This window comes from Mercenaria mercenaria, chromosome 7 (genome assembly GCF_021730395.1).
Source record: "Mercenaria mercenaria strain notata chromosome 7, MADL_Memer_1, whole genome shotgun sequence".
NCBI lineage: Eukaryota > Metazoa > Mollusca > Bivalvia > Venerida > Veneridae > Mercenaria > Mercenaria mercenaria.
In genome coordinates this window covers 12,641,991-12,786,169 of record NC_069367.1, presented here as the reverse complement: position 1 = coordinate 12,786,169, position 144,179 = coordinate 12,641,991, and the positions used below count along the sequence as shown (strand labels likewise).

General features: G+C 35.2%; 1 protein-coding gene and 5 long non-coding RNA genes across 8 annotated transcripts; 2 read left to right on the top strand and 4 right to left on the bottom strand.

Moving 5' to 3' along the window:
• Positions 1-11,589: 11,589 nt before the first annotated feature.
• On the top strand, positions 11,590-14,979 carry LOC123555623 (uncharacterized). The gene is made up of 3 exons (XR_006687348.2): positions 11,590-12,928; positions 13,350-13,604; positions 14,086-14,979. It is a non-coding gene; the product is annotated as an uncharacterized LOC123555623 (long non-coding RNA).
• Positions 14,980-42,217: 27,238 nt separating this feature from the next.
• LOC123555624 (uncharacterized) lies at positions 42,218-44,611 on the bottom strand. The gene is made up of 3 exons (XR_006687349.2): positions 44,470-44,611; positions 43,207-43,467; positions 42,218-42,576 (listed from the first exon to the last, which is right to left on the bottom strand). It is a non-coding gene; the product is annotated as an uncharacterized LOC123555624 (long non-coding RNA).
• An 11,100-nt stretch (positions 44,612-55,711) lies between these two features.
• LOC123555625 (uncharacterized) lies at positions 55,712-59,148 on the bottom strand. 2 transcript variants are annotated; one of them, XR_006687350.2, is made up of 3 exons: positions 58,877-59,148; positions 57,467-57,671; positions 55,712-57,002 (listed from the first exon to the last, which is right to left on the bottom strand). It is a non-coding gene; the product is annotated as an uncharacterized LOC123555625 (long non-coding RNA). The 2 variants fall into 2 exon arrangements; XR_006687351.2 differs by having other exon boundaries at positions 58,752-58,887.
• Positions 59,149-67,438: 8,290 nt separating this feature from the next.
• Positions 67,439-70,362, bottom strand: LOC123554903 (uncharacterized). The gene is made up of 3 exons (XR_006687152.2): positions 69,974-70,362; positions 68,380-68,577; positions 67,439-67,630 (listed from the first exon to the last, which is right to left on the bottom strand). It is a non-coding gene; the product is annotated as an uncharacterized LOC123554903 (long non-coding RNA).
• Positions 70,363-72,099: 1,737 nt separating this feature from the next.
• LOC123554904 (uncharacterized) lies at positions 72,100-130,565 on the bottom strand. Of its 2 annotated transcripts, none has more exons than XM_045345324.2 (25): positions 130,436-130,565; positions 125,221-127,965; positions 118,189-118,294; positions 117,243-117,339; positions 116,265-116,439; positions 115,491-115,526; positions 101,576-101,656; positions 101,025-101,141; positions 100,477-100,575; positions 95,823-95,978; positions 95,055-95,147; positions 94,390-94,503; positions 91,911-92,006; positions 90,920-91,116; positions 89,462-89,527; positions 88,445-88,532; positions 87,188-87,585; positions 86,274-86,848; positions 85,924-86,026; positions 84,168-84,252; positions 83,275-83,344; positions 81,622-81,704; positions 81,181-81,256; positions 78,245-78,507; positions 72,100-76,771 (listed from the first exon to the last, which is right to left on the bottom strand). In XM_045345324.2, exons 2-25 carry the CDS (start codon positions 127,900-127,902, stop codon positions 76,598-76,600), a joined length of 6,030 nt encoding a protein of 2,009 aa, XP_045201259.2. In that variant the 5' UTR covers positions 127,903-127,965; positions 130,436-130,565; the 3' UTR covers positions 72,100-76,597. The 2 variants fall into 2 exon arrangements, with proteins under 2 accessions (XP_045201259.2, XP_045201260.2); XM_045345325.2 differs by having other exon boundaries at positions 116,265-116,418.
• On the top strand, positions 104,898-114,882 carry LOC123554906 (uncharacterized). Its single transcript, XR_008371599.1, has 4 exons — positions 104,898-105,957; positions 107,592-107,731; positions 108,176-108,364; positions 108,848-114,882. It is a non-coding gene; the product is annotated as an uncharacterized LOC123554906 (long non-coding RNA).
• Positions 130,566-144,179: the final 13,614 nt, after the last annotated feature.

Sequence of the window (144,179 nt, the reverse complement as noted above, 5' to 3'; positions counted from 1 at the left end):
GTAACGCTGTACGCGACGTAAATTGCCTTGATTATAACGCGCATTGAACACTAAATCCTCTATAGCGGTATTGGTAACGACAGCGGAAACTTCCTTATTGCTGCGGCGATCCGGGTCCGTTTCCCGTCGCGGTCATCTTATTATTTATTTATTTATTTAATTTTTTTTTTTTTTTTTGATTTGGCATTTTTGAAATAGTTTAGAAACAAAGACCCATATTCTAATGTTCATATGACCAAACTTTAATTTGAAAGAAAGATCATTTTTAGCCAAAATCTGGAGATCAGCACCATTAAAGTCTAAACGTTAATTATATACATGAGCAAAATTCGTTATTGCCCTTGTATGATCCCAACATTTGTACTGAAATGTTGTCTGATGAGTTTCTAAATGTTGTTCTTATCATTTCACCATTTATTCTTGATTCAGTTTCCGTCAGAATCAAATTTTTCAAAATGCTCTCTTAATGACTATTTTCTACATTTTTTACTTTACGGAAAAGGATTTTTCAACCGCGACTTACAGAAGAACTTGACACGAATACAGTGTGGTGTCTATGATACAATTAGTATAACATCATCAGATGGCTATTTGATGTCAGCCGAGGAGACTGTTAAAATAATACCAGGTAGGTTGCATCTAACTTTTCAGGAAAAAGTGACTCCAACCATCAAAGGGAACAGCAAATCAAGTCAAACAAACAAACAAACACACAAACAAACACACAAACAATCAAAATCAAACTGACACGTTCATGAAATAGGTTTTAAGAGAAATTTACCGTTCTCAGTTTAAAAGAAACTTGGCGACAATTGACTTCGAAGAGATTTATGTCTTTAAGAGCGACTTTATTTTCTTACATGGGAGTTTCTAGTGTTTCTGTTTCTGTAATAGATTCGTGCATAATTTTTTTTTCATAAAACCAGAGAAAAATCAAACACATATGAGCCGTGCCATGACAAAACCAACATAGTGGCTTTGCGACCAGCATGGATCCAGACCAGCCTGCGCATCCGCGCAGTCTGGTCAGGATCCATGCTGTTCGCTTTCAAAGCATATTACAATTAGAGAAACCGTTAGTAAACAGCATGGATCCTGACCAGACTGCGCGGATGCGCAGGCTGGTCTGGATCCATGCTGGTCACAAAGCCACTATGTTGGTTTTCTCATGGCACGGCTCATATATATCTTTCCTTTGGTTGTACAAATATACGGCTCGTATGAGTTACTTTATGAAATTTACATAAGGTTGCACTGCAAACAATAAAATTTTATTTAAATGTGTACGTTTTTTTTTTTAAATACGCTACTGTTTAAAGAAAGGCGTTTTATTTCAGTTCAATTTATTCTATTTGCATACCAGAAAAGATTTTATAACTTGTTGAAGGTGCGGACTATGTATTCAGTTCCCGGGTTCCTGTTTGAGGAGTACATTTGTGACTCAGCAGAGCCCCGGTACCTAAACAGTTATCATTGAGTCAGATATTCCCGCCTGCACCAACAGCTGCAACTCGTATGAAGTGGTCTCCCCTTTCCAGTAATTTAACGCTTGCCGCTGGGAGTTTGCAACAGCAAGTTATAGAATCTTATTTAATCATCCCATTTTCTTAAGATTCACAAAGTGCATATATTAATACATGTCAAGAACCGATCTTAATAGTTCTAAAAGGGTTAGCAAAACAAAGCTTGTTGTATATAAATCGTGTACAATGTATTTGTGATTTTAGTGATTTGTGATAGCTCATAGCAATGATTCGTCATTGTTGTGTTCTTCATTCCATTGTTTCAGGTGAAATTTGTGAGAACAAGGGTGCCCAGCTGATTCCACATCCCTACGAAACCTGTAAATTCATAGAATGTCCACAACGAAGGGTTAATGTGTGCCCTGTTAGAACATGCTTCGACCCTTTTCTTCGGAGGTGTAACTAAGTTCAGTTAGGCTCTATTAACGCATGTCCCCATCCTGCACTTCAAAGATGTAAATAGGAAACCTATACGAGATATTTATTGCAAGTGGTTTGTCCAGTATTACTAAATAAAAAAAAGACTTTGTATTTTATTTTTTCATTTCAACAGACTACCGTATTGTCATCACTGTTTGGTATAAAGGAAGTTCTCACCGACGCGCGATTTAAAATTCTCTCCCTAAATATTCTCAAATCCCAAAAACTATAATGAAAAGTAATATCTTTGTCATTAAAAGCAGATAATGTTGTCTAAGTTGAATAAAAATTATCGATTATTGCAGATTATGCGAACTGATAATTCCTTTATTAGAAACATCATTTTCCTGATGAAAGTAGTATATATAAGTATGTAATTAAACTGCTAGTTCAAACATGATTCAGCTGCTGATCGGTTAATATAGAGAACATTTATGAAACAACTCCTAGAAAATGTCAATTAAAATCTGGCAGTAACATAGGATATAGGAAAAGGATACAAATGCTCATTAAAAACTGCTGGCAGCTGAACGCGAAACCATTGAAACTGAATATAAAGATAGACCAAGATATATGATTTAGCTGCGAGCGAAACCATTGAAACTGTATATAAAGAAAGAACAAGATATATGGTTTAGCTGAATGCGAACCATTGTGACTGTATATAAAGAAAGAACAAGATGTATGGTTTAGTTGACCGCAAACCATTGTGACAGTATATAAAGAAAAAACAGATGTACGGTTTAGCTGAAAGCGAACCATTGTAACTGTATATAAAGAAAGAATAAATGTATGGTTTAGTTGACCGCAAACCATTGTGACTCTGTAAAAGCAAAGAATAAGATACATGGTTTAGCTGAACGTGAACCACTGTGACAGTATATAAAGAAAGAACCAGGTCATGGTTTAGCTGAACGTGAACCACTGTGACAGTATATAAAGAAAGAACCAGGTCATGGTTTAGCTGAACGTGAACCACTGTGACAGTATATAAAGAAAGATCTAAATGTTTGGTTTAGCTGAACGTGAACCACTGTGACAGTATATAAAGAAAGAACCAGGTCATGGTTTAGCTGAACGTGAACCACTGTGACAGTATATAAAGAAAGAACCAGATGTATAGTTTAGCTGAGCGCGAATTATTGAGACAGTATATAAAGAAAGAACAGGAGGTATGGTTTAGCTGAGCGCGCGAAACCATTGTAAATTTATATAAAGAAAGAACAAGATGTATGGTTTAGCAGAGCGCGAAACCATTGTAAATTTATATAAAGAAAGAACAAGATGTTTGGTTTAGCTGAGCGCGAATTATTGAGACCGTATATAAAGAAAAAACAAGATGTATGGTTTAACAGAGCGCGAAACCATTGTAAATTTATATAAAGAAAGAACAAGATGTATGGTTTAGCAGAGCGCGAAACCATTGTAAATTTATACAAAGAAGTATAAAATACACAGAATGGCAACTGGCTGTAATCTCGCGTGATCTCGTGTCAGAGCGTGAATTGGCGTTATCTTAGTAAAAACAAACATTGGCGAGCATAGAGTTACAATTTGTACCTTTAAAACTACATTTAAAATACATGTTAGCTTCTAAAACAACATTAGTTTAATGTGAAATAGTCTTAAGACACAAAGTACACGTTTCTTACCATAAAAAAAAGCGTGGTCATACGGTGATAATTAATTTACCGATGAATAATTGCTTTCGCATACAAAATGGCGCGTGGAGAACGCTTCACTTCGGGTAAACGAGATCTCATTCAGTTGTCACGGGATGTTGGCGAGATTTGCTCTATATGCCTTTCAAGTTGCCGATCTATTTATTTTTATAGCTCTTTGATTTATATAAAGAAAGAACAAGATGTATGGTTTAGCAGAGCGCGAAACCATTGTAAATTTATATAAAGAAAGATGTATGGTTAACTGAGCGCGAACGATTGTGGAAAATATAAAGAAAGAACAAGATGTATGGTTTAGTTGAACGCGAACCATTGCGACTGTATATAAAGAAAAAAAACAGATGTACGGTTTAGCTGAAAGCGAACCATCGTAACTGTATATAAAGAAAGAATAAATGTATGGTTTAGCTGACCGCAAACCATTGTGACTCTGTAAAAGCAAAGAACAAGATACATGGTTTAGCTGAACGTGAACCACTGTGACAGTATATAAAGAAAGAACCAGGTCATGGTTTAGCTGAACGTGAACCACTGTGACAGTATATAAAGAAAGAACCAGGTCATGGTTTAGCTGAACGTGAACCACTGTGACAGTATAAAAAGAAAGAACTAAATGTTTGGTTTAGCTGAAAGTGAACCACTGTGACAGTATATAAAGAAAGAACCAGGTCATGGTTTAGCTTAACGTGAACCACTGTGACAGTATATAAAGAAAGAACCAGGTCATGGTTTAGCTGAACGTGAACCACTGTGACAGTATATAAAGAAAGAACTAAATGTTTGGTTTAGCTGAACGTGAACCACTGTGACAATATATAAAGAAAGAACCAGGTCATGGTTTAGCTGAACGTGAACCACTGTGACAGTATATAAAGAAAGAACTAAATGTTTGGTTTAGCTGAACGTGAACCACTGTGACAGTATATAAAGAAAGAACCAGGTCATGGTTTAGCTGAACGTGAACCACTGTGACAGTATATAAAGAAAGAACTAAATGTTTGGTTTAGCTGAACGTGAACCACTGTGATAGTATATAAAGAAAGAACCAGGTCATGGTTTAGCTGAACGTGAACCACTGTGACAGTATATAAAGAAAGAACCAGGTCATGGTTTAGCTGAACGTGAACCACTGTGACAGTATATAAAGAAAGAACTAAATGTTTGGTTTAGCTGAACGTGAACCTCTGTGACAGTATATAAAGAAAGAACCAGGTCATGGTTTAGCTGAACGTGAACCACTGTGACAGTATATAAAGAAAGAACTAAATGTTTGGTTTAGCTGAGCGGGAATCATTGCAGTTGTATATATAAAAAAAGAACAAGATATATAGTTAAGTTGAACACAAACCACTGTGGCTGTACATAAAGAAGGAACTAGATGTATGGTTTAGCTGAACGCGAACCATTGTGACTGTATATAAAGAAAGAAAAAATGTATGGTTTAGCTGATCGCGAACCATTGTGGCTATTTATAAAGAAAGAATACATGTATGGTTTAGGTGACTGCAAACCATTGTGGCTCTAAAAAAAGCAATATCAAGATGCATGGTTTAGCTTAACGCGAACCGTTGTGACTCTATATAAAGAAAGAACTAAATGTATCATTTAGCTGAACGCAAACCATTGTAACTTTATATAAAGAAAAAACAAGCTGTAATGTTAAGCTGAACGCGAACCATTATAACAATATATAAAGAAAGAACCAGGTCATGGTTTAGCTGAACGCGAACCATTGTGACTGTATATAAAGAAAGAACCAGATGTATGGTTTAGCTGAATGCGAACCATTGTGAGTGTATATAAAGAAAGAACTAAATGTATAGTTCAGCTGAACGCGAACGGTTGTGACTCTATGTAAAGAAAGAACTACATGTATGGTTAGCTGAGCGCGGAACATTGTGACTGTATATAAAGAATGAACCAGATGTATAGTTTAGCTGAGCACGCGAAACCATTGTAAATATATATTAAGACAGAACAAGATGTATGGTCATGGTTTAGCTGAACGCGAACCATTGTGACTGTATATAAAGAAAGAACCAGATGTATGGTTTAGCTGAATGCGAACCATTGTGAGTGTATATAAAGAAAGAACTAAATGTATAGTTCAGCTGAACGTGAACCGTTGCGACTCTATGTAAAGAAAGAACTAGATGTATGGTTTAGCTGAGCGCGAACCATTGTGACAGTATATAAAGGAAGAACTAGATGTATAGTTAAGCTGAATGCGAACCGTTGTGACTCTATGTTAAGAAAGAACTAGAAATATGGTTTAGCTGAGCGCGAACCATTCCGACTGTATTTGAAGAAAGAACTAGATGTATGGTTTAGCAGAGCGCGAAACCATTGCTATTGTATATAAAGAAAGAACTACATGTATGGCTTAGCTGAGCTCGAAACCACTGTGACTGTATATAAAGAAAGACCTAGATGTATGGTTTAGCTGAACGCGAACCACTGTGACAGTATATAAAGAAAGAACTAAATGTATGGTTTAGCTGAGCGCAAATCATTGCAGTTGTATATAAAGAAAGAACAAGATGTATAGTTAAGTTGAACATAAACCACTGTGACAGTACACAAAGAAGAAACTAGATGTATGGTTTAGCTGAACGCGAACCATTGTGACTGTATATAAAGGAAGAACTAGATGTATAGTTAAGCTGAATGTGAACCGTCGTGACTCTATGTAAAGAAAGAACTAGAAATATGGTTTAGCTGAGCGCGAACCATTCCGACTGTATAAGAAGAAAGAAAAATGATGTATGGTTTATCTGAAGGCGAAGCATTGTTTCTGAATATAAAGAAAGAATTACATGCATGGTTTAGCTAAACGAAAACCATGTATGGTTTAGCTGAGCTCTAAGACATTCTGACTGTTTTTCAAGAAAGAACAAGATATAAGGTTTAGCTGAGCGCGAATCGTTGTGAATGTATATAAAGAAAGAACCAGATGTATGGTTTAGCTGAGCGCGAACCATTGTGACTGTATGTAAAGAAAGAAAAAGGTGTATGGTTTAGCTGAGCGCAAACCATTGTGACTGTATGTAAAGAAGGAATAACATGTATGGTTTAGCTGAACGCGAACCATTGTGACTGTGTGTAAAGAAAGAAAAAGGTGTATGGTTTAGCTGAGCGCAAACCATTGTGACTGTATGTAAAGAAGGAATAACATGTATGGTTTAGCTGAACGCGAACCATTGTGACTGTGTGTAAAGAAAGAAAAAGGTGTATGGTTTAGCTGAGCGCAAACCATTGTGACTGTATGTAAAGAAAGAAAATGATGTATGGTTTAGCTGAGCGCAAACCATTGTGACTGTATATAAAGAGAGAAAAAGATGTATGGTTTAACTGAGCGCAAACCATTATTACTGTATGTAAAGAAAGAAAACGATGTATGGTTTAGCTGAGCGCAAACCATTGTGACTGTATGTAAAGAGAGAACAAGATATATGGTTTAGCTGAGCGCAAACCATTGTGACTGTATGTAAAGAAAGAAAAAGATGTATGGTTTAGCTGAGCACAAACCATTGTGAGTGTATGTAAAGAAAGAAAAAGATGTATGGTTTAGCTGAGCGCAGACCATTGTTACTGTATGTAAAGAACAAAAAAGATGTATGGTTTAGCTGAGCGCAAACCATTCTGGCTGTATATAAAGAGAGAACAAGATGTATTGTTTAGCTGAACGCGAACCATTGTTACTTTATGTAAAGAAAGGAAAAGATATATGGTTTAGCTGAGCGCAAACCATTGTGACTGGGTATAAAGAAAGAATTTGATGTATGGTTTAGCTGAGCGCGAACAGTTGTTACTGCATATAAAGAAAGAACAAGATGTATCGTTTGGGTGAGCGCAAACCATTGTTATTGTATATAAAGAAAGAACTAGATGTATGGTTTAGCTGAGCGCAAACCATTGTGACTGTACATAAAGAGAGAACAAGATGTATGATTTAGCTGAGCGCAAACCATTGTGACTGTATGTAAAGAAAGAAAAAGATGTATGGTTTAGCTGAACGCGAACCATTGTTACTGTATGTAAAGAAAGAAAAAGATGTATGGTTTAGCTGAGCGCAAACCATTGTGACTGGATATAAAGAAAGAACATGATGTATGGTTTTGCTGAGCGCGAACAATTGTTACTGTATATAAAGAAAGAACAAGATGTATGGTTTAGCTGAACGCGAACATTGTGACTGTAAGAAAGAAAGAACAAGATGTATGGTTTCGCGCTCAGCCTTCGATATATTGGAATTTTATGAAATTGTTGAAGCATCATTTTACTGCTGGCAGTAAAATGTATCAGTAAGTGATCAATTTTCTATTAGAAACAATATTTACTTCTATCAATAATATATATAAAATAATTATAATCTTACTAGTAGAAACATACTAAACCTGCTTACAGTTAGATATATGGGCAACAGATGTAACTACTCCAAACTTTACTATACCACTGGAAACGACCATAAAATTGCTGTAAGGCACATTGTACTGCTGACAGTAAAAAATTAAGTATATATACATGATATAGGCAACTGATAAAACTACATTTATAAACATCATTTTAACATATAAACGTAACTGATATAACTGCAGCGGGTTTCATCATTTCAAAGGGAGTAATATATACAGTTCTGTTTAAAAATTGTATTTTATTGTTAAAATCCTATGTCGTATTGACTTTTACCTTGCTAAGCTAATACGTGTGTCGTCCTAAAGAATCGCTGTATACATATGATTAAAACAAAAAGCGAATCCTAGATTCCTAGATAAATGAATGTGGTCAATAGTCAATATTACTTTGAAACAATGCACCTACAAAGCGTATTTACTTGGAATGTGTTGTTTTGATTGACAAAATATAACTTATATATGGAAACAGATAAATAGCTGTTAAATAACATTTATCCGCTGGCCGTAACACTGTCTACCTCAGCTGCTGGTAGTAACAACCTGCAGTTAGAATCAGTTACAACTGCAACTGATATAATGAAAACAGCAGCAGTTAAGTGCTATTATTGCTAGCTGTATCAGTAGTAAACTTTTCCTACTGCTGCTACTGCTGCTGTGGATGTACTGCCAACTTTCTACCGATGTACTTTTAAATACTCTTGATTGGTTTGAATTACAAAAGTAATTTCAGCAGTGCGGATATTTGCATTAAAGCTATTATTTAAATTACCTGTTAAATGAAACCGGTGGTATAGTATTTCATATATTTTACTTTTGCTTAGTCAACCTGCGTTAAATGATGCAGGGGAAGTTTTGATACAAACCACATATTAAACTTCAAAGGACTATGCTAATTTTAACAATATCGTAACAAATAAAGTACAATATGATTTGAATCTAAAAATATCCTTAACTGTGTATGTAGAGCTGCTGTTACAAATAAATACCGTAAGTAACGGCCATTTGTTAACCTTTAGCCTATATTGCCTTTGCGACCAGTACAGACCAAGATCAGCCTGCTCTTCCACTTCCGTGCAGGCTGATCATGGTCTGCACTGTTCGCTTTTCAGATGAACATCCATTCAAATATTAAATGGTATTTCCCAAACTGAATGATAGATCAGTCCGTTTTAGAAATTTAGCAGGGTAAGAGTTAAAAACCTTCCAGTTATTCACTGGCTTTGTATATTCACACCGAGTTTACTTACTCTTCGTTATAAGATATCGCTGCAGAAGAAAGAATGGTACGATCATTGTCTCAATAACTAAATACATTTCAATAGTCTAAAAGAAAATGTATATAACAGGCAAAGACATGTTTGCATCAGAAATAGGCAAAGGCTGGCTGAAAATTAATGTGCTTCAGAAATAGGAAAGGACTGGCAGAAAACGTTTTTGCTTCAGGAATGGGCAAAGACGGAGTGACGTGTTTGCTCCGGAAATAGAAAAAGTACCCGCTGTAAACGTTTTAGTTTCAAAAATAAGCAAATACTTGCTGAAAACGTTAAATTCAGGAACTGACAAATTTTGAAAGTTTGAAAACGTGTTTGCTTCAGAAACAGGCAAAAACTGACTGTAAACGTTCTTGCTCTGAAATATATATTGTTAAGATAAAGTTACCATCGTGTGCACATCTAAAGTTGAGTTTATTTTAAAATATGTTTTGTTAGAACGGATAAACAATATGGTCCCAGGTTGTACGTGAGTCAGTGTCAAGCTTTTCAAAATTGCTAACATTTTGTATAGATATTCAAGATCATTTTTAAAAGTAAACAATTACTTCGCAGAATTTATTTCACATGAAATGGCCAGCTTTGTTTTATAAGCATAATTTTATAATATATTAACAATAAAATAATCGGCCCTCGGTATTATGATAATTAACCTTCAGCCTGCTGCCGGCAAGTGGTTCTGGCTTTGCGATCAGTTCAGGCTGGTCATGATCTGCACTTCTCGCTATTCAGTAAGTACATTTTCAGTGAACATCCGTTCGAATAAATTAAACGATGGACCTGTCCATTTTAGAAATTTAGTAGGCTAAGGGTTAACTTTCATATTTCATTTACAGTGCATATATGAAATTTCTCACATGTTTAGTACATAAAGAATATAAAACGTTGAATTTATGGAAGGAGTTGATGAAAATGATAAAATGCACATTAATGTTTTCAATGAAACCAAAACATTAATGTGCGTTTTTTTTTTTTTTTTGCTCTTTTAAGGTATCCGATCCCCAAATAGATAAAATTCCGATGCCATGGGGTTTTATTTGTTTGTTTTTTGTTTTTTTTTTGTTTTTGTTTTTGTATCATTTGAAAGAGTTGCGTCGGCTGAACAAGAATTAGTAAATAAGATGGCCATAAATAATGGGCAAAAACACTACAGACATGTTTTGACTGCGGAATGATACATTTTACACTGTAATATTTGTATTTCTGTTGAAGTATCATTGAAAACTATAAAGTAAAGAAAATAAAACTTTTATAACAAATTTTGTCATATAATTTTATTTCCTTTGTCAGTAGTCAATGCACTTTTAAATGATAACAAAATTATATGACCTTACCAGGCACTAGTATTTGATATATTTTAATAGCACTGCTATATAGAACGTATTTAATCTTAAATGAAAAGTGGTCGTAAAATGAGTAAAATGATATTTGTACTTTGCCCAATTTTGCAAAAAACATGTGTATGAGTGTGTATGTGTGTGTTCGGGTTTAACGTCTTTCTCAACAATTTTTCAGTAATATGAACGACGGTGTCACATGTGCATGAGATTTAATAGATATGAAAGATAATACAAATAATTCCAAGGGGGCGTTAGAAGTGTTGATTAATATACTACACACCTTTTACTAGTCATAGTTGAGTTTGCACTTCGTACTTATTTGTTGATATCATTTTGAAATTTTTTGAATACCTTGGGGTCTATAAAAACAATGTTTGTCTCCATACTTCAGAAGACTACCCGGATTACTTTTAACAAACCGCAGTCATATCTTTATTTAGAGAATCTTAGCATTTTATTATGAGATGTGACAATCCTTTTGTATGCTAATGAAGCTGTAAATATATATAAAAAAACATGTTTTTCAGCTGGTTTAGTGATATCATACGGATAACGCCCATTTCTATTAGATTTGTATTGGTTATGCGTTACAGGGCTGTTATGCGATTAAGCTTAGCCAAGGAACGCGCTTGTACAACACTTGATTCTCCTTAACACGCGTTTATTTAATAAATGATTTTTTTTTCATGCAAAATAAGCGACAGAATAGGATCGGCAAACCCATGAAAGCACGATTTATGTTTAATTTCCCGATCCTATTATGTCGTTCATTTCGCCTGAACTTCGAAAATAATTAATTTCTTATATTTACATTATATTTCCTTTCTATTTTTAAACACGGTTATGTTAGAATTATAAATGTTGGTACATACTAGTAACATAAAGATAAAGTTTACAAATGTTTGGCAGAATCAAGATACTTCTTGCCATGGGTTCGCCTCACGTCGCACGTAAAATATCATACAAATCGTACTGATAGCCCCCTTGCTTGGTGGTGAATCCATACCGTCGTGGAAATGGGGAGCATAAGTAACTCTTAACTCGTTTCGGTATATAATACATCAATAGTTAAGGAACAAAAATGTTGCAATTTCTTTATGACGTCTTGTTTGGACGTAATATGACGTACGTCGACATCTTGAAAATCCGTCGGCATTGTAATATCTGCTACTTTTGGAACGTACATACTAGCAGCATACTCACATGGTTAAATGAATACTCAAATCCTACTGAACGCTGTGAATTACAGCAGTTACAAGGATTCGAGTCAATTTTCTGATACCAGAAAAATGCTTTAAAAGATACGATCTTTATTATATTGCATGGTTCTTCGTCGACACATAAAGCATAAATTGCTGAAACTTATTTCATACTGTATCTTATGATGACTCTGACAATGACCTAATGATATCAAATCTTGGTTCGTTTTCATAGTTTTGCTGCAGATTACAGCTGTATCTAAGCACCGAACTTTGTACCAATTTCCTAATGAGCCGTTTTTGCCGTATACCATTGGCATCGACTTTACTGCAGCACAACACTGTTGCAATATATAATACATGCATTTACATTCGCCCTATTCTTTTCAATTGTAAATTATGACGTTCATTTCGTATGGACAGCAAAGAGAAGGGCACGAAAGTTACGTCATCGCTGCTTAGTGATAACGGGCCGCTGTTTTGACAACGTTCGCGTATAGTCAGAGAGAACGTTCCTTAGATGACGTCGCAGTTGTTCCATCCAGTGAACAAAATGGCCAGGAAACTGATTTTAATGTTAAATGCAACAAAATGTGTGTACTCTTACATACCTCGTATCGAGCAAACACCCAGCTTCGAAAAAGGATATAATATTTTTTTTTTACAAAACATATTTAAATTTTTTTGAAGGACGAATATATATTAGTACCCGATATAACTTGAAAGATTTTGAATATAGATTATATTTACAAAAATGCGGATGCGGCTACATCACATATTCTAACGGATTTTTTTTTATTCAAAAGTACATGGAAAGGAACGGTGAACTTTTAGTTTTCATGAAATAAAATGGTTTTCAAATGACTTGACAGACCTTTAAGACTCATCGTTATTAAAAAGGGACTTTTCACTAAGAATGTGGAATACTTAGAAATACCAATCAAGTCACGCGATGTGTCAACCGGCATGAAAATGAATATAAATACAGGAGTCTTTGAATACAAGAACAGTTTTAATCTAGAAACGATTGTTATAATTTCAAAGGAAGATAAGCAGTGCAGTGAAGAAAATATCAAAGGTATGTGTAAATACTGTATAATTATTTTTGATATATCACTGTTCAAATTAGAAGCCAACAGTGCTTTTCCTATAGAGTAGTGGCATTATGACAATAAGAAAAACTAGTTCCTTTGAGGTATTAAGATTGTGACAATGAGAAAAGTACTTTCTCTTGAGGCATTAAGATGAAGAAAATTAGAAATATTCTTTCCTTTGAGGTATTAAGATTAAGACAATGAGAAATATTCTTTCCACTGAGGTATTAAGACAATAAAAAATATTCTTTCCATTGAGGTATTAAGACAATGAGAAATATTCTTTCCTTTGAGACAATAAAATTAAACAGAAAAAATATTTCCTTAGAGGCAAAAGTTAAAAATAATAATATTTCACAGACACATTGACCAGTACTACATGTCTTTTTATGGTTATGTTTACAGATGAAATACATGCAATCAGTATTATTGTTTGCCGTCGTATGTGTGCTCTTATTGGAGCTGTGGACTTGCCATCCCGTGTATGATGGTTGTTCCTGTATATTATCTAAGGCGCATGAGGTGTATATATCTTACGGCGGAAGAAAAGTTCTGGTTACTCAACATCATTGTGAGCTAACAATAGATGATTCTAGTAATAACGAAGATTCGTTAGAGGAGGCTTCAGACTGTTGTTGTATGGCAACCTTTGAAGCAGAGGTGAGGTTCTCGTAGAAATAAAACTCATCTACATGCCACATGTAAACGCACGCGTTTTGTTTAAAAAATATCAGGTTTGAAGTAGAGGTGAGATGTTCGAAAAAATAAAACTCATATCTACAAGTTACTTGCAAAGGCATATAGGCATAATTATTTGTAGAAAACTGTCAGATTTGTTGCAGCATTTTCCCACACTTTATATTTTAAGAGCTTATATTGACATCCTGAACATTTAAAATGTTATGTAAATTTAAATACTGTCGGAAATGTATAGTGGTCTAAAGGTTACATGTGATTTATCTCAATTAGACCGCGGCCGAGGACACCTTCAAAGGAAATGACGTTAAGAATCATTTATTAATTTATTAATTCTCTTTCCAACAAAAAGCCATATCATACACTGCTCAAAATATTCCTAACATCTGTTAGACTGAATTGCAAGCATGTTGATATTTGATTTCATATTCTTTTTTTTTTACAGAAGTACAATCACAGCCTGTACTACAGGCGTGTGTACGGATGTGAAGTGGTATATTGTAAAGCCCTGTGAAACAGCAAGGCCTTTGTAAAGCAAAACTTTGTGATGTTTCCTTGAAGTTACAGCAACAGATAATTTTTCATCGACACCGTTCAAATACATTAAAATAACCAAACTTTTAGATGAACGTTGAAAAAAAATGCTGAATTCAGTTTGTTGAATATAAGTTTTGAAGTAATGTTTTAAGCCTTTTAATACATCTACGTTGTTGTGAAAATTTTTAGAACTGACATTAATTCGGGATAACAAATTAAAGGAGCTGTGGAAACTAAGTAACGATTTTAAGTTATTAACCCTTATCTTGCTAAATTTCTGAAATGAACTTGTCCACCTTTCAATTTGGACGGTACCATTAAATGTTAAAAGTGATGCTTACCAAAAAGATACTGACTGAATGGCGACCAGTGCAGACCATGATCAGACTGCACGGAAGTGCAGGCTGATCTTAGTCTGCACTGGTCGCAAAGGCAAGAAACTTTAGCCAGCAGCTATAAGGGTTAAAGAGATAAAGCTTGAGTAAACGACAGTCTAAATGAATGGAACTACATTTTCAGAGAACAGGAAGGGTTCATTTCTTGTACGTACATACATTGTAAAAGCCAACTCTAACGTTTTTTTATCAAGTTTTATTTACTTTAAATTACTTGCTATTTGAACATTCTATAGGAATATATTTTAAAAGTTTTACCTACAATGTTTATAATTATACATAATGTCATAACATTCCATGCTGTGCCAGATTTACTCTTTTTTATTTCCTTGCCATTTTATTTACTTTCTTTTCGAACGTTTTAGTTTTGTTTTGAAAATATTGAATATAATAATCAGAATAAAGAATTTTACACTTTATGTTTCAACAAAACTTTTTGTTTGTTTGTTTTATTCCTTTGAAAAGAACTGACAAGACGACACCTCCGTATGACACATAAATTGTCACCTTTAATGCATTATTTTGTATACAATTACAATCAAGGGAGTCAAATTCAAACTAAAGCCATAAAATGCCTTAATGTGTACTATATTTATTTTGATACGGATACAAATATGGCCATAATATGAACCGTGCCATGAGAAAACCAACATAGTGGCTTTGCGAGCAGCATGGATCCAGACCAGCCTGCGCATCCGTGCAGTCTGGTCAGGATCCATGCTGTTCGCTAAGTTAATAGGCAATAGGCTTTAAAAGCAAACAGCATGGATCCATGCTGGTCGCAAACACATTATGTTGGTTTTCTCATGGCGCGGCTCATATACTGTTTTTATATGAAGGAATTAGAATATCTTTCAAATTCCGATAAAGGCTATTTTGTCCAATTCCGACAAAAGCTATATAGTGATAAATCAGGTGAAGAGAAGGAATACTCACAGGTAGATGCAGATATATAAAAAATGTCACTATGTTTTGTGTATCAATTACAATGGAAGGAATGTGCGAAAACCCACTTAAATGTATTAAGATAGAATGCGCCCACCTCCACCCACTACACCCCCTCCCCTCCACACACGTTTTGTTTTTAACAGACTGTTATGAATTTTTCACAGATCAAACTTGCAGATATTTCAGACAAGGAGTTACTTCTCTAGTTCTATACTTTTCTTCACTTTGCAACTCTTAAAACATGCCAACTAACGTCGAGTTTTTTAGTAGAGCGCAAAATGACGTATTTGATAGGTTCACTGAGTATCGCTTTCATGTAAAGCTTAAACACGGCAAATAAAGCTTTATTTTCATACTGTTGGGCAGAATGTCCGTAGATGTCAAAGGAAGGTGACCCTAGAGAGCCAGCATGAACATAGACATAGAGTTTCAGAAATGTGTCCATGAAGTTCCTTTTGGACAAAGACTTTAGAAGTTGAAAGTCAGTGCTAGCAGCAGTTACAGATACACATGCAAACGGTGCTTAAATGAAAAACTGATACTTTGTAACAGATTACCGATAGCTCAAATTTGCCGTTGTGTGTTATACATTTTATGTGCATTATACTAGATTAATGGTTAGCTCTTTGTATAAGAAAAAAAATTAAACAACACCAAATCATTAAAAGAAATGGTTGTTTCACATGAAAATTGAAAACAGCTTATATTACTCTACAGAATGATTCGAGGGCTTGGTGCAAAACTATTGTAAGTGTATATAAATAAAGAACAAGATACAATAGTTTTGCGTCAAGCCCTCGGATTGTTAATTTACTGGTACGTGTTTTAATTTTATGCTAACTAATGAAATACTGTATTCTATCAGTTAAATATTTTTATATCTCGTCACTCACACTGTGAAAATATGAAATCTATATTTTCACACTGTGAGCGATATAGCGTTATAGTCGCACTTTGTTCTTCATAGTATATTTCAAGATTCAAATTATTTTACTTAATGAGAATTTCATAACGTTATGCAGCAACAAAAAAAAAAAAAAAAAAAAAGAGGAAATGAAATGGAACTTCAGGTTGCGTGCGTCTTTCTTACGTAACAACACGTCTGACGTCATGTCTGTTTACGCGCTGAGATTAAAAAATGGTTGCAAAATGCACATCTCAACGTAATTTAGCATAAAATAAAAAGAAATTTTTTTTTTTTTTTTTTTTTTTTGTGAATATTGAATATATCTGACTTCGAAGTGAGATATATTCCATATTCACTCAAAACAAACAAATATCCTCTATAAACATTAAATTACGGAAAAAGGACAGCATAAAGGACAAAATTTTGGGACAGTTAAAGGGAATTCCTATAGTTTTTTATGCGCATCTTTCTGCGCAGCCGACACTTTCTATGGAAATCTGAACTGAAGTCAACATTTGTTGAAATATGTGACAGACAATCTTAAATATGAGGAATCTTGAATGAAATAACATTTTTGATAAGTTTTTATCGGTACTCAAATGTTGATACTGGTTTATGTTATATTGACAAGTATCATGCCTGACAGGTATCTTGCGATTTTTGTGGTTGTGTTTTCACATCGCATTTTAGTACAAAGACAGTGTTGTTCATATAATGTAAGACAATTGACTTCAGTACTGATAAAACAATATCACCTTTCAGATTACTTAGTATTTGATTATAGAAAGAATTAAGAATTTTTATTTTATTTTTTAACTTCTAGCAGACATACATGTAATCAATTTGGCAATGTGTGTGCCATTTTCCGTCCAAAGAGGTGTTGTATTCTAGCGATCTTAACAAAAAATTTAGCCTGGTGACCCATACATTTTTAGCCATTTTTTATACTCAAAATACAATTATCTATACACACGTAAAACAGGAAAAAATTCTATGAAAGAATTTTTTCAAAATCTAAAAAAAATATTCTTCACTATGGGTACTTTTCATTGAAAAAAGTTCACAAACGTGAATATGAAACAATATTCTTTTTTAATTTGTACCCATTATTGTAAGGATATTGAAGATATAGTATTACAAATATGACTTTGATATCAAATAAGTATACAAGTCAAATGGTTTATCGCGGCCAGAAATTTGTACAAACCGGACAGAAGTTGCGAAATTGTCATTTGTGCAGGAAAGAAGCGTTTACCATAATGTCCAGTACTGGACAGGTATAGTGACCATGCACGGACACAGCCAATTTTCTCAGAGGGGGTCCGATCCCCTCCCCCCCCCCCCCCCCCCCCCCCCCACACCCTGGAAATTTTGGAATTTAGCACTTCATTTTTTTGCATTCTGGAGCAGTTTTATGGACTAACCTGTTAAATTTGGGAAAAATGATAAAATCAAGCTTTCTTGAAGGTAAAATTCTTAGTTTCTTTTACATAAATAATATGAATTATGTCGGGGTCGTATGTAGCAGCTGCCGCATATACTTTACATGCAGTCCTAATGTTGCCTTTTTCGAAAAACATTTTCTTTCCTTCTTGTCTTCTTTCCTTTTTTAAAGATTTTCCAGAAGGGGTCCGGACCCCCAGTCCCCTCCCCCCCACCCCACTGGATCCGCGCATGGTGACATATCACGCTTTCTGTTTATGCAGGTAAACTTGTGTTTGGTTAAATTTCAACAGAGCACAATTGTCTGAACAGTGTACAAACTCATTACTGTTTTTTCAGGCAAGGGTGGAAAAAAAGTGGTAGAAAATGAAAGCAGCAACATTTTTATTAAAAAAAAAATAAACAATGAGACAAACATTTCCAACATCTTTGGACGGTTCAAAAATCCCATGTTAAACATACGATAAAGCCCGAAACGCGTGAAAATGTTCCGTATGTAAATCGGGTGAAGTAAGCGCTTTATGTATGCGTCTAGATTGATTAAAATGGGCGAGTCTACTTACTTATTACTTGAGGATAAAAAAAAACGTGTTTTTTTAAATGTTGCTCTAAAACAAGGGTGGCGGTTGAACTACTAAAAGTATAACAACAGTTAATTCACAACAAATCGTACGGTATGTTTTATAATCAGTAGAAGCTTGTCGTATTTACGCTTATGAGACCTGTTTCACCCACAAGTAAAGAATTCACAGGTCCATCATGAAATATTTTCCCCAGCACGTATATACTTGTCCTATTCAAAATGATCGCGGCCTCATCGGCCGCGATCAATAATAAAGTCTGTTAAAAGAATAAACCTTATTGTGCTGTCTTGATGTATATTTTGGTTGGTGTTTATAAAAAACAGAAAATTATGAAAATGTTGAAATATCGCTTGCAGTTTCAGCAGCAGTGGGTGTGTTTAAAACAATTTTCCCCAAAAACATGCCTGGTGACCAATTGTTTTTATTTGTTCATTGTTTTCAGCACAAATTTCCTATCATATATGTGAACTTGAAAAAAAAAATATGAAAGGAAAAAAACTATAGGAACTTTCTTTAAAAGCCTTGAAAAATTCAGCATTTCAGGGAACTGTTACATATCTTTATTCTGATGCATTTGCAATAATGTCCCAGTGCTGAAATTTCACATAACTAGGTGGAACATAGTTTTCAGCAATAGTTTATTGTTAGTTTTTACAAATGGCATTCACCTTTTAATGGGGGATAACTTTGTGAAAACATTTTAAGCATCCAGTCGTATGGGACAGTACGGTAGAACATGTAATGGCATGTTGATTGTTTGTTAAGTTGTTGTTTTTTTTTTTTTTGTTTACCAAATATATATATATGTTTCTATAATATTCTTTTAAACATTAATAATAAATGTGAATGAATGAATGTATGAATTATTATTATGAATTGGTGTACTGGGTGCTACGCATGTGATATTAAATAAAATAACAATCGCTTGGCCTTTGGTCTTTCTGTGCTTAGAAGCCATCGCGGATAAACAAACGAATATTACACATTTTCAAACAGAAAGCTATCTAATATTCTGTACTATTCCTCACCAAGGAAAGCCACAGCAAGTAATTCTTTAATTTGTCCGTGGTAGACACAGCTTTCCTGTAGTGTATCCCTGTAAATATAGTTAGAACTATACAGGGAAAGAAAACTATTTAGCACTAAATGCAGGAAAATCCAATGTTTATGTCTTTATAATTCTGGCAAAAGTTTAAATTTGTACAGTGCTGTTTGTACCTACGTAACCAAAGTATCTTGGAAACAACAGCTGTCTAACGATAGCGCGCTCGACTATTTGAAGCCCTTCCACTATTACTAGCTTGCATACAACAGCTTTAGCAAAATTTGTAAACTACTAAAAGGGGCAAAATATTTGCTAAAATGTAGGTAAGAGTTATGAAACTTGCCATTCGAGGTTATCCCATGATACCTTAAATGTGTTGAGAATCTGAAAGCATTTGGTCAAGTATTTCCTTAAGAAGAATGCATGCATGCAAAACTGTCACAAAATTTCTATGTTAAAAATAGGCATAATTTTGACAAAATAATGCTAGAGCAATGTAACTTGTTCTGGGAGGTCATCTCATGATGCAAGACATGTAAAAGCTTTTGGCCTGTTAGTTTCTGAGAAACCTGCTTACATGCAAAACTTTAATCTGAAATTCTAAGTTAAAAAATAAAAGACAATATAAAAGCTAGAGTTATGTACTTTGTCATTGGAGGTCATCTAATGATGCCAAAGATATGTGTGAAGTTTAAAAGCATTTGGCTAAGTTGTTCAGAAACATGCTTACATGCACAACTTTTGCGACGCGGACGCTGACACCAACAAAAGGGTGCTTACAAAGCTCTACTATTTGAATCAATTGAAATGATCGAGCTATAAAATTGAAAAGTAAAACGATATCAAAAATGATGGAAGGAAAAAATAAAATCAGTAATATCCTAATTGCTAGAATATAAAAATGTTAGTGTTATCCCTTGAATTTTGCAGATAGGCCTTCAATTTCTGTACTGTAGAAACCGTTTAGGACCTTATGTGAATCTTAACATTGTATGGCGGCACTCCTTTACAAAAAAGTAAAGAAAAATAAATAAAATAAAAAAAGATACGGATGTGTTTGTCATTTAAATGTTCAATGTTTTTCATTTAAAATAAAGTCTTTATTGTTATTATTGATAACAAAAAAAACACACAATCATTTCCTTATCAGTTAAATTGCCAAATGTGAATATTTTATGTTTATAAGCAATGGATACATATCTACCTTTTCAATTTCCTTCATATTCGCCTATTCCCTGTGGTATTTATTTTACATAACAGTGTCAGATGAGTTACAAGTGCATCATTATATCAAAATTTGCATATTAAAATAAAACCTGATAAGATCTTATAAACTCTATACACTTGATGATATAGATATTTATATCGGCGCGTACATGCATATATAATAAGATGAAACACGGTATTTCAAATTTTAAGGGACCGATCGTTTCATTTCAAGATAAGCAAATTTTTTCGGCGACGCCGTCTAAATTCGTTTTCGTTTTCCTATGCCACGTGACTTCAGTTTGCCAATCAAACTACTTGATAACGCATTATAGATAATTTATCAAAACGGAAGATTTATGCAACACTCTGCCTGATTGGACGAGAGTGTCAATTTCTTTCACTCTGTTGACTGTGCTACGCTGAGTGGAATGTAGACAAAGCGTTTATTCTAAACGACGCTGCTCACAGTTTTAAAGCCAACTTTGGCTCAGTATATTTAGCAAGACTATTGATATATCTCAAAATAATAAGTAAGTTTAATAAATATGATAAAAACCTGTTCAAATACCAACATATATCAAATTAAAGAAAGAGCTGAATACGGTCTGCGTATCACATGAATAAGGGTGTGATAAGAGTCTTTTATGTAGAGAAGTGCTTTTTAAAAGATTTTCCTTGTTACAATTGTCGTCTGTATATGAAAATGTTTCTTGCTTTTGTGACTTATTCAGTTTGCATATTAAAATGAGTACTTGTTTGCTTTGATATATTTGTTACAAATTATTTAACTGATTTGTTATATATGAATATTTTTTTTTAGTATTGTATGCAAGTATTGAACTCAGTTGAAATCTGTTTCATTATATATATGCTATATAATGACTGAATCTCATTTTACACTGAAATGAAGGTACGTTGCATATAGTTTATCTATGTGATATAACTACGGTCAAACTTTGCTTATGCGGTCAAAATTTGCTTATGAAACAGAAATATTGAAATAGTAACAATTGTATGTTTTGCTTGACCTTCACTTTTTATAGGTGTGACGTCATTGTCCAAAGATTCAAGAATAGCGAATATGCATTTGTTAAAGCGGGATCAGTTGGCCTATTTTAGAAATAAATAAAAATAATAAATAAAAATATCCTTTAATTGATTTTTTCTCATGTATTCTAATCAAACTTGATTTGTAGCATCTTTATTAGGCCCGCAGCCAACTTTGTTCAGCTGGGACATTTGACCCCTTTTAGGGGCTGCTAGAGCTAAAACTAGAAATGCCTTTATACAGCGTCTAATGAACAGCTTGCTGGATCTTTGTCATACTTGGTCTGGAGCATCATTATAAGGTCCTCTTCTAAATTTATTTATATAGGAACTTGGGCCCTATTAGGGACCACTATAGCTAAAAGTAGATATGCCTTTCTTCGCATTAACCACTAAAATGTAATGGATTTTTATCAAACTCGATGTGTAACAATATCGTAAGGTCTCCTGCTATTTTGTTACAAATGGGGATAGGGACCAATTTAGCTAAAAATATAAACACGTTTAATGACCTCTTCTCATGAACCACTTTATGAATCTTCATCGAACTACTGTTGTAATTATTCGAATAAGGATAAACGAAACAAAATTGCAACCCTACGAAACCTTTGCGAAAAATTAAAAGAGAACCATTTAAATTGTTAAAGTGCGGTGTTTAGTTTTGCAATTTGAAAAATGTTAGATGAAAGATGAATGTTAGATGAAAAATTTATAAACTTCTTTCCTTATTACAATTCGCCGACCATCATTTTTAAAGATATTTCTTGTTTTAAAATAATGCTTGATGTAGACGTTAATTTATACAAATTTGTTTTAGCTCAATTGTGTTGAAAACTTCAAGCTTATTGAAACCACCCTCGAGTCCGCTTCCTAGAAAAACCAGTACTTGTTTCATATCAGAGGTCATGGTCGTGAACCCAGAGGGGCTCGAACCCACGACCCCTGTATTGAGCGGCCGACACCTTATCCACTAGACCACCACTCCCTTCAAATGATGTTGATGTTGCGAAAAAACACGTTTACCGTAGCCACATAAATATGTACTTGTGAACATTAAATCTTTTATATACATTTGACAGTACTAAGCATTTTTAAACAGTAGGCCTACGCTGCTGTGTATCAACCTCTCTTGGTGTGTAGCCATCCAGCCGGCTAACTGCACGGAACGGATATCTAAAGACAGGCGGGGAAAATTTAAGTGAAAACCATGGTGTAACCATATATATTGTGTGTGGATAAAGATAAAGAGCGAAAAGCCAAATTCCAACCCTGTGAAAAGATACATGCTTCCACTATTTAGTGGTAAACTTAATTAGTGTCGAACTAATTTTGAGTCCCTGGTATAAAATATTAATTTCAGTTTATTATTTAACTATTTAAATATTAAAATACTATTTTCCAATAATTTTGTATTTCAGAAATATTGAAATCTATTCAGGGGCCTCAACTACTTTGTTCTATAAAACAAAGGATAAAATGTAGTTGTTAAGGTTTACTGAAAATGCTGACGGCTTGCATGGATTTTTTCTAACACATAATTGTTTCAAGAAAGTTGTCCATTCTTTTTCTCGGTAAAGGCAAGCATGTCCAAAAAAATTATGAAATGATAATATGAGCCGCGCCATGAGAAAACCAACATAGTGGGTTTGCGACCAGCATGGTCAGGATCCATGCTGTTCGCTAATGGTTTCGCTAATTACAATAGTCTTTGAAAGCGAACAGGATGGATCCTGACCAGACTGCGCGGATGCGCAGGCTGGTCTGGATCCATGCTGGTCGCATACCCACTATGTTGGTTTTCCCATGGCGCGGCTCCTATTGTTCTGAAGCATCTTAAATACGTAGGGTAGTGATACACATTGTATGATCGTTCCTAAGTTAAACGGAACTTTACTAAATTAAAAGGTGCACCTCAGTTTATCTGAGGGAAAGGTTTAAACCAATCTATTATTTTTTAAGTAATCTATTATGATTGCTATCAAAGAATTACGTATTTAAATATTTCCTGCATATTTTTGTTAACTTTCTGAAAGCACTATTCATAATTTTAACATGTTGGAGATATTACAGGGCTAAACCAGTTTCGGAGTCTGATAAGATCGTGGGGCAGGTAGATTTGTAGATGCTCTTGTTGCTGGAATTATTTTTGCTATGTTCAGTTCCTACTTTCTTCCACTCTCTTGCAACCTTTGTATTTTTCAGCGTGATGTGCTGGTTGCGTGTATTATGCATGTCGTAGTTGCTCAATGATTTGCTTTATATTTTAGCTTGTAACAAGTACCTTTTATTATGGTTTGTCTGCTCTTAAGTAGTTCTTCTTCCTTTTTTTGACTTCTGAAATGCAGCTGTTAATCAGTCCATAACAAATCTGATTTGATGTGGTAGATGTTTTAAACCTTAAAACTCATTAGTGTTCTTTTTTTTAGTGTTTTAACCTCTATTTGCTTTTAACTGGTTATGTATTTCAGGTTTAACAACTCATGCTTTACTATAGGTACACTTTTATTATGTTATTAAATATACTTTCGTTATTTATGTCTATACATTCGTTATTTATGTCGGTCAATAGCTGTAAATAGCTAATGTGGTCTATATTTGTAACACCGACTTTAAATAAAGTTTGTATCTGTATCTGTATAAACTATTACGGAACAAAGAAGTTTAAAGTTTATTTTTATAGCTCTTTGTACGGAATGATATCATCATTTCATTTGGGTAATGGTTACATTATACTCGGACTTTATCATAGGCTCCATGTGTAAAATTTAAAAATTCAAATTAAATTAAATCAAAAGTATGTAAACTATATTATATTTAAATGAAACTTTTTAGTCTATAACATACCCTACGAGTATGATATGTGTAGTTTAAAAAACTGAATTATTCCTAAAGTCACTATATCTTCATTATAAAAATACTTCGTTTTACCAAAGTGAAAACTGGCAGGTACTTGAAAATGCAGCTCTGTGACTGGTCAGTGTCAGAATTCCTGATGTCTTCTTATGAAAGCACGTTAAAGAAACCAAAATTATCACTGTGCTTGTGAAGAATTTGGATAAAGTGAAAAACGTCAGCTGTGTCAAGTTAAGAGCCAATTTATGAGTTCTGTTCTGACCTGTTTTGTCTTGATAGTCATCAGTCTACGCCAATGTGACTGCATAATATGCTTATTAAAATGAATTGACGCTGGGTCAGCCCATCAGCACGCCTTATGTAAACAACAGACAATGAATATCTTATTCAGTAAAATACGCCAAATCTTGTGGTTTCTTTAATGTAGAAATACTTTCTTTTTCCTTTTGAGCCGCGCCATGAGAAAATCAACATAGTGCATTTGCGACCAGCATTGATCCAGACCAGCCTACGCTTCCGCGCAGTCTGGTCGGGATTCATGCTGTTCGCTTTCAAAGCCTATCGCAATTAGAACAAGAGCTGTTCGTAAGACAGCGCGCTCCACTATTTGGCGATTTGACAGTAAAATGCATAAGGGGCATAATTCTGTCAAAAACACAAATATGAGTTATTGGGATTGTTACCACACATGCAGATGATGATGATAAAGATATATTTTGAGTTTCAAGTCATTATCTTATATAGGACTAAAGTTATGTCCAGGAAACAAAGTTTGTCCAAAAAAAAAAAAATTAAGTATGAAAGGGGCATAATTTGGTCAAAAATACAAATCAGAGTTATGGGGATTGTTACCACACATGCAGATGATGATGATAAAGATACATTTTAAGTTTCAAGTTTTTATCTTATATTGTACTAAAGTTATATCCAAAAAGCAAAGATTGCCCAAAAAAAACCCATTAAGTATGAAAAGGGGCATACTTCTGTCAAAAATACAATAAGAGTTATGGGGATTGTAACCACACATGCAGATGATGATTATAAAGAAATATTTTTAATTTCAAGTCAAAGATGTGTCTAAAACAAAGCTTTCGAAAAAATTTAACATGAAAATAATTCCAAGTATAACAACTTTGTGACCTTGACCTTGGGTATAATGCGTCCAGCCCCTGCACATACTTTGTTTGTATGCTGGACAATGTTTATGTGAACTTACAGTAAGATATAAGCAATAGTAACAAAGATATGACAGAAAAGCAAAGGTTGTCGAAAAACTTTAACCTTAAAAATAACCCAAGTATAACAGCTTGGTGACCTTGACCTTTGGTATAATGGACCAAGCCCCTGCACGTACTTTATTTGTATGCTTGACACTGTTTATGTTAAGTTACAGTAAGATATAAGCAATAGTAACAAAGATATGACAGAACAACAAAGGTTGCCGAAAAGCTTTTACCAAGAAAGGTCACGCCGACAACGACACCGACGCCGACGCCGGGCGAGTAGAATACCCCCACCCCCATTCTCCGGATAGTGGAGCTAAAAACCGTTAGCGAACAGCTTGGATCCTGACCAGACTGCGCAAATGCGGAGGCTGGTCTGGATCCATGCTGGTTGCAAATGAACTTTGTCGGTTTTCTCACAGTGCGGCTCAAATACGCCATATCTTGTGGTTTCTTTGCTAAAGAAATACCCTTTTTTCATTTACTTTTTGAATACTGGTAGTCTGCGGTTATTGATTTACTTGACAGCGTCGGGTACGTTACAAATGCACGAAAAATGTCGAAAAAAATATGGATTGCATACCGTGAAACGACTCAAAAAGGTCAAGTATTACCAAATACATAATTATACGTGTGTATTTTGTATGAATAGGTTAGAAAGTAAAAAGTATAATAATATATATACTATACAAATAAATAACATGAAAACATTTCACGGAGGGAAAAGTGTTATTATTTCTATAAAATATACGAATTGATGCATAATTGAAGTCGGCATTCAACAGTTTAACTGGTGTTCCAAAAGGGATAGCGCTAAAGATATTAAACCATCCCACTCAGAAGTAGAGTTATTAAACAATTGAAGGATTACTTGATATCATTTTTTATTTTATGTTTTTCGGTGGTTTATCGAAATATAACGGTGAATTATATCCTGATAAACTCACTGGCCACTCTGTGAAAATTATCAAATCTGATACCCGGATTAACGTCAAAAGTTTACCGAGCGTACTGAAAGCCGGAAACAATATGACGATGACGTCGTTAAAATGACGTCATCTTTGCGATGCTTCCTGATAAAATTTCCCGCAAATTTTGACATTTTATTGAAATAAACACAACAAAAGTAGAGTTTTACACATAAAAAATAGAAAAATTGTTGGTATCGATGTAATATCACGGTAATTTCACTCGTGAACACCAAAAGTTGTTATTTTCACTCGTGGCTGCGCCACTCGTGAAAATATCACTTTTGGTGCCCACTCGGTGAAATTATAACGTGATATTACACCGAAACCAACAATTATCCTCTATGTAATGTTGATTCTGTCAGCGTCTATAAAAATAATGCCTGAATCCGTATTTAGGACACAGAAAACTTCGAAGAATTCTATCTTTTCATTATAACATATAACAATTCAATTAGTCACCCAATAAAAATTTCTCTTATAAGGTGAAATATTTAATTACGCAATAAAATGTATATAAACCAATACTGATGCTCTGTCATTATAGGATAAAATCCTGTATACATGTTTTACGAGGGGCCTCCGTGGCCGAGTGGTTAAGGTTGCTGACTTCAAATCACTTGCCCCTCAACGATGTAGGTTCGAGCCTCAAATGAATTCTTCCGATGTGCGAGAGCCATCCAGCTGGCCTACGGAATGTCGGTGGTTCTACCCAGGAGCCCGCTCGTGATGAAATAATGCACGGAGGGGCACCTGGGGTCTTCCTCCACCACCAAAGCTAAAAAGTCGCCATATGACGTATCAATGTGTCGGCGCGACGTTAAACCCAACTAAATAAAATAAATAAATATATTACAAATAAAAGTTTCTTTGGTAACATATATAACAAAGAGGCTTACATTTTACTTGATTTTTCTTATGCTTTATTCTAACATGGCTCGATCTGATTTCCAGTTAAGCAAAGAAGAAAATCAAGCTCTATATATTCTGCGATAAACAACGGTTGACGCGCGGACCGGTAAGAGAGCATTATGACGTCAATTATGACGTCATATTGCCGCATGACCTTCGATACATTACTCCTCGCGTAAACAAAGTCCAGTATAATATCTATTAAAATATATCAATGAGCATGTCAGAATGAAAACAATCAAGGCCGTCTTGTTATTTATCGTCTAATTTACCACGGTTCATCGTTCACATGCTTCAGTATTAACGCCCTCGTGGTTCAATTCCTACGCATCTGAACTCTGAACCGTGGTAAATCAGACGATAAACAACTCGAAGGCCTTGATTATAATGTTAAATAAAACATAATAAATAATATTTTAATATGCTTGTTTCTGTTAAAACACGCTTACACTAAAATAACGTCACGGTAACATGCGATGACGTCAATGCTTTTGTTGCGACCAAGAAAGAGCGCTACTATATTTTATTTAGTGTTTTAGAAAACGGGAATATTAGAATCGAAATAATATATAGCAAAATCGTGTTTTACCTAAATAATGATTAATACACTCAAGATCGGTTTTATGGCGCCAAAATAATTCCGCGGACGTAAAACCTCTTTCCGTGTATTAATAATGTTAAAACATGGGTTTTGTATACATTGTTCCTTAAATAATTACGTCATCTGATGCCACTTACGACGTCGCATTTCTCAAAAATTATCATAAAACTATTTGTCAAGAAGGCTTCAAGCCGAACCTGTTAGAAAAGAAATAGGAAAAATAGTGTTTAAACGTTGGAGTTGTTCTTTTTACAAAAACATAATTATATATAACTATTAATTGTAAATAGAAGGTCCAAAAGTGCATGACTCCCAATTTGAAACTGCTTATTTAGAATTGATATGTATTTAAAACATTATATACCAATTATACAATTAATATTGTATTACGTTTCGCATCGTTGCAAGCCATTTTGTTAAAAATATGTTTTTAATGTGTAATTTCATACTGACGCACTGACTGAAAGTAGCAACGTCAAGCTCTATTATGCTTTGATCAACAGTGTTAATAATAAGGTTACATGCTATTTTATACTTCTAAGGTAACTCATCTCAATTTTTGTTTTCATTAATTTTTCATCTTGAATATGTCAGGGACTGTAATAAACTTTAATTTGATACGTTAAAGTTCTACTGAATTTAGGTTCTTTATTGCGATTTTCCAGTTTTTTTTAATGGTTGGAGGAAAAAACTCTGCTTGCACTTGCGAACATTTTTCACATGCACGAAATCCACTTTCGAAGACCACTAGAAAACCGATACCCTGTAGCATCGTTTGTTTGAAAATATACATTATGAAATATACACAAAAAAATACATTGACAAAGAAAAGTATACAATGTGTGCAAAAAGTGAAATGAAAGAACATTGTGGGGAACCGCATTGGAACGGTCAGAGGGGGAGATTAAGATTAATACGGCACACTTTACCTCACGCTTAACCTCCGCCATACTCCCGAAAGTTACAGGACAATGTAAATGATAGTTATCCCCGTGGAAAAAAAATCCTTACCACACGCAGAAGAAACTAATGGCACGATATGTCAGGCGCCAACACGTTCGTGTGTATAAAGAAAACCTTACGAACAACATTTACATGTACTCAGTGCCTTTGCAAAAGGTAAACCACGTGATGTGTCAACAGAAATGAACATGCCTATAAATACCGGAATACTGAAACATTTGACCAATTTCAGACTAAAGTACGAAACAGTTTCGGAAGAACATTAACAGTATATTGAAGAAAATAACAAAGGTATGTGAAATTTTATAGTTAGGTATGGTTAGTTCTCCATACACCTGTAACGTAAACATATTTCATTACATCTGTTTTTTTGTCAGAACTACATAAAAATGTTGATTTACTCTTTTGTGTTGCCGTATGGTGTTAGCATAGGCTCGGCTTTCTGCAGTTTAAAACTTTCTTTAAAATTTCATATGAATGAAATATGGGAATCGTTTCATTTTAGCTATCTTGTGCCTTTCATTTCATGTAATACCTATCGATACTTTCTCCCAAATGATATCATATTCAGTCGTGAAAAATGTCTACCGGTTAGACAATATTTAGATATTAACTTGATTAAAGCAATTTAATGAAAATACCTATATTGTTTGACTGTAAAGTAGTCCTCTTTTCCGTAAGGGTAAGAAGCAAAAGGTGTGTCAAATAAACAACAAGAGGGCCATGAAGGCCCTGTATTGCTCACCTGACCTATTGACCTAAAGATCATCAAGATCAACATTCTGACCAAGTTTCATTAAGATATGGTCATAAATGTAGCCTCTAAAGTGTTAACTAGCTTTTCCTTTGATTTGACCTGGTGACCTAGTTTTTGCCCCCACATGACCCAGATTTAAACTTGACCTAAAGATCATCAAGATTAACATTCTGACTAAGTTTCATGAAGATATAGTCATAAATGTGGCCTCTAGAGTGTTAACAAGCTTTTCCTTTGATATGACCTAGTGACCTAGTTTTTGACTCCATCTGACCCAGATTTAAACTTGACCTAAAGATCATCAAGATAAACATTCTGACCAAGTTTCATTAAGATATGGTCATAAATGTGGCCTCTACAGTGTTAATTAGCTTTTCCTTTGATTTGACCTGGTGACCTAGTTTTTGACCCAACATGACCCAGATTCAAAATTGCCCTAAAGATCATCAAGTTTAACATTCTGACTAAGTTTCATGAAGATATAGTCATAAATGTGGCCTCTAGAGTGTTAACAAGCTTTTCCTTTGATATGACCTAGTGACCTAGTTTTTGACCCCACCTAACCCAGATTTGAACTTGAGCTAACGATCATCAAGATTAACATTTTGACCAAGTTTCATTAAGGTATGGTCATAAATGTGGCCTCTACAGTGTAAACTAGCTTTTCATTTGATTTGGCTTGGTGACCTAGTTTTTTTTATCCTACATTCAAACTGGACCTTAAGATCATCAATATTAACAATCTGACCAAGTTTCATGAAGATACAGTCATAAATGCGGCTTCTACAGTGTTAACAAGCTTTTCCTTTGATTTGACCTGGTGACCTAGTTTATGAACCCAGATAACCAAATATCGAACTCGTCCAAGATTTTATTAAGGGTAACATTCTGACCAAGTTTCATTAAGATTGGGCCAAAAATGTGACCTCTAGAGTGTTAACAAGCTTTTTCTTTGATTTGACCTGGTGACCTAGTTTTTTACCCCAGATGACCCAATATCGAACTCGTCCAAGATTTTACTGAGGGTAACATCCTGACCAAGTTTCATTAAGATTGGGCCAAAATTGTGACCTCTAGAGTGTTAACAAGCTTTTCCTTTGATTTGACCTGATGACCTAGTTTTTGACCCCAGATGACCCAATATCGAACTCGTCCAAGATTTTATTGAGGGTAACACTCTGACCAAGTTTCATTAAAATTGGGTCAAAAATGTGACCTCTAGAGTGTTAACAGTCAAATTGTTGACGACGGACGGACGGACGACGGACGACGACGGACGCCGGACACAGGGTGATCACTAAAGCTCACCTTTGAGCACTTCGTGCTCAGGTGAGCTAAAAACTACACTGCTCCTGATAAAAGAATGAACTGTACCTATTTTTTCATAATGGCCCAAGTAAACTGTAACAAGTTTAAGCAATTGACAAAAAAGTTAATTTTTATTTCATAAATATTATGTTTGTCGTGAAGCAAATTCTTAAATGAACCCAGTAAACTAAAATAATTTCTAACAATTGACAAAATAAAACAACAACAAAAAACAACAACAAAAAAACATTTTTATTTAAAACATAAGTTAGCCAGCCTAATATTGTACTTCATTCTACAATTTGTGACCAAAAAGATTCTTAAATTTTACGGCATTTTGATTTTTTTTTTCAGAAACGGCGAATTCAGTTAGTTCTTTGCTTTGCTGGAAAAAAAAATAATTAAAAGAGCATTTAACATGTGTGTGAAATTTAAACATTTCTTAGTAAAACATCAAAGTCTACACTTCCATATTTCTATAAATTGTATAGATTCATTTCCTAAAGAACGCATCTTTGAGCGTATTTTTGTGACTTTTTAAAAACGGGCTTTGGCAGTAAATAAATAAAATTATAATTTATTGTAAGGGAAGTGTAACTAAATATTAAGTTTATTACATAACCTGGACAACTTTTCATTGAAATTCATGTAATTATCGTTAAGTTTGGATATGTACTTTTTGTTCTTACATTTCAGCTTTAAATGCATAATAAAAGATGGGACAGCAATGCCTGCAATGTTCCCTAAATTTTGATTTATAAATGTAGTTTTTCACTAGCAAAGATATGAAACTTCCTGTATGATTATCCTTATCGGGTGAAAACAGGATTTTTCGGCACATTTATGTTGATATTATTCTCGCTACACATCCATTCTATTTTATTTGACAAAAACTTTTAAATAACTGGTCAAAAAGATTTTCTATATTTTCTCTCTCAATTTTACAATAAGAGCATACATTATTTTTTATGTGCAAACAATGAGTTCGTAACCAAAATGTTCGGGTTTATTTTATATAGAAAATCTTTTAATTTAATTTCATAAATTGATTTTAGGATTTCACAGTATTCTTTTAATTCCTATTTCTGAAATTCCCATTACCTGATACCATGTGCTTGGTACCGTAACAGAGGTGGTATCTACATTTAAAACAATTAAACTTTTTATGATATAAACAAATTGTTTTTCATTAAATGATAACGTTGGCGTTTTGTCTTATTTCATTTTTCCACTCATCTGGTGTGTTTGAGATCTAAAAAGGAATCTCTTACTCGATATTTGCTTTTAATAATTTCTATATTTAGACGATTTCCATAATAATCAAGTAATCAATGACATGAATAATGTTATTGCACTACCAGTTATTAAAGTACTGTGTCTTCAATTTAAAATCGTGATTATACCATAATGGAGGATATAAAATATTTCTTCTAAATTCTTAAATTCACAGCATTTTTCAAATTTGGCCCAGCTGCCACGTACGTCTTTCCAGCATTGGTTTTGTATACTAGTATCCCTAGATAAAATCTTAGAGTAATGTGAACCTAAGGCAGCAACGTCTTTTGATGGAAAAGGAAGCAACAAGTTCGATGTTTCACTTTTTAATAAAGCTAGCCTTCGTAACCAACATGTTTTCAAACAATGTCAATCATTTTAGTTCTTCAAATTCTATCCTTTTGATAACAGTTTTCCTCTTTAATATGTCTCATCCGTTATTCCATAAAAGAGCTTAAGCGATACTTTCGATTTGTTTAATATCAATATCGTTTATAGCAATATTTGAATCTACCACGAAATTCATTACACTTTCAATAATTAAAAACAGTATACTCTGAATTGTTTCATTACTGGGTGTTTTCTACTCCATGTAAATTATTTCTGTTTTCGTTTTGTACTCGTTAAAATTCAATGAAACCATCGTTTTCTAAAAATATCCTATTTTTTTCTGGATCTTTTGTTGTTAACTGTATAATAATTTTCGTATTCTTACGTAGTATTTGTTACTAGGTTCCAGACTCTGCAAATTACGTTATAAATGATCATTTCCAATCTCCATTTTTTTTCTTTTATATTTTCATAAATCAGGGGTTTGTCTTCATTTAAAGACATTCTATGATTATCGATATGAATATCTAAAATTACATAGTTTCCATATTTATCCTTAAAACATTTCCTACTTTTTGTTCAAGAGTATTCTGTAAATGAGTCATTATTCGCCGTCTATTACTAGTATGTGGACAAATAAACAAATCGTTACACTATTCGGCTTTTATAAATGAACACATTTGTTTAGTTATATGCACACCTTGCAAACAATTAATATTACATTCTTTTCCTAAACGAAATGGAAATAATCTCTCCCTTTTGAACATTTCCTAAACCCTCACAATCTTGAGAAAACAACTTTTCAATGACCACCTGTACCATGTGTATGGGAACTGGAAACCGAAATTGCTTTATCTAACCACAAGTATCAATAAATTGATAAAACACCCTACAGGAAAGATAATACAGTGAAATAACAAACAAGAGGACCATGATGGCCCTATATCGCTCACCTGAGTTTAATTGCTTTCTTGAAAAAAAATTCTTTGCTAAAGCTAAACAAATAACACTGTGGGGTGGGGTCAATTTGACCCCGGAGGTCATGATTTGAACAAATTTTGTAGGAGTCTACTAGGCAATGCTACATGTCAAATATCTAAGATCTAAGCCTTCTGGTTTATTTTTAGAAAATTTTTGAAGATTTTCCTATGTAAAATCAAGTGACCCCTGGGGTGGGATCAATTTTAAACCCGGGGGTCATGATTTGAACCAATTTTGTAGAGGTCCTCTAGGCAATGCTACATATGAAATATCTAAGCTCTAGGCCTTCTGGTTTATTTTGAAGATTTTTCTATGTACAATCAAGTAATCCCATGGGGCGGGGTCAATTTGACCCCGGGGGTCATGATTTGAACAAATTTTATAGAAGTCTTCTAGGCAATGCTACACGTCAAATGTCTAAGATCTAGGCCTTCTGGTTTATTTTTAGAAAATTTTTGAAGATTTTCCTCTGTAAAATCAAGTGACCCCTGGGGTGGGGTCAATTTTGACCCCGGGGGTCATAATTTGAACAAATTTTGTAGAGGTCCACTAGGCAATGCTACATGTCAAATATCTAAGCTCTAAGCCTTCTGGTTTATTTTTAGAAATTTTTTGAAGATTTTCCTATGTAAAATCAAGTGACCCCTGGGGCAAGGTCAATTTTGACCCCGGGGTCATGATTTGAACAATTTTAGTAGAGGTCCACTAGGCAATGCTACATGTCAAATATCTAAGCTCTAGGGCTTCTGGTTTTTGAGAAGAAGATTTTTTAAGATTTTCCTATGTAAAATCAAGTGACCCCCGGGGCGGGGTCAATTTTGACTCTGGGGTCATGATTTGAACAAACTTGGTAGAGGTCCACTAGGCAATGCTTCACACCAAATATCCAAGCTCTAGGGCTTCTGGTTTTTGAGAAGAAGATTTTTAAAGTTTTTCCTTTTGGTTGCCATGGCAACCAGAATTCTGTATGGAATTCAATTCTTTGAACAACTTTTAAAGAAGACCATCCAAGGAACAACCCTGTGAAGTTTCATCAAAATTGGCCTGTTGGTTTAGGAGGAGATGTTGTTTAAAGGAAAGTGTGGACGGACGGACGGACGGACGACGGACGGACGGACGGACGCCGGACGGTGAGCGATCACAATACCTCACCCTGAGCACTTTGTGCTCAGGTGAGCTAAAAATAGACGTGAAAATGAAAACTTAATTGCCATAAAAAGTATAAGAACAGACATACAGCTTCAACACTATTTACTGCTTAAAGAGAAAGGCAGGATAAAAATTTTGTATTAAGAAAGTCGAAATTATTCTTAGAACTTGGTAATATATATGTATATAATAATACCTTATTTAACATAAATGGCAATATAGGCTGTTGTAATTTTACTTATATAATTGACTTCAAAAGTAAAGCCCAACATGTACGCAATATTTTAAATGGTATACACTTATAAATAATTTCTATTACTTTTGTCCTTACTCACTGGAATGATATTGATGTAAATGTATATTATTTAAACTATCATTTGAAGAGTATTCTTAATTCATTATTAGCATACTTTGTTTAGAACAGTACTTATGTGAAATCCGACTTCTGTTCGTATGTTATTGTTTTTTGTGTGTGTGTTGTTGTTGTTTTTTTGGGGTTTTTTTGCAGAAAAAAATAGGTTTACACCTAAGTATGTTGCATATCATGCTTTATCGTGTGAAAGATAAGTATATCTGCTATAGAAAAAGTATAGTGTAATGTCGTTCCATCTCCTGATGGACTTCTTTTGTACTGAAAATATCAGTGCAATATAGGTCCAATTTAAAACATGACTAACATTTTGTTTTGAAAGACATGGAAAATTATGATAAACTATAAAGATTAAATGATATATTATGAATTTTATTAAAACGGCGTTTGGTATTACGAAATAAATGGCCTATAATATATTTCTTTAAACAGTGAACACCATTATAAGAGATTCCTTTGGAAGCATTAGACATCATAACAACACTCACAATCTTTAGCGAAAATCTAAAATAGAAATGCCATTGCATTGTTTCCAAACCTTGAATGGCCGTTAAGTCCTTACGTCTTGATTTTCTTTGCAGATGAAGTACATGCCATCAATAATATTGTTCGCTGCCGTATGTGTTTCCTTATTTGTATTGATCAGCTGCCATCCTGTCTCCGGCGGCTGTTTCTGTAGATTGTCTGCTGAGCAAGTTGAACATATACGTCATGACGGTACAAATATTACTGTCACTCAACATCATTGTGAGCTAAAAATAGATGATTCCAACAAATATGAGGACTCGTTAGAGAAGGCATCATACTGTTGTTGTAAGGCAACTTTTGATGTAGAGGTGAGGATCTCATAGATTATTGCATACATATTTTTATTCATGAAGCTAGTAGGTGATAAGTCTGACGTTGCTAAACTTTATACTTTAAGAAAATATATGAGCCGTGCCATGGGAAAACCAACATAGTGGGTGTGCGACCAGCATGGATCCAGACCAGCCTGCGCATCCGCGCAGTCTGGTCAGGATCCATGCTGTTCGCTAACAGTTTCCCCAATTCCAATAGGCTTTAAAAGCGAACAGCATGGAGCCTGACCAGACTGCGCGGATGCGCAGGCTGGTCTGGATCCATGCTGGTCGCACACCCACTATGTTGGTTTTCCCATGGCACGGCTCATATTGGTCTTGTCAGCTGAAATATATGAAAATATCACACATTTTGTGATATAAACGGAAGTAAACAAACTATGTCTTACCTTATCAACTTTCATGTAATTACATGAATCTTTTAGCGATTAAGTATTTTTCATTTATCTATAGAATAAATGGGTGTGCTTAATGGTGTGGAGACATTCACCAAATTACACAAATGAAAATAACTCGAACCGTAATTCATTTGTACTATATTTATCGTTTCGATTTTTAACACACTGTTTAGATACCGGAAGAAATAATAAATTATTGAAATCAACAATGTCGTCCGTTCAGGATGGTTGCCTGACGCCGCGTCACAACGCACACTCGGGTAACGTATGTAAGCAAGCATGCGCAGTCAAACATTTTTATATACGAGGATCCTCGTATTCCTAGCATATGCCAGCATCGTTAGTAGTGGGTGGGGTACAGCATTACTAGGGTCACGGTTTTTGACTAAATCATTGATTGCTTGAGTTCAATATCAATATAACTAATTTTATGTTAATTCTTCTTGTTTACAGAAAGCAAAGCGCCACCTGTACTTCAGACGTATAGAGGGATGTGAAGTTGTTGCTTGTTAAACCTTGTGCCATATCCACACTGTTAGAAAGAACACTGTAATACATCCAAAACAGTGAAAAAGTATCAATGTGATGATTGATCTATGTTTTCTTGAAGTTAAAGCAAAAACTTGATATAAAAGTTGAAGTAAGCACTAACACCAATTTATTGAGTTCAAAAAGAGAGCATGTGACCTTGCGATAAATTTGCTCTATTGTATATGTTTCCTTTTGTGAAAATAGTGAAAATGAAGACGAGTTTCATTTTGTAGTGACTTTTGCTTAATATAAAACTTTAAGGAAAAGGTATATATCATATTGTAAGACCAAATATGATGAAACTTATTGTATTGTTGAACCCTCGTAATGAACTTTTGTTATGAAATCTGTCTAAATTTGTCATTTGTCTGAATTTGAGCATTGTGTTTTTATAATACGTGAGAATTTGCTTGCTTGATGCATAGTTTTTCAACTGAAATATGACTTTGACCTAGTGTTTTGATATTTACATGTATGGACAAAAATATTGTTTAAATCTTAAATAAATTGTAAATTGTTTCGGAAATTACAAGAACAATGAACTAAAGATAAGAGAATTTAAAATGTAAGCTTTACAAAACAGGTTTTATGAATGTTTTCAATGTTTTCATATCTATAGATGTTTGTCCTGTTTGAATAAATATCAGTATTCAGATATTCGTGTTTGGTAAATCTCAAAGTAGTTGCTTTTAATAAAGCATTTTTGAACGTGTAACGTGTATATATAGTATACTCAATCTAAAACCCTGGTCACTCTAGGTTACAACACACTAAATAGCTGTTCTTCTTTATTCTAATAAAACTGAATCATTCCAATGACTGCAGCACACTTTAGGCCCATTCTAAATGTCTTATATTTCTTATCAAATAATAAAAATCAACTGGTAGAAATGAGTAACGGCAACAGTGTTTCAGGAAATGACTTGAAATAGGCGAGGTCACGGAAGGTCACGGAAGTCGGGATAATATAAGGCGTAAAAAAATGTTTGTTTCCGGTATCCCGACCTACCCTAAATTTTGGGCCCGACCCTAAATGTTTTATGGCCTTGGAGAATAATTTTTTCAACTTTTTAACAAAAAGTTGCAAAACTGCACTTTTTATGCTTTAAACATGATCAGTGATGTTAGAAATCAACTTCCTGATGCTCTAAAGGCATAACCCCCTTATTTGAATTATTTTTGACACAAAAATAATTTCCGAAAAGTCTCCCTTAATAATAATAATAATAATAATAATAATAAAAAATCCGACCTACCTACTCTATTTTTTTTAGCATGTTACCGGAAACAAAGAATTTTTTAGGCCTAAATATTATGCAAAATTAGGCGATATTTCACGATTCAGATTATACCTTTTTATTGCCATTTCAATAATCTATTCACGAATATGAAATGTTGAAGCATTAGTTATGATACCCGGGATTCGGCATGTTTAGTGAAATTTATCGATGTTTTCTGTGTTTTGTGAGAGAATTTTGATATTTGTTTCAACATTCACTTCTAACTTACTACTCAAGGGGAGCGGCGGTCTGGTGGATAAGGTGTCGGCCGCTCAATCCAGGGGTCGTGGGTTCGAGCCCCACTGGGGTAACGACCATGACTTCTCATATGACACCAGTACTGGTTTTTCCAGGAAGCGGACTCAAGAACGGTTCCAATAAGCTTGAAGCTTTCATCACAATCTAGCTAAAACATATTAGTATAAACTAACTAACTACTTGATCAAACTTTCAGTTGAAAAGGGTTTTTCCATATTTCTTTTTTAATATAATTTTTTCCATTGCTATTACACATCCTTCTAACGAACTTCGAGGGTAGAAAGAGGGGACTTTTTAAAATTTTCAGAGTATCTGGATTAGTTCAGAATTATCATGTTGAAGTGTTTTCCATTGCAAATTTTTCTAACACAAAGATAAATCAATCTCGCGGAAAGGACCATCCTTGATATCCACGCCAATGTTGTCGTTGGTAAGAACGAGGAAAAGCTAGACGACGACATCTTACCTTTTGAGATAAGCAAATGGAAACTTGCTGGACAGTCTGATAAATGTCTGATAAATGTAACATTCTAATTATCTTGCGCCTTAAATTGTTGATTGTAATGTCCATGAAATAATGGAAATTGGCCTTCCGAAAAACAAATTTCAACAAAGACACACTACACAGAGACACAGAAACTATAAACAGAATGTAAGAACACACAAGCGACACCTTTTCTAAAGTGAAACTTAAAGGCCGTACTTTTCTGGCAAACAATATAGTTACTATGTACGAAAGATGGTCGTTCTAAATGCTAGATTAATGTGATTTTTCTCATAAATTCAAACGTGCATTTCAATGTGTAAGGTGTCGTTGAAATGAGCGTAGAATAAGCTAGGCAAGGATACATTTGATTTGGACGAATGGAAATTCCCAGGACAGCCTTATGAGTATATCTTGCTCATAATCATGAACCGATAACTGATTATTATAATCGCCTTGCAAATGATATAACTCGATCCAAAGGCTTAATTTCACACATACATACCACAGACAGGCCAAAAGTTTTAACAGAATGTTAGAATGTAAGGAGGACGGTATTATTAATGTCGAAAATTTAATATTTAATATTATGGGGGCATGAGGTTGTTAACTTAAAATTCAACTAAAATGCAGTGACACCGTTACGGGTAAAATCATAAAATGAAATCAATTTTGAAAAATGTCATAGGAGAGCAATGACCTTGTATTATATATCATATAGACCTGCATCGTATGCCATGTTTAGGGTGTTCTGTGATATAAACAAATACAGTAAAAATACTGATTTCAGGAAGCTAGATTTTGAGGCAAAAAATTGCTCACATAGTGAGACCATTCCCGTATTATCAGCAAATAATTGACTTATAACGTATGTATGTATAATTTGATAGTATGAAACGTTTATGTAAACAGTTGTGCGAAGAATAAGGTCTCTGATCCAATACATAATTCTAAAGTCCGAAGGATGGCTGCATGGTCGTTTCCGTTTAGACTGGCTTCCAGTATCTCGGGTACTATTTTAGGCTCGTCCGCCTTAAGAGTCGATTCAAGCATACATTTATTTAACAAAATGATTAGGTCTCATCAGTGGAATTTCTAATTTCAGTTAATATAATGAATTACCAATTGAATATAAATTCCTATGATAAACAGATATCTATTCATTAAAAAATAGTCCACGGGCCATATTATATGCTAATATATAACGTTATTTTTCTCATCGGTGCAAATGTGCATTTTACTGTTAGATGTGTCATTGGATAGACAGTAGCATAAGGTAGACGACGACATCATATCATTGGAGACAAGTAAATGGAAACTTGCCTGACAGTCTGATAAGAGTAACAATCTTATTAACATGCGCCTTGAATTGTTGATTGTAACGTCCATAAAATAATAGAAATTGACCTTCCGTAAAAACAAATTTTAGCCAAGACAGACTCACACAGACCAACAAAAACTATAAATAGAATGTAAGGACACACAGGTGACACCGTTTCTAAAGTGAAAATTGAAGGCCGTACTTTTCTGGCAATATAGTTACTATGTTACGTCGAACTCTGTATTAAAAATGGTCGTTTTAGATGATAGATTAACGTGATGCTGCTCAATGGTGCAAATTTGCATTTTGCATGTGTAAGGTGTCGTTGGAATGAGCGTAGAATAAGCTAGACAAGGATCCCTTTAATTTGGACCAACGCGAATGGAAACTCCCAGGACAGCCTTATGAGCATATCCTGCTCATAATCATGAACAGATAACTGATTATTGTCATCGTCTTGTAAATGATATAACTCGGCCTTACAGAAAACACGCTTTAAAACGCCTAATACACACAGACAGGCCACAAACAGGCCACAGACAGACCAAAACTATTAACAGAATGTTAGATTGTAAGGAGGACAGTATTATTAAAACATGTAGAAAATTTAATATGGAATATTATGGGGCCGTGAGGTTGTTAATGAAAATTGAAAATTCCACTAAAATGCAGTGACGCCATTACGGGTAAAATCATAAAATGAAATCAATTTTGAAAAATGTCAGAGGAGATCTCGAGCAATGACCTTTTATTATATATCCGATAGATCTTCATCCTATGCCATGTTTAGGGTCTTCTGCGGCATAAACAGGTAAAATGAAATATTGATTTCAGGACGGCAAAAATTGCACACATAGTGAGACCTGTCCCGTATTATCAGCAAATGATTGACCTATAACGTATGTATGTATAATTTGATAGTATGAAACGTTTAGATAAACAATTGTGCAAAGAAAAATATCTCTGATCCATTTACTGGCTTTTTTGCTACTTAATTCTAAAGTCCGAAGGATGACCGCTTGGTCGTTTCGAAATCTCAGGTACTATTTTAGACTCGTCCGCCTTTAAGGACCTCGGGGAAGACTCGATTCAAGCATACATTTATTTAACATAATAATTATATCTCATTAGTGGAAATCCTAATTTCAATTAATGTAATGAATTACCAATTGAATATAAATGCATACGATAAACTAAGTTGTTAGTAAGTTTAGTTGGAAGATTGTGCATGATACAGAAGAAGCTACAATTTCAGAAGCTTTTCTGGCCCCAATTTTATGAAAAAGCTTAAGTAATTGCTTAGCTAAGTATGTTATTTTAAATGCTTGGTTTTGCCCTTTATGTGTCTTCATTGTTCAGTTTTTCATCTATATCAGAAATGTATATGACTATTTCACACAGAAAACGAAGTCGAAGTCTAATTTTGACGATTTTTCGTTTTTTCAGATTATGGAGCATTTTGCTTTGCTAATCTTTCATTATTAATGAAACATCACTGACATACACCGGTCCATGTTTCCGTATGATAATAAACTTGCAATATCTTATTACTCTATGTTATGATTTATTATTATTATTTAATTCCGTAATGTGATCAGTGCATTTACATTTCTTTTTATCAGATGGGCTTTACCACAGATTAGATTTTGTCGTCTTATCTATTCGTTAGAAAGGAATAAATCACAAACGCTTAGTTTAATATAATTTATAGACGTGTGTAAATAAATTAAACAATTTATTAATGATAGATAAATCAAAATGGAATTTTTCATTGATTTGACTTAAGGTGTTATTTTAATGTCAGTCTCGAATTCTAGTCAGCTCCATTGAATGGTTGTTATAATTTAAAGGAACATGTCCCAGTGTTGCTTTGTCACATGGCTTTGTCACTGTTTGCCTTGTTCTCGGTGCTTCCCAGGGATCTACTTTCCAGATTTCATTAACAAGCCACAACATTGCATCCGTCTACACGCCTGTAGTATAAATGATGTCGCAGTGTCTGTAAGGAAAAGAAACTGATATTAAATTCGATAATGATTCACAACCCTAGAACACTTAATTGTCAAATGTCAGCATTTTTGTGCTATTCATTGTAATTGAAAAATTAGTGGTTTTATTTCCCAATAACCCCACCCACTTGCGCTGCTTCCTTATTAAAAATATATTTAGGACTCTAAATTGAGTAGTCATTTTGTTAGCATAGATATGGACTATAGACTGAATAGTTATTACGTGGGCGCAAATATGGATATGAAAGACAACATCAATAACATTAAAATATACCAAACATTTTCAACCGACGAGGTCAGTATATTTTCTTAAAGTATTAAGTGTAGTAAAATACCACAGTAAACGAAACGACACCAATAAAGTGCAAGACTACTTGTGTACCTTAACCTTTAGCCTGCTGTTGGCAAGTCATTCTGCCTTTGCGACCAGTGCCGACCAAGATCAGCCTGCACATCCGTGCAGTCTGATTATGGTCTGCGCTGTTTGCTGTTCATTCAGTAAATTTTTAGTGAACACCTCTTCTAATATTAAATGGTATTGCCCAAATTAAATGACGGACCAGTCCATTTTAGAAATTTAGCAGGGTAAAGGTTAAACACGTTTTTTACAAGGTTCTTACCTCCACTTCGAAAGTTGCCACACAACAACAGTCTGGTGCTGTCTCTAACGAGTCCTCATGTCTACTAAAATCCTTTATTGTTAGCACACAATGATGTTGAGTGACAGTAATATTTGTTCCGTCGTGAGATATATGTTGAACTTGCCTCTCAGATAAATCACAGAAACAGGCGTTCGACACAATGTGAACATGGCTTGTGAGCAACCCGAATAAGGACATGCATACTAAGGCGAACAATAACATTGATTGTATGTTCTTCATCTGCAAACGTAGAGCATTTGTGCAGCATAAATGATAAATCAAAATCGTCAATTGCAATGAGAATTTAACATAATAAATTTCTCTCATTTTCTCACTCTAATAGTATTTCAGGAAAAACCCTTTCATTCTCCGCTCTTCAATGTCATTTCAGGAAAAACCCTTTCATTGTCCTCACTTAAATGTCATTCCAGTGAAAATCCGTTCATTGATCGCACTTAAATGTTATTTCAGGAAAAATCCTTTCATTGTCCCCACATAAATGTCATTTTAGTTGAAACAAATTCATTGTTCTCTCTTTAATGTCATTTCTATTTTTAAAAGTGTGATAGCCCATCATGTCGTTTAAATTTGCGTACTACGTTATAAGAAAATGCTTTACAAGCACAGAAAACAACAACAACAAAATAACAACAGAGAAATTGATAAGAGCCAATGAAATATGCCACACCCGTCGAGTACCCTACCACCGGTTTAATAGGACTTCTGCTGTAATGGATCTTTAATTGTAACATTTATTTCATAATTATGTTCCGTGATTAAAAAAAAACATATTTTCGTATTGTATTGATATCATGCATCATTTTTAAACTGTGCTACTACAGTAATATTAACTGATCGTAATTTTACATGTGTATGGGACATTTCTGATTATAAATGTCTAACATTTCCAATTGCCAAATTATGGAACTTTGACAATATTTATTCTTGAATTCTCGTGACATGTTTAGAATATAATTCTTAGGCACGACAATAAAGTAAAAAGAACAAAAACTATGACGTAACTTTATTAAATGAACGAAAGATATCAAATGGAGCAAAAAGATACCAGTATTCAACACAAATATTGCATACATTTGATCTAAAACACACGAACTAATCAAAATATTTAGATTTAAAATAAATTAAAATACAGACAAACTAAACCTGAACTCACAAAAGCAAGACTACTTTTTTAAAATAAAAGAAATAGAAATCTATAATAAAAAATGGAATAATACTTACATATACCTTTGTAATTTTTTAGATATACAACTTCGTTTCTTTCAACGGTTTCAATGTTGATTTGAAACTATTCAACTATATCTGTATATATAGCCATTCATATTTGGGCAATCATCGGGTAAGTTTACCCTTGTTCCTACAAATTCTGTATCGGAGTGGCGTAAAATTCCCTATTTAATGTAGAGTATTGAGTTTTTTTTAAAGATTTAAATTAAAATCCGTGTTGTTGTACAATCGTACCGGAATAAACGTTCTAATTATAAACGACAGGGTAAACATCTTTATTGAATATGTAGGCATTCTATCCGTAACTTTTGGCTCTATGTACTAGTGTCCGCATCCGTTTATATTTTAGTAATACCAGCTGAAACTCTTTCAGTGACGACTTAAGTCTTTAAGTGCCGTATTGCGGCCGCAATAGTATCCCCCTGAAATTAGTGACGTCACGCTCTAGTCTATGTATAACCGTTTTAGTTGGAGCTTAGGGCGAGAAGGGTGTCAGTCAAGTACAGTCTACTGTTTTACTGGTTGTTGCATGGTATGCTTCGAAAGGATCTTCTAATAGATCTATCATATTCAAATATTATCATGTTTATATTCACATTGAAAAGGCTATCTTTTATTATCAATCATGCATGACATGGTCGCCGGCATAGATATATCTAAAATTACTTATTTGTGAAGCAGTCCCGATATATGCGGTTCTGTTGCCATTAAAAGAAGGAGCTTATATATACATGAATATACACCACAAGCTTTTCCAAACGTTTTTGTCTTCAAACGTTTCGTTGATCCGGCAGAATATGCTATTTACCGTATGCTACCTGTCAGCTCGGCGTTTTCCTGTGCCTTTCGGTTACATGGATGGATTGCACTATGTTTGTGTTTAAAGCTAAAGATTAACGTATGTGAACTGTAAATAAACACATCACATAAAGTCTTCATTGTGCAGAAAGATGTTTCATATTAATAGGAATTATAAGGTGATTAAATGCCTGGGTCTTCTAAATAAAATTGTTATTACGGTTTGCGTGAAGTAATCTTAATACTGAAACGGATTTAAGAAGCTATCTTAATTGACGATAAAATCATGATACTGAAAATGTTCTTTTCAACATGACAAAAGTATTATGATATTTTTTTTAACAATTATTTTAATACCCAACTACCTAGAAAGATATGATTAATGACTCTATCCTGTTCAAACAACAGTAGGACAGTACAGCGCCTTTTAAGTTGTCTCCAACAAAACGTAAGTAATTATTCATATTTTTGACGGTGTTTGTCAATATATAAATAGAAGGAAAATTGTGCGAGTACGGTTCATATCAAGTTCACTTTTAGATGACAGGTATTACATAATTTTCCGCTGTCATAGATTATTTACACCATACAGTTTAGATACAAATAGTAGTAAAGAAACCAAACAAGTATCCGCAAAGAGATGTTTAATTGCCTCTTCCTTGTTACTTCGTTTGCCATTTTCCTTACTGCATTTAATTACATACATTTGCTTAAAAAAAACATTTTGTTGAATTTTGTTGAAGTGTCAGAGGAAAACAGTTTAGACATTTTGTAATGATGATGGAAATAAGGAAACAGCAAGTCGTCCAAAAAAAAACTAAAATGTTAAACCTTCCGAACAAAAGTGACTGAACTGAACAATATTTATTTTCGAAATACTGGTTTTGATGCCGGTATTTATTTTGTGTGTTTGATCATTTTCTTGCTATTTAAATTAGATTTGAAGCAAAACCAAAGCTGTCCTGGCAGGGTCAAAAACAGGTCAGCAAGGCTAATAATGTAAAAAACTTGAAAAAAAAAATCACTTTGAAAATTGTTAGTTACGTATGCTTTCCATAGAGAAATGGTCCAGAAATCTTGAAAATTTCTAAAGCTCACTATAACATGTAAATTAGTAGATCTACCACAAAGAATGTCACAGAAAGCATAAAAACCCAGTCGACAGTTGCGTAATTTACTTCTGAATTTCCACAGATCGCCATTTCTGGTACAAAATCACCAAAAGAAAATTAAGTTTCAAAATAAATTGAAATGGAGCCATCCGTCACTGATCATGGTCTGCAATGGTCGCAAAAACAAAATCACTTGCGGCCAGCAGGCTAACGGTTAAAAAGTTACATAATGTTATTGTTTTAAAAATGATAACATTTATTAGATTTTCCAGGATAATTCTATAAATCATTTCGAAACTGAAAAGATAAAAAAATATACCTCGAAAATAGGTGTAGATCGGAAAAAGTAATGTCAGTAAGTTAAGCAGACCTGATATATCAATTTTTGATTATTGATTGCATGCAAGTTTCAAATATAAATATACATTCACGAATATTTTACTTTGAAAAACTTAACTGTCAACATTAGGAATTAAGTATCAATATGTGATGATTTAGAAGATATAATAGTTGTTGGATACAAATGTATTCTTCACAAGTTAATGAATTTACTTCTGGTAGCTCTCATGCCTGTTCATACATGTGTTCTAGCTTTGCCTATATGCAGTTGATACACGCTATTTCGAATTCCAAAGCATTACTTCGAGACAACCGAAATTCGACTTAAAATTATATTTTGTGAGTTTTCGGGGCGGGACATGAAAATGTCTTCGAGATAGCGGGAATTTGATATCATTCAGTTGAAGATATCGCGTTTTAACTGTATTTTGTTTGAATGTTTCTCATTGCAGAGTTGGTGCAGCCGTTCTGCGCATGCGTGGAATTATTATCATTTGGAGCGCACGGCAAAAATACTCATTTTTTTGCATGTCCGCACGCATTATGTGTATAATATGCATAATATACTGACTAAAGGTTAGGGTTAGTATCACCATGGTTACAAAAGTATACATTTAAGATATTTTCGTTCAAATTTAGTTAATCCGGTATATACCGGAGTCTGTAATACATCACAGGCGCACCAACCCTGTATTAAGTCACAGCCATTTTGTTTATACAATGTATGTTTACGGCCATCAAATGGTTCTTACGGAAGGTCCGAGAGTTTGCGTAGCTTGTAAGACAAAATTAAAACAAGAGATATGTTTGTTGTAAATGGGCTTTTATTTAAGCCGGTATCAAAATCATGAAATACAAAATATCAAAACACTTTTAGTTTGTTGACTAAAATTGTTAAAACATAGATCATATAAATTTTGTTTTATCTGGGAAATACAATTCCGCCAAATACCAAGTATTAAACACATCTAACTTGTTGACTAGAATTGTTAAAACTGAGATCATATAAATTTTGTTTCATCTTGGAAATAAAGTTCCCCTCTTTACCACGTACACATCTATAGAACACTACTATGGGTTTGCGGTTTGTGCTGGCTGCGTTCTTTGAACGTTTTATTTAGCCCTTACCCTGCTAATTCTATGGTCTACGGATCGCGGGTTCGTGAGTTCGATCCTCGGGCGGGGCGTATGTTCTCCGTGACTATTTGATAAACGACATTGTGTCTGAAATCATTAGTCCTCCACCTCTGATTCATGTGGGGAAGTTGGCAGTTACTTGCGGAGAACAGGTTTGTACTGGTACAGAATCCAGGAACACTGGTTAGGTTAACTGCCCGCCGTTACATGACTGAAATACTGTTGAAAAACGGCGTTAAACCCAAAAAAAACAAAAAAACAAAAATTCTATATAATGAACTGGTCCATCATTCAGTTTGGGCAATACCATTTATTCGAAGTGGTGTTCACTGAAAATTTACTGACTGCGTAGCGGGCAGTGCGTGTGCAGACTGATCTTGGTCTGTACTGGTCGCAAAGGCAGAATCACTTGCCGCCAGCAGGTTAAAGGTATACTAGTATACGATATGTCTTATACGAATTATGGCACATTTCACCAACTGAAGCCAGGGTTTTTTTTGTTTAAACTGGTTAATTTATTTCCACATTTGGAGCAACATCACAAATACATGGCCGGTAAGATTTCAGTAACGCATATACCTGTGAACCAAATGACATATGAGCCGTGCCATGAGAAAACCAACATAGTGGGTTTGCGACCAGCATGGATCCAGACCAGCCTGCGCATCCGCGCAGTCTGGTCAGGCTCCATGCTGTTCGCTTTTAAAGCCTATTGGAATTGGAGAAACTGTTAGCGAACAGCATGGATCCTGACCAGACTGCGCGGATGCGCAGGCTGGTCTGGATCCATGCTGGTCGCAAAGCCACTATGTTGGTTTTCCCATGGCACGGCTCATATTGTGATGTTAAAAAGCCAGATTACATGCCTAAGACCACAGTTATTTTTACTATATGTTCTATATAGACACTGGACACTATTGCAATTTTGCATGCATTCCAAACCCCCTAAAAAACCTTCATTCAATAGAAATATTCAAGAAAAAAAATCCAGCCACAATAAACATGGGGTTGACCGGCTCTTTTTTCCGCCATTTTGAACCAAATCACAAGCGTATGAAGAATACACTTTAAATGGCCGTAAACAGGCAAAACTGGCCTTATCAAAAAGTCATGTTATGCATATTCGGACATTGTCATTCTGTCAAATTGTACATGTTTACCTACTATTTCAGATCTCCTCTATTCAATTATGCCATTTATTACAGGTCTTTCACTCAAAACTTCACCAATATTCACCATCAAACAAAGGAACTATTTTCCGCGTAACCACTTCCTTATTGTCAACCAAGGGCATATATTGTGCCAGTAGTTGCATCATTTCAACACGAACAATACCTTTAATATCACTATTTATTTTTTTCTTCAGTATTTCCTTTTAAGTAATATAAAAGGTTTTCTTCAAAACGATCTACATCTTTTGAAAGAAATTTAAAAAATCTTTACCCCGGATGATACAAATAAAAATAAAAATAATCTTATCACCTGATCTAACTGGTATGCTATTGGTTCTGCATATACCAATCACGGCTGTGAAGAATCCGTCTTATTAATAGGAACAATAAAGTCAAGAATTCTATTTAATTTTTATGTAAATATGCCTTTGTGACATACGGTAATATTTTACAAAACATCCGTTTTAAGGTAAATTTGTATGGAATGAACGTGATTTGCAATCAAGCTTATTATATACTTACATCAGGATATATGGCATTGACTCATCTATTTCTCTTAAATTTGAGTCAGTACTGTATATATTAAGGATGATTTAGCTCTCACTTCCGTAATATTGCTGAATAAAAACAACACCTGTAATGTAAAACATAACCGACCGAAACATTTTGCATACTGTTATTATTATACTTTATGAACAATAGTTCCTTTGCAAAAACGACACGCTAAATAAAGGTACTTTCTATATTCAGCTAGTCATTCTATTTCTTGTTAATGCATAAAAGCCGCAAGTAAAATCGAGACAACAAGGATTTCGGCATTTAAAACATCTACTTCTCAGCAAAACACATGTTTTACAAGTTTATTTAAATAAATTCCAGATGGTCTTAAACCCAAGAGGACCTGGTGATACATAATATGGCGGCATATATAAAACACAATTTTACACATAAAATTGACAAACGTAACCTATTCTATATGTTATCATATAATGCCACTTATCTCCACTACAAAGCAATAGTCTAAGATGAAACAATTTTATGAAACATTTCAAGAATGCTCTGGCAATAACAATGGCTATTGACAATGACTTATGTTAATGAAATTTGATTCCAAATACCCATATTTTATTTACTGTTATCGCATAAAAACGATTCTGATAAAATTTATAGAACCAAAACCAAAGGCAAACTAATTGCATGGCTTAAAGTTGTAGTATTGCAAATTGCATCCATTAAATGGATCTGGTTTTCAGTTAAAATATTTCATTGTCATAAGAGTAAGAAAAGAAGAAAAAAAGTGTTTCTATATTGTGGATTTTTTCATGAATCTTTGGCATAAAAATATTAATTAAAAATATAATAATAACAATTGTTGTGTAATATTTTGCCTTATTTACACTTTGAGGCACTATTACATCTTTTGAAATAAAAACTATTTCGGAGACTTTTTACTAATCAAAACTCGAGCTACACGTTGAAATAAAAGCTAAAATGAATTCATGAACAAAGCGCGGCAAATCTTGTGGATTAAAGCTATGTTTAATCCCATTTTCCATAATTTCCAAATCTTCTTAAGCTAGATTGAAGTTTTTATTTAATTCATAAGAAAAGAGTTACATTTGTACTATAAATTACGAAAAGCTGGAATGTTGCCATATAAATTTCAAGGTTAAATCTAACAAAAAGTATGAATTTTAATGTAAACGTTTATAAATATAAGCCGTGCCATGAGAAAACCAACATAGTGGGTTTGCGACCAGCATGGATCCAGACCAGCCTGCGCATCCGCGCAGTCTGGTCAGGATCCATGCTGTTCGCTAACAGTTTCTCCAATTCCAATAGGCTTTAAAAGCGAACAGCATGGAGCCTGACCAGACTGCGCGGATGCGCAGGCTGGTCTGGATCCATGCTGGTCGCAAACCCACTATGTTGGTTTTCTCATGGCACGGCTCATATAAAGATGTAGCTTATTCAAAGAGTCAAACGATGAGGAAAATATGTGACAATCATCGTGACACATATACCATTAGGAAGTTGTTTACGGGTTTACGGTTACTTTACTTTGTAGTACATTTAACATTCAGTTCAGTACATTCCGGATCTAAAACATAACGGCCATGAAAAATATACCATTCATGGAAAGGAAAACATACCGTTCATGAACTGTATAATTTTAATTACTGGGTATAACTCATTGTTTTCTGTTTCTTATGCCTTTTATTTTATTAATATAGTTTTTGCTGGTTTCGCTATCATAATTGTTTGCTTATTTTCAGTCAAGAAAATTGATTTAAGTTCAAGCAAAGAAACTGAAATAAATGCAGAAACAGCTTGAAATATTTAATAATTATCTTTTACTTATAAGCTACAATTAAAAATGAAGCCCTATAGTGGAATTAAATATGTTTAGGCGTTACTGTCATCGAATAACTGTTTTAACTTCTAAAGGAATAAGAGTAATAACAAATTTATTCTAATTGTTATATTTTCCCCTTGAAATTTCAAAGAACAAATATTTCGGTATGTTTCATTGGCCACAAAGGTTCCCTTGGTCAGAATGACCGTAAAAAAATACACAAATGAAAGCGATATGTCAGACCAGCATACAGGTCAAAATAAGGGTCAACAGTGTGCATTCAGAATGTATTAAAGTGAATGCAATTCTATGACGCAAAATAGCAATTGTACAGCCTGTAATATACTTTATACTTCATACTACATATTGTATGTTTAACTTATGCGGGGGGAGACATGCCGTTAATGCTATATTGTGGTGCTCACTTGCATCCTTTCCGGACGGTTGTGTCTGCGAGTTATCGAAGCGGAAAGATCAACATATATCATATGACGGAACAAATATAAATGTCACTTATCATCATTGTGTGCTAAACAGAAGAGATTTTAGCAGATATGAGGAATCTTTAGAGACAGTTTCAGATTGTTTGATGATATTATTTTGTTTTTGCTATGTTCTTTCTTTTTCAATTTAATTTGTTAAGGATATATTAATCAGAATAAAGAGTTTATTCGACTTAATATTTAAACCAAGCGTTTATGTTGCATTCCTTCCTAACAAATTGTCAAGACGGTAAAATCTGATTTGTGGTATACCATTTTCACACAAAAATGTAAGATACAATTCATTTTACGGAAGAATATTATAAACTGACACGAAAACATGTCACCCGATATTTGATTATGAAGTCTTTGAATAGAACTGGCATAAATTCTATGTAATTCTGTGTGCAGGTAAGCCAAATAATTGTACAAAGTGGTGATTATTTTTCCGAAAAGACATTCTCTTCGGAATTAATGTCGATAGTCTGTTATAAAAAAAAAACGCTTTTAATTGATTTCATCTTGTCTGCTGTTACGGCTGATTTCTATGTTTTTGCTACATTTGGCGATGTGTCTTGACGTCCATTCACCGGACAATATTGATCCAGGTTCAGGTTAGACATTGACGCCTTGTCCGTGACGATAACGTTCATGTTCTTTCAGGACCTCGGGTCAGAAAACACCTGTTAAGGTCAAACTACATAAAATGCCATCAGTACATACAAATATTTATAGGGTTGATTCGGAGTGTAGGTAGTACTGCACTTTGACATAATGACAAGAGTACAAGTTGGCATTTTATTTTCTGAAACAGTCCCAGACAAATACCCTGCAACATTTCAAAATAATTTTCAATTATTACATCAGCCGTTTTTGACCTATAACATGAATATTGCAAATAGTCACTATAATGTATAAAAATGGTACTTTTTTTTATTCGGGGATGATCCTTTCCAGGTTTAAAGTCATTTTTAAATACAATGTTTAAAAGCTTAACTACTTTGTTCAGCAACATGTAGAAAAAAACATGCCAGTCGTGTTTCTTAGAATATTATCTATGGAAAGGACATTGGTTTTGCTTGACCCACACAATGTCATTTTGTATCATATGAATATTCATACTTCAAACGTAAAACATAATATAACAGTTTCAAGAACTGAGAATTGATTTGACGATCACACATTGACCAAAGAGATAGCAGATGTATGTGAATTGCAGCAGAACAAGGTTGTATAGGCTTTTAGGACCCCAGGTCAGAAATCTGTGTATTGGATGTTTTTGTGAGATATGAAAATTAAAACTTCAAACGTGCAACATAGCATATCAGTTCCAAGAACTTAGTATTAGTTTGATAATAAAGAAATGACAATAAAGATTGCCGCTGAACATGAATGACAGCACACCTAGGTCGCATAGCCTTTTATAGACCCCGAGTCAGAAAATCGTTTAGATCGCTTAATCTTTCAGGACCTTGGGCCAGAAAAATCTGTTTATAGTGACAATTTTTAACAAATAAAAAGCAATTGCATTTCAAACGAAAAACATGAAAGATAAGTTTCAACATCAGACGCTGCCTTTCATGACCTCGGGTCAGAAAATGATGGTATTTAGTGACATATGAATGTTTACCATTCAACGTAACACATTGCTTGTAAGTTTCAAGAACTGAGCATTGGTTTAACTATAACACATTGTTCATGGAGATGGCTGCTGTTTGTGAATCACAGCAGACCAAGCTCGCATAGTCATTCATGACATCGTGTCAGGAAATTTTTTTAAGTGTTTTTTATTTTTTTTTTTTTTTTTTTTTTTTTTTTTGTTGTTGTTGTTTTTTACGTTTTACATTGCACCATTCAAATGTGAAATATAGCATGTTAGTTTCAAGAACTAAGCATTGGTTTGACTCTGACATCTTGTTTATGGAGATAGCTGTTGTTTGTGAATCAAAGCAAACCAAGGTCGCAAAGCCCCTCATGACCTCGGGTCAGAAAATCTGTTAATAGTTGTATTTTGTGACGTATGAAATTTCGCACTTCAAACGTATAATATAGTATGAGGGTTTCACGACTGCGCATTGGTTTGACTATGACAACTTGTCTATGGAGATAGCTGCTGAAGACCAAGGTCGCAAAGCCTTTCATGACCTCGGGTTAGAAAATAGGTTTAAAGTGTTATTTTGTGACATACGAAATTTCACATTTCAAACGTATAATTATATAGCATATAAGTTTCAACACCTGAGCATTATATTGACTATGACAACTTGTCTATAGAGATAGCTGCTGTACGTTTATCACAGCAGACCAAGGTCGCATAGCCTTTTATAACTTCGGGTCAGAAAATCTACTTAAAATGACATTCTGTGACCTATGAAATTCCACAATACAAACGTAAAATGCAGCATGTAAGTTTCAAGAACTGAGCATTGGTTTGACTAAGTCACCTTTTTATAGAGATAGCTGCTGTTTGTGAATCACAGCAGAACAAGGTCGCAAAAACTTCCATGACCTCTTGTCAGAAAAATCTTTTTATAGAAACAATGTGTGACATGTGTCTGAAATTTCACAATTCAAATGTAAAAAGTAGTAATGTAATATAAATTACCGGTAGTTTGACTATGACACCTTGTTTATAGAGATAGCTTATGTAAGTGAATCAATGCAGACCAAGGTCCCATAGCCTTTCATGCCCTCTGGTCAAAGAATGTGTTTAATGTGATAGTTTTTTCTAACCTAAGTCCAAAACGAGGTCAAGGTCAAACTGAGGTCAGGTGATGTTTGAAGATGAGGAATGGTCACAGGTTACATCTGTATTAGTATCAATTTATTCTTGTAAGCGGTACTGATGCTAGACGAAACGGTCCCATTTGGTTAACCAAGAGATGGCCCATATAAAGCAACCTAAGTCCAATATGAGGTCAAGGTCAAGGTCAAACTGAGGTCAGGTGATGTCTGAAGATGAGGAATGGTCACAGGTTACATCTGCATTAGTATCAAGTCATTCTAGAAAGGGGTATTGATGCTAGACGAAACGGTCCCATTTGGTTAACCTCGTACGGACGGACGGACGAACAAACGAACGGACGGACGGACAGGACGATCACTATATACCTCCCGCATCAGTAGATGCCGGGGGCATAAAAATTAAAAAATCAAATGAAACATAAAATATAGCATGTAAGATTCAAGAACTGAGCATTGTTTTGACTATGACAACTTGTCTATGAAGATAGTTGCTGTACGTGAATCACAGCAGACCAAGGTCACATAGCCTTTCATGACCTCGGTTCAGAGTATCTGCTTATTGTTGCATTTTGTAACATTTGAAGTTTTACACTTCAAAAGTAAAATATGGCATATCAGTTTCAAAAACTGAACATTGGTTTGACAATGACACCTTGCCTATGGAGATAACTGCTGTATGTGAATCCCAACAGACCAAAGCCGCATAGCATTTCGGGACTTTGGGTCATGAAATCTGTTTACATTAGCACCTGTTAGATGTGAAACTTGACTCTTTAACGTTACACGTATACTATCAGCTTCGAGACCGTAATACAGTTAATTCTGAATAGCTATGACCTCGACATTGATTATATTCTATTTCTGTCTACATTGTTTTCGGTCGGTTTAATAGTTTCTGTTGCTGGCTATCCGAACAACACCGTCAAATGGAGACGTTATTGTCTGAATATATAGCAAACTGAATAAACAAGCAATGCTAATTGCTTTGTACATACGAAACTTCGAATTATTAGTAATTCATATTACTACCCACTTTCAGACGTCGATATATGCCAGTCGTGTGTATGAAATATACGAAAACGTAAAATGTATTGTGTAAAAATAAGCTTTATTGTGGTAAATATATGTCAATATAAAATGTATATAAATTAAATAAATCTGACATGACAAAGATTTTCCGTAAATGAGTAATTTTAAATGAATAAAATGATAAAAATACGTCATAAGGGAAAAAACATGAAAGAGGCAGAAAAAAACACGATAAATTCGTAGAATGAGTAGAAAAAACGTAATGTTCAAGTGTATATATTTGAGCAAACTAAAAGATTATGCTCAGTCATCTGTTTGGTAATATTTGAAAATATTAAAATAGAAACTCACTTTTCCAACATATTATAAAAACTAAGTCCTAGAAATTATATTTTAGCATTTTCGTCGATCTTTATCTTAAGGTATTGGACCCGTAATAGAGTATCTCCTTTTTGAAGAGTATTCAATTCCTACCATAAACCTACTCTGACTGCAATTTTCAGGAGGGCGTAGGTTCAAACCCCACTGGGACCAAACTTTTTTTCCCATGTTTTCCTTTTTCCTAGTAAGTTTTTGCTCCTTTCAAGACTAATTATGGATGAATTGTACAAAAGTGGAAAATTTTCATTTTATAAGCGATTTTTTGCTGTTTAATGTGAATTTACCTCTGAATCAGGAGGGGTAGAGTTAGACATCTTTAAAAAATACTGAGTTACATGCGGTAAAAGTTCTCTATTTTGCCTTCATTCGTTAGATTACATGTTGTGGAAGAAATGCAGGTAGGTTTTACTATTGCCCCAAGGTTATTTTTGAATGAAGTGAGCAAAATTCAAAACAGACCCACCGGATTCGACCTTGATTTTTCAATGTTGGAGTTAGAATTCTGTCTCATTAAATCTGTTTACTTCAGGCACCGTAGACAAAAATAATTTATAAAGTTTTATTTTGTGTTTTATAATTGTTTAACAATAGTTTGATGTTTCTTTTATCAAAATTAATGTTGTAATGAATTCTCTGCAAGCGTTTTAGATAGTGGCAATCACATTGAATTTTGTCTCTTCTTGAGCTTGAGGAAATACCATATATTATACAATTTTTACAAAACACGGCACGGTGAAAGTTGTTTAAAATATGCAACACAGTGTGAAACATGGTCAACTTTAAGAATATACCAAGCAAATGCCATTTTTAAAACATCACTATTAGGGGCCCAATACCTTAAATTCACGTTATCTCAAAAGTATGTTTGATGCTGTTTAATGGTCAATTAATAAGAGAGCTGCTGCATCAAAAAAGCTTAACAAGCCATCAGGTGACATTCCTCTACACGGTTGTAGTATCCATGGTGACTGTATTTCTGTAAGAGAGAAAATAACTTGTTTGTAATTATGTCACAAGCAGTATCTCTATCGCCCCTTTCCCCATTCTTATTTATGTTGAAATTAGCTATCCAAGTCCGAATCAGTGACTCAAGTCCACCTTTCCCGACCACCGACCTCAGTTCCAATATGAGATCACATTACCCCTCCTTAACATCAGTCTTTTAGGAAAACGATTATCCCAGTCACAATTTATAACTACAGAACCCTTTATATGGTTTCAGGCACTGATTATCATATTCCTTATCTATAACTACTTTACCATTTTCCAGCTTCTAGCGATTTGGAAATTGACCATCATATTCCCAGTCTGTGAAATACGGAAACACTATTCCGTTCCTAACGTAACATACACGCATACTGATTTTCTAGTTCCAATATCTGCCTGTAGTGCCCCACACTACGCCAGTTATGTTATGGACGCAATAAACAAGATTCTTACCTCAACTTCAAAAGTTGCCCTACAACAGCACAGCTGTCTCATGGTGACTAAAAGCCCTTATTTTTAGCTCACAACGAGTGTAGTTGTAATTCACTCTGCAGAAACAGTGGTTAATTTTGTCGGCGGAGGTCGGATGGCTAATACACAACCCAAATAAGCAAACACACGTGGCGGTGGCCGTTGATATTGATGATATGCACTTCATCTGCAAATTTAGTAAAAACACTGTACAAGATACCATGTTTGTAAAATATTTGTTTTGAACGCAAGCGTCCCTCTCAAAATATAAACCTCTTAATTTGTGTACTTAATTTTGTAAAAATAATTTATTTAACGAGACTAATTAATTTTCTTATATATACGACTATTTTGAGTATTAAAAATACCATTAAATTATATTTCGAAACAAAGGCTCATATTTCTGTGTATCTAAACAGTACTTGCTTGGTTTTAGATTGGTTTTTGTGACAATTATTTAGCGATTAGTACCTAACTACTTGTTATAAGACATTATAATTGAGCCGCGCCATGAAAAAACCAACATAGTGGGTTTGCGACCAGCATGGATCCAGACCAGCCTGCGCATCCGCGCAGTCTGGTCAGGATCCATGCTGGTCGCTAACAGTTTCTCCAATTCCAATAGGCTTTAAAAGCGAACAGCATGGATCCTGACCAGACTGCGCGGATGCGCAGGCTGGTCTGTATCCATGCTGGTCGCAAACCCACTATGTTGGTTTTATCATGACACGGCTCATTAATTATAAAGACGCTAACAGATGTATTTGTGAAATATGAATCTATATGGTTTTACTAAAACGAAATTTTACTAATTTTGCCCTGATATTTGATGCTGAAAGGTTTTTTTAATTGCCTAATTATTCTATATTGTCAAAACTACAAATAATAACATGCCACTTTTATTTTTTATTACCAACGTTTCGGTTAGGTTAGCCTTCCTCAGGCTACAAAGTCTACAAAATCAGAGTAAAGCTAAACATTAGTTGGCTCTTTCGGCATCCATAATGGCAATACCACAGGGTCTTCATTACAAAAAAAAAAGAATACATATGGCACCTAACAGATCATGACAGTATAGTTGTTTTTCTTTAATATATTTAAACGTTCTGAAAAAAACTGCGGCATACCACTACTGGTCAATGTACCAGTTAAGAATAAATAGAAAGTAATATGAACTAGGTATTACCGCATCCACGCACAAAACGTTTTAAATCAACGCAATAAAACAACAGAAAATAAATGATTTATTTCAATTAAATATACGTACCTTAAAAATGTTCTTCTCAATACTAAGTACTTTTTAGAAATATACAAGGACAGTAACCATGTTCTCCAAAAGCACAGTCTTGCCTAATTTTAATTTGAAAACATACATCGAATTTTTATAGATACCTTCATTCCGGTTGACACTAAAAATAGTGTTATAGCGCAATGTTGCAGGAATTCTCTGTACTCTATATCCGTTTCCTGTTGTGTTTAACATTCTACATCCCCCATGCACTTTGTAAAAAGGACCTATTTACTAATGAACTTTTCGGCATTCCCATTCGATATAATTTTCAAAACCTTAAATAGTTTCTCTTTAACTCCAGTGGGGTATATTTGGTCTTTTTTTCGTATATAACCACATCCGTGGTTTTTGTAAACGCCGATATTAATAACCACCCCGATTGAAATGTTTTGTATTCAAATTTGATACTTATAAGCTGTATTTACTTTACATAATGTTCTTTTGTCACGTCATTTCTTCACTTTTTACTCATTCAGTATCCTATTCGCATGAGGAGCGACTCCAGCTCTTTATACACATAGCCCACATTAACAATATACATAAACACAGTTGTTAGGTTAAAGGTTTAAAGTTAAGTCATTATATCATAGACAAGGTATTCAAGAATATGGATAATGATAGAATTTAATTCACGCAGCCGCCATATAAATAATGTAACAGGCCCGGATACAATTTGCCGAGGAGTGACCTATACACATCAAAGTTGCACCCAACTATTTTGGCAAAGGAATAATATTTTCTCAAACTTCAGACCCAAAAATGCACCAGAGGCCACCATTTCATACCTATTTTTCGAAACCAAGGGAATACCCCTGATCCCCTAAAATGATGGGAATAGCCTCTCTTGTACTTGAAAATTTAGACAAAAAATGCACCAGAGGCCACCATTTCATACCTTTATTAAAATTTTCAAGGGGAAAATCCCCGGACCCACTAACACTAGCGGGGGGGGGGGCTCCCATCCCTACCCCACTTAGCCACTTAGCACTATGCGCCTCGCCGGTGACGCCTTCGTTCTAAACTGGTGTTCCAGCCCCCTCTCCCTCCCAAATCAAATATTTCTGGATCTAGGCCTGATGTAAGTAAAGTAGGTGACGGCCTATCATTCTGCAAGTTTCTGTTCGAACCAGGCTAGGGTTACAGCCATGCCTCCTTATAGAACACAGTGATAGCTTTCCGACTAATCGTAAAGCTTAGTTTGTTGATATTAATTAAATTATTATAAAATTTAATCCCCACTGTCTTGCTGGCTGTTACTGAAGAAGACTGGGCTTTACATTTTGCTTCTCGCACCTTCACCCCCCCCCCCCCCCCCACACACACACACACACACTTCACTCCCTCTAGCTTTTCCATTATATTACATTTTGTTCTAATATATGGTAAATTTCACAGCAGCCGTCAGTCGAACACACTTTCAATACTAGCTATATACTTATACATGATATTATAAGCGAGAATGTATATAATTATTTTTCTTCCACTTGTAGTATTTAGACACAGTATAGTTTACTCTTTTAATAACAAACATTTAAACATTGCAATAATTCTAACTTATTGGAAATTAGATATGACGGTCTAAATATGATTGACATAGCATATATTTACTGATTTTAATTATGTTGTTGAGAGTTGTAGATCAAATGTCGACTGGTGGGTGGAGGACCCCATATGCTTCTCCGAGTATTATTTCAGGTACGAGCGGGTTCCTTGGTAAAATTATCGTTATTCCGTAAACAAGCTGGAATTTTTTCTCACATGAATAAATTTTTCTACACCCAAGCGAGCTTTCAAACCTATAGCTATGAGGGGCAGGTGATCCGAAGCCAGTGATATCAACCACTCCGTCATGTAGGCCCCTGAACAGAACTTGCAGAACACATATATATACATAAATAATCAGGGGCTTAAATGTGATTCTCAGCAGATTTTACTCCCTTGCAGGACACATGAAAATAAAAATATTGTTAGGAGTGTATGTATGTTTCTCTCCAGTTTTCACCCGTTTGCAGAACACAGAAAAATGAAAATATAATCATGGGCTTAGTAGTTTTCACTCTCTGGCAGGACACAGAAAAATGAAGAAATAATCAGGGGCTACGTTATGTTTCTTTTCAGTTTTCACTCGCTTGCAGGACACAGGAAAATGAAGAGATAATCAGGGGCTAAGTTATGTTTCCTTTCAGTTTTCACTCGCTTGCAGGACACAGGAAAATGAAGAGATAATCAGGGGCTAAGTTATGTTTCTTTTCAGTTTTCACTCGCTTGCAGGACACAGGAAAATGAAGAGATAATCAGGGGCTAAGTTATTTTACTTTTCAGTTTTCACTCGCTTGCAGGACACAGGAAAATGAAGAGATAATCAGGGGCTAAAATATGTTTCTTTTCAGTTTTCACTCGCTTGCAGGACACAGGAAAATGAAGAGATAATCAGGGGCTAAGTTATGTTTCTTTTCTGTTTTACATGAAAATGAAAATATAATCAAGGGTTTTTGTGGTATATAAGTCGCTTACAGATCACCGGAAAATGAAGGATTAGGGACGTTACTCAACAGATCTTACTCGATCGCAGGACACATGAAAATGAATAGATAATCAGGAGCTTAATTATGTTCATCATCAGTTTTTAGCTCGACTATTTGAAGAATAGGTAGAGCTATTGTACTCGCCCGTGCGCCGGCATCCTGATTTGGTTAAGATTTTGTATGTAAGTTAGTATCTAAGTAACCAACCGTCGGAATGTACTGAAACTTAACACACTTATTTACTGTGATAAACTGACTTACACTGCACAGGTTCAATAACGCTATTTTGTTGTTTTACAAAATTATGCCCATTCTTCGACTTAACAATTTTGATTAAGTTTTTGCTTGTTAATTAAGTTGGTATCTCAGTACGCGCTAATGGGAATGGGTTGACTATTCACTCACTTGTCCACTGTGATGAGCCGGCAGCATTGTACAGCTACATTGTTTTGCATTTGTTACAAAATTGTTTGACCCTATTTCGACATTTTATTCATTCAACTGACAAGGATGTTGAATAGTCGAGCGTTGCTCTCTTCCTACAGCTCTTATTTTACTCGCTTGAAGGGCACATGAAAATGAATAGATAACCAGGGGCTTAACTATGTTTTTCATCAGGTGTTATTCGTTTACATGTCACACGAAAATGAATAGATAATCAAGGGCTTCGTAATGTTTCTCATCAGGTGTTATTCGTTTACATGTCACACGAAAATAAATAGATAACCAGGAGCTTAACTATGTTTCTCATCAGGTGTTACTCGTTTACATATCACACGAAAATGAATAGATAACCAGGAGCTTAACTATGTTTCTCATCAGGTGTTACTCGTTTACATATCACACGAAAATGAACAGATAACCGCTTGCCGGACACATAAAAATGAATAGATAACCAGGGCTTCGTTATGTTTCTCATCAGTTTCTACTCGCTTGCCGGACACATAAAAATGAATAGATAACCAGGGGCTTAAAAACGTTTCTTATCAGATTTTGCCCACTTCATTTTTGTGAAGGCATTTGTTTGTAAATCTTTAAGTGAAAATAAAATAAATGACTGGGATGTCTCAAAACCCTCTCTACTGTAGTTGATGTTAGTAAATCTGGATAACAGCTAGAGTATCTTTATCTTTTCATTTTGTACCTGCATGTGGGTTTTTCTCTTAACTGACTAAACGACTGCCTTTCAATATAACATTGCTATTTCTATATCCTCAATTTCCATACCGTCCATCCCTATCGCAATGAACAAAATTTGGCCAATCCTATCCGATTAGTTACAATAATTATAGCTATTATAATGTGTTAGATATGGCTTGATCTGGCATATCAAGCATATTTTTACATAATTCAGTAAAATTCCTAGTTTATAGAGACTCGAAAGCATTACAAATGTAGTTCAGTTTGCAACATTCATTTAATACGTTAACTATAAGACTGTTGAGGTTTGTAGAATTTGGCGTTCAGTATAAATTCAGTACTGAAATTACATCTGATGCTTTTTCACTGAACATGGCCTGTACACTGTGAGAAACTAGAGCTATCACTTCAGGCGATTAATACCCGCAGACACCGTTGTTATATAGGGAAAGGTAAATAGGGTTATCAGACGTGTTGACCTTCGAGTGTGACTTTGCCCTTGAACCTAGTGACCTGAGATGTGCACTATGTAAGTCGTCTTAATAAAAATGTTTCTAGTTGTTAAGAAGATATGGAGACACAAATATGAGTTTGGTGATCTTTGACTCCTATTTGTGACATTGACCGTAAACCTAGTGGCCTTGGTTGTGCACTCTGCATGTCGTTTGAATCGGATTCTTATTTTTATGCTAATTTTATAAAACTAGTCTAGTGGTTTAGAAGATATGAAGTGGACAGAATATTAAGCTATTTGAACATCGGTCTCTAAATGTGACCTTACCTAGGATTTAGTGACTAAGGCCACATGATCTACACGTCATCTGATGTGGTAAATGTATGATTCTAATTTCATGAAAATCTTCAAAGCGGTTAAGGAGATATAGAGCTAATATAAAGTTAACTAATTTGACCTTTCACCTGCAAGTGTGACCTTGGACCTAGTGACTTGGGATGTGTGCTCAGCACGTCATTTTCTTGAGGCTACTTTTATGAAAATCTTCCCTGCGGTTTAGACAGGAATACAAGCTCTTTAACATCTGACCTCAAAGTGTTACTTTCATCTCGAACCTAGTAACCTGGGTTGTGCGCTCTGCATAGCACCATGATGAGGTGATATGCGATGTTAGTTATATGAACATCTTCCGAGCAGTTCAGAAGATATGAACCGGATACTAAGTTAAGCTACTAGTATTTGACCTTTGACCTCCAAGTGTGGCTCTGGCTTTGAACATAGCGGTCTGTGTTGTGCGATCTGCATGTCATCTTGATGAGATGAACATTTGATGGTAATTTTATGAAAATCTTACAAACGTATTAAAAGATATGGACACGATATTAAGCTATTTGACATTTGATCTCCAAGTGTGATCCTGACCTTAGACTTAGCGACCTGGGTTTTGCGCTCTCCACATTGTCTCAGTGAGATAATTATTTGTTGCTAGTTTTATGAAATCTACCAAGTGGTTTAAAGATATGGAGCAGATACAAGCTTAACGTATTTGATCTTTGAACACCAAATGTGAACCTAACCTTAGACCAAGTGATCTGAGGTAAATCACTCATGCAAGTTTAATGAATTCCCCAGTGCATAGTTAAGAAGACATGGAACTGACACGACGCACAGACGGACGGACGGACATACGTGACACCAATATAGCCATCTTGGGTATAGTAAACCGTATGCACTACCACTACTAAGTTTAAAGTCAGGACAAACAGAGCAGAATACTTCCCATTTTTAATGTTTATTTCATTTAAGAACTAAGTGCTATTTTTTCGTCTTTTATTCGGATATAAACCATTTTGAGACTCCTTGCAAATCAACGAATCGCGCTGGCGATTTTTGGATAATTTGCAAGAAATTTCAATGTAGTTTATACCCGTATAAACGCACAAAATTTAGCATTCAACTCTTATATTTACATTTTTACAGTAGCTTGCTACAAAAATATGTGGTTTGCTTTCCACGAGTAGCATAAAAGCAAGATTAACGTAAGAATATCGATCTTTTTAACACCAAATTAGAACAGCCAAAAGGACCCGCCCACGTTATTCGCCTTCCGATAAAAATACAGTTCTTGTTTTTGTTATTTAAAATGTCGTTCAACCCAGTGAAAAAATCATAAAAGTTCTGTCTCAGTTTTTATCTTTATCGTCAGTTAAGTTTAAGCTGCAGTTTAATGTTGTTTTTGAAATTGAGACATCCGATTTTGAACGATTCCCTTTTGTTTATGTTTTTTTTTTTTTGGAATAACGTCAGATTGTGCGTGCAATCTGGCGGAAAAGGACGTCTTTGATATTATTACACCACTGTCGTTTATACGAAAATGAACACTTTTTTTCTTTCCATTTAAAATGAATAGTGAATGAAAATATATTTGTATTCAAAATTAAAAGAGCGATCCACATATTAAATTATTAAATCTTGTAGCATTGCAGGGGCGTACCTGGGCATACGCCGATTCGCCAGTGCGTACATTTAAAATCGTGATGTAAAGCTTAAAGGGAGTTAGGCGGCTATTTCAAGTTCTTCGCTTAACAATATCATCTGCATGAGATTTATCAAATTAGTTTTTGAAATAGATTTATTTGTTCCTGTAATTATCTTGTTAATGGTAAGGGTAGATTTCTTGCAAGCATAAGGCACGGCAAATACAGTCAGAGCCATACATCGCCGAATAGGCCTGCCTTCAATGAAACACAGACGCACACATGCACGCACGCACACAAACAGACTGCGATGACAAAAGGAACACTGTTGACACCGCCCAGGAACGGCCAATAGTAACACCTTTGATATTTTTCTTCATTCGAAATAATATATTGTTTTATAAAGAAACATTTTTATTGATAAAAGCTGGTCCTATTAATATTTCATTTAGTTTTTCCCCCAGGTGCTCCTCTTTGCATTATTTTATCACAGGCGGACACCCGGGTAGAACAAACGACCTTCCGCAAGTCAGCTGGATGGTTTCTTCATATGAAGAAATTCAACGCCCCGATGAGGGTTCGCTCGAACCCACATCGTTGAGGTGCAAGTGATTCAAAGTCAGCGACCTTAACCACTCGGCCATAGAGGCCCCATTGGTATTCAAGCATGAAAGAAAACAAAAATACTCGAGTCATCTGTGGTCTCAAGTAAAAAATACTTGCGCTTAATATAACATTTAACGTCAATATCGATGTGCATATCAACCTACCAATCTACATCCAGATTAGGATACCAAAATACCAAAGCAATTTACGCACTTTGAATTTTAGTTTGCAAAAAAAAAAAACATGATGTTGTTTACGTTTTCTTGAAATTGTTTACTTCCGTGTGAGAAAAATATATAAATGATTATTTGCTAACACCTGACACATTCACAATGTATGGGTAGGCGCATGTATCAAAACCCTGTCAAAATGCAGATGTAGAAGTCGTGCATGAAATATATCATGATGATTTCAAAAACGATAACAACAAAAATAGAATATCCTTACAAAATCCAATCGGGTCTCTCTCTCTTTCACCCACCCCATACTCGCAGCATCGCTGTTTGGCTTATCACTGTGGGGAATCACATGATCAAAAGAATCTCTAAATCAAAATAAATTTATGAATAATATGGCATAAAATTGAAGCAACTTTTGCTGTAAATCTAAAATATAGCCTATCATGTGGCAACATTTCAATCACAATCACTTTCTGTTTGTCTGGAACACTTCAGGAAACTGACACTTCTTATTTTCCTTAGTGTTTGTAACTGCAGGATATTTATCATTATTGTCAACTACATAATAATTTAACAACTTTCATTAGTCATACGTTAGGCTTTGCTTAAATTTTCATATCTTATCCTGGTAGGAAATTTATTCATGTTTTTTCAAAATATAACGTTTGGAGATTATTTTGATCATGTGATTCCCCACCAGAGTATTATAATTATACTGCTCGTCTATCTGGCGTACAGTTCAAAATCATCCAGGTACGCCCCTGCATTGTAGAAGCCAGTTAATGTAATAGTTCCCAGTCAAACGCTTTCTAAAAGCAACTAATTCAAAACATGTATATAGACAAGTTTTCTCTGGTCTGATCTTCTTGTTTTAAATAAAACTGCCATTATAATGAGGAACAATGTAGCAAAGTGGCTAAAAGGCCTCAACACTGTGATTATAATTATATGCAAATAAAATTGCTATGTATGTTCCTTTGAATTATTTATAAATTTTAGTTGTCAAATATACCAAGTCGAGAGTATAAGAATCTTTCACTGGCTGCTGGTAAAGATGGGAATATCCGGCACAAGGGAAACTGTTTAGGCGGTAACGAGGCTCCTGCCGAGTTACCGCCTAAACAGTTATCCGAGTGCCGGATATTCCCATCTTTACCCGCTGCCAGTGATTGATTCTTTTTGTTGCATGCCTTTTTCTCAATTTATAGAAGATATAAAGAAAAACGAAGATTTTTCTTTAAGGCGCTATTTTGTTATAGTAGCGTATGAATTTACGCATTCATTCATAAATTATAGCACGTGAGTCATCTTACACCCCTGGCTGTAAGATGAGTTTTTCTAGCACAGGAAAAGCACGGGAAAATCCTGTCGGGTGTGCAAGAAAATGAGATAAAACACGATCTTTATATAAAAAGTGTGTAAAAACTTTATTGCGATAAATATATCAATGTAAAATATATACATAAAGTGTATAAAGCATGTATCAGGCATGACAATCATTTTCAGTAAAAATAAATATTTTGAACAATATAACTTAAAAACATTATATGTAAAATTGAAAGTGATATGTATATGAACAAATATATAGTTAAAAAACATGTATTCTATGGTGGAAAAGGCCTGCAGAACTAGAACGTAACAAAAAACACAATAAAGTAATAGATTTAGCCATGAAAAATGTGAAAAATATTGTATGTATACATTTATGCTTGAGCAAATCTCAGTCCTCTGTCTGTTGGAATATATAATAGAAATTCATTTATTTACATATTACAATTAAACGTTTAGTTTCATAAATTTATTTTAGCTTTCCTTTCAATGTTTATCTGTAATTTCTTTAACTTGAAAATATTTTGAACTATCCAAATGAGACATTGCTCCTGTAATTTCCATGTAAGCTGCTCTATCAAAGGGCTTAACACGCTACCACTTGACATCCCTCTAAACGGCTGTAGTACCTGCGATGATTGTACTTCTGAAAGACAAAAAAAAAATGAAATGATATTTAAACTCTTGGCAATAGTACCCTACCCCTTTTCCTGCCTCACATGACGGATACTGACTTTTCTGGTTCAATTCTGTAACTAAAATACTCTTTACTATCCCCTAACATTGCATATTGCGGCAGTATCTACAGATCCCCTTATCTCGCTCGATATCTTTACGTTGAAGACATTGACTACTAGAATTCTAGCCCCTATATATTACTTATATGTACACAGTGAGTTTCGTTCTATAGCTAATTGTCCCTCCTTATCATTCCTTTTACGTTGTAGACACTGAACGCTACTATTTGACTTCAGTGTCTCTAAATTAGTAACATTGTGCACTCTATCATTACCAGCATAAGTTTGTGGCTACAGATCCCCTCATCCCGCTATGTACATTGTGAACATTGAATTCTAGTGTTCTAGTCCCGATGTATGACAGTATCCCAATATTCCGCCCTAAAACTGTGCACTCTTCTAGTCCAGTTGCATTTACTCGACCCGTACTGTTACTGACATTGATTTTTTCTAATCCCAATCTTTGGTACCACTATACTTTTCATAAAAGCGTTCGACATTTAATCAGAGTTAAAGTAATTACTTTTATATGCCTGCCTATAGTTTTACAGTCTGCATCAAAGAAGGGTGATATACCACAAGCTATAACAAAATGCAGCGGAAAACCAACAGCTTTTTAAAAGCCTCACCCCTGATAATCTGATTACGAATTTCTCACCTCTACTTCAAAAGATGCTCTACAACAGCATGTTGAGTGTTCCTCTGTTACTGCCTCGTGTTGTAGCACACAGTGATTGTTCTTCACTCTACATAAACACTGACTTTGCGTGTTGTCGGAGAACGGATGGCATAAACACAATCCCAATAAGCAAACACATATGACGGTGACTGTCGATACTGATGACATTGTTTTCATCTGCAAATTTAGAAAAAAAATACGCTGTACAAAACTTAGTATTATGTCTGTGAAGCCATTGTTGTGAGTTGATACTCCGAGGCGTTTTTTTTTTTTTTTTTTTTTTTTTTTTTTTTTTTTTTTTTTTTTTTGAAGAAAATAATAAACCATGTGAATATATCTGATATTTATTTTACCGACCTGTATTTGCAATGCAAACAGTTTGAATAGCATACATTTCCCTTAGTGTTTTGTCATATGTAAACTGAATAAAAAAAAACAAAAACTTCTGCTCATCTTAAAAAATATCAGTACGCATGGGGAAAGAAAAGGTTTTATTGACATTTTGCAAAATGTAGTTTACTTGTGTTTTGTTTCATAAAATGATATTTTTTTGGTTGGGAAATATTCTGAAAGATTTTTTTTTTTTAAATACTCTCTTAAAATGCATTAAATTGTTGTTGGAAATTGGGGTAAATAGCAATTTTGTTCAGAATATGTCCATCATCTATCATTACATATTGATTTATATCTAGAAAAGTATCATTGAATATATTTACTTGGCTAAATATGTAAAACTATGTATGCAGAGCTGTAACCTGAACTAAACTTCGTATAGCCGTTTACAAAAAAAAAAAAGCCATTTCTTTCCAAAATAATACATATTCACATTGTGGTTACCTATATATGTATTAGTGTGCATATTTTAAACCTTACCATTCTTATTCCCTTGTTGTAGATATTATTCATTTTTTTCAAAATGAAATTTGGTCATGATACCAAGTATTTTTTTCTCTTTAATCTTTAATATTCTACACTGTTGAGGCTATTTGTCAATTACACAGATAAAATCGAAAATTCCTTTTTCGACAGTTAATAGATTTCGGATATTTAAACAAAATCAAGTTTCTACAAACCTACAAGTCGGATAAGCATTTGGAATTATGTTTCACATATTATATTAGCAAAATATTCAAATATAATATGCTCTTTAAAATGTAATTTTGGCACGATATGAGAATTTGATTTAATGTGTATATTAAATTTTAAGAAAGATCTTAACCCTCGAATATGCTATTATTGTACTTGGCTACATTCTACGCTTTCAATTTTAATTTATTTTCAACATTATGATTATTCTTTTGCTTGTTATAAAGTGTCATTAAATTTATTAAAATTATATTTTAATATTTCGATAAACAAAGGTTCGTATTTCTCTGTTTTAAACAACACTTATCTAGTTAAGATGGTATGTGTGAAAAATATTTCGCTGACATTTTATAATAAGAAATAATGTAATGACGATGTCTGCGCGCAAAAATATTTTAATGAAATAATTTTTGAAAAATAATGATAAAACTACTGTTATAAAAATAAAGTAATTATGTTCTCGAGGAAGAGATTTCATTTCACTTACCTTGTAATTATCGTCGATGCACTTCTTACTTCAGAAATAAATAGTTGCAGGATAAGTGCATAATTTTAATGACTGCCGTATTTATAGGCACTTTAATTCCGGTTGACACTAAAAATAATGACATAGCGTAATACTGTTGCAAATTCTGTATCCTGTATATTCCATAAACACTTGAACGCCGTGAACCTTTTTACTAATCCTTTTACTAAGCCTTCAGACATGATGACTCGCAGCTACTGTCCAATTAACTGTTGTAGGAGTTGGGGGTATTGCTTTGCAAAGCAAAAACCGCATCTTCGCCAATTTTGAATTCTTCTTTTTTGTTTATTTGCTTCTTTAACGTTTATCGTCGTTTTCAACGCTTTACTCTTGTGGGTGTTACGTGTATTTGACCGCTTTTTAAATGAAACCATGCACATCCGAAGTTTGTAAAATATCTATAATATAAATATTTGCGGTTAAAATATTTGTATTCAAATGACTTATTTATGTACTTACATAACATATTGAATTTTTTCTCAATCAACATTAATGTCTTTACATTACGGTGTCTTTTGTCAAATCGTATTATTCAGACTAAATACCGTGTCGATGTGACTCCTCGTACACTTAGTTTATAAAATTTAAACTCGTGTGTATACTCCGTGATTCATTAAAATTTTGAGCATTTAACAATATGCTTACATGCATATCTGTGAACCATTTGAGCCGCGCCATGAGAATACCAACATAATGGCTTTACGACCAGCATGGATCCAGACCAGCCTGCGCATCCGCGCAGTCTGGTCAGGATCCATACGGTTCGCTAACTGTTTCTCTAATTGCAATAGGCATTTAAAGCGAAAACAGAATGGATCCTGACCAGACTGCGCTTAGATTTTGTAATGAAAAAATTTGATACCTCTAAGATCTAATTTTCAACTGTGTGGCTATTTGGATTGGCTAAAATTAGACTTAATTTGATGTAAAACAGAAATCTGAAGTGGATAAATGAAAGTACAAAAACACAAAGAATCATAATGGCTGCATTGAAAATCGGGTAACATTTTTCAAGCAGACAAGTACTTATTGTTTGCTTAAAATGTGGAACTAGCTCTACTAGATCTAAATGAAAACAAAAAAATACTTTACAGTGATTTAAAGAATATCTAATGAATCTGCTACTGAATTTTACACGAAACAGTAAAGAAACTTTAACTCAGCAAAAGTAAAGACAAAAAGAGAGTTAGAAAATTATTCTACAAAATTTCAAATAATTTAGATCTAAATGATAACTGTGAAGAAGGGACGCTAATATTGAGGGGAAAGCGAGTTGAATTTTACGGCGAATCGACGAAAAGGTTATATATCGCAGATTATAAAGGAAAATTGGTTATTTAAAATTTTGCCTTTTAAAGAGATCATTTTTCTAAGCTGCGATAGCTTGTGTTGAATTATACCAGTTGAGTAATCCTATCGTTACGTTGGGCTAAATTTGCCCGTATGTTAACACAGCTGTCGGTACAGTCGGGAATACAAAGTTCAGCGTATGAGTTCTGGTTTACCCGGCTGTCGGTACCTTAGTCCGCAAAAAGATATGTACATGTTTTATTCCCACCCCCCCCCCCCTCGAGTTAAACCTAACAAAAAACTAGGTGTTTTTGTCACAAAAACACATCTCCCCACCCTCTTATGTATACTTTTAGCTCTCAGCCATTTTGTGCAACGAAGCGGAACATGCCGGAGATATGCACAACAAGGCTTGGTACTGATCACTCCTGTAAATTTTCGTCGAAATCCGGCAAGAAGTTTGACCTGTGAAAGCCGGACAATTTAATGCGAACGGACAAACTGACGGTCAGACCGAAGCCAGTAAGTCTCCCCCACCTATGCGGGGAACGTAAATATTTTTCCTGATATCTAAATTTTACCGATCTTCATATAACATTTTGTCGTAGAGTAAATATACAATTTTAGTTCAAATTTCTACTGCATATCTGACAAATTATTTATCACATACCTGTTATTGGAACCTGCTACTGTGCACGTTTCAAGGTATTAGAATGGTTGACAAGATCCGGTCCTATCCAATGGTGTTACTATTTATTGTAAGGTACTTCGAACGGATTAAAAAACGATAATAGAAATTCAACGAATTATTTTATTGGAGCAAATAAATCTGAGATTTCAGACAAAAATTAGAATATGAACACATACAAGTAAGACAAAAATGTAAACAAAATAAAGAGGAAATAATGTAAGCTAAGTTCTATATTATATATTTGGACAAAAATATCACAGACTGATACAATTAAATCATGACATTAATTAGACTGGGTGAAAACAGACTGACCGTTACAATGACGCAAAAAAACCAAAACTGAAAATGCATTCACACACACACACACGTCTTAAAGCATTGCTGCTTTATACAAATGTATTTCTTGTTTATCTGTACACAGCATTGTAACGTTACGCTCATCTTTCAACTTAGTTTACGGCAAATTTATAGGGCACAGATATAATATGTAATATGAATAAATACAAGCCATATCTGTTTACAAAAGTGATAAGTTGAAATGAGTGTACAGTTAAACCATTTGAAATATGCTAATTATTACGACAACATCTTATCGAGAATTAGTATTCTTATTAATTTGGAATAATCTAAAACAAACTTTTTTTTGTGTAAAATATAATTATGTAACAAATTTTGTAATTTTTTGTACATTTATAGACGGTATCTAATATGCGAGTCCTAGAGAAGACTTTAATCATAGTTCGAGAATGGTACAAGATATACTTAGAGAAACGGATTATAGAACTCTAGAAACCTTTCTTATTTTTTTTTCTTTTGGTAAAAACAAGAACTGTTGTTTAATATATACTTTTTGTGGAGGGAAATACGAAGTAGATTACGTTTAGTTGAGAACATTATCGATAAGAAAACTATCTGGCCATTTCACTGTAAGCTACTTTATTAGAGACAATATTCACAGAATTGACAATACTTTTATTTTTGTATCCTTAAAATAGAATTTATTGTACGATATCTGATTCAAATAAGAAACAGTGGTCACTTTTCTCACGGCGGAAGAGAAACTTAATTAAAAACGGATCGCTCAAAGATACAACAGGATGTGCAAAACGCTCTAGTTATTAGGAGTTTCCAGCGATCCAAACACAGATAATACACGGAAAGCACAGAAAACATATTACATGAAGCGCTGTAGTGAGCGCAATATATTACGGAAACTGCTTGAAAATTAAACTACTTTATTATTAAAGGTATTGTGTCGATTATAACCAGCAGTAAGTCATTCCCGCCTTAGTTTTCCACGTGCACCGAATTTCTATGAGCGTTTTTTTTGTGTCAAGCCCGCTAAAAATGTTTTGGCAAATATACGTCAAATAGTGCAATTAAACCTATATTTCAATGTAACTATTTGTCACACTCATTTTTTATCTTTTGTTAACTTACAAAACAAGAGGACCATGATGGTCCTGAATCGCTCACCTTCTCCACATGACCCAATTTTCATGAAGATCCATTGAAAAATATGGCTTCTAGAGAGGTCACAAGGTTTTTCTATTATTTGACCTAATGACCTAGTTTTTGAAGGCACATGACCCAGTTTTGAACTTGATCTAGATATTATCAAGGTGAACATTCTCACCAATTTTCATGAAGATCTCATGAAGAGTATGGCCTATAGATAGGTCACAAGGTTTTTCTATTTTTATACCTACTGACCTAGTTTTGACCACACGTGACCCAGTTTCAAATTTTATCTAGATATCATCAAGGTGAACATTCAGACAAATTTTCATGAAGATCCATTGAAAAATATGGCCTCTAAAGTTGTCAAAAGGTTTTTCTATTTTTAGACCTACTGACCTAGTTTTTTACCGCAGTTGACACAGTTTCGAACTTGACCTAGATATCATCAAGATGAATATTCAGACCAACTTTCATACAGATCCCATGAAAAATATGGCCTCTAGAGAGGTCATAAGGTTTTTTTTATTATTTGACCTACTGACCTAGTTCTTGATTACACGTGACCCAGTTTCGAACTTGCCCTAGATATCATCAAGGTGAACATTCTGACCAATTTTCATGAAGATCCATTGAAAAGTACGGCCTCTATAGAGGTCACAAGGTTTTTCTATTTTTAGACCTACTGACCTAGTTTTTGATGGCACGTGACCCGGTTTCGAACTTGACATAGATATCATCAAGGTGAACACTCTGACCAGTTTTCATGAAGATCTTGTGAAATATATGGCCTCTAGAAAGGTCACAAGGTTTTTCTATTTTTAGACCTACTGACCTAGTTTTTGACGGCACGTGACCCAGTTTCGAACTTGATCTAGATATCATCAAGATGAACATTCTGACCAACTTTCATAAAGATCCCATGAAAAATGTGACCTCTAGAGTGGTCACAAGCAAAAGTTTACGGACGCACGCACGGACGCACGGACGGACGACGGACGCTGCGCGATCACAAAAGCTCACCTTGTCACTTTGTGACAGGTAAGCTAAAAACTCAATCACTTCTGCAATTATCAAAACTACAGACAATATGTTTTGTATGCGAAGTGGGCCAAAAAATTCTTCAGAAATAACTGAGGTCTCAATCCGCCTTTGGTATCTAACCTCAACTGCATTTATGGAATTCCATAACATGGAATTCAAGATGATCAACCTAGTCATTTCCCTTTGCAAACGGGCGACTGTAGCACTAGCGGTGATAAGGACCGTGATAAACTGATATCTGAATACTCCATAAACAATGATTCATAATATTTTTTGTTTAAACATAACGACGTTCAAGGTGACTTTGCTCTTTCTGTGTAAAACTGTTCGCATTAGTCTACAACTCTGCATTATTGTATTTTTAGAAGTAAAACCCTCGACTATGTCCTTCAAATTAACACTCCAAACATATTTTCTTTCGTTTCATGAAGTTGCGGTTATATTTAAAAAAATAAAACATAGATTTACATTTAATTAACATTTTCAAGTTCTTTTCTATAAAGATGTAATACGATACAGACTACTCAGACTACAATAAATATTTGAATGAGTTCCTACAATGAAATATGAAACATCGTATGATTTACTTCTAGGAAATACGGGCGAACAGATCTCCTCCCTATTTCATGATACTATTTCTGAACGTCTGGCACATCAATGGCAAGTTTTAAACAAAACGATTTCCACATTTTTTCAGTCTCACTAGAAATTCAAGGGCAGCGTGCTCGGCTATTGCGATGCCGGACAGTGTAAAGGGGTCTTGTAATGTATAATATTGCTAATGTTGTGCAACATGTGTTTTCAGTTTGAATCAAATCTGTTTAGCAATAACAGAGAACGAAATCGCATGAATTCTTTAACCTGAAATTCAAAATAAAAAGATGATTCATGAAATACCAAGCCAGGGTTAAGGCCTGTGTCTCATGATGCGGAATAACTATTTAAGTTTCAATATTTAATTAAATCCGTTTTAGTATAACTGCGTAATATATATATAGATTTCCTTAAAACATCTTTCCCACGGAAAAAAATGCATACCGTCGTAGGTTTCCCATTGGAAAACAAATTTCCCATGAGGAAGATGTTCTCCAAACGGGAAATGTTCGCATTCCCATGGGGAAAATGACACTTTTTGGTCTGGCAAAAATAAACTGGCTGCTATTTATTTAACAGAGATAGACTGGAATTATTAGCACAAAGGGATATTGGTGCGAGATATATCGCCTTTGTGTCATATGCAGTGGGTGATGATGCAGGACAATTATTTAAAGTTAGAAGCAAATTCTTAAAGTAATTACAGATATAAAGTGAAAATGCATCAAATCATATAAACAAATCAGGTCGTGGATGCTGCCACAAGGGTAAGTAAGACAGCTCTCCATATACTTCTTACAATCGACCTAAAATAAAATTCAACAAAATCCGGACTGTGATTACATTTTCTCAACATTTTCTAGCACACTTAAAGAAATATACCCTGGAGTATATACAGTAATACTAAATAGTATTGCAACAGTCAAAGCTGACCTTCACATTGTCACATAAATGAACTGCCAACAATGACTGCACAAACTGATGGTTCTGTCAACTTTATGAATCATTTATGAATCCTTACACATCTTTAAAATTACCTCTTTTTGTAAACAAAATTCTATGGTGAATTTAAAAGTAATGAATTATTATGATTGGTTTAAACAAGTGCTAAACACAGCTGAAGTTTAATGCATTACAAAAATGGCCTCAAATTTACATATCAATATTTAGTTCTTTTAAATGCACAAGTTCTATCTCAATGTTCCACAAAATGTTAACCACTAAAGTTGTTAAAAATTACTAATCTGCCAGTCACACAGACTCCTACAGCAACCGTGACTAACAAGCTAAAGTAGTACAGTAGACCAAATTGCCTATCATGGCATAGGGTCAGGTATAGACACCTGGGTGGAACTGACACTTGACACCTTTGGCAACACACGTGGATGGCTTCCTCATTATCACCAGGAGCTAAGTGTTGAGGAATAAATGTCTTTCACAATACTGAATAAACTGCACTCCTTTGAGAAGGTAATATATCGTGCACACAGATCTGTTGCAAAAACGTATCACTTCCATGCTGCAGGTTTTGAACCTTTTTCACCCTTTGTAGCTGAGCCAGCAACTTTTCTATCGGTAACTGCTGTGTTAGCAACTTTTCTCTCAACTTTCTTCTGTTGGTTAGATCTTAAACCTTGTTGTGATCGGCTGCCATCTTGGTGAGTTTTAGAACTATCTACACCCTGAAAATGCAAAAGTTGCATCTAAATTAGAAATACTTTTCAACATTGCTACAATCACAATAATTTCTAGTCACTATAAGAGATACAAACGTCAAGCTCCTAAATTCAAATTAGATTGACCTATAGTAATATCAATTTGTCTTATATACAATTTTTCAAAAATACGGCGGTTTCATAGTCTTCTAGCTTACAGTTTTAGTAAAACAAGAGCTGTCGGAGGACAGCAACGCTCGACTATTCAACAGCCTTGTCAATTGAATGAATACAAAAGTCGAAAAAGGGGCATAATTTTGTAAAAATGGGAAAAAGGGTTATGGAACCTTCAAAGTGCTTATCAGCTCATAAAGTGAACAAGTGCGTGAAGTTTCAATCCTTTCCCATAAGTGGATAATGAAATACCAGCTTACATACAAAAACTTAACCAGAAACTTCTAAGTCGAAAGAGGGGCATAATTTTGAAAAATTGCAAAGTAGAGTTATGGGACCTATACAGTGCATGTCAGATCATGACAGTGAACAAGTGTGTGAAGTTTCAATCCATTCCCATTAGTGTGTACTGAGATAACAGCTTACATACAAAACCTTAACCAAGAATTTCTAAGTCGAAAAGGGGGCATAATTTCATAAAAAAGCAAAACAGAGTTAAGGAACCTGTGCAATGTAGGTCAGTTTATCACAGTGAGTAAGTGTGTGAAGTTTCAATCCATTCCCACAAGTCGTTACTGAGATACCAGCTTACATACAAAACCTAAACCAAGAATTTCTAAGTCGAAAAAGGGACATAATTTTGTAAAAAAGCAAAATAGAGTTATGGAACCTGTGCAATGTAGGTCAGTTTATCACAGTGAATAAGTGTGTGAAGTTTCAATCCGTTCCTGCTAGTGGTTACTGAGATACCAGCTTACATACAAAACCTTAACCAAGAATTTCTAAGTCGAAAAAGGGGCATAATTTTGTAAAAAAACAAAACAGAGTTATGGAACCTGTGCAGTGTAGGTCAGTTTATCACAGTGAATAAGTGTGTGAAGTTTCAATCCATTCCCACAAGTGGTTACTGAGATACCAGCTTACATACAAAACCTTAACCAAATCGGGACGCGGACGCCGACGCATGGGTGAGTCCAATAGCTCTACTATTCTATGAATAGTCGAGCTAAAAAGGGACATAGAAATATTATGCATTAAATGTAATGACTATGAAATATGTGGATTTGGATAGAAACAACTTATTAAGAGTAAGACTATGATTACAATGACTTTGAAAAAATTATGTCGATCTGTATACATCCAATTGCAACTGAACTGAGCTATGATTTCAATGACTATTGAATAATTACGTGGATCTCAAATAAACTAAACTTTAATAACAATGTATATAACTGAATGCTTATGCTCAAGTTTAAGACTTCTACAACTGCACCTCGTGAAATATCTTTTTGCCTAATTAACTCTTGTAAATAAATTATTCTATACCTTTACAGGATTAAACTGAACATTTCTTCTTATTCCAATAGAGGTTGCTTTGTGTCTGTCACAATGATTACCGGCAGGAGCCCTGGCTCCCTTCTTCTGTTCCGGATGGTTCCCCTTGTTAAGTTGTGCATGTTTCAATAGCTCCAAAAGTTCCGTAACTTGTGGGTTGTTAGACTGTGTCTGACCTTGACCTTTGACATGATTGAGTAACTTAGTAACCTCAGCTAATTGTTCTGGACTCAAAATCCTGTTTTGTCCTTGGTCTGAAAAGTGTACAAATACATTTACATACACTGACACCAAATCTATATATGAAGCACACACAACATTCTTATTCCTTTACTAAATCATGAAGCATGTATGATACTATTTTATAACTTGATCAGAAAGAAATTTTCTAATATAATATACCGGTATATAGAAAAGTGGAAACTTCACTGGTTGCTCAACACGACAAAAACGAAAATGTTGCAGGCTCGGTTTGATTGAGCCTGTTCATGGACGGTAGTGGAAATGCATGCTACCGTCCACGCCCTCTAGCCCCGGGTTGAGCAGAACTCAACATTTACACATGCTAAAAGTATGAAAAGCAATTTTAGATGTACTCAAACGGCGAACTCGAAAGTAAATATAAATCATCGATCATAGTCATGTAGCTTAAATCATTTTTTTTAATTTTGGGGCATAAGAAGAAAGTAATTTTAAAATGGAAAGGAACTTGAAACCTAAAACAACCTTGTAATAATAAACAATTACAAGGAAACCCTACTTTTTTGGTATTCATATTCACGGGAAACAACTATGATAGTTTATTAACATATACTGTCAGCAATTACGTTTCTTGTATGGATTTTAGCTTATAAGGGAAACAATTCATACAGGCTTCTTACCACCTGAAATTACGTTTCCTGTGCTTTCACTTCGTGGGGAAAAAAACTAAAAAAAGCAAAAAAAAAAAAAAAAAAAAAAAAAAAAGGAGAGGGAAAAAGGCCCGTGTAAGGTGCATTCATACCAACAGGAAAACAGGGGGAAAAAGAAAAATAAAGAAGAAAGGAAAAGCAGAGAAGAATCTGTTAAACTCCTACATGGTGGAAATAGTTTTTAAACAAATGCTGAGGAAATGGGGCTTGGAGACACACCTTAAGATTGATCATTACACACCCAAGATTGATCATTACTAACTACTGGCATTAATTCAACCCATTCAGATTCAAACTAAAAATCTGGAAAGTAGATCCCTCGGAAGCACCGAGAACAAGGCAAACAGTGAAAATTGCAGACTCGGTTTGATTGAGTCTATACATGAGCAGTAAGTCATGTTTTGTTCTACTTTGGCAATATATATCTCTGTCCTTAACAGAAGCTTAAATCTATTTCTAGTTTGTTTCTTCATTTCCTGCTGGAGATAGGCATATTTCTTGCTTTTAACATAAAGTCATATATAAACCTACAACCTTTTTTCCTAGTATTAATGACCTTCATTATGAACGGTTGAAGTGGGGTTTCTTTCTTTATTGCATAGTGTGGAAATCCTAAAATATCTAAGGCCCCTCAAATGTACTCAATAATGCTTTAATACTGCAGGATATTAGCTTGTATATTATATTTCTCCTTGAAATTATCAAAAGACAGTAAGTTACCATTCCTATCTAAAAAGTCATTAACCAAGATCACTCCATTTCTTTTTTAAATCTGGGGAGTAAAAACTTGTTCCACCAATTTTAAAAAAATTATTAAGCCACACTGGTGACACACAAAAATCACGCCATGGCTTTGGTCGCTGGGAGCTAAACTGTATGTTACAATGTAAAACATTTTTAAAGAAACTGTAACTGACCCTATTCAGTTTACTTTCAATGTAATCACCTCGTATTTTGTAAAGATTGTTAAGAATGGATATTCTGCTATGTTGTATTATTGTTCATAATTCTTCTAAACCACCTTTAACTGACCTAGTTCTTGACCTCAGAAAAAGTGAAGGCCTAGTTTTTTTTTTACCTCATGTGACCAGTTTTTAACCTGACCCAGATTTCATTTAAACAGTATGTTGATCTTGTTTCATACATATCATAGAAAATATACCCTTTAGAGTGTTAACAAGGCTTTTCTATGATTTGATCTAGTTTTTTTAACCTTGACAGCTTGTTTCAATCTCATCCAAGATTTTGTTAAGGCAAACATTCTGATCAAGTTTCATGAAAAATGGTCTGAAGAGAGTTAACAGTCAAATTGTTGACCATGCATAACATATGATGGCTGACACATGATGACTGACATGGGGGTATCACAATCGATCACCATGACCACAGGTGAAGTTAAAATAAGTAGAAACTGATGCAATAAATCTTTAGTGTATGTAACCTACAGATTGGAACACAATTATTCCTTTGTGTTTCATATGCCACTGCATATTTCGTTGGAAGATTCATATGCCATTGCATAACTTGTTGACAGATCACAAATTATCACTAAAATCCTGTATAGATATTTTGACATAAATGTAGGTCCTCATTGCAGACCAAAACCAAAGTTATACTCCATAGTCCTGTCCCACTTATTCCTGGACACTGAGATCAACACTTCAACTCGGGGGATTTTCACAATTTTCTTAATATGGCACTTAGAAAACACTCAGCAAATTACAATAATATATTTTCTGGAACTACAATTCTACATTTCTACATAAAGTAGCGGATATAGTACAAGCCATAATGCCATTACCATCAACCACATGCTGTATAAATTCATCCTTTCCTAAAGTAAATGACACATGGATTTATATTAGCAATCTACTAAATTTAGATTAAAATTAATCACTTGCCTCAACCAGCTCATGGCGAATACTCTGATATTTCTTCTTAAAATTATTAAGCACCGAAGTCAGTGATTAAATATATATTTTATTTCAAAACAAATATCAAGTGGGAATGAATTACCATTTGTTGTATCAGATGAAACTTTCTTTAATTCAGTATCAGCTTCCATCGGGCTTCTCTGTTTATTTGAAGTCCCCTGTAAGTAAATGTAGTAATAGTAAATAGTATTAAACATCAAACTATCTATAGTGAGTGAGTTGGGTTTTACGGCGAATCGACACAAAATGGTCATATATCGCCGATCAAACTATCTATATGTTACAAGGAAAGTTTCTGAAGAAAAACTCCATTCACAAAGTCTTTTCTCCAATACTGTCCTGTGCTAACCAGTCATACAGTTCTCTTTAACTATAAACTATAAAATTATATAAATTATGAACAATTTCTCTACTTAGAAAGATATAATTTTAGCAAGTCATGTCAAAATCATGCACTATTTGATTCCTGATTTATAAAGCTTGCTCAAAGAAAGAACCAAACAAAGTAAACTAACAAACTGACCTGTTTCTGTCTCAGTTCCTGTATCCTATCTAACTCCCTCTGTAACTGAGCTGCCTGGGCAGTATCATTCAGATCCAATTCTTCTGTGGATAGAAAACAACATTCTAATATGATTATTTCTGTTAAAACGCACTTACGTTAAAATGACATCACATTAACGTGCCATGACGCCATGTTTTTGCTGCGACCAATAAAGAGCGCTACTATATTTTATTTGCTGTTTTAGATTAAGGGCATATAAGAATCGAAATAATGTATGGCAAAATCATGTTTTACCTAAACAAATATATTCAAAATTGATTATACATCACCAGAAAAATTATTCTGCAGACGTATAACCTTTCTGTGTATCAATAACGTTAAAACACATTTTTTCTATACATTATTTCTTAAACAGCACTTACTTTTAACACTCTTTGCATTGTCCCTCATATTCTCCAAAAATACTGTGTTTTATTTGTTAGGTTTAAGGTAGTGGACCTGTAACAACACTCTGCAATTTTCATAATTATGATTACATACTCTCCTCAGGCAATTCAGCATTCTTTAGATGTAAATATAGCTCAATGTGCACATGCTTTTTCATAAAAAATCTGAAATCACATGAGACGTGCCATGAGAAAACCAAATTAGTGCATTTGCGACCAGCATGGATCCAGACCAGCCTGCACATCCGCACAGTCTGGTCAGGATCCATACTGTTTGCTTTCAAACCCTACTGCAATTAGAGAAACCATTAGCGAACAGTTTGGATCCTGACCAGACTGCACGGACTGGTCTGTATCCATGCTGGTCGCAAATGCACTATGTTGGTTTTTCTCATGGTGCAGCTCAATTTTATGGAGAATGTGTAATTTGCTGATAATCATTACAGGTCCACTATCTTAAGTTACATCAGCAGATTACAGTGCAACCTCTGTAGAGCAACACCCATAGGGAGATACAAATATTGACTGTTGTGTAGAGGTTGTTGTTCTGGAGAGGTCAATCTGTCTCAATATGTGGTGACTTTCAAGCTTTTGATGATGTAAGAAGACTCCAAGACCCCAGATATCTGTCCAGGCACTATTTCAGTTAAAGCCCCAACCTTCTGAAAGCCAGCTTATTGCATTTCTCATGTCATCATAAACAGAGTACGACTCTACAGAGGTGAGGAGCAAGTGATTTTAAATCCGCAACTCTAACCACAGGGGCACAGAGGTACTCGCAAACATTAAACTAACCACAGGGGCACAGAGGTACTTGCAAACATTAAACTAATGTACTGATTTAAGGTGATCTATAATGTCATAAAATAATTACACATGACCATCTCATGTGCATTGCACATTTAAATCGACCTAATATCTGTTAAGAAAAGGCTGTTTTCAGCTTTAGTCAGCATGAAAAAAGTTTCAAAAATTTGATACAAAAAATGTGTTGACTATTTTCTGAAAGTTTGTTAGAGTTACTGTAATTTACCAGTAACGTTAAAAGGTTGCTGTAAAAGAATGGTCAATTAAATTCATTCAAGCTCAGATGGCAGAGAGAGAGGTCCTAAAGGGCTAATGCTCTTAGGCATGAGCTGGCAACTGAGCGCAGCCACAAATGGATGATTAATCCACAATAAGCAGAAATTCAACACTAAATATTGTGTGAGAATGGGCTACCTACCATTATCCTGGGAGAACATGGAGTCATTTTGCTCCCTGTTTGTCACTTCTCCTGGTGATCTATGTAACAACTGTAACAAAGAAAAAAGCTTAAAACTTAGTTTTAATCATTATACCCCCGAAACATATAATATCTCAATCATATAGTTATACAGGTAAATTATACTATTTTAGAAAATGTTAAAGGATAAAGTGAACAGGTTTTAGAGAATTTCCTGTTTATCTTTTTAATACGATGTTGTAATTCTTCAAAAGCAACTGATAACAAACTTTTGCTATTAAAAATCATTTAAATATAAGGTTAAAATTCTTTCTATTAACTTCATTACAATGAAATTCCTGCTAACCATTTGAATACAGTGGTGTAATTTTTGTTTACCATTTAAAAATATATTATTATTATTCTTGGCTAACAGCTTAACTACAGTGAATTTCTTGCTAACCATGCAAATTTTGTGTTGCTTTCAATGTTCTCTTTTACAAATATCAGTAAAATTCCTTCTGTGTTGCAATTCCCATTTACAACTTAGTAACAGTGAGTGATATTCTTTGTCACCAAATAAAGTGTTGTAATTTCATTGACAACTTTATTCAAGTGATATTCTTGCTTACCATCTGTTGACAACTTAATTACAGTGAAATTCTTGCATACCATTTGAAAGCAGTGTTGCGATTCTCATAGACAACTTTATTACTGTTAAAATATTACTTATCAAACAAATTCAGTGCTGCAATTTTTGTTTACAACTTATAGTGAATACATTTGCTTTAAATTTGAATACAGAGTTGCAATTCTGGACTAATATTTGATTACTGAGAAATTCTTGCTTACCATTTAAATATAGTGTTGCAATTCTTGTTAACTATATAAATTACAGTGATATTCTTACTTACCATTTGAATATAGTGTTGCAACTCTTCCTGATGTGACCCATGTTGTTCCAGCCTTTCTGACAACTGACTATAATCTTCATTTAACCTAAACATTTCAAATATATTATTTTAGCTGTCACATTAAATCTTAAGCCATTTTTCATTGTTTGAGTGTGTGTGTGTGTTCGGGTTTAACGTCTTTTTCAACAATTTTTCAGTCATATAAACGATGGTGTCTACTTGTAGCAGTGAGCACAATGCCCAACTTTATAGTGCTGCCTCACTGGAATATCATGCCGTAGACACGTGGCATGATACCCCACCTAGTCACATTATACTGACACCAGGCTGACCAGTCCTAGCACTATCCTCTTAATGCTAAGCGCCAAGCGAGGAAGCTACTAGTACCATTTTTACGTCTTTGGTATGACGCGGCTGGGGATCGAACCCACGACCTCCCGCACTCGAAGCGGACATTCTACCACTAGGCTACCGAGGCGGTCATTGTTTGAAGCACAAGTTCCATCAATGAGACAATAAGGGCTATTTGGGGGTAAAACTGGACATGTAAAAAGTGTATTAAGTTCAAATTATTTAAATCCTGGAACCATAGAATTGCTAAAACCTGATATACCATCTAAGCAAATGAAATAATTGACCACAAGCATGGCTAAAATCATCAAAAGACTTGATATAACAAGAGCTGTCCGGAACACAGCGCGCTCCACTATTCGGGGAATTGACAATAAAATGAGTTTTCGAAAAAATTTAACATGAAAATAATTCCAAGTATAACAACTTTGTGACCTTGACCTTGGGTATAATGGGCAAAGCCCCTGCACATTCTTTGTTTGTATGCTGGACAATGTTTATGTGAACATACAGGAAGATATAAGCAAGAGTAACAAAAATATGACAGAAAAACAAAGGTTGCCAAAAAACTTTAACCTTAAAAATAACCTAAGTATAACACCTTGTTGACCTTGACCTTGGGTACTATGAGCTCAGCCCCCACACATAATTTGTTTGTATACTGGACAATGTTTATGTGAAGTTACAGTAAGATATAAGCAATAGTAACAAAGATATGACAGAAAAACAAAGGTTGCCAAAAAACTTTAACCAAGAAAGGTCACGCTGACGCCGACGCTGGGGCGAGTAGAATAGCCCCCCTATTCTCCAAATAGTGGAGCTAAAAAGCAACCAAATTTAAAGGCACAGACCTCCAGATTTTCGCTAAAAAATCATCTTTCTTTCAAATTGATGTTTTGTCATATTATGAACTTATGAACTTTAGAATACAAGTTTTTGTTTCTATTTTTAAAAATGCCAAATCAAGAAATCGAACCTGGATCGCAGCTGCAATAAAAATAAAAAAGTTTTCCACTGTCGTAACCAAAAGCGCTATGAAGGATTAAGTGTTCAATGAGCATCAAATATAGATATTTATAACTGAGGCAATTTACCTTGAGTAAAGCATTACAAACCCTTTTCGATTTTCCTTGTAAAAAGTAGTAAAAACAACTAATTCTCACGTGTTTCCGTAAAATTTAGTCTGCCAGTAATTAAGTTTCAAAGCATCCATAAGAAATATAGCATTTGTTTCCAGATATCTAAAAAAAATTTTTTTTTGTTGTTAAACAATCTGGAGGCCAGTGCCTTTAATGTTAATCTTGACAAAACTATTTTCCTTTATGACTTACAACAAAAACATCAATTGCAACAAAAGCAAATATATAAAAAAAATCAGTCTGCACCAGCACAGAAAAATTCCTACCTGTCTGACTGGTTTGTAAGATCTTCTAATGAATCACTGTCTTTGTTCTGTTTCGTGGGTGGGGAAAAGCTTTGCCCTCCCTGGAAATATCCCCTCATGTGTCCTGAAAATAAACCAGCAAATTATAACTAAATTGTATTCATTAGGGTCAAGTAAAATCAACAAATTTAAAAATAACATACTGTTCAACTGTTTCACGTGCTTCAACTTTGAGATAGGGAGAACAATTTAATTTTCTATTTCAAATTTACAAAAGCACGTTAGCTAGACAACTGGCAAGTAACTTTATATTGTAATGGAAACTGATATCAACACAATAAAACTTTTTTATAAACCTTTGTTTTTCCTACCTGTTACTTTTGACTGTTGGTCATCATGCATGTATGGGTCCTGTCCTTGTTGAGGTGGGTGAAGTGGCACCGCTCGAGACATCCCAGGAGCTCCTTCCCACAATGTCCCACTTTCTTTTTCACTCAGTATTGAATAATTTGTAGCAGTTGTTTCACTAGCTATACTTCCATTTAGATGACTCATGTTTGACTGTGAGACTGTGTTACTATATTTAGATAGGTCCTTGTCTTGACTAACATTTGAAGTAACATGTGACCTGGATGTCACAAAATTTAAATTTGGTGGCAAACTAGCACTGTTTGAATTTACTGGTTGCTTCTGACTGGACAAAATTGAATTTGGTTGAGAAAATAATGTTCCTGATTGGCTGACAGAAGTGTGTGGGTTGGGCATCAAATGCTGTTGTTGAATGTTATGTAAATGAGTTGAGAGGAGAGCTGCAAGCTCCGGAGGTGAAGGCAATCTTGGCTGAGACACCTGGTCTGTGTTTCCCAGACTGTGAGACAAATGTGGCATGGCAGAAGCTTCAGCCTGACTATTGATCGATGCTATCCATTCTGGAGTTTTTGTAAAACTGCAACAGTAAAAAGATATGTAAAATGCAAAAAATATGCATCAACTATTCAACATTTATGCCAAATAAAAAATAAAATATTTGAGAAACTTTTTACTAATCCAAGTTACAGTTCAGGTAATATTACATTTTGTCTTAAGATTCAAATTAAAGTGACAAATATGGCATTCTTAGAAGTTCCTACTGTTACATATTATAGATAGGACAAAGGTTATGAAGAAGAGAGTGGTGACCACTCTAAATTTCATAGCACCTAAATGGTTGTTCTTATCACGACCTTATGTCAAGGTTGATATGAGGCAAGTGAAATTTTTTTAACTGTTTTTTTCAGTCCATTACCTGTTCATATAATCATGGAATTGTTTGAGATGAGACATGGCTGCCGTTTCAATTGAAGCCTCAGTGACTTCACCATGGTCTTTCTCTGTTGAATGTGAAACCATACTCTCTCCTCCTGGGCTAAATGTGGGAAGAGCATGGTGTCTAAGAACTGGGCTAAACTGATTGGCTACTGATCTGCTTGGGCTCTGCTGATTGGCTGATTGCTGAGGAGGACTAGATTGATTGGCTGCTCCTCTTGGAGGAGTGTTCTGATTGGGTAATGGCATAAATGCACTACTTTGATTGGTTGGAGGTCTGTTTGGTGTACATAAACTGAAGTTTACAGATGGGGCAGTCTGAGCTGAGACAACAGACGCAGCATCATCATCAACCACTGGTATTCTACTTTGTGTCTGCTGCAAAAGAAAATGAAAGTAAATACTACAATAACGAAAAAAAAACAAAAAACAATACAACTGGATGATAATTCTTTTAGCACAAATTAATGAAAAGTCCTTTAGAGAAGGTGTCACCTATTAATTTAACATGTAATGGGGATTAGGCATAGACTGAACCATATCTGTGTCCAAGATGAAACAGCAGAAAGTAAATTTCCCAGGAAATGGACTTAAAAGTGACTATATTTTTAAGCTGCTTTTCAAATTAAGTTTGCTGAAAGTTCTGAATAATATTTAAAGTAATATAAACAATATGCTAAATATTTAAACGCATAATAGATAAAAATATCTAACTTTGATACAAAAGTATATGAGGGCAAGCTTGAACAGAATGGTTTTGAGTTTCAAATGATCTTCACACAAATCAATGGACTAACATATATCTTCACACAAATCAATGGACTAACATATATCTTCACACAAATCAATGGACTAACATATATCTTCACACAAATCAATGGACTAACATATATCTTCACACAAATCACTAGACTAACATATATCTTCACACAAATCAATGGACTAACATATATCTTCACACAAATCAATGGACTAACATATATGAATAACAACCTCTACTAAGAAACAGAACTGAGTTACCTGAACATATGTGCAGTCTGATCAAGATCTGCACTGTTTGCTGATTAATCAGTATTTTTTTTTGGTAAGCACCACTTTTAACAGTTAATGGTACTGTACAAATTAAAAGATGGACAAGTTCATTACAGAAATTTAGCAGGGTAAGCGTTAATTGAAGTGTAAAGCACAGATCTCAAAACTACAAACAGTAGATGGAGTAAGACAGAAAGTGACTTACCTTTCTCTGTGGTGTAGCTGAGAGAAGACATAGAGCCTCATTCCACTGTGTCTGCATGGCATATTGTAACTTTGTCAGAATCTCCAGTCTGAAATGTAGAGTTATTCATAATTTTAAGATGACATCAGAAATTCTGATTTGCCAATCAGAGAATTGCAATTTCAATTACCTGCCATTTTCCATTTGGGTTAAACAAAGCATTTTTACAATGAACATACTGTGACTTTGGAAGTAAATGTCACAGTAATTCAGGTACTAAATCTTATTTAACTTTTTTTTAACCACACAAGTCCTTGAGGATGTTACAAACTACAAGAACCAAAGTTTCATCTCAATATTATTTTGATTCTATTCTTTGGATTAATTTTAAGTTTGATATTTTAAAGTGAGAGTCTATAAAGTACGACCATAATGTTATGAATATCCAACTGAAATGAACACTGCTTTGCATTCAGACACTTAAAAACTATGAAGAAAATTCTTTCACTAGTTGTAAGTGCAGACAGGAATTCCTTTTATTAAAATAATGTTTTACAATTCAAGAAATATGCAACAAGGAACAAAGAAGGTATCAAGGTATTTGAGATTTTATCTGTTTTTACATAAACTGCTCAAACCTACTGAACAAACATACTTTGTTATACACCATTTACAGTACAAGAGTAACCTTACACCCAGGGGTGTCAGATGGAGTTTTCTGGTACTGGTGAAAACACCAGAAACTTTTGTTCGATAGGCAATATATTAAAATCTTAAGAAAACTGGCTTTTAAGCTATAGAACAGTTTGTAGACCAGACTGAGGATGCTCTCTTATCAATGGCTTGTTTCTAATGTAACAAAAAAAGACAAAAAAAACCCCACAAAAAAAACCAAACAAGTCGATGATCCAGACTGGCATTTAAGATTGGTCCCAAAACTCAGATTTATACCCTAATGCCTGGTATAGATTCATTAACTGATCAACTTTACACAATCATACATATTTTCTTAATCTAAAACAAGAAACAGTGGATTACCTAGTTGACTCGAGTTTCTGCTTGGATATCTTCAGGTCTGCATTCTCAGTCCTGTATTCTGCAAGTCTGTAAACAGCAAACAAACAGATATATGAAAACTTAAAGAGTAATTCATCATTTTAAACAAGACTATTTCCCAGCAATATAACTCCCCTACTGGAAGGGTGTATTTGTCATACTGGCTGCTGTAAGAACCATATTTTGTATACTGAAACTTAACTGGAGAACCTGCATATTCTCCAAATAACCTACCTTCTTGCATACCAGACGGGGATTTCCGGTATTTTTAGCGATGCTGGAAAAATCCATCTTACACCCCGGGGTGTAAGATGACTCTCGTGCTTTAAATGACGTATTATGAACTACATATGTGTAGAAGATTTATGTAGTTATTTATATTTTATTTCTAAAAACGGAATAAAAATCCAATACCTTGACAGTTCCACTTTGCTCCTGATAGTATATTTCTCGATTCAAAACACGTTATTTTATCAAAAATTCATAACGTTACGCTGGAACTGATAAAACAAAACCGGAACTAAACATTGTTGTTTGTCTTTGAAACGTTATGACGTCTTTCCTGTTTACGGACGTTGATTTCCCGCGCTTTGTTTAAATACGCTGCTATAAGAAATAGTTCTAAAAAGAAAGCCGTTCGACTGACTTTATCTTTATTATTATATCTTGATATCGGTATGCAAGAAAAAGATTCTGTCACTGGTTACAGGTGCAGATGGGAATATCCGGCTCTCGGGTAACTGTTTAGGCGGTAACTCGGTAGGAACCTCGTTACCGCCTAAACAGTTACCCTCGAGGCCGGAAATTCCCATCTGCACCTATAACCAGTGAAAGAATCTTATAATCTATAAGTCAGGTTTTATGAAAAAGTATCTTGTATCTTAAAACTTGTCACAAGATCCCACCTTGTATGACTGACATACTGACGGATAGGGAGCAAACCACAAGTCCCCTTAGGTGAAACACCAGTAGGAGATAAATATACTGTGTTATTGACTACAAAGAGTCACAGAGCTGAAATACTGGCTGACAATTTTTTCCCCTACCTATATTATATTGTTTGCTACTGTAACATAACATGTAAAATTATACAGACAGAATCACCTTATTACACTACATCAGAAAGTAAAACTTTACATGATCCTAAAAACAGTCCACATCAACCAACAAAATTAAATGAAATAAACTAAAATACCTTTAAAAATTCATCTTTTTCAAATTCTGAAATTTTCCAAAAAAAAAATCCTTTTTTAGTTTTGTCTTTTTTGGGGAAAGGGGGTTTAATATCACAACAACACAATTGTAGGTCTTACAATGACTTTCAACCTTTTCAAAATGGTGGAAGACCCCAAATCCTAATCAAAGACTGTTCAACAAACAGTTCCATGTACGTCCAAAAATTCACAAGACACAAATTAATTTTTCAAACACCAGTCATACCTTGCTTCAAGTTCCTGTAACTGTTTCCTAAACTCTTCCTCTTTCTTCTGCATCTCCTCCCGGAACACAGACAACTGCCTCTCCATCTCCTTGCCATTCTTTTTGCTCAACTCCAACATCTGTTCTCGATGCTTCTCACGTAGTTCATCCTCACTTTTCTCATGCCGTCTCTGTACATCAGCTATTTGTTCTGCAATCTAAACAGAACAAGGATCCATGGATAGAGAATTGAGTTTGGAGACCAGTCTAAAAACTTCAGCATTTGATTGGCTGATTTTGTAGAAATTTTTGAAACTGACCAATATAAAAAGCCGCTTTCCAAGACTGGTCTCTAAATTAAAGTTTTATTTATAACCTTCAGCCAGAACATGTCACTGTCTAATGATAGGGCTGTAATTCATTGGAAAGTCTGAATCTATATATTAAGTAATAAATGTATCAACAATGCATTCATAATTATATAAAATAACTAAAATAACTTGTGAGCAAAAAATTAAGAAAGGAGAAACAGATGAAAATAATATATATTTCAAGTAAAGAAAATGTGTTCTTTCACTGAAATTGTTCTGTACCAAAAATAACTCCTACAGAGACTTTACTAAGAGTATGTAATTGAAAACAGAAAGAAATCGTAACATTTTCATATTTTGTTTGCTTTGTTTGCTTTGGGTTTAGTGTCATTATTCAACAGTATTTCAGGTATGTAAAGGCAGGCAATTAACCTAATCAGTTTTTTTTTCTGGATTCTGCACCAGTACTAACCCATTCTCAGCAAATAATTGCCATCTTCCCCACATTAATCAGAGGTGGAGGACAAATGATTTGAGACACAATGTCTTTTATCTATCATAATGGAGAACATACATCTCACTCAAGGCACTAACTCACGACATGCGATCTAAGATTTGCACTCTCCCTATTGAGCTAATCAGGCAGATTACGTTTTCAAAATATTTGTGCTTTCTTGTAAAATCTCCAAAAATCTCAAAACCTGCTTTTCCATGGTTGAATGCATGTCAGCTTCAAGCACTCTCTGTGCATTCTCAAACTTGGCTTCCATTATCCCCATCTCTACTTTAATACTTTCCTGAAATATGTAAGCACAATTTATTTGAGTCTGTCAGCATTGCATGTATTACTTCAATCCAGTCATAAAAGACACTTCTCACGAAATGGAGATTTATGTCCAACTTATCCATACATAACAGACTCCTCTCTAAATTTAAAATGCTTTCAAGAGACAAAATTTCAATATTCAAACAGGGTTTCAGAAATCTGCAAATTTACTGGTAGCCCATTGGGCTACCAATATTTTTGTCTGGTAGCCCGAACATTTTAGTTATTCGGCATTGACCATTTTGGATTATTTGCTAAGTGCTTGTATACTACTGTCTACAGTTGGAATGGAATGCTTAAATTAATATAGGGTTTCTTAATTCTAGCTATATGCTTATGTTATTGTAGATTTTGTTCTCTAAAATAGCAATTGCAAGTATCACCTGACACTAATTTTTTTCTCTTTTTTTTTTTTTCATTTTAGAAGAAAATTATTTATGGAAATGGGAATTCTTCTCCCTCTAATTATTGTAATATGACAATCATAAACAGAAAGTCAGTCAATTTTTATAAACTTACAAATTCCTTATTTAATATTTGCAATTTAGCTTATAAAATCATTTTAAGTCGACAAATAATTCTGTCTGATTCTTAACATCTTTTAAAAAGCAGTTTGATAAAAGGACTGAAGCCGAGTAAATTACGTTTCTCTCTTTTCTTGCAACTGTGTAATTACGTATCCGAATTTATGTTTGTCCGAAATCAGGTATAGTTTCTGACATGAATGCGTCAATTTTTGCTAAATTATTGTCGATTTTTGCATTCTGTACAAGTATTTACATTAAAAAGCATAAAGTCGATGTAAGCACTTAACTTAATCAAATATCAGATTCTACTTGATAAATATTGAGGTCAGCAAAAACGAAAGTACACTTTGGCAGGTGGCGGTAAGATGACGTAATTTTAAGACTGGTTTGCCAATTGTTTTGAACACTAGAGATCAGCAACTTGGAAGCTTTTGGATCAGTCTAAAACCTCGTGTGCACAGGTAAACATTTGCCTCCGGGTACGATTAAAAACGGTCAATTGTTTGCCGACTGTGACAATAGGTCGTAAGATAATTAATGCCTCCGGCGTGTATTACTCGATAAACATGGGGATTATGTGAAACTGTCAAAGTTATGCATGAAGATTAGGTTATTGATTACCGGGCTACTCGATATAGAGTTTTAAGGTAGCCCGACGGGCACGCTCTGAAAATATTTAGTAGCCCAACAGAATGTTCTGGTAGCCCCCGGGCTCCGGACATGGGATTTCTGAAACCCTGATTCAAAACAAGATACAGATACTCTATTTTCAGTAAATTTGTGATAATCATTTCCCAATTAACTGTACTTTTATAAGAATTTGTGAAACTGGTGATAAAAACAGATTACCAAACTGCCAGTAACTTTTCTGAAACAAGAGCTGTCACTAATGGCGACAAATGCCCCTTGACCTTGCAGCACCTTGACCTTTGACCTGGTGACCGCAAAGTCAGTAGGGGTGGTGTACTCAATAAGTACTATCAGCATGTGAAGTTTGAAGGTCCTGGGTGAAGTGGTTCGCGAGTAAAGTGCCTTAATGCAAAAAGTTAATGTTGGCCCATGTGACCTTGACCTTTGAACTGGTGAGCCCAAAGTCAGTAGGGTTGGTGTACTCATAAAGTACTATCAGCATGTAAAGTTTGAAGGTCCTGGGTGAAGTGGTTCGCGAGTAAAGTGCCTTCATGCAAAAAGTAAACGTTGGCCCCTGTGACCTTGACCTTTGACCTGGTGACCCCAAAGTCAGTATGAGTGGTGTACTCAATAAGTACTATCAGCATGTGAAGTTTGAAGTTCCTGGGTGAAGTGGTTCGCGAGTAAAGAGCCTTCATGCAAAAAGTTGACGTTGGCCCCTGTGACCTTGACCTTTGACCTGGTGACCCCAAAGTCAGTAGGGGTGGTGTACTCAATAAGTACTATCAGCAGGTGAAGTTTGAAGGTCCTGGGTGCAGTGGTTCGCGAGTAAAGTGCCTTCATGCAAAAAGATAACATTGGCCCCTGTGACCTTGACCTTTGACCTGGTGACCCCAAAGTCAGTAGGGGTGGTACACTTAACAAGTACTATCAGCATGTGAAGTTTGAAGGTCCTAGGTGGAGTTGTTCGCGAGTAAAGTGCCTTCATGCAAAAAGTTAACGTTGTGACAAACGAACGAACGGACGGACGGACAGTTGAAAACTAATATGCCTCCCTTCAGGGGCATAAAAACCCAACCTTTCAATCTCAACACTTAGATTTCAACTTTTGCCAAAGGACAGAATTTATTTTGAATTGGACTAAAGTGGAAAACCTTGGAGTTAATTCTATCTATTGTGAAAGTTAAAAGCACTAACCTTTTCCCTTAGAGCAGCATCCAATTCCATCTCTAACTTTTTCACAGCTGTATTAGCTGCCTGGTACTGGTCCATGATTTCTTCTGCTAACTTCCCTTGCTCTTCATTCTTTGCCTAAAAACAATAAAACATATATTTGCCTTTTAAACCATTCTGCAAACACATCAGTAACACCTTTAATATGAAAGTAAATTTTATGTTCACCTTAACAATATGTTCAACACTGCTGACTATTAATTTAGTCACAAGTAGGCATCAATTTTATAGTCATCTGGATGGCTTCCTCACTTGGACGAATTCAAATGCTGGCAGTGGTCAAGTGAGTGTTTGTTCCAGATATGCATTTTTTTTCCAACAATTTTTCAGTCATATAAATGTCAGTGTCTACATGTAGCAGTGAGCACACTGTCTCACCGTATTAGTGCTGACTCACTGGAATATCACAACACAGACATGTGACATAATACCCCACCCAGTTACATTCTACTGACACCAGGCTGATCAGTCCTAGAACTCCTCTTAATGCCGAGCGCCAAGTAAGGAAGCTACAAGTACATTTTTCACATACATAGTATGACGTGGCCAGGGCAATGGTCAAATTTATAATGAAACGAATACTGAAACTGTAGCAAAAATGGACGAAAAAAAACAGATATGTAACATACCCTTTCAGCTTGTAGAATTTTGTTACTTTTCTCTGAGACCTCCTCAATTCTCTGTAATAATTCCTGCTCTCTCTGAAACCAGTCATCTTGTTCCTGTAACGTCATGCAGTCGGAGTAATTATAATGTTTTTACATAGAGAAAGAAGACCCTATTTACTTCTCAAAGCATTTTTTAAGGTACAGATACGTATTTGGGTAGAAAACAGAAACCACTCTCAAATCCAATGAATGGCTGTCTTACATCAAAGAAGGGATTTTGAATGCTCAAACCATTATTTTCCTATTCAGCTGCCATACTGCCTACAACTGTTTATTCTACATTTCTCAATTAAACTTAGCTCAGCAAAAAAAACAGCAATTTCAGAAAGTTCCTTTCTAAAACCCTGATCAAAATCATTAAAGTCTCTACAGAACTATACTTAATTTTTTGTTGTTGTTGTTTAATTGTGCATCCTCCATCTTAACATCAAAATTTCAAAATATTTATGACAGATAGCAACTGATATCAGATACTGAATTGTTTAAATATGTTAATGTGTATGATACAAAGTACAAGAGAGTTATTGTAGATACAAAAGTTCCTAAATTGCACGGAGCTACTTTAAAATTTCTTTCTATTGCAGTTACTGAGAAAGCATTTTCTGAATTTTGCAAAATTTAACATATAGCTGGAGGCGTACAGCTTAAGCTTGCAACTGCAGGCTAAAACTATTACACTCAACTAGTGCAGAGCATAAAAGCTTCCTAGGACTTTCTACGCACACATACCCTATGTAATCTCCTTTGCATCTGATCAAGTTTCTTGTCGAGGGTTTCTCTCGATTCTCTTAGATTGTCACATTCTTGTTGCATAAGATCTACTTTCTCTTTCTCTGCATCTAACAGCTCCTCCACATGACTCTTAGACCTTTCAGTTTCTTGAATCTGTTTATTCAAGATAAAGCCTTCAATAACAGTTATTATGCCTTTTGAACAAGGTGTAAATATATATATAAACTAAGTGAAAAACCCTTGCTGGACATTTTTGTCAAAAAAATTTTCAGGTGTTGATTCAAATGAACTGGTCACAGAAGAACAAAAAAAAGCATAATTTTTCTACAAGTGATTAAACATTTAATACATGTATAAAAGAGCCCTCTGAAAAAAATGGGCAAATGCAGAACCTGGAGTTTTCTATGTTTAAAAAAGTATGTTTGTAGCACTTTTCGAAAACATCTAGAATAAGCAGAAACTAGATATATGTCCACTTAACAATCATGCTCCTTCAATAATAAGCAAGCTGTCCAAAAAACAAAGGGACACTACTCTTAAAATCATGATATCTTAAGAATTTTGTATATAGAAGTATATTAACAAATTAAGTCGAATGCATTTTGCCTAATTTTAATGGCAAATTCAAACAAGAGGGCCATGAAGGCCCTGTATCGCTCACCTGACCTATGGACCTAAAAATCATCAAGATTAACAATCTGACCAAGTTTCATTAAGATATGGTCATAAATGTGGCCTCTAAAGTGTTAACTAGCTATTCTTTGATTTGACACGACCCAGATTCGAACTTGACCTAAAGATCATCAAGTTTAACATTCTGACTAAGTTTCATGAAGATACAGTCATAAATGTGGCCTCTAGAGTGTTAACAAGCTTTTCCTTTGATTTGACCTAGTGACCTAGTTTTTGACCCCACCTGACCCAGATTTAAAGCCGACCTAAACATCATCAAGATTAACATTCTGACTAAGTTTCATTAAGATATGGTCATAAATGTGGCCTCTAAAGTGTTAGCTAGCTTTTCCTTTGATCTGACCCGGGGACCTAGTTTTTGACCCGACATGACCCAGATTAGAACCTGTCCTAAAGATCATCAAGTTTAACATTCTGACTAAGTTTCATGAAGATACAGTCATTAATATAGCCTCGAGAGTGTTAACAAGCTTTTCCTTTGATTTGACCTGGTGACGTAGTTTTTGACCCCACCTAACCCAGATTTGAACTTGAGCTATAGATCATCAAGATTAACATTTTGACTAAGTTTCATTAAGATATGGTCATAAATGTGGCCTCTACAATGTAAACTAGCTTTTCCTTTGATCTGATCTAGTGACCTAGTTTTTGATCCTACATGACCCAGATTCAAACTGGACCTTAATATCAATATTAACATTCTGACCAAGTTTCATGAAGATACAGTCATAAATGCGACCTCTACAGTGTTAACAAGTGAATGAAGTATTGCCATGCAATACAAAGTCCCCTACTGGAAGGCACCTAATTTTCTCTACTGCAGTATAACATAATGAACTGATATCTGTCAATGATGTATAAACAATATTGTACTACATATACAATATGTTATAACAACACACTTGGATTAAAATGTGCATATATAAAAACCCACAGTTGTTTTCATATTGAATTTTTTTGGCTGATTATATAGAGGATAATTGTTGGTTTCGGTGTAATATCACGTTATAATTTCACCGAGTGGGCACCAAAAGTGATATTTTCACGAGTGGCGCAGCCACGAGTGAAAATAACAACTTTTGGTGTTCACGAGTGAAATTACCGTGATATTACATCGATACCAACAATTTTTCTGTTTATTTTATGTCTAAAACTCTACTTTTGTTGTGTTTATTTCAATAAAATGTCGAAATTTGCGGGAAATTTTATCAGGAAGCATCGCAAAGATGACGTCATTTTAACGACGTCATCGTCATATTGTTTCCGGCTTTCAGTACGCTCGGTAAACTTTTTGACGTTAATCCGGGTATCAGATTTGATAATTTTCACTGAGTGGCCAGTGAGTTTATCAGGATATAATTCACCGTTATATTTCGATAAACCACCGAAAAACATAAAATAAAAAAATGTTATCATGTAAGTTATTTATAGTAACAACAAAGGGAAATTAATCTTTAAATAAAAAAAAATAAAAAAAAATCTATATAATATAAGTCCACAAGAAACTCTTTACCAGGTAGAGATAGGTCAAAATACACCTAAAAATTGGATGTAACATGCATGCTGTACCAGAGAAAAGTGGTCTCGATTTTTCTCTACCGCCAGTAATAAAAAAGTTACAATAAAATCTATTTATAGTAATAACAAAGGGACGTAATTCTAAAAACAAGGGTGCCTCATGGTGGTGAACATTTGGTCCAAGTTACATCAAAATCCCTCCATGCATGAAGAAGAAATGTTCCGTACAAAGTCATTCTTGAATTTGACCTTTGACCTCTAAATATGACCTTGACCTTAGACCTAGGGACCTGGTTCTTGCGCATGACATGTTGTCTCATCCAGGGGAATATTTGTGCCAACTGATATCTAAATCCTGCTTTGCATGACAAAGTGATAGACCGGACAGGAAAAAAATCCTCTTGACCTTTGATCTCAAAGTGTGACCTTGACCTTTAAGCTAGGGTACTGGGTGTTGCGCATGACACGTCGTCTCATCATGGGAAACATTTATGCCAAGTAATATTGTAATCCCTTGATGGATGACAGAGTTCTGGATCGGACAGGGAAAAAACCTTATTGACCTTTGACCTCCAATTGTGACCTTGACCTTTGAGCTAAGGGTCTGGGCTTTGCGCATGACATGTTGTCTCATCATGGGGAACATTTGTGCCAAGTAATATTAAAATCCCTTCATGGATGGCAGAGTTATGGACGGGACAGGAAAAAACTCTGTTGACCTTTGACCCCAATTGTGACCTTGACCTTTGAGCTAGGGTCCGGGATTTGCGCATGACACGTCGTCTCATCATGGGGAACACTTGTGCTAAGTGATATTAAAATCCCTTAATGAATGTCAGAGTTATGGACCGGACACGAAACAGACCCTGTTCATGCTATGTTAACATTTGACTGCTAAGTGTGACCTTGACCTTTGAGCTAGGGGTCTGAAAGTTGTGCATGACACATCGTCTTATTATGAGGTACATTTGTGCCAAGTAATATTAAAATCCCTTCATAGATGGGAGAGTTATGGACCGGACAGGAAAAAAGCCTTGTTGACCTTTGACCTCCAATTGTGACCTTGACCTTTAAGCTAGGGGTCCAGGTTTTGCGCACGACACGTCGTCTCCTCATGGGGAACATTTGCGCCAAGTAATATTAAAATCTCTTCATGGATGGGAGAGTTATGGACCGGACAGGAAAAAAGCCCTGTTGACCATTGACCTCCAATTGTGACCTTGACCTTTGAGCTAGGGGTCTGGGATTTGCGCATGACACATCATCTCATCATGGGGAACATTTGTGCCAAGTAATACTAAAATCCCTTCAAGGATGGGAGAGTTGTGGACCAGACAGGAAAAAAGCCCTGTTGACCTTTGACCTCCAATTGTGACCTTGACCTTTGAGCTAGGGGTCCGGGTTTTGCGCATGACACGTCGTCTCATCATGGGGAACATTTGTGCCAAGTAATATTAAAATCCCTTCATGGATGACAGAGTTATGGACCGGACACGAAATTGCGGACGGACGGACAGACGGACGGACGGACAGACGGACGTACGGAATGACGGAAAAGTGCATTCCTATAGTCCCCGAAACTGGTTTTCAACCAGTAGGGGACTAACAAGCTTTTCCTTTGATTTGACCTGGTGACCTAGTTTTTGACCCCAGATGACACAATATCGAACTCATCCAAGACTTTATTAATGATAACACTCTGATCAAGTTTCATTAAGATTGGGCCAAAATTGTGACCTCTAGAGTGTTAACAAGCTTTTCCTTTGATTTGACCTGGTGACCTTGTTTTTGACCCCAGATGACCCAATATCAAAATTGTCCAAGATTTTATTTAGGGAAACATTCTGACCAAGTTTCATTAAGATTGGGCCCAAACTGTGACCTCTAGAGTGTTAACAAGCTTTTCCTTTGATTTGACCTGGTGACCTAGTTTTTGACCCCAGATAACCCAATATCAAACTGGTTCAAGATTTTATTGAGGGTAACATTCTGACCAAGTTTCATCAAGATTGGGTCAAAATTGTGACTTCTAGAGTGTTAACAAGCTTTTCCTTTGATTTGACCTGGTGACCTAGTTTTTTACCCTAGATGACCCAATATCAAACTGGTCCAAGATTTTACTGAGGGTAACATTCTGACCAAGTTTCATTAAGATTTCGCCAAAAATGTGACCTCTAGAGTGTTAACAGTCAAATTGTTGACAACGGACGACGGACGGACGACAGACGATCACAAAAGCTCACCTTTGAGCACTTTGTGCTCAGGTGAGCTAAAAACAAGATGTTCTGGATCAGCAGACCCTAAATATCTTTCTGCACAAGACGTAAAATATTGATAAGAATCATGTTAAGAAAACATGAAATGATGGTCTGAATAAAACCTGCGAAAAGGACTATTTATGAATGTCTAGGCAGATAGAAGCTGTATCACTGGTACATACCTTTTCCCGGAGTTCATCAGCATTCTGAGCAGCATTTTCTTTCTCTTGTCTTAATGCATCAACAGCTGCAGACATGTCATGTTCAAAGTTACTGATCATCTACAAAATACAAAAAAAAAATCAGTTTAACATTATATCATTCTTTGTGTGGAAATGATTTTTTTTTCAATCTGTCCACTATGTTTGTATCCTTTTTCATTAAGAAACAATGAAAAGCTTTTGAAACAATAGAACTTTATAGAATATAGAATTTTGTTTTGTTTTGTTTTGTTTCAATCTGTACAGCACAGATTTTCCAGCTTTCACAATGGAGACAGACCTCAGCTGACCCTTTAAACAATATTTCAGGCAAGTACAGGCACCTGGATAGAACCTTTAACATGCCGCCAGCCAGCTAGACAGCAAGTTCACATATAACCGTTCTACAGTCCATGCATGGTTTCAAATCCACAGCAACAAAAGTCAAATGATTCTAAGACAGCAACAATTTCAACTCGACCATTTTACTTTAGCTTACAACAAGATACAATAATTAGTATTAGTTATACCTCTTGTTGCTGTTTTAAATTGTTCTCTATTTCTTCTTTCTCCTTCTGCATCTCCTCAACAAAAGCATCTTTCTCCTGGTCTCTCTTCTTCCATCCTTCCATCACTCTGGCTAATTGCTGAAATATTGATCATGATATTGCCAGCACTAACCCGTTCTCCACAAGTAACTGAACACTTCTTTACAAGAATCCAAGGTGGAGGAAAAGACACTTCAGAATTTTTTTTCTATAAAATTGCTACAGTGAACACTCGCCTCTGAATCAAACACAAACCGTTCGGTTCACAGTTTCTGCTATACCTACTGAGCTAATGGGGAACTTTTGAAAGTGTTAGCCCTATACACATCTAAATGAGATAATTATATTAAAATGTTTCATTTCTTTAAAGGGCATGTTTTGTCTGTATTCTTTCAAAGTCACCAACAGAAAGGCAAAACTGCAAATGCAGAGACAAAACTTAAAATGTTCAAAATGAACGATCCCAAATTCATATAAAGAACAAATGCAACTTGGAAATAAAAATTTGTGACAAAATAAACAAATACACATACCTTATCCAACTGTTCTATCATGATATCTTTCCTCTTGTCTGTAGAGACTGCTACAGCTACTTGTTGTTGAGTTTCCAGCAGCTATATAACAAAACAAACAGAGGACATATTCACAGATTCAAAAAAAGCTTTTCCAAAACAATGGCTGAACATGTATACAAATTCAAAGCAACATTATTAAGTTTTGATGAATGAAATATAGCCACAATGCTAACTCCGTCCTGTGTATGTAAGTCAGCACACCTTCATAAAAGTTATTTGTTTCTAGCACCAAACTGTTATTCCGGCAAGCATAATTATGCATGTATAATGTGCATGTATAGTCACCCACACCCATCCTCCCCAGGATTCAAGCTTAAAATCTTGGAAATTTGTTTTCGGCCAATCCAAAATGACAGAAAATAAACTGTGAAACATGTAGAAATGTAAACATCCAGTTAACGAATTCAACTCTGCAAGCCAGTGTTTAGTTCATTCACAGACTATTACAAAAATTTCTGGCATGGTTAAACTGTTACTTTGATTATATATTTTATATGACACTGTACAACAGCTGTTTATTAACTATTTGTAACAAACAGTCTATAGTTTCTCAATTCTTCAAGTAGTAGAACAGAAACCTAAGTAACCCATGTTATTGCCAGACCTAACATTATACTGGGACCAATCACTAAATCTCTATTCTAATATGCCTGTTTCTGTTAGAACATGCTTATGCAAAACTGATGTCACGTTAACATGCGATGACGTCAATGTTTTTTGTTGCGACCAAGAAAGAGCGCTACTATATTTATCAACTGCTATTAAGGGCGAATTAAAATCAAAACAAGGCAGTCTGAACGACAGCTAAATCCCCCGCCACTGCTATGGATAGTGAAAGGGTAAACCTTTGATTTTAGCTGTGACCTTGACCTTGAACTGACATGGCTGACTCATGAATTCTGCACAACCTCTTGATGAGGTGATCATTTGACCCAAGTTTCATGAAAATCCTTCAAGGGGTTTAGGAGATACAGAGCTGAAACCTTTGACCTTCAGTTGTGACCCTGACCTTGAGTTGACATGGCTGACTCATGAGTTCTTGATGAGGTGATCATTTGACCCAAGTTTGATGAAAATCCTTCAAGGGGTTTAGGAGATACAGAGTGGACACCAAATGGAAGGCTCAAACCTTCTACCCTTAGTTGTGACCTTGACCTTGAGCTGGCATGGTTGACTCATAATTTCTGCACATCGTTCTGATAAGGTAATCATTTGACCCAAGTTTTATAAAATTCCTTCAAGGGGTTTAGGAGATATAGAGCGGACACGAAATGGAAGGCTCAAACCTTTGACCTTCAGTTGTGACCTTGACCTTGAGCCGACATGGCTGACTCATAAGTTCTGCACATCGCCTTGATGAGGTGATCGTTTGACCCATGTTTGATGAAAATCCTTCAAGGGGTTTAGGAGATATAGAGCGGACACAAAATGGAAGGCTCAAACCTTTGACCCTAAGTTGTGACCTTGACCTTGAGCCGGCATGAGTGACTCATGGGTTCTGCACATCGTCTTGATGAGGTGATCATTTGACCCAAGTTTTATAAAATTCCTTCAAGGGGTTTAAGAGATATAGAGCGGACACAAAATGGAAGGCTCAAACCTTTGACCCTGAGTTGTGACCTTGACCTTGAGCTGGCATGGCTGACTCATGGGTTCTGCACATCGTCTTGATGAGGTGATCATTTGACCCAAGTTTTATAAAATTCCTTCAAGGGGTTTAGGAGATATAGAGCGGACACAAAATGGCAGGCTCAAACCTTTGACCTTGAGTTGTGACCTTGACCTTGAACCGACAAGGCTGACTCATGGGTTCTGCACATCGTCTTGATGAGGTGATCATTTGACCAAAGTTTGATGAAAATCCTTCAAGGGGTTTAGGAGATATGGAGCGGACACGAAAGTGTTACGGACGGAAGGACGGACGGAAGGACGGAAGCAGACCATTCCTATAATCCCTCCGCCACGGCGGGGGATTAATAATGTATAGCAAAACTGAGTTTTACCCAAGTTAATACACTCAAAATCGGTTATATGTTGCCAGAATGTATAACCTCTTTCCGTGTATTAATAACATTAAAACACGTTTTTTCAATACATTATTTCTTAAGGTAGTAGACTGGTCAGGCTTTTTTCACTGCATACGGTAGTTGTTTTGAAAAAACAACAACACTTCTCGAACCCGCGCAAAGATGGAAAACATTACGAAATTATTGAAAGAACGGAGATAGACAGCAAACAAGCACTTATTTTCGTGTTTTACAGCGTCTTTTCGTGATTTAAATTTACGACATCATGAATTACCTCCCTTCACGCGGCAACTGCTTTACAGCGCAGCAGGAATGTCCATGTAAACAAAACAATGTTTTTTTTGAAAGCTGCAAAGAATAGAATGAGGGAAGCCATGAAAGAGAGGCGGAAGGCGGGAGTTCGAGGAAGTGTAACAGAACCTCCGATTACAACAATGTCGATGGATCTCGATCTTGTAAGTTAGAGCGGTATACGCTATAGACATGATAAATTTTGTTGATTGCAGTGGTTAGGATTACGGATAGTAATCTTAGAATCGGAGGCCTACAGCATTAATTTTGCAGGCTTTACTATGTATTTGGTACATGTAACTGTTCAAATACTTCCGTAATTCTAGCCTATACACATTATACAGCCTTGCCAGTGAAGTTGGGAAAAAAAAGAATTTTTTCAAGGTCAGGGAATTTTGAAATTGGCAGTGGCTAGGTAGCTGGTTCCGGCTACATAGACCAAATGCCTAGGTAGCCGGTTCTGGCGACGTATAGCCTACTAAATTCTAGGTAGCTGGCCCTATAATCATTATTATATGTATACCAGCTGTATTGTAGAGGATGATTATATTATTTTGATATTTGAGTACCATTATCTATCTTTATGATGCATCTTTTAATCAATAGTCTAGATCACAGACGAAAAGGAATCTGCATTTGTCTCTAAGATGACTGATCAAACTTAGAGCAACTTTTTTTGTTTGAAAAGATACGCAAAGAGCAAGTTCATTCATGAAAATGACCCCACTGTCTGATTGTATGAAAAATATTTCTTAGGATTTAAATTTTAATGGCCCATTTACGAATTATAAACCAGTCAATAGAGAATTTGTTTTACATGCAGGCAAATCAAATACATGTCACACATGACACAGTCATTTTCCAACTGACTGCTTAACTCATTCATATTAACCATGGCTAAATGACCCAAATGGCCGATAGAATTTCATTTTGCCTGCCGATCGCGGGTCTGGCCATAGTCTAAATAATGAGAACCTGAGTTGACCGATTTTACATTATGATATTTTACGTTGTCTACCCAAAGGTAGGGAGAGTGGATATCGACCATTGAAAAAATATCACGATATTCATCTCTTGAGTACAATAATTTGGACTAGTCTGGCCAAAGACCTGTGTATAATTGTAGCTTAATTTAAGTAGATATATTCGACACCTTAAGCATGAAAACGCTTTAAACGGTGAAGCAATTTTCGATTCAGAATGACCGGTGCGAACATTTCATGAAAACGAAAGTAGATCTTTTCTGCGTCTTCATTATTAAATGCTGCCCAGTGTTTGCATCTACATCGTCAGTATAATGGATTTTATTCTGATTGTTGTCGTCGTGTAAGTTCGACATCTTTCGGGCAAATTCGGCACCCTGATGAATTTTAAAAATATACAAGTTGAACATTAATCATTTTTTGTAGAACTAAATTAAAAACAGCTAATTCCGCAACAGACATAACACATGGTTTTACTCTGACGAGTAGGCTCTAATTTTTCAGATTTCATAACTCGAGCTATAAAAAGTAAAACAAAAAATAATCTTTATTGTTCAGGGGATTATACAAACACCAGCTAATTGTTTCCAGGGATTTTTTTAAGGCCCATCCCAATTGCAAAAATGTGCTTATTTTCCCAATTTTGAGGTTTAAATTTCCCAAAAATCTGCCAAAAAATAACAATTTTGCGGTTATCTCAATTATCAGGTTTCCGATTTTTCGTTTTGATTCTTGTTCCTCATTTTTAATGGAGTTAGCGCTGTTCCTGTTTTAATTGAATAACCGCTCAATTACCGATTCGATTAAATCTTGCGAACTGTTCTATATTCCGTATACATGACCCCGCGATCACATTTAATCAAGCTCGCCAATTTTCCCGGAAATGAAAATATATCGAGTAATAAATAGTAAATATCATACAAATAAAGTCATAAAAAAGTATGCTGCTGACAACAAAAAAGCAGTCAAGCTTCAGCTTTGTCAATAAAACAAGTGCTGAGAAACAGGCCACCGCAATAAAGTCTCAGGATTCGGTAAGGTAAGCAAACTCCGATGACAAATTAAACACATCCTCGGACCAAGCCCGGTTATAAAACATTTGATAAAACACTGTACACAAGTGAAGCTGGTACTGACCCACCGAAATCTGAAGGTTTTACTGACCCGTCTTTGTCTTCAGAGTTTTTTGTGACTTTATTTATGCAATTTAGTAGACACTTTCAAGAGACAAACAACAGAAAAATTGTATTGTATTTGTAATGTGACATACAATGCTGAATTAAATTTCATATAATGGTAAAACTTATTTTTGAAATTTCCCAATTTTCATGTTTTACCTGCCATTTTTCCCAACCGAATGGGCCCCTGGCCCCAGCTTTGAAATGGTAAAAGAATCCCTGGTTTCTGGAAACAGTATAATATATAGCATCACTAATGATGTTTAAGTTTATTTATTTATTTGCTGCTGCCTTCTTTTTAGCCCACCATCATCAGATGGTGGGCTATTCAAATCACTCCGCGTCCGTGGTCTGTCGTCCTTCCGTCCGTTAACAATTTCTCGTTTTCGCATCTCCTCAGAAACTACTAGGTGGATTTTGACCAAACTTTGTCAGAATGATGTATTGGTACCCTAGTTTTGTCCCCCTGAAAATCAGACTGGTTCAACAATTTTGGAGTGAGTTATGGCCCTTTGTTTACTTTTATAATTTACGTAGATTTATATAGGGAAAAACTTTAAAAATCTTCTTGTTCAAAACAACAGGGCCTAGGGCTTTGATATTTGGTATGAAACATCATCTAGTGGTCCTCTACCAAATTTGTTCAGATTATTTCCCTGTTCCGAAATAAAATTTGACCTTGATTTTGACCTAGTGACCTACTTTCACATTTCTCAAGCTACAGCTTTCAGATTTAGTTCACATGCATTGGATTGTGTACCAAAACAAACTTTGACCTTGACATTGACCTAGTGACCTACTTTCACATCTTTGAAGGTACAGACTTCAAATTTGGACCACATGCATAGGTTTGTGTTCTGAAGTGAAAGTTGACCTTGATTTTGACCTAGTGACCTACTTTCACATTTCTCAAGCTACATCCTTCATATCTGAACCACAAGCATAGTTTTGTGTACTGAAATGAACTTCGATCTTGAGATTGACCTAGTGATCTACTTTCACATTTTTGAAGGTACAGGCTTCAAATTTGGACCACTTGCATAGTTTTGTGTTCCGAAATAAAATTTGACCTTGATTTTGACCTAGTGGCCTACTTTCACATTTCTCAAGCTGCAGCCTTCATATTTGAACCACATGCATAGTTTTGTGTACCGAAATGAACTTTGATCTTGAGATTGACCTAGTGACCTATTTTGCATACTTGTTTACCATCATGACCCCAGTCTGTAAAAAGGAGGAGGCAACTCTATCAAGCACTTTGACTGAATTATGGCCCCTTTTCGACTTAGAATATGCTTATTGTAATGTTAAAGTTTTACTCATTGCTTATATTATACTATCAAGCTCTGAGAATAGTCGAGCGCGCTGTCCACTGACAGCTCTTGTTTCTTTATCTCCCCTATATATACTATTTTTACTATCTAACACTCACAGTCAAGAATGGCTTGAATAGTATCTTTGACAAAGTGTGTTCATGAATTCTTAAAATTTACAGGTCTACAAGAAGTTGAATGTGTCACCAGGACAACACACTTTAACACTTGCAGCATTGAAAGACAATCAGCATACAAAGCGTAGACAGTACCGAAGTACAGTGGAAGCCAAACAGTTGAGGAGGCAAAATAAAGATAAAAGGTACATTATTTATATCAAATATATCGTTCGTCACAATGTTAACTTTTTGCATGAAGGCACTTTACTCAACAATCACTGCACACAGGACCTTCAAACTTCACATGCTGATAGTACTTATTGAGTACACGACCCCTTCTGATTTTCGGGTCACCAGGTCAAAGGTCAAGGACACGGGCCAATGCATCAAAGTACACTTCAGGGGCAATTGAATGCTAAATAAAATGTTGCACACAATTTTGACAGGATGCATCCATATACTAAACATTATAATGCAACATACTAACTCTCACTAACAATGTGTATATTTTAGGATAAGCACACCCCGAGACAACAATGATATGGATTTTGACAAAGCATGTCCCTGAATCATGGATCATATGTTGTAAAACCTTTACGTAATTGTATACTTTACATTTAAAACATGTTCTGTACCTTTAATTACAGGACAAAATCACTAGCAATGTTTGGCGGTACGAGAGGGACCAACCTAGCAATCAGGCATTGATTTAGAAGAAAATGTTGATATGGAAGCTATTCCCGCTCCGATGTATCAGCCATGTCCTGAAGATGACCCAATTATGGCTGACGATTCAATCTGTAGGGTTGTCTTTGACCTTGAAACAACTGGTCTGGGTATGTTCTAATTACTTAAAGGTTATTTGAAGTAAAATTAGATAGATTCTTCTGTGTAAATAAAGACTTAGATGTCAGAATGTTTATCTCAATGATATCTAGGTCAAGTTTAAAACTGGGTCAAATGACCTTGAAAACTAGGTCGCTAGGTCAAATTACTAAAAAAGGCTCCTGAACACATTAGGGGTGGTCATTGTGGTCCAATCTTCATCAAACTTGGTCAGAATATTTAATACAGTGACATCTAGCTAAAGTTCAAAACTGGGTCGCATGACCATAAAAGCTAGGTCACTAGGTCAAATTACTGACAAAGCTCGTAAACACTGTAGAGGTAGTAATTTTCTTCATATCAGTTAATTAGAATGCTTTGGAACCTACAATCTAGATATTTGATATGTGACATCATCGAACGAGCTTCTTCCAATAAAGTCGGTGGCATTGCATTGTCTAAATTTATGCATTCTCGATGTTTGTTTTTTTCAGAGAGAGATTCACATATAACAGAACTTGCAGCTGAAACTGTATATTCCACAAACAACAGTACAGATACCTTTCATCGTTTCATTTTTACCAAGAAACCTATTTTTAACCAGGCTTCCAAGATAACTGGCATAACAGTGAAAGGCAGACAATTGTTTAAAAATGCGGCTCTCGTCAACAATTCTGTTTCTGTATCAAGAGCTTTAACTTCATTCCTTGATTTTTTTAAACAAAAACAAAAGATTATTGTACCCCCCGACAACAAAGTTGTAAGGGGGGGGGGGTATACTGGTTTCAGGTTGTCTGTCTGTCTGTCCGTCTGGCCGTCTGTCCGTAGACGCAATCTTGTGCGCACCATCTCTCCTTATCCCCTTGACAGAATTTAATGAAACTTCACACAAGTGATCAGTACCAACAGTAGTTGTGCATGGGGCATGTTAGGTTCTTTTAGAAAAAAAAGTTGCAGAGTTATGGGACTTTGTTTTTTTGTTACTATACTATATACATAGACACAATCTTGTGCGCACCATCTCTCCTCATCCCCTTGACAGAATTTAATGAAACTTCACACAAGTGATCAGTACCAACAGTAGTTGTGCATGGGGCATGTTAGGTTCTTTTAGAAAAAAAAATTGCAGAGTTATGGGACTTTGTTTTTTTGTTACTATACTATATACATAGACACAATCTTGTGCGCACCATCTCTCCTCATCCCCTTGACACAGTTTAATGAAACTTCACACAAGTGGTCAGTAACAACAGTAGTTGTGCATGGGATATGTTAGGTTCTTTCAGAAAAAAATTTGCAGAGTTATGGGACTTTGTTTTTTTGTTACTTTACTATATACATAGACACAATCTTGTGCGCACCATCTCTCCTCATCCCCTTGACACAATTTAATGAAACTTCACACAAGTGATCAGTAACAACAGTAGTTGTGCATGGGGTATGTTAGGTTCTTTCAGCGACAAAAATTGCAGAGTTATGGGACTTTGTTTCTTGTTAACATACTATGTACATACAGTCTGCATATGCAATCTTGTGTGTGCCTAATCTACCAAACCCTTACACACAATTTAATGAAACTTCACACAAGTGATCAGTACCAACCCTAGTTGTGCATGGTGCATGTTACATTCTTTTAGATAAATATTCTGCATAGTTATGGGACTTTGTTTTTTGTTACTATACTGTATACATACAGTCCACATAATTATGCAATCTTGTGTGCGTCAAATTGCAATGTACTGTGTCAGTGCATGCGGGGGGTACATTCATCACCTTTAGTGATAGCTCTAGTTCTTGTTGGTCGCAATATAAAAACATTTGATAGCCTTGTTCTTGTTAATGCTCTGGAAAATGTTAACATGATGGAAGATTTTCGAAATATAGTCATTGGATTTGAGGACACACGGAAACTGTTCATGATTAATAATCCAGAGCTGATAACCTACTTGCAGGAAAATTCAGTTGGCCAGCTGCTTGGCCAAGAATATCAAGCACACAGTGCATCTGAGGATGTGAAAGCGTTGAAGGCTTTGTATACAACTGTAGATGTTGGGAAACATGTACATGCAAAATGTCTATTTTCTGTTGCATATTCTATCCTCGGCCTTAATTATTCACAAAGAGTCCGGAGAAATTTACCCTCACTTCAAAGAATGATTGACATGAAAGTGTTAACACAATCTATGGCAAGAAGAGTAACCGGAAGTGGATTGGTTTTTAGACATATTGAAATAGTATTCCGTAGAAGTGGAAAACAAGGGATTACCAATCTCTTTTCAGAAACAGTAAATGGAAAAGTTAGAGTAACTAAATGTTCTAAAATTGTCCAGTCAGTGTGTGTTCTTTTCTAGCAACTAATTTGTATACAGGCTTTCCAGCAATATATTTTATAAAAGGAGAAAAGTAGGAATAAAATTCTTAAAATACTAGGAGAAAAAACTAGGAAACAAAGTGCTCAAGGTGAGCTATTGTGATCAGTCAATGTCCGTCGTCCGTCAGACCACTGATCATATTTTGACCAAACTTCACAGAAATGATCCTTGGGTGGTCCTCTTTCAAAATTGTTCAGGTCCATTGCACCACTAGGAGAGAAGTTTAAAAATCTTCTTTGTCTGAAACAGCAAGGCCTTGTTCTTTGATATTTAGTCTGTAGCATTGTCTAGTGATCCTCTATCAACATTGTACATATTATGCCCCTGGGGTGAAAAGAAGCCCTGGGCACACGGAGGTCACAGCTTTTACATGCAATAGAAAGAGTATGGGCTCACGAGAATAATTTGGTTATTTCCAACTTCAAGAAATAACCTGATTATTTGAGTGAGTCCTACTCTGTTTTGTATCATGGTCCTCCAATAAGAACAACGATTTTTTAGCTCGACTATTCGAAGAATAAGTAGAGCTATCCTACTCACCACGGCGTCAGTGTCGGCGTCGGCGTCACACCTTGGTTAAGTTTTTCGTACCAGTCCACATTTTGACAAAGTCTTTTGAGATAAAGCTTTGAAACTTTCAACACTTGTTTACCATCATCATGGCCAGTTATAGGCAAGAGAACATAACTCCATCAAGGATTTTGGCTGAATTATGGCCCCTTTTGACTTAGAAATCATGATTAAGTTTTTCGTACCAGTTCATATTTTGACAAAGTCTTTAAAGATAAAGCTTTGAAACTTTCAACACTTGTTTACCATCACCATGGCCAGTTATAGGCAAGAGTACATAACTCCATCAGGGATTTTGGCTGTATTATGGCCCCTTTTGACTTAGAAATCTTGGTTAAGTTTTTCGTACCAGTTCATATTTAGACAAAGTCTTTTGAGATAAAGCTTTGAAACTTTCAACACTTGTTTACCATCACCATGACCAGTTATAGGCAAGAGCACATAACTCCATCAAGGATTTTGGCTGAATTATGGCCCTTTTTGACTTAGAAATCTGGGTTAATATTTCGTACCAGTTCATATTTTGACAAAGTCTTTTGAGATAAAGCTTTGAAACTTTCAACACTTGTTTACCATCACCATGTCCAGTTATAGGCAAGAGTACATAACTCCATCAAAGATTTTGGCTGAATTATGGCCCCTTTTGACTTAGAAATCTTGGTTAAGTTTTTCGTACCAGTTCATATTTTTTGTAAAGTGTTTGACACATGGCTTTGAAACTTTTATCACTTGTTTAGTATAACAGTCTTTATCTGTAGGAAAGAGAACATAACTCTGTCGTCTATTTTGGCTGAATTATGGTCCTTTTTGGACTTTGAAATTGGTTCTGTTTTCATACAAGTCCATGTTTTGTCAAAACTATTTGACATATGGCTTTTAAACTTTGAACACTTGTTTATCATTATGATTTCCATCTGTAGGCAAGAGTACATAACTATTTTGACTGAATTATGGCCCTTTTTGGACTTTGAAATTGGCTCATATATTGCCATTTAGTGCAAGACTTATCGAAATCAAAGTAATACAGGAACATTGTTTGTCTAATCTATTTATTTCTTTTGTCTGAATATCCATGGAAATATTTTGACCCCATTCTTCAATCAATTCTTCGAATAGTCGAGCGCGCTGTCATCAGAAGCTCTTGTTTATTGACAAGTCAAACCTGCTCATTCATCGTTTTTATTATAATTTTAACGTCTGGTTCTACTCTGGCTCCTAATGATTGACAGTCAGTTTACATAATCACGTGACATCTTGTGCTATGGGAACGTCCTGTTGAACTAGTTTTTGTCGCATTTATGCACATTTGAGTACTAGATTTGTAGATGTTCTTACATGTGTGCACCAGTTTTATGATTTTGACACTGTACTACAATTTCATTATTATCTTAAGTTTGACTGAGGCAATCAGGGTAGATAGCTATGGACTGATTTTGTGTCAAATTACCTCCCTTTGTTTCAAATCAAAATGGAAGCTGTTACAAGAAAATGTTTATCCTCATTCCTGATGATATTTAATGTGTATGCCTATGTGCTCTATGTCAAAACTTGATCATATCATTTTGAGTAATGGTACACAGGTGAGCGATATAGGGCCATCATGGCCCTCTTGTTAAAGTTTTGCATGTAAGGGTATATCTGTATTATACAGAAGAAATATGGCTTTGAAATCTTTGGTGAATGATTCTAGGTCATTGACTACACTAAACTGATCTTGCCTACCTAGCGGGGAAAGTATACATTTATCCGAGCACGCGTCGGGGATAGATATTCCTGTCTTTCCCTAGGGAAAAACCTTGTCTAAAATAGCGTGCATTAAGGTGACGTCACATAGTACTGGTACCATTGTGACGTCATAAACTTTATAAATAATGTCAGGAAATACCCAAACCTATTTGTCTCCACGATCTATTTTGAACATGATAGGCAAGAAAAATGATCTAACATGTCTGCCTGTGTAAGACAGCTGTTTTCCCTACCCTCGGGACAGCATGGATAAAAAACCTCCCTAACGCTCGGTTTTCCATTCCACACTGTCCCTCGGGTAGGGAAAACCCCGTCTTACACGGGCAGGCATGTAATCAAGTCCCATAACTTTATCATGTATTTTGGCTGAATTATGTCGCTTTTGGACTTAGAAAATCTGTTAAAGTTTTGTGTGCATTGAAACTTCACACACCTCCTTCGGGTCAATAACCTAGGTCACACACCAAGTCCCATAACTCTGGCTTGCATTTTAACAGAATTTTGCGTCTTTTTGTACTTAGAAAATCCATGTTAAAGTTTTCATGCAAGGGCATGTCTCCATAACTACTGAAGATATTGCATTGAAACTTGACACACCTATGTGGGGGTCAGTAATTCTTGGATTTTTAGCAAAATTGGTTCTGAGTAGTCAAGCGTGCTGTTTTATGGATAGCTCTTTTTAGAGTAAAGTGAGAATTGAGGAGCGCACAGTCTTATGGACAGCTCTTGCTTTATTTTGATGATGACCAGATAATGTACAGTCAAATACTTGACCATAAGGGCTAATCATTGAATAAAAGCTTTTATTTATATATAGTTTGCAATTTTTCTTGCATCTAGATCAAACTTGGTTTGGAATTTATACCAAAGTCATTCTTCAGTTGGGTCATGTAGGGTTAATATTGTCAAAACTTTGAAATAGAGAGCATTGTATGTATAGAGAGTTTAAATGAAGCATGTGTTAAGTTTTGTGTATCGGATATTTTATCAGTTTCTATTGTTTTCTACAGAGTTGCTTGCAAATCTGTTAGAAACATATACTGTATTGGGATAGGGTGATATCTATTATCAATGAGAACATTTGTACATTGTAATTTGATAATACAGTTTTGCAAAAAAGACAATTTCAAAAAGTTTGTAAACTTGTTATTTGTATTTATATATTTGACCTGTGATATACATGTGTGACCTTGACCTTTGAGTCATGCATTCCAGTCTTATTTGTTGTATATCTAGGCTTCCCTGTCATCTTGTTGCACCTTGTATTTTTAGATTCTTTTATTGAATTATGGTGATAAATTACATAAAGGCTTGAAAATTATGACTTTTTACTGAAGTATTTGACCTTTGACCCCTATATTTGTTATTGATTTTTAAATTTTTCACTAAAATTTAAATTGTCACAGGTTTTCTCCATCATCCTCTATCATAACATAAAAATATTTAGAGAATATGTTGATAAATGAAAAAAGGTGCTTCAAAAATGATAAAAACGTGTATTTTTTAAGGACAATTTGACCTTTGACCTTTGAATGTGGCGTTGACATCTGTATGTTTAACCAAATTATTGCATGTTTTGATTGTTTCCAACATAGGTTAACTCTTGGTAAAGTTATTTGAAAAACCATTGACAAACAATTTGGTAGCAGTATTTTACATAAAATATCAATGTTAAAAAACTGGGTGGGGTAATTTTACCCCATATTTCATGTTAAATTCTGTATTTAAAAAGAAAATTAACGACTTAGACCTTTACCATTCAGCATTGTATTTTATATTTATTAACTATGTTTAATTAAATTAAATTTATATCTATGTATGAAATAAATCTAGACAAATTAGGAATTTGGTTGTTTTTCTTCAAAATTGTTGTTATACACAACGTTTGAATTTGAAATAACTTTTTTTTGAACTCATAGACCTATATTTTTTTCAACATTTTTGGTATCAACATTGATTTCTTAATCACATGTCAAATTTTTAAGAAATTCTGTTCATGAACTCAAAAAATATTTTTGGTATTATATTCTCAGAAACTCTAATTTTTTATAGATTTTTGTTTTAAGCCCTGGTCACATGTTCAGCATGTGATAAAATACCGAAATCTAACTATTTTCACATCAGATTGACTTATCTTAAATCTGTATTGATATTTTCAAAGATTATGGTAGTTTTTTTCATTTGGATTAATGTACACTGCAAAATAATACCATTTTTTAACCCCATACCCCAATTTAAAAGTGTCAAAAACTTCACCAAAGCATTTTATAGTGTGTCACTTCAAATGGCATTTGCAAAAAAATGAAGTCATAGACCTCCTATTTTTTAAGCTTCAGTTAACTTCAAATAAGTTAGAATTTTGAAAAAATGTGGTTTCAAAAAAAGTTATTCATAGAAAAAAAATGACCGCAGACCAGTCTACTACCTTAAGTAAATAAAATATACTGACCTTGACATTCAGCTGCTGGATATACTGTTCACAGTGCTGAAACAGAATAGAAATAAAATAAAGTCATCAGACACATGTAAGCATGTTGCAGTATACAAATGTAGTATAATCACTTAAATATCAAAAACTTGTTTTCTCAGCTATGTTAATTGTCAAAAACTTCCCAAAAGAAACAGAACTGCAAGCTAACAACACAATAGTTCTGCTAACATCGTCAAACCAAAGTATGATTTACTAGTCTGGTAAAAAAAAAAATTGTTTTTGTTTTATGTTTTTGCTGGTTTATCATCATACCCACACAATTATAGATCATACGGTGACTTTCAAGCTTTTGATGGTGGAAGAAGACCCCTGGCCATGCATTATTTCATCACAGGTGGGTACCTGCTTAGAACCATCAACCTTCTGTAAGCCAGCTGGTTGGCTTCCACACATGACTTCCTGACTCAAACCCAGATCAATGAGGCCTCAGGAGCAAGTGATTTGAAGTCAGTGACCTAAACCACTCGGTCAAGAGGCCCCACAATGATAATGCGTTTGTTCAGGTTTAACTTATAAGAAAAAATATTACCTGAAGAATGTTTCAACACATTTATACTAGGAGAGGACAACAGTAAGTTAACATAGCTTTCTGTGCAATTCCATAATTTAATTTGTAAATGCTTCACTAAATGCTGAAACTAAACAAAAACTTGCAATATTATTTCTGTTTGGCAAATAACTCTTGTCTAATATTACAGAACATATCAATGAAAACATTTCTTTTTCAATTACTTTTCTGCGATATCGCTCCTTCTCTAACATGTCTCGCAGCCTCTGGTTTTCGGCATGTACGGATGCATCGGAACGTGACACATTACCACTGTCTGTGAAATACTGCGATGAGAAACTTTGGAAATTTTCCATTAAATCTTCTTCACCTGGCTTCCTGTTAGAACAAAGTACTGGGCTGAATTGGATAGATTAATATTCTATTAATACATAATGTAACAAGGAAAAGAATGGTGATCATTTTTGAGCAACTGAAAACTGGATATTTTTTCGTGTAATTTTGATTTAGCAGTTTGATGGTCAACACCTTTATTCCTGTAGTTAGGAATTCATGAACATTTATTGGTTACATTTTAGAACATAATACTAGTTAATATAAACAACTGTTTTAAATTAGCGAATCAAATTGTACATGAATATAAGCAAAAAAATTATGGCAATATTTTTTTCATCATTTATTATTTGCATATTTAGGGCACAACATTTTTTATGCCTTGCATGGTATGTACACAATATATATTTGACAAATGCAAATTTTACACACACATGTTACATAGTTTTTGTGGGTTTTTTTGTAGGAAGACTTGTTTGGTACTACTTCTCCCTTTCTTATAACTATGTGAGCAACACTGTAAAACAGTACAAAAAATGGATGAATATATTTCATTAAAGTCATTAAATCAATTTCACAGTTACCGGTACAGAATATTTTGTTAAGCATGCTGGATAAAAGTCATTAACATATGAACCGCACCATGAGAAAACCAATATAGTGGCTTTGCAACCAGCATGGATCCAGACCAGTCTGCGCATCCGCACAGTCTTGTCAGGATCCATGCTGTTCGCTAAAAGTTTCTCTAATTGCAATAGGCTTTGAAAGCTAATAGCATGGATCTTGACCAGACTGCGCGCATGCGCAGGCTGGTCTGGATCCATGCTAGTTGCAAAGCTACTATGTTGGTTTTCTCAATTATTACTTACCTCATCAGATTCCACGAGGTTTCAAGTGGTCTGTGTTGCTCTCCAAAATCTACACCGAATCCAGCTATAATATCTGAATGTTCATACTGACTACGATCTGAAAATATTTAAAAACAAAAGTGTCAAATTATCATAACAGTACAAGAGGAAAAGTTTGTGATGGGGAAATATTTGTAAATTCAAGTAATTCACGAAAATATTTGTGCTGATTTCTATTTCACAAAAACAAGCCATAACAGTCAAGTAAAGTCATAAACAAACATTTTGACCTGTGAATTTATTCATTAATACAGTACCCTCCCATCATAACAACTTATATTAGAGAGGGTTAAAAATGATTTTGTTTGCAAATGAAAAATGGAAATATTACATGAAAATTGAATAAGCTTCTTTGTTTTTTATGACTGTACACTGTGGGTCTGACCTTTGACAGAGAATGTTACAATTCAATAACTTTAACCAGTATCTACTTAAAATCACCAATTTTGAAAGTTAATTACCAGAAACCGTCATTTACTCACAACTCTCACAAGTCAAGGAAATGATTCTCAGTATACCAGTCCGAAAAAGCTACTTATCAAACTTGACCATGATAGTTTGCAAAGCAAATCAGCATAAGATAGGTTTAGATCTCAAGATACTTTCTGCAGATGCTTACTTTTAAGTTTTGGTTGTTTGTAAATATACGTTCTCATAACATGGAAGACACAGAGCTAGTTGTTTTTGAAGGACATAAAAAGCTTCCCTGAGTACTGATGGTTAGAAATCATGCAACTGAAACTTGGGCTAAAAATTATAAAACTGAATTTGGAACCAGTCTACAAACTCCAGCATATGATTGGTTGTTGCTGAGCACAAATTTTGAAACTGACCAATGACAAGGCTGCAGTCTGAGACTGGTCTCCAAACTGTTTTTTAAAACCTTGAACCCAGACTAAAGGAATACCTTGTGCAGACATGTGGTCATATGACATCCTCATCATTCCCTGTAACTGCTGTCTCACTTCATCCATACCCTTGATATCTAAGCTTGCATCTCCTATACCAGAACCCTGTATAAATTATAATTATAAAATTACAAATAAATTATCTCGTTATTTATTTTTATTTTATTTGGGTTTTATGGCGCACCAACACAGTATAGGTTATATGGCGCCAAAAAGGACTACAAATTTTGGTTCCACGTCTCATTTACATCGAAATAAAAACATGAGGTATGGAATCAAAATTTACATACCTGCTGGAATCACAGAGTTACTGCAAAACCAAGTGTTAAGACCCTATTAGTCGCCTCTTACGATCACGCAAGGGTAAGGCAGTGGTTCCAATTCTTTTCATACACAGATCGTCCCAGAACCACATGGGGCCTCAAGTTATTTATGTCTAGACCTGCATCCCCTATTACAGAACCCTGATACAAATATAACAAATCTCAAATCATTAACCTTTACCCTTTTCAATTTCTAAAATGGACCGGTCCATCATTCAACTTGGGCAGTACCACTTATTATTCATATGGATGTTCACTGAAAATTTACTGACTGAACAGCGAACAGTGCAGACCATGATCAATCTGCACATTTTGGTCTGCACTGGTCGCAAAGGCAAAACCACTTGCCACCAGCAGGCTGAAGGTTAACATGTATGTTTGTGTCTCTGATACCAGAACCCTGGTACAATATAGCAATTCATCTCAAGCTATTTAACACCAGCTAAAGAAATGTTTCTTCATCAAGAAAGTTTTGATTTTTCTATTCTTCTTTTACGTTTACTTTTTATATACATTTATTGTGCTAATTAATGAAGTCATACATATCCATGTTTACTTTTTATTACATTAAATCCATCAGTAACAAAATAGATCATTCCAAATCTATAAAAAAATCAATACTAATTAAAACTAAACTGTTGTCATTCATAAAAATAGTTACTGGTACATACTCACATGTAACTTTTAACTCTGACAGTTTTTTTTTCGTTGTTATTTGTTCACTGTGTTACAAGCAAACAAAAGAAGTCAAGCAAGAAAATACATGTATTGGTACATACAATTACAGTACTTTCAGGGGTAAGTGCTATAAACAAACAGTTACTGAACCTGTCAACCACTATAACAAATGTTTTGAGTATTTGATTGCCCAACAACTAGATGCAAACCTGATATACAAGGTAACTTTGAAAGCACAGTGTTAACAAATTCATGCATGTGTTAAGAAGAAAATACAAAGGCTCACTGCAAAATTAAGTTGGGTATTTGAAAAGCACCTATACTAGGAAAACAAAACACAAAAGCAAAGCTACACACTTTCAATAAGCAACCAATAGATTCTAGCGTGACAAATCACAACTATGTAAAACTATTTCACTCAGGTTAAAAAATCCAGTTAAAACTGCATTGATTCAAACTTGCCAAAATCATACATGTGGCTTCAACAAAATTTTACAATAAGGTTAAGACTGATTTCAACTTTACATTTTTTTTATTAATATGTAATAAATAACAAGAGGGTCATGATGGCCCTATATCGCTCACCTGTTATCATTGCACTTGAGGACAAGAAGGTCCTCAGTAAAATATCAAAGTCCAAAGGACAGGAACAACAAAGGGAAGAAATTTAACCAAAAAGAAAAAAAAATTCTTACAAGGTATAGATATGTCAAAATACACCTAACAATTGGAGGTACCATCCATGTTGTACCACAGAAAAGTGGTCTCGGTTTTTCCCTATGGCCAATAATAAAAAAGTTACTAAAAAAAAGCTATTTATAGTAACGTAAAAGGGAAGTAATTAAACAAGAGCTGTCCGTAAGACAGCCAAGCTCGACTATTCGAAATATTGACCCAGAAGCAGGAAAATATTACCCAAAAAAGTTAAATATCAAAAGAGTTTTAAGTTCAAAAGTGGGAATAATTTGACCAAAATGCATATCAGTTATGGGACTTGCTGCTATCAACTAGTTTTATAACCCCGAAGGCACATGAGAAGTTTCAATTCAATATCTGCATTAGTTTTGGAGATAGAAACTTGCATGTAAAACTTTAACCAGAATTTTCAAAGTCCAAAAAGGGGCATAATTTGCCCAAAATACATGCCAGAGTTATGGGACTTGATCCAGTGAGGTTAGTAATTGATCTAGAAAAAGAAAAAATAAGTTTCAAATCTATATGCATTTTAGTAATAGCTGTATGTACTTGCACGCAAAACTTTAACCAGAATTTGCTAAGTCCAAAAGGGGGCATAATTTGGCCAAAATGAAGGTCAGAGTTATGGGACTTGATCCTATCAACTAGTTTTATAACCCCGAAGACACATGTGAAGTTTCAAATCAATATCTGTATTAGTTTTGGAGATAATAACTTGCATGTAAAACTTTAACCAAAATTTTCTAAGTCTAAAAGAGGGCATAATTTGCTCAAAAAACATGTCAGAGTTATGGGACTTGACCCAGTGAGGTTGGTAATTGATGCAGAAAAAGAAAAAATAAGTTTCAAATCTATATGCCTTTTAGAAATAGTTGTATGTACTTGCACGCAAAACTTTAACCAGAATTTTCTAAGTCCAAAAGGGGGCATAATTTGGCCAAAATGAAAGTCAGAGTTATGGGACTTGCTGCTATCAACTAGTTTTATAACCCCGAAGACACATGTGAAGTTTCAAATCAATATCTGCATTAGTTTTGGAGATAGTAACTTGCATGTAAAACTTTAACCAAAATTTTCTAAGTCCAAAAGGGGGCATAATTTGCTCAAAATACATGTCAGAGTTATGGGACTTGACCCAGAGAGGTTGGTAATTGACCTAGAAAAAGAAGAAATAAGTTTCAAAGCTATATGCCTTTCCTTGATGACTGTATGTACTTGCATGCAAAAACTTAACCAAGGTGTGACGCCGACGCCGACGCCGACGCCGACGCCGACGCCAGGGTGAGTAGAATAGCTAGACTATTCTTCGAATAGTCGAGCTAAAAAATAAATATTGTAAGTGAACAAAAGAAGGATCTGCCAAATAAATCTGTTGACATAAATGAAATTTCAGATCAGTATCTTCATTAGTTATGGAGATATACCCATTTTAATTTGAAATAAAGGGAGGTAATTTGACATAAAACCAGTCCATAGTTATCTACCCTGATTGTCTCTGTCCAACTAATAACAATAATGAAATTTCAAATAAGTCCTATAAGTACTTACTGATATAAATCTATTTTGATTACAATCAGGGGAGGTAATCAGATATAAAATAACTCTGGAGCCTACGATTGGATCTGATTTGTCATGGAATCCAAGATTTATTGTTGTTGAAGATATTTTGGAAGTTTGTATCAAATAAAACCATAAATGAAGTCTCTATATGGCTGCAAAAGCCAAAATAGCCGATTTTGGACCTTTAAGGGGCCATAACTCTGGAACCCATGATGGAATCTGGCCAGTTGAAAAAAGGAAGCAAGATCTCGTGGTGATACAAGTTGTGTGCAAGTTTGGTTAAAATCAAATCATAAATGAAGCTGCTATTGTGCAGACAATGTCAAAATAGCTAATTTTGGCCCTTTCAGGGGCCATAACTCTGGAACCCATTATGGGATCTGGCCGGATCAAGAAAGGAACCGAGATCTTATGGTGACACAAGTTTTATGCAAGTTTGATTAAATTCAAATCATAAATGAAGCTGCTATTGTGCAGACAAGGTCAAAATAGCTAATTTTGGCCCTTTCAGGGGCCATCACTCTGGAACCCATAAAGGAATCTCGCCAGTTCAAGAAAGGAACCAAGATTTTATGGTGATACAAGTTGTGTGCAAGTTTGTTTAAATTCAAATCATAAATGAAGCTGCTATTGTGCAGACAAGGTCGAAATAGCTAATTCTAGCCCTTTAAGGGGCCATAACTTTTGAACCCATAATGGAATCTGGCCAGTTCATGAAAGGAACCAAGATCTCGTGGTGATACAAGTTGTGTGCCAGTTTGGTAAAAATCAAATCATAAATAAAGCTGCTATTGTGCAGACAAGGTCAAAATAGCTAATTTTGGCCCTTTCAGGGGCCATAACTCTGGAACCCATAATGGGATCTGGCCAGTTCAAAAAAGGAACCGTGACCTTATGGTGATACAAGTTGTGTGCAAGTTTGGTTAAAATACAATCAGGCCCTTCCCCAGCCGCATATGGCGCCGCGCTACCACGGCGCTTAAAACACGAAATACAGCTTCCCGCAGCGCTTAATTATCCCGCGCGGTGCCTCAATCATTAGCGCAGCGTCTTAAATCAGTAAGCGATTTCATCCCTGTGAGATACCTCAGGTAAATATCGATCGGGGAAGTTTATGAATACACAGTGTAGCTAGCTGTTTACCGTGTACTGATAAGGGTTTAAAGACGACACGTGTTGATGAAAGTCTGTGTTTTCACAAGTTTGCGTTAACTGGAGCAGGAGTGATTGGATTATAATTAGTTAAAGATTATAATTAGTCTATGCAACGAAATGGGATAACAGCTGGTGACGGCATGCATGGGTAAGTTAATTGTTATCGAGTAATAATTAGCAGAGAAAGGCAACTGTATTAAAATGACCAGTCTGCAGGGGTTCCATTTGACCCGGGACCCCGGGTCCGGACCCGGGAGATTTTCAAAAGACGCTCAAAGGACCCGGCATGATACTTGCCTGTGCGTCCTTCGGGACCCGGAGGCATTTTCCTTTGATAATCCTTTCTCTTATCATTCATTTCCTTCAGTAAAACTATTTCCACGATAGACACGTGTATTCCAAAATAAACACTCGCGGTCATGCCCTCCTGCCTTTGATCTTCTGCTAAATCCCGCCCTTTCTCCTGTAGACATGCCTCGCTGATTTTTTTATCAGCAAGTTACGTCACGGTGAGTGCACATAGGTAAGAAGAATCAATGAAGTGTTGAAATTAATTGATAAAGAGTATTGATCCTGTGTACTGTCAAAAAAGGCGCCAATTATTAAATTATCGTAAGCAGCTGATTACCGAGCATGTGAAAAGTGCCCTGCAAGATTTTTTCATGCCAACTTTAAATTAGACCATTGTTTAGTGATCATACCGTAATTTCAACAAGAAACTTCACAAATTTTGATGAATTTTGAAAGCAAAAATAAATTTAGAATGTCCGTTCACGAGTCTAATTACACCCGATGTCATATGCATATTTCCAAAATTCCTTAAAAAAACTGACTTTCAATGCAGTTTTTAATGATAAATAGCATCATTATTTGAGGAACTATCTCTGATTTAGCTTAGTTGGCCAAGTAAACTAAGCAAAAACTACTTTCCGATGACATTCCGAAAGTGTACCAGTATCCGGATAGTACATTTTGGATACATTTTTATAGAGTGTTATAGCACTGTTCTGTTATTAAAAATTAAATGAAATATAGAAGAAAAACCTAATCAAAATAACATGAATTTTGATAAATATTAGTTTACAATATGAGACTATGTGACCTGAAACTGACATTTTATTATGCTGTAACATGATCTTGGGTTTATTGTTTTCTTAGGTAAATCATAAATGAAACCACTATCGTGCAGACACGAAATTGTTGACGCACGCACGCACGGATGGACTGACGACGGGTGATCACAAAAGCTCACCTTGTCACTATGTGACAGGTGAGCTAATAAAAAGACTACTATCAGAATCAAATGGCCTTTTTGAATTTCCTTTTGACTGGTAGGGTGGGGAAGCAATCAAACACTTAAAAAGGGCACACTTGCAGAATATAAAATGATAAATTAAGGTAGTAGATCCTTAACCTTTAGCCTGCTGGTGGCAAGTGATTCTGCCCTTGCGACCAGTGCAGACCAAGATCAGCCTGCACATCCGTGGTCTGCACTGTTCGCTATTCAGTCACTCAGTAAATTTTCAGTGAACATCCCTTCAAATGATAAATAGTACTGCCCAAATTGAATGATGAAACAGTTCATTTTAGAAATTTAGCAGGCTAAAGGTCAATGGCAATTGACAAATCATGTATTCTCAGTATGAAATCTATAATTTTGGCATTTTCTGTTGTTTTTTTATGGAAAGTTGTCTTCACATTTAAATGTCAAACTGCCTTTAAAACATAAGTAATCACAGTGGCAATAAATGTTGGCTACCTTAAAATACAGCATGATAGGCAACAAAATGTTAAAATTTTTATAACTGTACTATCAGTAAAATACAAAAAAAAAACATAGATCTGTACTATGTAAGTTGATAGTTAATGAATATGACATTTGAAACAAGAGCATGGCAATGCGGAGCAATATACGCAAGAAGGTATGACCTTTGACCCCTGTGACCTTGACCTTGAAGCGAGCCATCCAGAACATGCGCTCTGCCCGTCGTCTCAATGTGGTAAACATTTGTGCCAAGTTTCTGTAAAATCCTTAAAGCAGTTCAACAGTATTAGAGTGGACTAGAAACAAAGTCATATGACCTTTGACCCCCCCAAGTGACCTTTACCATGAAGCGAGCCATCCAAAACATGTGCTCTGCACGTTGCCTCAATGTGATGAACATTTGTGTCAAGTTTCTTCAAAATCCTTCAAGGGGTTCAAGAGTTAAAGAGCTGACACGAAATTGCTAACAGACAGATGGACACTGGCATCATAACATATTAATACATCCCTTTGGGCTTATAATAATAAAGTAAGGCTCCATTAAAATTTTTAAATATGACTTCGAACAATTCAGTTCAACGCTGAAAATTGTTACTCCATTTATTTGTGCACATAAAATTAATACTGAACTTAAGAAAAAAATAAAAATAAGAACATTTGTTTTATTCCAACTTCAAAAGAATCATCACCATATTCAGGATGTATCTGGTTTAAGACCTACAGTATTTTCTATTCAAAGACCCCAATTAAATTCAGGTATCTTAAGAAGTATAACTAATAAATAGTTAGTGGTGCAAGACTGTTAGTTACTGGTAACTCTACCTTTACCAAACTGCATTGTCTAGCTAGCCTACCTGTCTACGGTTAACATGTGGCCTTGGTTGTTCTACTGGCACTGGACTAGTTGTTTCTACCTGAGTAACAATACGTCCATGACTTTCGTCATCTACACTGTGTATGCTTCCGTTGTGACCGTCACCTCTTGCAGCCTGCTGACCTCTGCTTAGGTTACCTTGACTCTTAACAGACTGGTTGCTAGTCTGAGAATTATACCTAGACTGGGCACTCTTTTCATGACCATTATTTCCACAAGTATTATTTCTAGATTGGTTCACAGTTCTTTGTTTATTATTCAGAGATTCTGTTGACACAGACTTTGGTTTAGTTTTGTCAGAAACCTTAAACTTTGGGCAGGTCTCAGTCATTAAAGTTTTTCTAGCACCAGAACAGGCAACAGTTTGACTTTTGGGAGCAACATCAAATGGTTTCTTGAATTCTTTGTTCTGGTTACTTGCCACAGGTTTAGATACGCCTGGTGCACTGGAGACAAACTTTTGTGTAGTTTTGTTTCTTTGTGATACAGTTTCTTGCAACAGTCTAGATGTAACTGGAAGCTGAGACTGACCACTGGCTTGGAAAGACTGTGACTGTTTAGCATCTACATTGTTCTGTTTTGGTGCACTGGCTACAGCACTTTGAGATTTCTGAACTTGACCTGTACTATCATTCTCCACATCTGGCCCAATGTGTTCAGCATTATCTGGATTTTCCGAATTTTCACGATGATCAAAACTGTGCAATTGTTGATCATTCCTCAGCCCTGAACTCTTCCTCAGATTTGAATCATTTGTATCCCTAGACTTTGCAGAAGTGTGCATACTACCTACAGTTTCTTCATTATGCTTCATTTCTTTATCTCTAGACCCATCATTTACCTCTTCTGAGTTATCTTTTTTTGTTACTTGATTCTGCAAAAGGTCCATCACCTTTCCCGGACTAGACTTGGTAGCATTTTCAGCAGCTGGTCGACTGTCTGCTCCAGAAGCTGTGACATCTGGTGGGAAACCGGACATTTCCGCCCTATTAGACTTGAAACCAGACATTTCCGCTCTATTATGTTGCAACTGATCGCCAGAAGCAAACTTTTCATCATGAGACGAGTTTGCAGATATCGTATCGTATGTTGCCTGTGGAAGTTTAACTGACACTTGAGTTCTCTGTAAATACCTTTTCTCAAATGCCGATGGTGAAACGTCTGAGAACTGATCATCATTGCTGGAACTTACTTTAAGTCTCTGAGGTTGCTCGTCTAGGTCATTATCTGTTCCATCACCCTGCCTGCTCTCCATTTCTGTTGCCTCATTTTCGTAATTGGCAAATTTACTGTGCTGACTTCTGCTCATTTCGTAATTGGCAAATTTACTGTGCTGACTTCTGCTCATTAAAAAATGATCACTAGTTACCTGTTCAAAGTACTCATTCAAATTCTTAGGAATTGTAGCTGGATTGAAACTGTGTGGCTGTTTCTCAATGGGTTTAAATGAGTTTTCAGCTGTCCGTTTTCCAAAATAGAACTTTTCCCTAGTGTCAAAGTCTTGTCTCTGCTGATGCCCATTCTGCTCACCTAATCCTAAAATCTCTCTATCAAAGGGGTGGAAGTCTGGTTGAGTTTTTGTAGGTGACATGGCAAACTGGATTTCATCTGGATCCTCTCTAGGCTCTGCTTGACCTTTCGGAGAAGGTCGTCCTCTTGGTGACCTTTCAACTCTTGGTGACCTTTTTCCTCCTGGAGAGCCATATTTCCTTGCATAGGGGCTATTTGGTCCAGGTGAATGTAATGGTGGGGTGATGCTATGCATCTGTCTATCTGCGTAATGATTAGATCCCAGGGGAGAGAAGATGTCACCATTATCACATATAGCAGCCTGATTCCCTGTCTTACCAACAAAATTGTCCATAAATTCCTTGCTCAATCCATGGGCTGAGGGGTGAAAAGGTCCAGTACTTGTCAAATCATTGTCAGCTTCTCCTTCCAACTGCCTGAACTCTGGAGATTCACTATTTCTTATTCCATTTATCATATTATCAGAATCACTAGAATCACTATATTCAGCTGGTGCATTCTCATCATTCTCAGTATTATGTAAATGAGCACCATGCATGCTACTGTAGTCATAGCTATTAGGTTTTCTTTCAGATTTATTTGGAGTAGACACCAATCTACTATCATTCACATAACTGTCCTCAATATGAGAACTTTGATCAATATCTGAAAATGTGAGCGTACGCACAGGAGCAAATAACTCGCCAGTTTCACTCAAGTTTGCTGAAAATCCCTGCGACGTTGCAGGTACCAGAGCAGGGCTCCCATCTGGGCCTGAGCGTTGATGAGAATTGGACATTATAACATCAGGCTGAAAACCGTTTGTGAACCCTCCAGCACTCCTACCTGCCATAGTTCTGTCTTTCAGTCCTTTATTTTTTATGCCAGTTGACTTAGACCTATCACTAACATGTAAAGGCTCATTTACAACTATGTTTCGTTCAATTTCTTCACTCTCTGTGAAAGCTCTAGGGAAGAAAGAAGTATCTGTATCACACAGTTCCCTGGTACTCGCGTTCTGCTCAGAATCTAAGAAATGGATCAAATTGTCTGGCTGAATACTCTCAACAATATCTATTTCTTGAGAATAAGCAATAACAAAGTTTCCAACCCTAGATGGGGAGTTTGCCACGTCAGGTTCACTGTCATTCATCTGTCCTGCTACAAAACATGCACATCTACCTCACTTGGCTGGATGTCACAGACTTTATGAAACCTGGAAAGAGAGCAAAAATGACTGTAGTAACTGTGAATTTCTTTGCCAAGTGCCCATACATGTAATGTTATTTTGTTGCTGGTAATGTTTAACAAAAAGTATTCAGTTTATTTGTTTAATTTCAATTAAGTCTATGTAATACCTTAACGTCTAAAACTTACTGCAAGAGTAGTACATGTAACAATCTTTCTGTTCCTCACTATTTAATATTCTAATCCAGACTAAGATTAAAACTTGAAATGTGCCCAAAGGACACGAATTCCTCAAGCTGCTAAGCAATGTTATGTATGTGTCTACATTTATGAGTAATCAGGGTTTCCTCTGGGTCAATTTCACTTTGCGCCAACAAATTTGCCAATCAGAAAAGTTGGCACCAGTGGATCCAAAGTTGGAATCAGAAGTCTGTGACAGGCGACATACCATTTATAATTACAGGCATTCAGTAACAACATAATTATTAAAATTAAAAATCAGGTATCATTTAACTGTGTCGGCGACATCAAAAGCAACATTTATTTTCATTGTTTTAATTTTGCTACAAACAACATTAACCAGCATGTATGTAATTATCTATTCTGCTGGGTAATTTAACTCGTCAGTTAATCCAATTAAACAATTAATTTGACCCCCAATATGTCACGACTGTGACTCAATGCAGACTTGGAGCGCCGGTATAAATTACAGACTCCGGTATATACCGGGTTAACTAAATTTGAACGAAAATATCTTAAATGTATATATTCTGTAACCATGGTGTAACCTTTAGCCAGTATTTTATGCATATTGTACACTAAATGCATGCGGACATGCAAAAATATGCATATTTTTGCCGTGCGCTACAATTGATAATCACTTTCGGGCATGCGCAGACCGCTCCAAGTCTGCAATGAGTTACATCGATATGTCACTAGCTACTCAAAACACTTATCTCAAAGTGTCATACAGGTGAAATAAACAACAAATGTATAATTGAACATGCGCAACCTTTACCTTGCATCAATTTCTGGTGCAATTTAGGAATTTAATGTCCATATGAAATTCTGATTGCCGTTTTATTGTATCTTTTTGTCAGCACCAATAAAATTCACCAATGAAGATGTTTAGTGCCAGAATTTATTTGCCTGGTTCTTGCAGCAACTTTTTCAGATTTTACATTTAACTGATTTATATATTAATTATTCCAAAAACTATACCAAACTTGCGATACTTTTTACAATATTTGACATATTTTGTACAGCAGTTCAGACATCCGTGGAATTGGTTTTCGTCAAAAGCGCCCGGGCAATTCATTTATTGAAACTGGCTGTATTTGAAATAAATTTTGAAGTAATAAATAATATATCAAGAAATAACATACAACTGATGCATGAGATCTGACAAGCGGAAGGAGGTTTGAGCCTGCACTCCTCAAGTTTATAGTTTTTTTACATGCTGATTGAAAATTTTCAAAATGGCTGCAATTTACAACATTACTGATAAACATTAAACTACAAAGGGATATCATTAAATGCTATGATTAGTTGAAGTTTTACAGACAGTTAATCATAGATTTATTGATAATTTACATCTAACAAGTGTATTACACTGCGTGTGCATCAAGTTTTATTTTACAGCTTTAAGTAAATAGATTACAACAGTCTGAAAAACTCCGCAATTTGGATTTCGCGCGGATGCGATAATTAGGCAAAGTGTAGGTATTTCAATGACCTTGACCCCTATTGTCAACAATGGTTTTTAAAGTTGAAAGTGTCTTTAGCTCAGTCAGGAATCAATAAATTCATCCAAAACACTTTGCTTATTAATCTTAATAATATTCTGAATTTGGTGATGCTTTGCAGAAATTCTTTTCATCCAAAATAACTTAAAAATTAGAAAAATGTGGCCACTTCCAATAATTCCTTCTTCGTCTATATGAAAATTTCTGAGAAACTGCTAACTCTTGGAATGATAAACCAGGACATGCTCAATACCAAAATACATAATTAGAGGAAAAATACAAGAATCAAAATATGTGTCGTTGAAATTAATTAGTTACACCATTTTTTTATGAAAAATAGCGACCTATAAAATATAGGAGGCAAGAGTTGAAAGTGCTGTAGTTTCTTGTAAAACAACTTAAATGGTAAAATACTGTATAATTATGAAAGATATAATGTTAATGAATACATCTGCATCATTTTTGAAATGAAAAGTCTTTATCTTAAAAAGTCACTGAAATACCTACTAAGTGGCCAACATTACAGTATAATTTAAAGGTGTTTGAACACTGCAACTGAATTACTGACCACCCTTAAAAAATTTAACATGAGGGTCAAAGAGTTTTTGAAGGCTGCGCCGTGGCTGTGCTATATGTCAAGGGAGAAATTACCGTCACCCTGCAAACAACATCGCGTATACGTGTGACAAATTATGAAATCTTAAAAAATTATATATAAGCAAAACGTTTTTTTGAGTGTAAACTATTGCTTACCTATTCCTTCTAAAGATCATTTAAAGCCACTGATATTCTATGAAGCAATAGGGCTTAAAGTTCGTTAACTAATAGGTTTAAAATATTAAATTATTTTGTCGGGACCTGTCAAAACACGACCCAGACCGAGGCTGTGTAAGTCTATATTCTGTTTCCTACGGTACAAACCGTATACAACTTTCAATGCAGACGATTACTGATTTGCTACCCTTTCGGGTCTTATTAACAGATATTGGGGTAAACAAGTGGCAAACGCTTTTGCCTCCAACTACAAAAATGTTTCCAACATCCCCAACAACAGGGAACGGCAAATGGAAACCCGAAGAGAAAAAAAAGGGAAAGGCAGACAATATGCATCTAACACTATATACCAATTATTTTCATATATGTGGCTGGATAACACCTATGTAGGTATTTCGTGAAGATGCAACTTTTATGTGTTATATGTGAAGTATATGATATAAGTAGTTCATTGATGCCGGTAGTCGCAATCCTAAGGTCAAATTAAGGTCAAGAAATTAGGTCAAAGGTCATTTACAAATTCCACTTGTATGGCCTCATATCTTCGCCATTTGATGAAATAAGTGAGCATAAAATGGTATTTAATAGAAGCCAATGTATTTAACTATGAAATAAAATCACTATATCCAAATTAGCTTATTTGCATATTAATTAATATTAATGACAGCGGCAAAATCATACGAAATTACGATACAAATTGGCATTTATGTACAGCTGTACAATAATTATTGTTTTATATGTAATTTTTTAAAAAATTTGAAAAAGATTTGAAAAACAGAAAGGTAACAAATAATATGTTGGGTACTTTTCTATTGATAAACGCAACTGTTTATATCGCCACCATATGTGTTTTATGTGTAGATACTACTTGAAGTGGGTGGGGTGAGTTGACTTCTGACCAACAGTAATCTTTAGCACAATTGTGTACTTTTTTCATAAAAGCAAGGCATTTTGTTTTATATTAGGTACATATCTGCCGGTTATTTTAAGATGTGAACCTATGTCACACAGTCAATATGGCTGCCATTTTTTCAAAATTGCGACCAAGATGACCACCATGGTAAATATTTATATATATGAGCTTTTACATATATTTTAATATTAGGTTATTTAACACTGTTCAGTACAATACGGAGATATATTTGGACGAGTACCCAGCTGAGAAAACCATATTGGACGAGCCGCTAGGCGAGTTCAATATGGTTTTCTCAGCTGGGTACTCGTCCAAATATATCTCGTATTGTACAGTACAATGTTAAATAACCTTTTTATTCTATATCTATTTTACCTTACTATAATAATAGTTTAAATTAAAAATGTGTCACTGAATATTGTATTCCTGCCATTTCTAGTTTTTCCCAGCTTGGTACGAGTGCAAATATATATATTATACAGAACAATCTTAGACCTTAAATAACCATTTTATTTTATATGTATTTCACTTCATACGTAATAGACGTAATTCATTGAAAGTTGTTTTTTCTGCGTATCATCATTAAAGAAGTATTGGTGCAACCTCCCTACAACAGCCATTTGGCGATTAGGGTGGTAATAATACTTGGCTGAGATATTATATGCCAATAAACATTGTCAGCAAGTTTGGTGAAGATCGGATGAAAACTATTCGACTTAAAAAAGCGGACAAGGCTAAATTCCTCGTTTTTCGAGTAATTCAGGGACTATAATCAAAGAGTGCCTGGTACAATTTGGCTGGTTATCGAAATTGGCCGAGATCAAAGGGGTCCGGCACATGAGTGGATGAAGTTTAATGGCTTGTTTTTGAGTCCTAGAGCCATAATTAAGTAAAAAAATCATACTCATATTAAGTATGATTTTTTTACTTAATTATGGCACCATAATTAAGTAAAAAATCATACTCATATATATTAGTATGATTTTTTACTTAATTATGGCTCTAGGACTCAAAAATAAGCCATTAAACTTCATCCACTCATGTGCCGGACCCCTTTGGCCGAGATGTAATGCCCACAAACATTGTCAGCAAGTTTGGTGAAGATCCGACCAAAACTGAATTATAGAGCATACATGTTTTGGATGCTGACCGCCCGTCCGTTGCCATTCATAATCTTCTCCATTTTGTTTCTTAACCGTTAAATAAAAACTGCTGGGGTAGCTATTCAGACAGTCAGGGCTGATACCAATTTCTAGGTTTTGTCCGGAACGGCTTCTTTAAGCGACTTTTCAAATATTCCAACACCTGATGATCCTTTTTACTGTATTTTTAAGTTTTTGATTATTAACGAACGTTATAATATCTAAATCAGATAGCATTGTTATCCATTGAATCGTTTTTGTGTGTTGTAAAAAACAACAACAAAAAACTCAAATTAAATCCAGATTTCAAGACGCATAATCAAACCCTGTACATAGAGCGCCTACTTCATCCGATTTACATTCGGAACATTTTCACGCGTTTCGGGCTTTATCTGTTTAAGATGGGACTGTTGAACCGTCCAAATACAGAAAATATAGGATTTTTGTACGCGCGTGCGTCCAAATACAGAAAATACAGGATTTTTGTACGCACGTGCATCCAAATACCGTAATATATTGTACGGTCACGTGTTGCAAATGAACGTTCGCGATTGGATAGATAAAATAGGTATAGAATAATGTAATTTATTGCAGTATTAAGATTGATAAATACAATTGATAATCAGACCATAAGCCATGTAGGCAACCTCAGATAAACAATATGGCGCTCATTTTTCAAAATGGCTGCCAAAAGTAACTGGGTATAAATAGAGGTAATCCTGGTACCCAGTATAGCCGGAGTGGTCTTTATATTTAGCAACTCTACAAATAGCGGAACCCAGGATCCAATAGTGGCCTGTATCTATAGCCAAGACGACCCGACAGTATAACAAGGATTCCCAGATAGACCTGCCTCTATACCTAGGGTACAGGTAATCCTGGTTATATATTATGGAAAATTATGGGTATCCTAGGTGTACAAACAGGCCTCTCGTGGTATCCATTGTATACATACAGGCTACAAGGGTTATATTTGTATGCCAATACGGATATCCTTGGTATACAGAAAGGCCGCCAATGTGTCCAAGGTATACACGTCACTCTGGGTACCTGGATATACATACAGGTCAGGTTAGCTATACAAACAGATACACTATGAGTGTCCGTGGCATACAAAGGTGCAACTATGGGTCCCTTAGGTAGAGATGCAGGCAATTTTGGGTATCAGTGTTATACAGACTGACCACTTGTGTATCCTGTGTTTACAGACAAGCCATCCTGCAATTTGGACATATACTAATTATGCTTCACAACTTTACACCGATAGCGTAAAGTAATGGATCTAGGTTTGCATGTATACAAAAGATACCACGGGTGACATGTATGACTGTATTCCTGTAATACCCAAAATAACATATCATATACTAATGTGGATTGCAAGACGAAATGTGGCAGTTCAAGGTGCAAATGCTACCGATCGAACCAGGTTTGAATGTTTGAATGTGCATGCGAGGCTATTTATATACCAACTGTAGAAATGCAAATGGCAACGAGGACAATAAAGTTGTGACATTTTTAAAACATTGTCTTCCGGTATTGTGTATAGAGAAAAGACTATGAGCAAGATTGAACTGTGTGAACAACGTAGTGCAGTATTTGAATAAGTGTTACATACTAATTATATTCTAAATGATTGGAAAATTTACAAGCTTTGTTTGTTTTGGGTTTAACGCCGTTTTTCAACAGTATTTCAGTCATGTAACGGCGGGCAGTTGACCTAACCAGTGTTCCTGGATTCTGTACCAGTACAAACCTGTTCTCCGCAAGTAACTGCCAACTTCCCCGCATGAATTATCAGAGGAGGAGGACGAATGATTTACAAGCTTTACTTGGACATTTATGAAACTGGTTCTTATCAATGGCTAAGAACAGATATATGTGTACTAAATGAACGTTTTAAACGCACATTTGATACATTTTAATTAATATTCATGAGTTTTTTAATATTTTTTTTTTAATTATTAATATGCCCCACCCAATTTTGTTAGTAATTACTTTTGCAAACTATAAATAATGCTACAAACAGATATATATATTTGTTTAAAGTAATGTTTGAAATGTAATTCTGCTTATTTTTGTCCATTTATAAACATAAATAGTGAAGATTTGATCTTTGTATCATTTGAAAATATCATTTTTTAACGAATTATCTGCCCATTTTTTTTTAGGTTTTCATGAATATTCATAAGTATGTAAATGAGAAAATTTGATTAAATGTTTGAAAATTGAATGTACAAAGTCCTGGCTTCATTTTGATACCATTGTTGTTATTCTACACCCACTAAATGATTTTGTTGTTGTTGTAGTTGAGTTTATTTATGCTCGCTGCCGGGAGTCCCATATGAGCGAGAATATTCGCGCCTTCACTGTCCATCATAGAGCGTCAGCGGGCGTCTTGTCATGCTGTCTCTCGTAGTCCTTGCGGAGTACCAATCTCAGCGTTCAGCGTTGAAGATGACAATACAAGCTGAGGAGGTAAACGATCCTTTTTAGGGCCACTGCCCTCGCCCTTTGTTGTGACTCTACCGGCTGTCCTCAATATATTTATGATCACTTCCGGTAGAGCCCCATGCCTGCTCCGCGACGTTCACGCGGCGAGAGCTCAGGAGTAGCCACTAAATTACCAAGATATAAGGTATTTTATGTGACACATATGAAAATATGCACCGAATGACCTTTGACCTCGTTTATTTCACTATAAAGGGCCTCTCAAGGGTGACTACCGGGCAAGTCTTTCTTGTGACACCTAGTAGATAACGTTTAACATGGTAGTCGTCCATCTTCAGAGAATGCCTCCGCAAGTCACAATTTTGAAAACTCAAGGCATACTATTACATGTTTCAAAGAACTATCTTAGTTCTACCAGAATATTGGACGGAAAACATATGAATAGTGACACTTTATTCAAGTAATTTTCTTGTGAATGGGATGACCCCCTGTTTACATCGTTGGCATAGTGGGAGAAATTCGGTTGATAAAACCTTTTTCCAATACAAATAAAATGTAGGAAATTTTATCAAAATGTATAATAAAATACTGCAAAAGCTGTAAAAAAAAATCTCAATCTGGAAAAAAAATCACTTCTTAGGTTTGTTTACATGACTGACCAATCAGAACGTGCAGGCGCTACCTTATTCCCAGGTATACACTTACCTCATTCCCAGTAAGTTCCATGTACATTTTTTGAATTGGTGGTCTCTGACCATTTGTATGGTCTCATATTTCTACCACGAAATAGCTTGGTAGTTATGACGATAATATGGTAAACGTTTTAGGAAACGTGTGCCTTCTTCTGAAAACATAAGCAATAATCAGTATTTTCTCGTTGTTTATTCATTTCCTGAAATGATTTATTGCAAAAATTTCTCGTTAATGCTTGGAACTGCAATGATTTGCTTGGTAGCCATCGCGATAATATTTTAAACTTTCCAGCAAAGATGCTCATTTTTTCTGAAAGCATTATCGAAATAAATTATTTTTTTCTAGATGTATGTTTCTTATTTCCAGGAAAATTTAGACCATTGTGATAAACTTTTCAGTAAAGTTTGAAATATTAAGATAGTTTGTGAATGTATCGAAAAAGCAGTCTGGCTAATAAATGGCAGCTGTTGGCACTTACTTAAAAGGTATTGAGACAATAATGTAAATCATCGTAATAATATTTCAAGAAAACCTTCAACTATTGAGATCTTTTTTTCAGAAAACTTTGCTTTATCAAGAATATTATTTCTAAGTATCTTGATAGCCGCATAGCTATCTCGTAACAGAAACATGCTACCATAAAATTATTTGCGCGGGATGCCTGGTCTGAGCTTTTAGTTAATCCAGAAATACTGCAGAAATCTAATTTAAGTACTGTTCTAGGGACTGTCTGTTTAGGGGATTTATCCTGTGTGAAACGTTGTTTGCTAAAAAATTCCACTGCCCGTCTTTCACTAAAATATTTTATCTTTTGTTTAATGTGTATTACCATATCTAAGTATTTATAAAACAAAAAAGGACTAAGTTATCGTATCAATCCATATTCATAATAATTCACAATGAGACAAAATAGATGAAACACCCAAAAATGCAGCAACCAAGCTTCTACCCGATATAACATGAAATCAACAATATGTACACACTTTTCCCGTTTAATTATCGTGGAAGAAGTACAAATGTAATGCCACTGGTTGTATCACTTAGCAACTGCACATGACAAGTGTTCGGCAATGTCCTTAAATGAAATGACCATAGAGTAATTTTGTAACAAAAAGGAATATAATAGGATGTTACACGTGCGCGATCCAATGATAACAAATGTAATGAAAACAACTGAATGCGCACGAGACTTGATGCACGAGTTTTAATGTGTAAATGTTGAGTTCTGCTCAACTCGGGGCTAGAGGGCGTGGACGGTAGCATGCATTTCCACTACCGTCCATGAACAGGCTCAATCAAACCGAGCCTGCAACATTTTCGTTTTTGTTGTGTTGAGCGACCTATGGAGTTTCCACTTTTTCTATTTATTATCACAGCAGCGTTGTTTGTTCCGTGTGGCGGCCGTAAAAAGTCTCCCTGTACATTCAATCAGGGCTGTTATATTCCGATATTCTCAGATCGTTCAGCACACTTTTATGTCGTGTTATTGGTACTGTTTAGTTTCTGAACATGAGCATCTCGGCCTGGGTGGTTCCAATACTCCCGCTTTTATAGCTTTGGGTATTGTATAATCAGCCCTTGGATATGGCGCCTGCTTTTTAATTTTGTCTTTTGGCAGTTCCTGTGATATGCAGGCTCCATAACCTCAGATCCCCTTTCTAAATTCCAGTTTGTTTAGTTCTGCTCATTATTTTCTCGTTTAGGGCAAACCCTTTATTTTAACTGGGGACCATACGCCGCTTTTCATGGAATTACACACTAGTGTAGCATTGAAGGTTCCATGTGCACCGCCGTATGAACACATCTGCGGATGTCTCTAAATTGTTTTTTGTACTTTTAACATGAGTAAATGTTGAGTTCTGCTCAACCCGGGGCTAGAGGGCGTGGACGGTAGTATGCATTTCCACTACTGTCCATGAACAGGTTCAATCAAACCGAGCCTGCAACATTTTCGTTTTTGTTATGTTGAGCGACCTGTGGAGTTTCCACTTTCTCTATTTAAGATAAAAATAGATAAGATATGCATCAATGATCTATAATCGATATGGGCTAATGTACAAGCGAGAACGGTAGCTTTGACGGCCTATTACTAAAGTATTATTTTCTGAAAAAGTGAAGAAGAGTTGTTTGAGCTGGAAAAAGTAATCATGGTTAGAATATTTGAAAACCAACGGAGACAACTCCGCTGAAACTTTATTGTAGGCTTTGGTGACTAGGTAACTATAATGTCCATGAACTTTTGCCTCTCTATATGAGCAGTCACTGATTTGAAAAGAATATTATGTAAAGATCAAACCAAGAAATGCCCTTGGGAAAGTGTAATATTTTTGTACTAAAGTGTGGCAACAAACGTATAATAGAATTGCACAGGGTAAAATATGCTGATAAAATGCTGAGAAAGCTACTGCTGGAACAATATAAATTCAAGGTAGAGGATTTATACAAAACTATACCAGAATAATTACAGCAAAGCGCCTAACAGTACAGACGAGCGTGCATATTTCGCAAGAAGTCCTCTAGCATAATAAGATTAGTTTCGATGCTGTTTTCAATTCTCACAAATCAGTAGTGACAGTTAAGTCATTTAAACTGGTTGGGACCAGAGAATTAAGCTATATATTTTACTCTGAAAGTTATTTATTTATTTGGGTTTTACGGCGCACCAACACAGTATAGGTTATATGGCGCCAAACAGGACTACGAATTTCGGTTGCACATCTCATTTAAATCGAAATAAAGACATGAGGTATGGAATCAAAATTTGCATACCTGCTGGAATCACAGAGTTACTGCAAAACCAAGTGTTAAGACCCTATTAGTCGCCTCTTACGATCATGCAAGGGTACGGCAGTGGTTCCGATTCTTTTCATACACAGATCGTCCCAGAACCACAAGCCCCCACAAACCACAAACTGCTGGGGTAGCTATTCAGACAGTCAGGGCTGATACCAATTTCTAGGTTTTGTCCGGAACGGCTTCTTTAAGCGACTTTTCAAATATTCCAACACCTGATGATCCTTTTTACTGTATTTTTAAGTTTTTGATTATTAACGAACGTTATAATATCTAAATCAGATAGCATTGTTATCCATTGAATCGTTTTTGTCTGTTGTAAAAAACAACAAAAAAAAACTCAAATTAAATCCAGATTTCAAGACGCATAATCAAACCCTGTACATAGAGCGCCTACTTCATCCGATTTACATTCGGAACATTTTCGCGCGTTTCGGGCTTTATCTGTTTAAGATGGGACTGTTGAACCGTCCAAATACAGAAAATACAGGATTTTTGTACGCGCGTGCGTCCAAATACAGAAAATACAGGATTTTTGTACGCACATGCATCCAAATACCGTAATCTATTGTACGGTCACGTGTTGCAAATGAACGTTCGCGATTGGATAGATAAAATAGGTATAGAATAATGTAACTTATTGCAGTATTAAGATTGATAAATACAATTGATAATCAGACCATAAGCCATGTAGGCAACCTCAGATAAACAATATGGCGCTCATTTTTCAAAATGGCTGCCAAAAGTAACTGGGTATAAATAGAGGTAATCCTGGTACCCAGTATAGCCGGAGTGGTCTTTATATTTAGCAACTCTACAAATAGCGGTACCCAGGATCCAATAGTGGCCTGTATCTATAGCCAAGACGACCCGACAGTATAACAAGGATTCCCAGATAGACCTGCCTCTATACCTAGGGTACAGGTAATCCTGGTTATATATTATGGAAAATTATGGGTATCCTAGGTGTACAAACAGGCCTCTCGTGGTATCCATTGTATACATACAGGCTACAAGGGTTATATTTGTATGCCAATACGGATATCCTTGGTATACAGAAAGGCCGCCGATGTGTCCAAGGTATACACGTCACTCTGGGTACCTGGATATACATACAGGTCAGGTTAGCTATACAAACAGATACACTATGAGTGTCCGTGGCATACAAAGGTGCAACTATGGGTCCCTTAGGTAGAGATGCAGGCAATTTTGGGTATCAGTGTTATACAGACTGACCACTTGTGTATCCTGTGTTTACAGACAAGCCATCCTGGTTATACATATATGCCAATTTGGACATATACTAATTATGCTTCACAACTTTACACCGATAGCGTAAAGTAATGGATCTAGGTTTGCATGTATACAAAAGATACCACGGGTGACATGTATGACTGTATTCCTGTAATACCCAAAATAACATATCATATACTAATGTGGATTGCAAGACGAAATGTGGCAGTTCAAGGTGCAAATGCTACCGATCGAACCAGGTTTGAATGTTTGAATGTGCATGCGAGGCTATTTATATACCAACTGTAGAAATGCAAATGGCAACGAGGACAATAAAGTTGTGACATTTTTAAAACATTGTCTTCCGGTATTGTGTATAGAGAAAAGACTATGAGCAAGATTGAACTGTGTGAACAACGTAGTGCAGTATTTGAATAAGTGTTACATACTAATTATATTCTAAATGATTGGAAAATTTACAAGCTTTGTTTGTTTGTTTTGGGTTTAACGCCGTTTTTCAACAGTATTTCAGTCATGTAACGGCGGGCAGTTGACCTAACCAGTGTTCCTGGATTCTGTTCCAGTACAAACCTGTTCTCCGCAAGTAACTGCCAACTTCCCCGCATGAATTATCAGAGGAGGAGGACGAATGATTTACAAGCTTTACTTGGACATTTATGAAACTGGTTTTTATCAATGGCTAAGAACAGATATATGTGTACTAAATGAACGTTTTAAACGCACATTTGATACATTTTAATTAATATTCATGAGTTTTTTAATATTTTTTTTTTTAATTATTAATATGCCCCACCCAATTTTGTTAGTAATTACTTTTGCAAACTATAAATAATGCTACAAACAGATATATATATTTGTTTAAAGTAATGTTTGAAATGTAATTCTGCTTATTTTTGTCCATTTATAAACATAAATAGTGAAGATTTGATCTTTGTATCATTTGAAAATATCATTTTTTAACGAATTATCTGCCCATTTTTTTTTAGGTTTTCATGAATATTCATAAGTATGTAAATGAGAAAATTTGATTAAATGTTTGAAAATTGAATGTACAGATTCCTGGCTTCATTTTGATACCATTGTTGTTATTCTACACCCACTAAATGATTTTGTTGTTGTTGTAGTTGAGTTTATTTATACTCGCTGCCGGGAGTCCCATATGAGCGAGAATATTCGCGCCTTCACTGTCCATCATAGAGCGTCAGCGGGCGTCTTGTCATGCTGTCTCTCGTAGTCCTTGCGGAGTACCAATCTCAGCGTTCAGCGTTGAAGATGACAATACAAGCTGAGGAGGTAAACGATCCTTTTTAGGGCCACTGCCCTCGCCCTTTGTTGTGACTCTACCGGCTGTCCTCAATATATTTATGATCACTTCCGGTAGAGCCCCATGCCTGCTCCGCGACGTTCACGCGGCGAGAGCTCAGGAGTAGCCACTAAATTACCAAGATATAAGGTATTTTATGTGACACATATGAAAATATGCACCGAATGACCTTTGACCTCGTTTATTTCACTATAAAGGGCCTCTCAAGGGTGACTACCGGGCAAGTCTTTCTTGTGACACCTAGTAGATAACGTTTAACATGGTAGTCGTCCATCTTCAGAGAATGCCTCCGCAAGTCACAATTTTGAAAACTCAAGGCATACTATTACATGTTTCAAAGAACTATCTTAGTTCTACCAGAATATTGGACGGAAAACATATGAATAGTGACACTTATTCAAGTAATTTTCTTGTGAATGGGATGACCCCCTGTTTACATCGTTGGCATAGTGGGAGAAATTCGGTTGATAAAACCTTTTTCCAATACAAATAAAATGTAGGAAATTTTATCAAAATGTATAATAAAATACTGCAAAAGCTGTAAAAAAAATCTCAATTTTGAAAAAAAAATCACTTCTTAGGTTTGTTTACATGACTGACCAATCAGAACGTGCAGGCGCTACCTTATTCCCAGGTATACACTTACCTCATTCCCAGTAAGTTCCATGTACATTTTTTGAATTGGTGGTCTCTGACCATTTGTATGGTCTCATATTTCTACCACGAAATAGCTTGGTAGTTATGACGATAATATGGTAAACGTTTTAGGAAACGTGTGCCTTCTTCTGAAAACATAAGCAATAATCAGTATTTTCTCGTTGTTTATTCATTTCCTGAAATGATTTATTGCAAAAATTTCTCGTTAATGCTTGGAACTGCAATGATTTGCTTGGTAGCCATCGCGATAATATTTTAAACTTTCCAGCAAAGATGCTCATTTTTTTCTGAAAGCATTATCGAAATAAATTATTTTTTTCTAGATGTATGTTTCTTATTTCCAGGAAAATTTAGACCATTGTGATAAACTTTTCAGTAAAGTTTGAAATATTAAGATAGTTTGTGAATGTATCGAAAAAGCAGTCTGGCTAATAAATGGCAGCTGTTGGCACTTACTTAAAAGGTATTGAGACAATAATGTAAATCATCGTAATAATATTTCAAGAAAACCTTCAACTATTGAGATCTTTTTTTCAGAAAACTTTGCTTTATCAAGAATATTATTTCTAAGTATCTTGATAGCCGCATAGCTATCTCGTAACAGAAACATGCTACCATAAAATTATTTGCGCGGGATGCCTGGTCTGAGCTTTTAGTTAATCCAGAAATACTGCAGAAATCTAATTTAAGTACTGTTCTAGGGACTGTCTGTTTAGGGGATTTATCCTGTGTGAAACGTTGTTTGCTAAAAAATTCCACTGCCCGTCTTTCACTAAAATATTTTATCTTTTGTTTAATGTGTATTACCATATCTAAGTATTTATAAAACAAAAAAGGACTAAGTTATCGTATCAATCCATATTCATAATAATTCACAATGAGACAAAATAGATGAAACACCCAATAATGCAGCACCCAAGCTTCTACCCGATATAACATGAAATCAACAATATGTACACACTTTTCCCGTTTAATTATCGTGGAAGAAGTACAAATGTAATGTCACTGGTTGTATCACTTAGCAACTGCACATGACAAGTGTTCGGCAATGTCCTTAAATGAAATGACCATAGAGTAATTTTGTAACAAAAAGGAATATAATAGGATGTTACACGTGCGCGATCCAATGATAACAAATGTAATGAAAACAACTGAATGCGCACGAGAATTGATTTACGAGTTTTAATGTGTAAATGTTGAGTTCTGCTCAACCCGGGGCTAGAGGGCGTGGACGGTAGCATGCATTTCCACTACCGTCCATGAACAGGCTCAATCAAACCGAGCCTGCAACATTTTCGTTTTTGTTGTGTTGAGCGACCTATGGAGTTTCCACTTTTTCTATTTATTATCACAGCAGCGTTGTTTGTGCCGTGTGGCGGCCGTAAAAACTCTCCCTGTACATTCAATCAGGGCTGTTATTTTTCGATATTCTCAGATCGTTCAGCACACTTTTATGTCGTGTTATTGGTACTGTTTAGTTTCTGAACATGAGCATCTCGGCCTGGGTGGTTCCAATACTCCCGCTTTTATAGCTTTGGGTATTGCATAATCAGCCCTTGGATATGGCGCTGATTTAAATTACTGATCTTTAACCTGAAACGGCGATCTGCGCATATATTGTTTTAGTTATCTATTATATATAGTAGTTACATTCATATTTATAGGTATTCCATTGGATGAGCAAATTTTATGTTGAAGCATTGTATCGGTGAATCAAATTTACCGGTTCCACGGAGATTTGTAGGGCTATATAACATTTACGTTCTTATCAAATTTTGTTGCCGTTTTACTATCGCTTATATCTAGTCAAATGCCAAATGTAACATACTGGTGGAAAGGTCGTCACTATAGGTTCACAATGACACCCTGATCATAAAACTAGTTTGTTTGTAGACGTCGTAGGGGTTTGTTGTCCTTACACTGTTCAGGAGCCCAGTTAACAGATTTTTTCGACTTAACTTACGTACATTGATATCTAATACGGAACAGTACATTCCACGTGCGGCCATACTCTAAGTCGACATTACTCGTAATGAACAAATTACAATATCTCGCATCTAACGTTACTATGACTTGATTATACGGGTGATATACCACTAAGATATGCAGGCCCATATGTATAAGCGTAGCGTTTTAACACAAGGTTGTTTAATTTTCCAGATGTTTACTCATTTGTAGAACTCTATTGCGCTAGATCTATATACCCCTTTCAGAAACATGAAACTGACGGAGAATCAATTTACCATGCAGAGAATCCCAAGACAATGTTAGTTCAGTGACGCATATAATATTGTTGCAGTTGAAATAGGAATTAGGTCAGTAATTCGGTCGAAATGATGCTTCCGTGGTGTATCGAAAGAAGTCCATAATAAAGGTATCCTAATTTTCCATTGTTTTGCGCAAATTCGTGTAGAACAAGTGCTTTAATCACCATTTTTCACTACTAGAATACATTCTGCATGAAATGAGACGGTTTTCATGTTCATTCACCCCATGCAC

Coding starts and splice junctions, on each gene's coding strand:
- LOC123554904 (XM_045345324.2), bottom strand. CDS start 127,902: ATGAATGACAGTGAACCTGACGTGGCAAACTCCCCATCTAGGGTTGGA. Junction 117,340..118,188: donor TGACCACATGTCTGCACAAG/GTATTCCTTTAG, acceptor AAATATTTTCAG/ATCGTAGTCAGTATGAACAT. Junction 89,528..90,919: donor TTACAGGAACTTGAAGCAAG/GTATGACTGGTG, acceptor TGCTGTTTACAG/ACTTGCAGAATACAGGACTG.